The 144179-nt window shown below is 42.9% G+C and overlaps 3 protein-coding genes across 13 annotated transcripts in view; 1 reads left to right on the forward strand and 2 right to left on the reverse strand.

Moving 5' to 3' along the window:
- Positions 1–6789: 6789 nt before the first annotated feature.
- Positions 6790–89500, reverse strand: nrxn1a (neurexin 1a). Of its 11 annotated transcripts, XM_050059994.1 has the most exons (25): positions 89173–89499; positions 86585–88034; positions 80988–81005; positions 80233–80262; positions 61440–61741; positions 58341–58364; positions 56166–56327; positions 53461–53532; positions 52904–53128; positions 50859–51006; positions 49846–49976; positions 46090–46342; positions 38949–39152; positions 36884–36910; positions 33897–34019; positions 32029–32410; positions 31434–31624; positions 29423–29596; positions 28057–28176; positions 25231–25412; positions 21516–21687; positions 20464–20553; positions 19049–19359; positions 11076–11154; positions 6790–9461 (listed from the first exon to the last, which is right to left on the reverse strand). In XM_050059994.1, exons 2-25 carry the CDS (start codon positions 87315–87317, stop codon positions 9160–9162), a joined length of 4455 nt encoding a protein of 1484 aa, XP_049915951.1. In that variant the 5' UTR covers positions 87318–88034; positions 89173–89499; the 3' UTR covers positions 6790–9159. The 11 variants fall into 11 exon arrangements, with proteins under 11 accessions (XP_049915951.1, XP_049915952.1, XP_049915954.1 ...); XM_050059995.1 differs by lacking the exon at positions 80988–81005 and having other exon boundaries at positions 89173–89500; XM_050059997.1 differs by lacking the exon at positions 36884–36910 and having other exon boundaries at positions 89173–89500.
- Positions 89501–118702: 29202 nt separating this feature from the next.
- On the forward strand, positions 118703–127475 carry chac2 (ChaC, cation transport regulator homolog 2 (E. coli)). The gene is made up of 3 exons (XM_050060028.1): positions 118703–119059; positions 119851–119886; positions 125048–127475. The coding sequence occupies exons 1-3, from the start codon at positions 118925–118927 to the stop codon at positions 125441–125443; spliced, it is 567 nt and encodes a 188-aa protein (XP_049915985.1). The 5' UTR covers positions 118703–118924; the 3' UTR covers positions 125444–127475.
- A 437-nt stretch (positions 127476–127912) lies between these two features.
- psme4b (proteasome activator subunit 4b) overlaps positions 127913–144179 on the reverse strand; it is a 58837-nt gene continuing 42570 nt past the window's right edge. The window contains exons 34-47 of the mRNA XM_050059992.1: positions 143512–143665; positions 143022–143088; positions 142802–142927; positions 142393–142545; positions 142138–142242; positions 139317–139408; positions 138993–139124; positions 138578–138780; positions 136289–136374; positions 135980–136108; positions 133096–133251; positions 131938–132076; positions 131635–131768; positions 127913–128634 (exon numbers count right to left, since the gene is read on the reverse strand). Coding sequence (XP_049915949.1) covers positions 128500–128634; positions 131635–131768; positions 131938–132076; positions 133096–133251; positions 135980–136108; positions 136289–136374; positions 138578–138780; positions 138993–139124; positions 139317–139408; positions 142138–142242; positions 142393–142545; positions 142802–142927; positions 143022–143088; positions 143512–143665 — 1811 coding nt within the window. The 3' untranslated portion in view covers positions 127913–128499. The remainder of the gene's footprint in view (positions 128635–131634; positions 131769–131937; positions 132077–133095; positions 133252–135979; positions 136109–136288; positions 136375–138577; positions 138781–138992; positions 139125–139316; positions 139409–142137; positions 142243–142392; positions 142546–142801; positions 142928–143021; positions 143089–143511; positions 143666–144179) is intronic.

The following is a 144179-nucleotide window of genomic DNA, read 5'->3' on the forward strand; positions in this document are numbered from 1 at the left end:
GGTTCAGCAAAATATCAGTTTACAAAGGCAGCATGGTGGTGCAGTGGTTAGCATTGTCGCCTCACAGGAAGAAGGTTTCTGGGGTGGGGGTTTGAACTAGAGTTTGCATGTTCTCCCTGTGTCAGCATGGGTTTTCTCCGGCTACTCCGGCTTTGTCCCAAAGACATGCAGGTTAATTGGTGACTCTGAATTACCCGTAGGTGTGAATGTGAATGTGAGTGTGAATGGTTGTCTGTCTCTATAGCCCCTTTTACACTGCTAGATTTTCCGCAAATGTTGGGCCGTTTTGCCGGCAAGCTGCGAGTGTTTAGACACACAGAGCCGGATTGGCGAGTTGATCCAAGGTGCCCAATTTTCCGCCTTGTAGGGTAGACATATTGGCGGAACCTTTTTGGTTTAAAAAGAACGGGGCGCCCTTCCACCACGGGAGGGGCTGTTGATGACTTGTGGGAGGAGCTGTTGATGACCCCGCACGTGCGACCCACTGGCGGTGGACTAACAGGAAACAGCTGAGCTGATAGCAGGAATTAGCGAGCAGCTAGTAGCAAGAGGGAAACGCAAACCTGACAGACACTGTAAAGATGAGCAACTGGGGAGACAAGGAATTGCGCGCCCTCCTTGCCCTCGCAAACGACTTAAAACGACTTACGAGAGAATCGCCGAAGGACTGACCAGCCATGGCTTTCCTCCCACGTCACTGTTTACGTCACACGCTGAGCTACACGTTTTGTTACTTGCTCACGCCCCCTATTGCCCCGACAAAGGCACATTCTGTATAAACAAAAGTAGGCAGGCGGCATTTTGCTGTGCTCCCCGATTTTGTTTTTATACTGCCAATGCTGAAAGAAGACTCATTGGGCTTTCCTGCAAATTTGCACAATTCCTGTTTAAAAAGGGCTTATGTGTCAGCCCTGTGTGTACCCCGCCTCTCGCCAAGCATCCCCCAACAGGATAAGTGGTTACGGAAAATGAAGAAATGCATCAGTTTACAAACTCTTACACAACTCAAGAAGTATAATCCAAGTCAAATTTATCCAGTTGTATGCTCAGTACTTCCCAAACACTGGCATTTTTGCTTATATGTTACGATTTAAAACATGTAAGTATAAACGGTCTCATGCACAGCTGAGTAGTGTTCCAGGGGCAGGCACATGCGTTTATACTCTGTTTAAGCTGCCGTGTGGTCAGGCATGTGGTCAGGGTGTGCCACTCATAGGCAGAAGTGTTTTATATTGTAACGTTTTGGGAAGTACTGAACATACAACTGATTACATGAGACTTGGATTATACTACATGAGTTGTGTGAGAGTTTGTAAACTGATGTTTTGATAAAGTTTCGGAGATTGTTTGCCTTTTTTGGATTTTTTGTTCACTGTGGAGGCATGCGAAATAAAGTATTCTTCACATATTTAATGTAAAATGGTGAGTAACTGATATACAAATGGTCATTTTGAGGCCATATTTACACGAAAACGATCAGCTCAAAACAGAATCGTTTCTCGTTTTTTCTTTGTGAAAAAAGTTACGTGTTCAGAAGTCAATGTTTTGATAACAATCGCTGTGCACACTGATCTGCAAAAATGACCAAAAACACTGTAGTATACATGCCACACCAGTAGTTGGCGGTGTGACTTTGTGATGAAACAACACGGGCCTGCACACATGCGCTTCCTTCTACAGAGCGGTGATGTATATACAAACAAAATGGCAAATGCACGAACGTTTGTCTGGACAGACGACAAGGTGGAGTTGATACAGTAAATCTACACTTTGCTGGAGAAGCGTTGATAAATTCAACAGGGTGAGCAGCACAAACAGAGCTCGGGAGTCCGCCATTGTTGTTGTGATGGCCGACTTTCTCGGATTTCTTTTTCATGACAGCATACCTCTAAAACTTATGACCACCGTTTTGCAGAGTTGTGTTTGCTGGTATGCAGTGAACATTACAGTGTTAATGGGCTGCTGGTGAGGGTGTGTTCAATCTGTTAAAGTGAATGTTGGAGGTGTATGTTGGCATGAGGTAACTGATTGGCTCTGAAGTTGTGTCTTATTTACCCCATGAATATAGCAGGGCAGTGTCTTTATCTTAGCTGGCTGTGGTCAAGGACAGCACATTGGCAGATGGCTACAGCTGAACACGAGACTTCTGAGCACAGACTGTTCAGCAAAAGACAAAAAGAAAGTAAGAAAAAAAGAAAGACAAACAGTGAGAGAACAAGACAGCGAGACTTGGGAGGTGTTTATTGAAATAGCAGGTCCTCGTAGCTTCTCTCACCTGAGGATGCGAGCTCAACCCTGCAGTCTCAGGGATCTTTCATCCGGCAAACAGCAACTCTGCAGAGACTTATACCGCTCACTGCACTGAGTCATACTTCAAAGCCCTGTGTGGTGTGTGCGAGGGGGTATTTATGTGTGTCTACTGTCCCAGTTAGACACAGCGGGACTTGGAAGAAAAGGTGCTACTTTCCTTTCTTTGATGAAGCAAGAGGTGAAGGGATTAGGAGGAAATGTGTGGGAACCTGCAACGTGTAGATAGTTTGTTTGAAGCAGATAGTTAAAGGCATATTCACACATTTTGGGAAATACGCTGATTCGCTGTCTGGGGGAGATGTAAAGATCAATACAGCTTTCATGTGGCTGTTAATGTGAAGCTACAGCCAGCAAATGGTTAGCGTAGCTTAACAGGGAAAACGGTTAGCCTGGCTCTGCAGCAAACCTTTTATTTATTTTTATTTTTTTTTATCGATTAAGCTACATATGATTTAAACCTCTAATGGAACCCAAGAGAGCATTCAAATATTGAATTATATTTGTGATACTTTTTTATTCACATTTTATTGTGCAATTATGTGCATCATAGAAAATCTGCACCGTATTGGATTTTTGTTTCCCTCAGCTCCTTAGTGAGTCCATGACCAACTCAAGGGGTCACTGATAGTTCAGACATGTCCGTAATAACGGCAGGACAGACAAGAGTGATCGCTGTAAAAATTCAGAATTTTATGGATTTGGGTGTTATGATGATGTAAATTTTCACGGGACCTGTGTTTTTTCTGTGCTGAGAAGGTCATCATCATTAACAAAATTTAAATCACAAAGATATCAATGTCTAATAGCAACTGCTGCAGTAGATGCCAGTTTGTCTTAGAATATGGAAAGTAAACCTCAGGAACAAGTTGCAGTTTGATGCACCCATTTCAAATGTTATCACTCGGTTAAATGGCCTTATCAATGGTAATCAGCCTTGTGTGGGTTAGAAGGGGCCTGCTATGCCTACAAGTAGCTTTAGAAGGTCATTATCAGCCCAGTAAATGGCCACTATCACTTGACATCAGGAGCAATTTTGTCATAAAAAAGATTATAGTTTGGGTTAAAAGATGTACATTTGTGACGTGACAAGTTTACTTACCTCAGTTAAAACAAGTCAACGTTGACTTTTGGTTTCAAACTGGACATGAACCCTCATCTCCTGGGTGAAAGTCCTGTGTTTGTTTGACCAATAGACCCTTTTAGGGCCACCGTCACAATGATGACATTTCATTAGCTGGAGGCAAAATACCGTTGCCCCCACAGGGCTGTAGGCTACATAGGAGTCTTAAAATGTCATCTTGTTGTGTTATTGGGAGCCAGAATAGAAGGAGTAATGGCTCAAAACTTAAATTTTATAGCATACCATCCGCCACTGACTGTCAACAAAAACAAAGACAACCATGGTTAAAAGTGATAAGACGTGCAAACGTTAGCTTCAATAGCAAAACAAACTGGAGGAAACCGTTCAAGTGTCGTCCTCTGTTGTAAGATTGGCACAGTAATCAACCACAAAGCTTCCTGTGACATCATCCATCCACTGAGTGAGAGCAGACGGGTCAGCCAGTCTGGTCCCATTGGTCATTGTTTACTTATTCAAGTAACACTCGTGGTCCCGGAGAGTTAGTGACCTGACATGGTGCGTTTGTAAATTCAGTCTGACGCTCTACATTAAAATGAGAGCCCTGTTGGTCAAAGAAACTGAGCTTTATATTCTATATGAATTAACAAACCATTAAGTTTATCACACATTCACTCCACTCGGTGCTCTGCTGCTCCGTCTCCTCAGACAGCGTGCCCAGAGTGCGGTGCTCTGAATAACCGAACGGTAAATTCCGATAGTGCTCCGAATTTACCAACGGTCCAGTTTGTGCCACAGTGCGCTCCAACTCTCAGAATGAGTATTTCTGAATGGACCACTCACATCATCTTCCTTCCAAAACAAGCCAACAGAACTTCCTAACTAGCGCTAGCTAATGTCTGTGGAGAACTGTTTTGCCTCCGGCTAAGCCCCATCCACCAAAAAATGTCATACTGTTTACTAACAGTAACAGTAAATACACCACATCAGCATCTCCTCCCCCTGCAGATTTTCCTCACAGATTGTATAAAATAATGGACAAAGCTAGAGTTTGGCATTTCTTCTCTTGTGTTTCGCATTTAGTCTGTCGCCACTTGTTTTTTTTTGAGCCAGAGGTGACCATATTTGGATGAGAGGTTGGAGCTGTGGAGGAGTGAAGGGTGGATCTGACTCACAGACAGCCTGTCACTGAAGCAGCCCCACCGGTAATCATGCATAACTTAAGTCTTAATAAAATGTAAACAGATGACTAATATAAAAATACAACCCCTGTACAGTCAAATTAGCTTTGGAGACCAAAACTCTTATTTGTACCATGCTGTTTATTTCTGCTGTAAAGTTGGCCATCTTATCATGGGGGTCTATGAGGATTGATGTACTTCTGGAGCCAGCCTCAAGTGGCCGTTAGAGGAACTGCAGTTTCTGACGCTTTCACGTTGGTTTCATTTTCTGGCCTGCAGGCTGCCGCTTTATTTATACACTCCTTATACTAACATTACACTCACTTCTGCTGTCTCTCCCATCATAATTGTTACGGCAACTAGAGGTTGAGGCTGGTAACCACCGATAACGGCCATTTAATTGAGTGACAACATTCAAAGTGGGTGGTTTTTTTTAGACCAATGGAAGGAAATGCTGAGTAACAGATTGCATTCAGTCATAGTAATAGGACAGAGGCTACTCAGTTTACAATCACAGCCAAAAAATCATGTTGAAAAATTACTTAAATGATGTTGCTGATGATTTTGATCAACTAATCGATTAAACATCATCGCAGCTCTAGTCAAGTTCAGAACTCAGCTAACAGCACCTTTAAATCTCATGTCATATTGTGTTTGTCAATTTGAGTGCAAAATAAGGGTAAAAATGGTAATTCGACACTTCACATTTTCTTGGCACTTTACATTTTCACCATTTCTTGGCTCTGAGGAGTTTCCAGGCAACCACCAAAGAAAAAGTCTGGTATATGAACTCCTGTAAAACTTGTTTGTAATCTTTCGACAAAGCCGAGCTACATTCCCTCATTTACAGTCTTTAAGCTAAGCTAAGCTAACCGGCCGCTCTATCTAAAGCCCAGTTCAGACCAAAGATTCGTGATGACACAAAACCATTTTAGAACCTCGCAAAGAAAAGTTGCAGCGGTGTGACCTAGTCGCTCTGAGCTTGACTCAAGCCGGCTGATGGTGTCACCTCCAACTCCGCTGGTCAAATCGCTGGCGGCTGGTTTTAGAACATAAAGCACGTCACCTGTTTCAACAGCCAACTGGGTTGTAGTGAAATCCGCCGGTAAAGCCCTCTGTTTCCATCCTCACGGTGTCCAGTTGTCGGACGCTGGGTTGCTGCTGCTGCTCGCTGCATGTGCTTATGCCCCCTCACACACACGTTCTCACTGACTGATTAATTGGCGCTGGTTATTTATATGATTGTGGTGTATTTATTATGAATACAGTCCATCTGATACTCGCTTTGTTTCTGTTTTTTGCTGTTGCATCGCAACTACAAATGCAGCTGTAGCCAGTATTTCACTATCACTATCCTCATTCATATTTTAAGAAGCTACAAATTATATTCAGCCACAAAATGAGCCTGAAAAGCTTCAAACAGAGCGGAGGTACAGAGAGTTGTTGCGTAGAGATGATACACCATCTTATCTAGTTGCATTGGTGTGAACCAGCAGGTTTTAAGAATGTTTAAAATGGCACATCGCAAGTAGTTGCCTGTTTCAACTCATCTCGTAGGGAATCTTTGGTCTGAACTGGAGTTAACAGGCACGAGAACATTGTCCATCTCCTCGTTTAACTCCCCAGCTGGAATCTGTATTCGTGAAACTGTATCACTGTGCAGAAGGAAGCGTGCATCACCTAGCAACACTTACAGCTCAGCCGAGGAGGACGCATTAATGTTTACATCTCACGATATCACAGGCATGAGTCTCTCGTCCATGAGTAGATGCGGTGATGCAGTTAGCGGGTGCAGTTCATCAGAAAGAAAATAGTTCCTACATGAAACTGCTCACAACAAGGTCTGTGGATTATCTTGAGTAACGTGATTTCTGGAAAGAGACATTGCTGTTGAGTTTTTCAAATGTATTTTTTCGGCGCTTTGAGCACCACAAATCAAGTGCCATCTAGTTCCATTATATTGGAGAGAAAGCAGGACATGTCTATTGCTGATGTCTCCAACACTCGGCAACTCACACCAAAACAATCCAAACTGATAATTAACACTACAGGTAAGAGGGAAAATATGTGTTTTTCATTTTAGGATGAACTGTCCCTTTAACATTTGACCCCTAACACACTATGAGATACTTTTAATTTGTCCTAATTGGCCACCGGTCTGCTCTTGTGGCCGACGCGGCGCAAAAACCAACAAACAAACGCACTCCAGGCTCACTTGGGTAATATTTTATTTACTCATTAATCTTCAAAACTATTTTTCATAATAAATTTCCACTTTATGTTCATCAAAGAACCGTAACAATAAAAATAAAAGTAAATACTGTAGAAAAATTGTACATATAGAAAATAAACATGGTTAATGAACACCTAGATGTAGAATCCCATTGGTTGAGACACCTCCTTTGTTTCAGATGGCAACACAACAGAGAGAGAGAGAGGGGAAAGAAAGCGATAGACACAGAGGAGGGCGGAGAGGGAAACATACTAAACAAGGGGAAAACAAGAGAAGGGAGGAAAAGGAGGTCAAGGCCAGTTAAGGATGGAGAGAATAAGGGAAAATGTTAAGTTAATTTTATACTTTGAGATCTCACACAGTCCTTTTCATGTCCTTTCTTGCCCTGGTCGTTTTGCATGCATCTGACTGGTTGGAAGAACTGGGAGGGGCTTGTTCATGTCATGGCACTGTTTGTATTGATATATCATGGAGCTACAATTCTTGAGCTGCAGAGGGCTGCGAAAGTCCATAAACAGATACTGTAGCCCATCGGAAACCCATCTGTCTGTCGTGTATTGGTCATGTCATGAGCATTGATAAATCAGTCAACCAATAGCATGAAGACAAAAGGACGCAAAGAGAGAAAAAGGAGAGCCAATGAAATCAAAGCAACTCAGGTTGTCATATAGTCAATGGCATCATGAACTGGACTTTTCTATCTATTAGCAACACATGGTAACATTTACTTTGTTCTGTTTTTGATTCTTTTCCTCGGCTGGTTTTTGCTATCAAAAGGTGGTTGGTTAGAGCAGGTATAGTGGGCGTGGCCTATAAGACATGAGGCTAGAAAACAGGATGCGGCCTGTGGTGGGCGCACACATCCAGGCGTTGCTCTGGAGTTACAACCCGCAACAACCCCCCTTCCTCCTCCTCCTCCTCTTCCTCCTCTTCCTCCTCCCACAAACAAACCCTACCACCTCTGGACTTAGTGGGACACGCCACCACTTCACGGCACAGCTCAGAGACTCAGGCATGCAGCACACACTCGAGATGGTCACACTTTTGTCAATGAGGATTTGAACTGAGAGTCGATTCAGAGATTAAATCATGGTTGAATCCCATAGACTGAAAAACCATTTGTACTTAGGGAATACTTCAAGCCAAGGTTTATGATGGTGGTGCGTCACGGTGTAACCTCTGGAGTTTCAACGCGGTATAAATCACACGGAGTAAGATAATTCACGTGCAATAAGACCCCCCCTCCCTTCCCCAAAGAGTCTATACTGCCCGAATGTTCTTCATATTCATCATTATCATTGCCATAACAATTATCATAATGGTCGTTTTCACCATTGTCTTCTTGTATAGTCTTCAGTGTCAGTTATGAAGATATGGTGGGTCTTTAGCATTGCAGGTACGTGTATGTCTGCATGTGTTTATATTTTTGTGTGTGTGCATGTGTGCTGTATGTATGTGTGTGTGTGTGTGACACCGCAGTCATGCGCGACTGGTGTCTGTAGGTAGCATCTGAAGTCTCAAGTATCCTGTCCAGGAAAATATCTCTCCGCTGATTCCAACTTTGTGATTTACAGGGTGCTGTAAAACGTCAGCACCGCAGCCCGTCCGTTAAATCAACGGCACCAGCCCTGCCTCTGCCTGTTCACTCGTAATTCACCGTCTCTATGGCTACACCCTGATTTCCTGTCCTGTTGCTCGGCGTCACACTTGGACCGTCGGGTGTGCTTGTTTCTTCAGCATCCTCAGTGCGTCATCGTGTCCCGTCTGCTAACAGGGAGGAAGGCCAAAGAAGCTTGGAAGAGACACTTAGTGCTTGTCTTGGTGCTTTTACATCATCTTTGTTCTGGTGCTCTGCCCCCTTGCTCAACACACTCAGTCTGCCATGTGCTTCACTTAAAAGCCTTCCTTGACCTCTGTGAGTCCAACAGGAGAGGTCCCGCTGTGGCAGGGGTCTTTTTTTTATCTGGCTGGCCCCAAAATGGTTCTTAACTGGGAGTTGAACTGGTGCTTTTTTAAATCATTTGGAATGGTGTTTATGTTCATAAAACAAGCCTCTCTCAGAGGCTCTGCTCATTGGTAAATACTGTACAATAAGGGTCCATGCCCTTGGGCCAGTCTGTATGTGTGTGTGTATGTTTGTGCTTAAATGTATGTGTGCTTGAGTGTGTATATGTTTGTGCTTGCCAGCATGTGTGCAGATGTGATTATTGGAGAGTAAACATTAACATCAGCATGTCTATGTCGGTGTGTATTGTACGTGTGTATCTTTTTTTTTTGAGAATATATCTATTTATGTACATATACCGTTATATATAAAGGTGTATGCGTATATGTCTGTGTGTCGGACGTCTTCCGCCTCAGACGTAGTACTCCTTGTCTTTGTTCTTCTTGTTCTTGGAGATCTTGGCGATCCCCAGCGGCTTGTCCTTGGCGCTGCCGTTGGGCTGTGTGGCTGAGTTACTGATGTAGTTGCGGCTCTCGTCCACGTGGTAGGAGCCCTCGTCACGGTTGCGGTACTTGTACATGGCGTAGAGGAGGATGAGGATGCAGAGGGCTGCGGCCGCCACAATGCCCACCACCATACCTGTGGTGCTGCTGCTCTCTCGGACCACCTCAGACGGACCTGGGAACACTTTCACCTCCGGGAGGGGAGGGCGGGCTGTAAGGAGAGAGGGGGAGCCATGTGATGTTACATTACAGTTTACTGCGCACATTATTAATTTGTTTTACATGTCAAGGCGATGGGTGGAGGGCTGGAGCATGAAGATATAATGCATCATCATGATGAATTATGAATCGACGTGCATTTTGCATAATGCTACATGCTGGCAAGAGAAGGGTGCAGCTTCGAGCCAAAGCTGTTTGCATATTATCACATAATGTGTAAACAGATTACATTACACCGTGTCGAGAGGAGGGCCAGCGCACAGGTGCACACTATATCAGTTTTATTACATACATTTGACACTTTATGGTGTATACAGGCAGCGAGGGCTGCAGTGTGGTGATATACAGACACCATATTAAATGATCGCTGGTTGCATGTGAATTCTTTCGACTGGATGGAGGCGAGGGAGGAGGACAAGAAGGAAAGTTAAAGGAAGGGAAAAAGAGAAGAAACTGCTATAAAAAGAAAGTATGAATAACAAGGGATAAGGGAAGGAGGGGGGACGGAGTACAAGCAGAGTAAGGGATGGAGATGAAGATTGGGGAGTGGATGGAGAGTGTTAGGTAATGCCTGGAGGCAAAAACCTAAGTGGAAATGAAAAATTCATCGTGGCGAGCGACCAAGCGGCAGGAAAAAACTGAGCGATAGTGAGCACGGAGAACAAGAAAACCTCAAAGAGGCAGTGTGATGTGTGTGTTTGTGGGAGCAGGGCTCAACAGTAATGATTGCTCGACTGCAAAACGCCACGTCAGGCTATTAAATCTAGCAACTCACTTGCCTGATCAGGCGAGAGGTAAAAAAAGAATTAAACAGATTGTTTTTTTCTGGAGCTGATGATGGAAGTAGGAGTGAGACATCTTGCTTCCTTCTCATCTGAGCATCATGAAGAATTAGCGGCAGGTAAGACAAAGTTTATGAGCTGAAACAGGAGTTTAGATTTGTAGCGTTAGGGCTCTGAGAAACCAAGCTGACAGTTGGCTGTGAGGCGATGACGGGCTGTCGGGGAGAGTCTGTCGCCCTAGTTTTTGCAGTATGTCCCACACCCTCGGCACTAGTCGACCCTTGTTGGCTTGATTTGGTGATTTCGGAGCCAGCCGGTGAATGAAATTGCTCTGATTGGCAGTTCAGAGCAGTGCATGAGAAGAGAAATGAAAGTAAGGGAAGTAAAAAAGGCTAAAGTCTAAACTACCACTGCCTGCTTGTATAGAGAGGTATTGCTTCTCCGTGCTAGTTGGCTGCTGGCTGTCATCTTTGCAGTGTACTTAGTGTAACTTTATGGCTAAGACACAGGCAACGTAAAGCGACGTCGGCCCTCGTCGCCACTACTTCCTTGATGTCGGGTTGGTGTGGCCAGGCCTTTAGAGGATGAGGGCAAAACTCAAACTATGTGTTGTGCAGTTTGCTGCAAATTTGAGAGCCAATGCGGGTAATCTAGGGTCGTTCTTTATGACAATTAACTTCAGTCTGTGTTGTGTGATAATTGCAAATAAAATAATATATATAGAGGCATGTAAAAATTCACTTCTGGCAACTAGATTTCTGACTCACTTGCCCAAGTAAATAAAAAAGTTAAGATGAAACCCTGAGGTTGAAGGATAGTCTCACCTGAACTGGGGTCACAGGGGTCAATGTCTTCATCATCGCTGGGACACTCAGCTGACGCCACCAGCAGGTCGTCTGCCGACTACGGAGAGAGAAAGAGAGAGAAAAAAAAGGAGGAACATAAACACACGTATATAGACACTGTATCCACAGACAGCCTGCGCTCCACACCCCTTCTGTTTATTTTCTACATGTGTGAGCACACAGCATCAATCCATCGCCCACCCGTTTTCCAGTTTGCCACAAACACTTTTGCCTGTTCTGGCCCCCGGCGATGGCAGGCGGCCAGAACGGGAGTGCCGAGGAGCGAAGAAGAAAGGAGGAGGGAGAGGAGAAATATTGAATCCTGTTTAAAACCACAAGGGGACAGTCAGTTATCGTCTCCTACTCTCTTGACCCTCCCCCTCTTCTTTTTCTCCTCCTCACCTTCCCTCTGTTCTGCTCTCTCCATCTGATACTGGCTGGTGTTCATGTGTGTTGGAGAATGCGCAGTGTGAAGCCAAAGAGAGGACTAAAACCAGTTTTTATTTCATCAAATATTCCAGCTAAGCCCTTGATGGTTCATTAAAATCTCCTTTACTCAACACCTCTCCATAAGCGCCATGTCAATAACCCACTTACATTCAACCTCTAACCTACATCAACCGAGCAATATCTCAACCACCGCTCGCTCGCCGTGCCTCGCTCCCATCTCTGTGGAAAAGGCGCCCTTTTTCCTCTCCATCCTTGCTCCTCCTGTTGCCATGGCAACTCTAAGTTCAGGCTGTTAAAAATGATGGGGAATAAAAAAGAGAGAATGAAAAAAAAAGCACCCTCAGTGGGGACCTGTGCATTGATTTGCCATTCCAGCCAGAGTATGAGGAGCGAGAAGGGGGAGGAGGAGGGAGAGACAGATGGATGGATAAAAGGAATTTTAGGGGGAATCGGGGAGAACGAGAGAGAAAGGAAGACGGGATAGGAGGAGGAGGACTTCAAAGTGCTGCGGTCTTTACTTAACACCGTGCTAATGCGCTCCGCATATTCATGAACTACTGTTAAACATCGCCCGCCTTGACGCTTCGGCATGAGAGATGTGAATGTGTGCGCGTGTGTGTGTTTTTACCACACTGGGCGCTCAGTGCCAGCACTAAATTAAAATTGGATTGTGATGCATTGCAGTAGATGTTAGTAACCCACAGAATAAAGGAGACAGCGGCAGAGCTATAAAAGAGAAGAGCTCTAGAGGCAGATTACAACCAGACCAGAACAGAATCTGAACCAAATCAAAGCACTAAGTGGTCGATGATGTCTGAGCTTAAACCTACAGGCTTTATTTCAAACAGAAATTCATTAAGCTTTTTCTCTGTCCTTGCTTTGTCTATTCCCTCGCCTCTTTGCCTTTGCAAGAACATATATTACATAAGGTTAGAGAAGCAGCCACTATTCATCTGAAAGAAAAAAAAAAGCCCGCACTGGCCTTGCACAGTGTGGTCTTGGTCCTGACAAGTCTACTGTGGTTTAGTTTGGCCTGAAACATATATTAAGTTATTGATGCTTGACTCTGTCTCTTTCCTCCGCTGCCTTTCCAATCAGTTCTGCCCACTGGGCTGTCAAATGCTGCCCGGGTGAGCTTAGCCTCTGGAATTCAGCCAGTCAATAAACCTCTGTGCCTTTGCCAGGATCCAAATAGCACAAGAACCAATCAGCCAGTCGGAAACACATCACCCCTGTCTGTCACTGATCAATGTCGCGCCGCCATGCTTGATTATCGATCCCGAGAAACCTATGTGCCCTCCGCAGGGACAGGTTTTGAATTCCAGCTAAAACAAAAGCAGACAGGTAAATGTAAGAAAGGCCCCTCCCTCTGATCTGTGACACCCCACCCCAACACCCCCCCATCAGCTGACCGCCCCATTCAAGCGGCAAGGTGTCGATTGCACTATTGATCTACCTATCACATGGGAGACAATGAACAAGAGGAGAACTAGAGATGTGCCAAACAAGACTTAAATCACATCAATACACCACAGAAGTTTGCAGAAGAAAGCGATATGTCCTCCGCCCCTCCTTCTGTCCCTCCCTCTTTGTCCCCATCTTTTCATAGTCTATCAACAGAGCATGCTGACATAATGACGGACACAGATGCACAACGATAAGAGGGGGGGAAAGGAGACACAGGAGGGAAGAGACAGGAAGTGAGAGAGCAATGCATGCTTAAAGAGCAAAATCTCTACCTGAGCAGCCGAACAGTGCCAACGACCGTCCATGCCTCCCTGACTGCCTAGTTCACACATAGTAGCTGCACTCTGTCCTCACACACACACTCTTTTGCAGAAGATTCAACAGCTTGTCTGCTGCTCTCACAACTGGAAATCAAGCACACATGTACGTACACAAGCTCTATAACCGCTCCATCTCCCTACTGCTATTTAGACACATTTACACAGGCACACCAAATCAGGCTGAAGTTGGCAGGCTGATGAAGAGATCCTGGCGAGAGAGGAGAGAAGCTAGCTCCACTACTGCAGATGGTGAGATAGACTCATACACCGCCTGCATTAACAGCCTATCACTGGAGCTCAACCACAGAGAGAGAGGGAGGGAGGGAGGGAGGGAGGGAGGAGAGGAGAGGAAGGGGGGGAGGTGATGGGTAAATATGGAAAGCTATGGAAGGAGAGAGAGCAAAGGAGAGTTAGAAGACAGGAAAAGAGGAAAGTGAGCAAGGGAGGAGGGAGAAAGTATCTCCAGAAGATGGATAGCGAGTGAAAGAAAGGCAGGATGGAGAAAAAGATGTGAAAGACAGAGCGAAGGAAATAGCAAGGAAAAAAGACAGGGAGGGTGGATGGGAGATTGATGTTCAGAGGGCTTATGGAAGTGTCTGGGTCAGCTGATTCCTGATAGCCAATCGGGCGCCGCTCTGAGCCTCAGGTTTTCTTCTATCAGTCTTTCCATCAAACACAGGTACACATACACATGAACACACACACACACACACACACACACACACACACGTCCACAGACAGACACCAAACATCAAAACCAAACTCGAGCTCTGTGACTCAGAGCAGCCTCTAGCATCAACACTCACACACACTCACACTCTCTTCTCCTCGCTGGTGCTCAGCTGTCATGCATTATTAATCCCTTCCACTTTTCAACATGCAAAAACAAAAAAAAAACCTCAATAAACCATAGGCTTCAGGAGGAGGCACATAACACACTTCTGCTGCACAAAGTACTGACGGTAAGACTGAGCCCATGGGGCGACTTAAGCACTTCAAAACACACCAAAATATGGGCCGCGTGCACGTGTGTGTGAAATCGATAAATTGCTTGGACCCGAAGCACCTTTGGAAGACATCTCTCACTGCCCCTCCTCTGATGCAATGTGCTGCAATTCAAGCCTATTGTTCTCAATCCACCTGAGTGTTTGTGTGTGTGCGTGCATTCTGTGTTCACGTCGCAAGTGTGTGCTGGTTAAGGCCAGGTTGGTTGCCAGGCAACACTAGGCAGCCTCAATGGAGAGGCTGTAGATTCTTCTTAAACAAGACCAACACACAAACGCAGAGTTTGAGGGCCAGCAGGAGAGGTTTGACTTGCACAGATGAACACACACACACACACACACCGCATCCTATTGAGCATATAGCAGGTCTGACCTAGTTCTCATACAGTGGTATCGACTCTGGTGCACAGCTCCCCGATTTAGCACCGACATCAGCATATCACAAGAGCGGGAATAGTTCGTTTAAAACACATAAACAGGGGAGAGATTGAGAGGTAAAGTGTGAAGACAAGCCCCTGTGACAACGCTGTCACTCTGCAGCGCTATCCATCCAGCGCTCATATCCATTATTGATGCCTGAGGCTTAGCTCACAGCCCTCTGCGTTCTATTATTTATGTCTGAAACAGCTGGCGGTTTATACACAGAGGAGCTATTCTCTATGGGAGTCTGGATGGGAGAGAGAAAGCAAGCAGCGGGTAGTGGGGCTCACTATCTCCATGGCAACTTGTATCATTGGAGAGGAAAAAAAAAATCTTTTTCAGTGCGGCAGGCACAGTTTTATAACACAGAAGAAGAACTGCAGTACACACAGACGCCCACAAAGAGCCCGACAACATCTCACCAGTGATCTGAACAAAAGAGTCTGTGGTGTACCTGCTGATAATGTATCCTCTGACATTAGCATCGACTCCACAGTTGCATCCACTATAAATACGCCTCACACACACAACAGTCGTGTGTTCCTATTGTAGAGTCCCATTTGCATCAGTTTACTAGATGCGTATTATGGAAAAGCTATTACAGCCAACATTAACACAAAACATATCTCCTCCTGTAATTTAGTGGGTAGGGACCACTTAGCTGAGACTTTGCCATCAAATCTACTCGTATGAATGAGCTGTAGCAGGAAAATTAAATGCGTATGTGAGCCTTTTATTGATAAAATGTTTTGGGCTCTGATCTTTTTTAAGGACACTGATTTGCATGCGACTTTTGTTACAGATGATGTAACCGAGCAAATAAAATTGTATTAATCATTTATCAGAAACAAGAAAACATGTTGCAGTTCCTGCGACAGAGGAAGGTTAAATTCATTTTTACAGCAGCATATTTGTTTTTTTATTCATGTTGGATTGTGCGAGATGAGACATCCTTGCATCTCATTACAGTGATAAGTCGACTTTCCAGATAGATATGTAGTGTTACATTTCATGGATTTGCAGATCAGTGATTAAAGCATTATTCACAGGGTTCCCACGCATTTTTACTTATTCATTTTTTCCCATAATATTTGACTCCATTTCCATGACTGTATTTAAAGGTCCAGTGTGTAGGATTTGGGGGGATATACTGGCAGAAGTGGAATATAATAAGTATGTTTTGATTTGTTTAATCACCTGAAAACAAGAGTTTTCGTGTTTTCGTTACCTTAGAATGAGCTATTTATATCTACATATTGAGCAGGTAAAGATTGACACATTACACCTCCATGTTTCTACAGTAGCCCAGAACGGACAAACCAAACACTGACTCTAGATAGGGCCATTTGCGTTGGCGATCAGCAGCGTCAGAAAACACTAACATGAAACTGCTTCACTCAGTGTTTTCTCCTGTTTAAAACATGGTGTCTGTTTGTTTAGGAGAGGAAGAGACCTCTGCGGATAATTCGGCTCCTGCTAAAAACCTCCTGGACGTCAGGATCTCAAGTTATCAGAGAAAAAAAGTGAGCACACATTAGCAGGTGTTGTCTCTAACGTGCCAAACAGCATCAGAGAGACACTGATTTCTAACATAAACTGCTTCATTCAGCGTCTTAACCGGTTTAAATCACCTGGTCTGTTTGTTTTGGAGAGGAAAACACCTCTTCGGATAATTCGACTCCTGAACACTTAAGAAATTCTAATCAGGAGAAGTTTCAACTGGTTGCACAGATGCCACTAAATCTCCCTAAATCTCACACACTGTTCCTGTAGGTGGTTTAAAATAGTCTGCCTGGAAACCTCTCTCACAACAAGCAATTTGAAGCACTGCACAATTCTAAATGTGGAGAAGTACGCACACGTTCTTTGCCCTACAACTACTGCTGGCCAGGAAACACAGCTCTGTACGAGAGCTGTGTGAATCATGTGAGTCCATTGTCTTCAGTGCCCACATTACTTCGGCTGATAGTAGATCTTTAGATGCAGCAATGGATTCATTAATCATCAGCTGTAGTTGTCTTGCAGCTACACCGATGCCTGCCGTGGTGGTGGAAGGCGTGACTCTGGCACTCTGGTTGCCTCTTTGCTTTTGACCTTTAGCATGCCTGACCAGAGCGGCTTTCCAATGTTGCCAAAATCGAGTGTTCTGGTGCAGAACTTCAATCCAGACATGTGTTATACTTGTCTTTTGTAAGCCATACATTATTAAACATGCACTTCCTGGGCATTTGGTAAATAAGCAAACTGCTAACAAGCTGCATACGCCAATATGTATCACACCATACAAGTCATGCTTCAACAGTTACACAGCGCAGCACTAGATTTTAAATTAGAAATACAAGGAACAAGTCAAAACAATGTATATTCACAACTTTTCCAAAACAATCTGCCAGTTCCAGGCCTGGAAAACAACTTTGCTAATTTCATAACAGGAATTTCATAACTGTAGGAACCCTGTTTTTACTCTGCTCCGAAGACTTGGAACAAACTCACAGACGATATAAGACTCGGTCCGACTTTTAAATCAAGGTTTGAAACTTTGTTTGAGCACCCTGGTGGCCCAGGGGTCTGAGACACTGACCATGTAATCTCATTGTCCACAGTTCGTGTTTGGCTTTAATGCATGACATCACCTCTCTTCACTGCCTCCTATCTATCTCTTCATATCTGCTGTCAGCTTTGCACCGTGCACTGTCTAATAAAGGCTAAAACGCCCCAAAGAAACCTTTATGGTCTCCTCTGTCTTTGACTGAATCTCGAGCATTTATCATTATCTACCTCGTGCTTAGACCCCGAGGCACCTTGTATTCATCTTTATGATTTCTTTAAAGTGGCAACAGACAACTTTTTCTCCACTATTGGCGCTGCTGTCGCAAAGAAAACCAGATCGCTTCTTGTTCAGAGCAACTACCAACAACACAGGACACACTGCATTTTATTTTCCAAAGTTACTTCGGTTGTTCTACCGGCCGCCATTTCTGCTAATAAATAATAATGTGGAGGCTCTGTAAGCCTGAACCAAGACTCAGCTTCCCACAATGTCAACGTCAAAAACAGCTTCACTCCTCTCATTCTTACGCACATTCTTTCAAAATAAAAGCTCTACACTACCATCACTTCGCTAACAAAACAGTAACTGTAAAGATCTTGCATCGATTACATTTACATGCACAAGAGTTATTCGGAAAAAGACAATATTCGCACTAAACTCTTCACATAGCTATTGAAAAATGAATGCTGTCACGTCGAAATATGGAGAGGTGGGACATCTGAAGTCACTTGTCGGTTTGATTCTTTGCATCAAAACCGTTGGCAGACTTTTTCGACCATACAAACACAACCTCCCTCTTTCATACCTTCAATCACCCTCTTGAAAACCTGTCGATATCCAAGTCTTTCATAGTGTTTGAAAGCAGGCATCTCTACCACACAGCCTTGCAAACTGTTGGCAGCCGTGTGTCCCAAAACCCCCAGTGAGACATGTATTTTTAATGTGCTGTATAGGTGTCCAAAGAATGTCCCTAATAACTAAATAACACCAGCATATCCCACATGTCTTCATCAGAAAATACTATGGAATATGCTGTTAACACGACCTGTACATAGTCATTAGTACTTTTTGGTACTTTGGGATAGCTACCGATGGCTATGGGGTAAAAAAGCTCTATCGTCTTCCTGTTTTGGTTGTGCAAAGGTTAACACCTTTGTTCCGTAAAATGAGTTGTCAGTTCCCCTCAAGATCGCACCCATCGGCAGACAGAGTTGCATAAAGCGAGGCTTATTGGAAACCAATCTAAACAACGATTGTGTTATTATTCTATAGCCATCCCATTATTGCAATTAACAATTACTTGATAATGATGAGTCAAGGCAAAAGATGTCTCTGTTTTCAATCTAAAATGTTTTTCCATAATTCCCCTTTGTGTTTTTAATGTCTTCTTAACTTTAATGCCTTATGTAAAACACTTTGAATTGCCTTTGTGTGTACGAAGTTTGCGATATAAATAAACCGGCCTTGCCTTGGGTGCAGTTTAAAACAATCCCACTCCTCCTGACATATCTTGCTATCCTCCAGTCCTTGATTAGTGGGCTGTGTGCTCGCTAATCCTCTTACTGAGTCCGCAAAGAAACTTATCAAAGCAAATTAACACTTTTTAATTACCAATTGTCACACCGCAGGATGATGGCAGCAGGGCGATAGCATGTCTGTGTGCAGTATACGTCTTTGTATGACCACACACAGACGGGATTGGTCATACGCAAGATGGGAAAAATGTGATCGTGCTCTGACCTGCTGTGTGGCGCCCTGTTTTCTGTTGGTGGCCGTGGTGGTTGTGATGTCACTTATGGAGGGGGCGGAGTCAGAGCGGTTGCCTCCCGCTGCAGCACTTGACTGCGGGGTGATGGAGGACGACGGCATGTCGCCGACCAGTCGTGCGCTGCCGTCCACCCTGATGTGCGGGTGCCCCTCGGCGGCCATGTTGAGGATGCGGAGGCCGTTGTAGTAGAGTCCCGACAGCTGGCCCTGGAACATGCCCGCACTTCGCTCACCTCCACCAACACGCACTGTCGTCTGGCTGTTGAAGATGGTCAGCTGGCGACCTACACGGACACACGCACGCAAACACGCACCACACACACACACACACACAGAGGCACACCAGGAAGGAAGGTGGACAGACACACGCGAATACAGCCACACACACATACATACCAGTGGTCACATACGTGCATACATACACACACAAGAGTGTTTGAGTGTTACACAATCCACCACCCCCAAGCCATGGTGAGAGGATGGGATAGATTAAGCATGGCAGAGCAAATCGAAGCCGTGGAGAACCGTGGAGAGGGCTGAGACTGTGAGAGATAAGAGTGGGAACAGAAAACAGAGAAGGAGAAGAGGGAGAAGAGGAGGGAAGGGGAGGGGGGTGAAGAGACTGAGAAGTCGAGGAGGAGGATGAAGAGGCAAAGAACAGAAGGAGGAGGAAGAGGCAGCAGATGAGAGGAGTCAGAGGGTCCTGAGAAGACGGGGCTGACAGATGGTTGCTATGGTGATGGCTGTGCGGCACGACATTGTATTTGAAGGAGCAACAGACAGGCAGACAGAGAGACAGAGATCTAGAGTACTGTTGTAACAGCCCTATGAAGCATGCACAGGTTATAAGCTCTAGCACTGCTCACTGTTAAAGGGACTAGAGGCTAATTTAAGGAGCTCTGCTGAAGTTTAGGAGGAAAACTTTTACATTTTTTCAAAAAGCATTGCTCTATTAGTCATCTCAAATTTACATAATTCTTACATGGCACAATACTTTGCATGTACTTTAATTTGATTACAAAATTGTATTTTCAACATATAATTTAATGAATGCTTTATTGTTTACAATTTGATGATAAACAGAATTATTTACCAGTCTTAATAAAGCATCTTTTATCAGTACTTGTTTTCTATTTTCTCATTTATTCACATTTAAATCTCTCCATCGTCCCTTTAACCTGATATTATCAGATACACACTAACAAGATACGTTCACAGGCACTACAGTTTACACAGTATTACACACTACAGCTGCCCAACTTTTAAATACTTAGTTATGGATTTATTTTTAGATGTTAGTTGATGGTGCACAATATAGTATATTCAACTGCCTTCAAGTTGTATTTTTTAAGCTGAAAGTTTTAAGGAATTTTAATCAGGGTTTTTACCTTTGTCGAGTAGCCAATCGTCAACTACTCGACCGAGCCGATAGGGGATTCGCTGTCTGGCGATGGCCAGGCGCTCGTTATCAATGTTGCCTTTAATTTAGAGATGAAAACACAGTAGTAATTACGCACATCCAAACGTGGTACAGGAGCTGGATACAAAAAGAACAGCAATGAAAAGAAAGTAATGGTCTGCTCATTGTTAGCATGTCACTGCGTTAAGGTAAGCTTGATGTGCTAAGAGAAGAGGAGCTGAATTCACTATGTTTCCAGTGAGCGGACTCTTACTCTCTGTTCATTGGGTTTAATTTAAAGAGACATTTCAGGGGTTAACATCTGCAAGAGCACAGGGAAATAATGTTACAGCTGCCACATACTGTCTATATGACTGACTGAGTTTAGAGTTACATACAGGAAGAACCCTCACACACACCTCACAACAACTAGCATTTAGCATTTTAACTAGCAGCTACCTAAAGCCTCATTGTGTTAAAGACTACTACCTAGGATTACCACTTTAAATATAAAAACCAACAAATATAAAAACAAAAACTATGTTCAACAAAATACACTTTTTTCTTTTTCTTATTTTTTCTTTTAACTCTTGTTAAACATTTAACTCAAAATATGACATGTTTTTAAATTATTGTTTGTCCAAAAATGCACCAACTGTTATTATTTTCTTTTATGGTGAGAAAAACAACCTGAATTGAATATTCATATATTAATTACCTTTAACACTATTTAACAGGCCTAACATGACATAGCTGGCTAATATACAAGCTATTGTAGTAACTCTCTCTTTTTATGGTTTAAAAAGTCATGTTTCATATCAGATCACACATGTTTCATTTCAAACACAATAACATAAAACAAAGCTGCAATTATATTTCTCAACCTCAGAGTTTGAATATAAACATTGATAGGAACACTGATGTGATTCATCCATCAGGAGGTGGGTTGATTTGGACTAAGGTGGAGTTAGCTCTGTCCCAGGACAGGCAGTGCTGTGGTGGGTCGGAGGGTTGGGCTTATGTGGGCGGGGCAGGGCCTACCTGAGGGATAGCGCTCTATGACCGGCAGGTCGTCCAGTTGGAGGGTTGCATTGCCTCCGCTGCGGGTGAACCGAATTATGTGGTACTTTCCATCGTTGACAAACTTGGAGCTCTCCTCGATGTTGATGTCATCAGTGCCAACATTAAACACTACTCTAATGTTGCCTTTGTCCTGAGGAGGAGGAGATACACGAAAATGCTTCATGAGGGATTTGAATTGTTTTTAAAAGGCAAGGATATCTTTTCTTTCTTTGTTTTTCAGGTCCTTAAAGGTATTCAATGTAGGATTAGCCGTTCACTTTATAAACCTTCTCCCCAGCCATAGCGAAAAGAAAAGCCAACGTAAGCTGCTTACAGTCTGGCACCTGGTCGATACCTGTTTATAAAGCCCCGACCTCACCTGAACGCTGTGGGGGTACACACCCATAAACGACCCCAACTGCAGAAAAAAATACATTGCCGCACACTTCTAGTGGGTCATAAGTGATGACTGAGAAGGAGTACGTCTGTTTTTTAGGAAAATCCTGCAAAGTATATCTAACAATTCACATTCCCATGTGACTGCCTACGTCGATTTTCCACATCAAACTCAGCTCACAAGTGTCGGGGAGTAATACTGCATATGTGAAAAAAGTGGCTCCAGTGTGTGACCATTTCAGTCGCACATGAGACCGAGAATCTGTCAAGTGTGACTAAACACTTTAATTGGTCACACCATAGAGTGCCCCGAGAATAAGCCCTAAAACCTGGACATGAGTTAGCATTTTACCACTCATGGTTCCCTCGTCTCAAAGTCAGTGGGTTTTTTAATGGGTTAGATGCCTGAAATAAGGTCTGTGGAAAACACAAGCTTCAGAGACTTTCACGTTTTGTCCTACAACATAAAACGTGTCAGTAAATATCCCATTTGTGAATTTTGAAGCTTCTATGTGTCTTAAAAAAGGCGGTTACTAACAAGTGGCTAATTGAGACTACAGAACAGAGCGCCATGACACCGACCACAGCTTTACAGCCTCATTACGGGGGCTAACGTTAATACGTGTCCGTAGTGTAGTTCTTTTCAGTAGCTCAGTCCATAGGGACTTGGGTTGGGAACCGGAGGGTCGCCTGTTCAAGTCCCCGTCTGGACCAAAAATGTGGAGCGTGGACTGGTAGCTGGAGAGGTGCCAGTTCACCTCCTGGGCACTGCCGAGGTGCCCCTGAGCAAGGCACCGAACCCCCCAACTGCTCGGAGCGCCTGTCATGGGCAGCCCACTCTGACATCTCTCCATTTAGTGCATGTATAGGTCCAGTTTGTGCATGTGTGTGTTCGGACCTGTGTGTAATTGACAACAGAGTGTAAAATTGAATTTCCCCTCGGGGATTAATAAAGTATATAAAATTAAAAAAAATTAAAAAAATTATAGCCTAATGTTAGCTTTTTACTTCTATGCTTAGACTTCAAAAATCGTAAAAGTGACGTACATTTATAAAGACAATCTTGCTAAACCTAACGTGTACCATAAACGTTTCTTTACCACAGAGCTTACTTTCAGCAATGATCCAAAATCCAATGGAAAAATCCCATAGGCTTTTTGACGCGGGAACCAGGGTGATGCTAACTTTAGCGTTACCCTACAGATAAACATCATCTCTGGAGCACTCTATTGTGCCTGACATTTATGACATTGAAGCACATAATGCGAAACCAAAGTTTACTGAAGCCCGATGCCGTTAGCAACATGTGCTGAGGCTAGCACAACAAAAAGATCAGCGTGCGAGCCAGTCACACTATAGCGAGTGCAAATGAAACACCAGACCTGGAAGACCCACTTGCGGGTCCTGGTCAGCTACAATAGCAACAGAGAAAGAGCAGTGTACGAGACGTGGATGTTGTGTTGGCGTTTCTCCACTGTTGTTTGGCATGTGAATGGAAAGACATCCAACATGCTATCACACGTTCACTGTACTGAAGTCACACCAAACCGTGAATCCTAAACTGGTTTATGAACCAAACTGTGACTTCTGTGTCCCCTTACATCCCTAGTTGAGAAATCATCAATGATTATGGGAACTGACAAAAATGGTAAAACTTAAAATGTATTACGGTGGTACCGGAAGAATGACACATTTTTGGTGCAGCTAAATTATGTGCGGCTGCTCCTAAATGAAGAAGTAAGGTGCACCAGTGCAACAAATGTCGGGAGCCCTGCTTCATAGGGAGCTGTGTGAAATCGGATAAACTGCCTCAAGTGATATCAGATGAGTCAGCGTTGGGTGGGGCTGAAGACTACACGTTTAATAAGAAACTTTATTCGTATAGCACCTTTCATGCAAGAAATTCAGTGCAAAGTGCTTTACAATAAGGGCAGTGTGAGCACTGAGTGCTTCACATGAAAACAGAACGAACATAAAACAGAACTGATTCATAAAATCATAGAGTTGTAAAGATTTTAAAAGAGTTGCAGCAGCGTGACGCGTAAATAGAAAGAGTTTCAGACCTGTATGAGGAAGTCAGAGCTCGTTAAACGCTAATGTGAAGAGATGTGCTTTTAGATTTCTTATAAAAATATTTAGCGAGCTAGCTTCCCTGATGTCTGTAGGTAGTGTGTTCCATAGCTTTGGGACGTAACCGACAAAGGCTGCATCCCTGATCTTCTGACTGTTGCTGGGAACCTCCAATAAACCAGCAGCAGATGATCGCAGTGTTCTTGGAGGCAAACAGTTAACAAGGGAGTTAGCAATGTAGCTCGGTTCCAGCCCATTTAGGGCTTTGTATACAAGGAGGAGCTTAAAATCAACTCTAAATGTAACAGGAAGTCAATGCAGAGCAGCTCAGACTGGCCTGATGTGCTCTTTCCTCTTGGTTCTGGTTCATAGCTGAGCTGCAGAGTTTAGAACGAGCTCAAGTCTCTCAGTGGTGTTTTTTGGGGGGCCAGTAAAAAGTGCGTTACAGTAGTCAAACTTTTTTTTCAAAGAAATCGTGGTATGGGGTGAGAGAAGTGAGTTTATCCTGCGATTGTAACCCCTTGCTCATCACTACCGACTCAAGGCTACATATGCTTCCTCTCGCATAACACACTGGAATCTTCAACTGAGCTGTCTGCGGTTGAGTTGCAGTGTGGGTAATGTAGACGCCTGGTTTTAATAAGAAAGACGAATGCATGGAATTAAAAAGAAAATATCTCTTTTGCTGCATTGATTCTGATCTCCCTTTTTTTTTTAACTGTCCACGGTGAGTCTGATTGTGGCAAAAGAATGCAACACTAAATCAGTGGAGAACTCTTTTAACGTCTCTTTTCTGCCATTTTGGCCAGGTCTCTCTTGTAAAGAAGATAATGGCTCTGTCCAAACACCCACACTTGCAGTCTGTGCAGGTTCTGCCATGATTGTGTAATATCTGGACGTGACGAATTCAACAATTCAAACATGTCATGAATTCAACATGTCATAAACTTCCTCGTGTTTGCATTCATTACTGCCAATCACCGGACAGATGTCACGCAGCAGACTGCGGCGAACTGTTGGTTCACTGTATTAGTGAGTGTCGGTTCAGTGCGTTGGATGTTGTCATTTTTCAGACATGAGACACGCTTGTCTACTATCTGATACAGACCTGATGTATCTCATGAAATTCTGGTTAAGTGTAAAAAAATGACACATGTCTATAATGAGTATCTGCGTTGAAGAAATTGACTCCTCAAGGAAGAGCAATATGTGAAATAAGTGTACTTACTATCTGCAGCTGAAGGTAGTCTCCCAGGCCAGATGCGCTGTCCACCCGGAGCAGAATGGCGTGCTTCTGTTGGGTACTGAACCCGAGGGCAAGCCTGTCTGCCCTGGTGCTGGGACGTTCATTAGGGGGCCACGTGTAAACCACCATGCCTCCATCACGGCCAAAGATATAAGTGGTCCCAGCTGGCCCGCACAGATAGAAAAAATGATTGCAAGCATGTCTATGTGCCGTGAACAGTGCTATGTATCATCACAGGCTCCTTAGTACAGGGGCATATTGAAAAACAATCTAAAAAACTCTAAATGTCACAGTTGACTGGCCCTCCACATTTTGCTTGTTCCTCCTACACACTGAAAAAAAAAGTATTTCCCAAACTTCTTCCAAACATTACTGCAGGAGGCTGACTGAAAACTGACTCATACAGATAACAGCATCAAACTGTTGGAACGGCTGCAGGACGACTGAGTAATCGCAGAGTATCTTACGTGTTTGGCTGCTGAGGAGAATTTGTTGAAGATGCAAAGAGGACATTATTAAAGAGAATATCAAATAACCAAAGTAGACATTGAGCAGGTGGTATTTTTGTGCCACTTCAGAATGTTGACAGTGCCCTCACCTGGTGGCTCAGATAAATGCACATGAATGCTTTGAGTCAGTGTTTGAGACAAAACCATCCATGTGTATCAGTTTTAGACCTGCAGTCATACACCAGGGTGTGTTTTCTACAGTTTTAGAGTAGGGGTGTCAAACGCATTTAATTCAGGGGCCACATACAGCCCAATTCAAGTGGGCCGGACCAGTGAAACCACAACCACTTCAAATTTTTCTTTCATTCTTAAAACTTTCATCCATTTACCAAACAAGGAAGAAAGAAGAATTATGTGGAAATTCAACAGTATGTCTCAGTTTTTCCACATTCAGTCAGCCGGCTACTCACTGTCATTACATGTGACTTTGTTTTCATAATTTCCCACTAAAGTGGAAGCTGTTGAAGGAGCAGGTTGTGTCATCTCCTTCCTCACAAACCATTTACAGTCTGAAGTTGTGTCAGTGCCTCAGCAGCAGGGCTACACCCATACTGTTTTAAGATATAAATCTGACGCAGACTCTTTTGTGCTGAAGCTGCTGGTTGACAATATTTTGCACAATGTCCAGTATTTTTAAATATGACCACAGAAAGTATTCATTGTTATTTCAGAGAGCTGTATTGTGGTCAGGGTGGAAAAGCCTAACAGCCTTCACATGTGCATCAACATTAGGTGTGCTAAGTCGTCTAGAGGGCCGGATTGGACTCTTTGGCGGGATGGTTCTGGCCCCCGACTGTACGTTTGACACCCCTGTTTTAGAGACATTTAAGGTTTGACAGAGAGTGTCCTGCATCAGGGTGGGTACTCAGTGGGTGACTTGCAAACAAAGGTAATTTGTGGATAGTATTTTGTCTTAATTTTACTTCCAGGTTCAGTTATGGGTGAAAAAAAGGACATGCGGGTTGGATCACGGGTGTTGGATGAATAATATATGTTACAAAAATAATTATTTATTCATTATTCATTTTAATCCTCTGACTGCTGACGTCGTGTCGACTCTGTGTCCTGCGCCAGCTGGAATATGAGAGCTGCTTCAATCAGGTGCGTTACTAACAGGCACGCTAACTGTGGAGATGTGCTGCTCAATATTATGTCAGTAAGCAAAAAATATTCATTTAAATCGTATTTCCTGGGTTACCTTTGCTTTAAAATGTAATATATTAGTTTCACATGTATGATATGTCCAAGATTATCATTTTAATGTGCTGCCTAACCAATTTATTTGAACAGCTTACACTTGTGGTTTCAGGTCAGGCTGTGGATCTTGTGTAAAAGGGTCAGGTGGGATTACAGAATGAAATGGTCATATGTGCAGGTGGTGGGGTGGGTGTGGTATTGCATGTTGCGGTTCTGGTTCAGGAAAAAACTCAGACCCGTGCAGGACCCTGCCTCTGGGTGCGAACTCCAGGGAAAATTAGGGTTCCATTTATGGCACAAAGAAAGTGCATCGAGCATTGTGCAACCAAAACAGGAAGAGAATAGCACTTTTGTTTTCCCTGGTACCTATCCCCGATTACAAAAGAGTGTAAGTTCCATGCAGCCGCTATCTTCAGTAGCAGGTACGGCGCACGGTGGAACAACTGAAGTAATTTTGGAAACCGTACTCGGCAAAAGAAAAAGAGGAAAACAGAAGGCGAGCCAGTTATCTTTGCGACAGCGGCGCCAATAATAATATCACTCAGAAAGGGAAAAGATGCCTGTTTCCACTTTAAAGCTACACACCCAAACAAGTATCTACCGACTATTTAGGGGTCACACATACTACTACTATAGAATTTACTTTGAATATCGACATAAGCTCATTTTACACCCTCACAATATCTCTCTACCCTAGAAATGTTCCGACACCATTTTTACCTTCCAGATACTGATTCCAATACCTGAATTTGTGTATCAGCCAATATTATGTCACAGCTGTTTACTCCTAACCCTGAAACTGAAGCCCTGCAAGTCAATTCTTTTTCGACTTGATAAAACAGTAGCAAGTGGCTGTACAGCGCAACTTGCTGTGTAATCTGCTGTTTTAAAGCAGCGAAGTCGAACTGATTCCTGGGAAAACTGCTGTTTTGTCCGGGTGTGATCAGTGCTTAAACTAGCGTACTCATTGATCCAGCATTTGAGGTCATATTGGAGCCATTTCCGATAGTTGTGTGGATATCGGAGTCTAGTCTACACCTACAGTAGCTGTCAACACTTAGGTCTGAGTCTGAGAGAGAGAGAATGAACAGCAGAGGCTCACCATCATTGCATAGCGGCCCGGCGTATGACGTCATGCTGCAGTCGCAGGTGAAGCCCTCCCACTGCTGCAAACAAACTCCCTGATTTGAGCAGGAGTCTTCTTGACATGTCGTGCTGGGACCTGCAGTGAGAGAGGTGACGGGGTGGGAGGGTGCAAAAGTTAGGAGAAGATAAGCAGAAGACACACGTTGTTTGATTTTGTCTGGAGCCCAGTGTTTTCACAACAGTATGCCGGTACAGTGTGGTTATTTTTAGACCGCATTTCCTTGAAACATTTTGAAAATGGCCGGGTAGACTGTTGTGCTGCAATGACGTTATGATTAGTCGTATTAGTAGAGAATCGTTGTGAGACTAAGATAATGTGGGTAGGCTCCCATTCTTTACACAGAAGAGGCTAGATTATGATTATAAACTGAGCTGAGGCTAAACTGGAATCTGTGTTACTCGGTGAAAAGAGCCAAATGTGGAGAGCATGCAGGTGGTGAGGCTAGATGAATGGGGGAAGGACAGGAGGAGGGGTTAAACATAATAGGGCAGAGTTATGTTTAAAGGCCTTCATCTCAATACTCTCTCTTCAGCAGTCTGTCGCCGTTCACTCCCTGCCTCGTGCCGCTGAGAGCGCACAGGAGGAGAATGTCAAAGCTCCGAACTCTCCTTCGTCGCACTTCTAACACGAGGCGTGGAGGAAAGGGTGTGAAATGATTCACAAATTGAGTATTGAAGTTTAGGTTGGGAGTCAGTAGGAGGGGTTAGAGAGCATGCTGCTAGGCAACCCGGGTGGTGGAGCTGGTGGTCAACTCAAGTCAAGCGGTGGTGATGTCACTACTGTGATGAAGTCACTATGGTGGCTAGGAGAGGACAGGTCACCTCTGACCTTTGACTCTGGATCACTGGGATCCACACAACACTGGACACCACTGGGTAGTTTCAACACACGCACACACACACACACACACACCCATACGCACGCACTCACACTCACACACACACGTTCCCACCCTCATACACGTGTCTCACATGCTCACACAAAGCGATATACCTTGCAAGTCAGCTTTCATCAATGTAACTTTTGTCAGCCAAACAAAAAAGCAAACAAGCAAATTAAGTTAGATGGTTAGTCAATGCACACAGATGCCTGTGAACTGCTGAAAGAGTGGAACAGAGAGAGAGAACACAATGTGCAGAGAGATCGAGGAGGAGATGAAGAAAAAGAGAGTAAAATTTCACATCTAATAGACCAAAAGCTGGGTTAGTGGGTTATCCTAATAACAGAGAGCATGAGTTAAATGAAAACCCAAAGAAAAAGCAGTAGGGACACGGGACCGGGACACATCTGCTGCTGTGCTGTCTGCGTGTTTGCACCTCACCTTCACAGCCTCTCTCCACTTGTCCCATGGTTGCCAGCGCGTCAGCCAAAAGGTCAGGGAGACGGCCATTTAGATCAACTGTTGCCAGGCAACCCTGGAATCCCTCTCGGGAGTGGACCAGCTTAGGCAGGTCTCGGTACATCTCTTTGGAGACGCCCCCGATGTACAGGTCACCTGACAGGGAGCAACACAATGATTGGCAGCTTCATGAACCAATCACAAAGACTGACTGTATCAGTACCAGTGTTCGATTAATTTAGGCATTGCAGCACACAAAACACACACACACACAACACAGCCCTGACCCCCCACCTACCCACCCCCGTAAACTCACCAGCCACTTTAAACAGTCGACCAGAACTACCTCATATACTCATTCACCACTTACTGTTTGTGTCAGGTATGCAAGCTGCTGTTCTAATTGTTGCATGTTTGCACTATTTGATTGACTTTTCTTTTTTTATTATTTTAATGTGTATTATGTAAATTGTTGCCTAGGAAATAGTTGGACCTTTAGGGAAATCCACCTTTTCGCTTTCTTACTGAGAGCTGGATTAGAAAACTGATATCACTCACGTCTGTACTGTCAAGAGATGGTTAGCTTAAGAGGGATTTATAGTTGTGCGGCAGAGCCTACGCTGTCGTGAACATTTATACTTGTGCGGTGGTGTGTCTGTGTCACTCTGCAGTTACACCTCCAAAACACTAGTTGGCGGTGGAGATTTGTGTGAAGTGCTGTGAAGTTTAGTTGATTAAAAACACACATTAAACACACATTAAACATGGCTTAATAGAGACAGTTTCAAACACAAGTACACAAATCAGCTCCACTATAACTCGCAGCATTCNAATTCCGACATCCCATTGTTCTGAAAATTACCCATTGTTCCGAAATCTCAATGTTTCGACATCCCATTGTTCCGACCATATTAAACCCATTTTTACGAAGTGTTCCAAAATCTAATTTTTCATTGTTACAAAATAACTGTTTCATGGTTAAGGTCTGGTTAGGTTTAGGCACAAGAACAACTTGGTTAAGGTTAGGAAAAGATTATGGTTTGGGTTAAAATTATAACTTTCAACATCGTTTCTACTTCCTCAAAACAGGGCGACCGTTGTCGTCATGGCAACAGTAAACAACACAACAGCACGGTCTCTTGCTGCTTGCTTTTTCCAACTTTTTGCATTGCAACATTGAGATTTCGGAACAACGGGACTTCGGAACAATGGATTTAATATGGCCGGACCAATGGGATGTCGAAGCATTGAGATTTCGGAACAATGGATAATTTTCGGAATAGTGGGATGTCGAAATAATGGGATGTCGGAATTATGACATGGCACCTTCAAAACAAATATAACATGCTAACGTTATTAGCACAAGCCTATGGCATTTTACATTGTATTAATTAGCGACGAGCGAAGATTTCCTCTGCTCATATGAAGCCAGGATAAATCACACACAAGACTTAAAATGCTATTTTTGTGGAGGCTTTATTGTCTTCACAATTTATTGTTTCTTATCTTGAAATTAAAGTAAATAAAAGCTTTGTTTCCACTGAGTGAAATGGTTTCCTTGCGCACATAATCCCTTGAACCCACATCGACTAGTACTTTGCATTTAAGGAGGATCATCAGGGTTAAAAAAAATCAAAGTTAAATAAATGTAAATGTTTTTAATAAAGTAGTGTATATTTAAGTACATGGGATTTATTGCTTATTTTTGTTCCCCCCACCCCATGGTATTGAATTGGACATTTAGAATAATAGTAATTTTGCTGGTATTGGTATCGGCTACACAATTCTGGTATCACGACACACTTGCATCTAATTGTACCTTTATCGGATTGATCAATATCTGTTCATACTTTGTCAAAATCACCGTCCCATGAGGCAGTTCATAATTACGTTTTGGGAAAACAAATATTTCATGTACTATCTGAGTATGTGCATCCTTCCCTGATACAAGCTCCTGTAATTGAGGTGTCACTGCATGTATTTTTGTGCATACCCTTTAGGTCGAGGTTCTTGGCACCCATGGTGGTCTGCGTGGTGACTTTGGTGTCAATCTTGACCGTATGGAGATTGTTAGTGTCTCTGGAAATGTGCACGTTGTGCCAGTGGTTGTCATTTAGGGGACTGTTAGAGTTTCCCTTGATCAGGTGTGCTCCATTGCCCAGGTCAGAGATGTAGTGTAGGTAGCTAGAAAGGGAACAAGGAAAGGAAAGGAGAGAGGAGGGGTTTAAAATGTTACGAAGAGAAAAGGCAAATGAATCGTATTCATGATGAAAAACAACACAGGGTCATACACCTCAGGGCATTCTAATCTGTCTTGTAGAAACGTAATTACAAGAGCAGAAAAAGAGCTGCTTGACTTGTGCATTTTTCATATTTGATATTTCAGCCCCAAGAATTTTCTTCTTTTATTCATCAAGGACAATGTTAACTGTAAATCCCAGGCAAAATTGAACATGCACATGCATTTCTGCAAGACAGATATTACCATAAACACACATTTAATCTGCGTATTAATTTATTTCCCGGTGCAAGACATTGCACTAACTCATGTAATGTAAATACCACACACTGCGCTTTGTCCGGCTCACCCTTTCACCAGCTCTATCACTATGAAGTCATTGCCGTCTCCCCTGTTGAAGAGAATAAGGCCATCGGGGGACGTCGTCTTGAACTGCATGAAGAGATGCATGGAGTAATAGGCCTGCAGCGTGGGCAGTGTGACGAAGCTGGAGCGCGAGCGGAAGGTGACGGGGTCCGCCACGATGCTCTTATAGCCAATAACAGCGTTGAGCTCGCAGTAGTCGATGTCACCGTTCTTGCACAGGTCGATGTAGGGCATGCCGTTGAGCGTCAGGCCCTGAAGGTGACCGATGAAATTGGAGGGCACGGCAGGCATGAAGCGCTTCTCCGTCACAATGCCCGTCTCCACATTGTGGAACTCCAACTGGGTGTGGTCGCCCGCCATCTGACCTGGTGGCGGGGGTAAACTTCAGAGGTGAGGGCTACGGGAAGTCGGGTTTCAAGTGGAGCTGTTCAATACTAAAACTAATCCTAGTACTTATTTCAACAATTGAACTAACAGTGACAGACTGTTAGTGACAGATGTAACAGACACTGATGCTACAGCCAGTCCCTCCAGGATTTTGCGGGCTTTTTTGAGGATTGTTGCGGCCTGAAATGCCTCACTTCAAAGCTTTTCTACATTGCGATGCATGTGGCAATTAAATTGTGGGAGCAAGTGAATATTGCAAAAAGTAGTTACAATTATTTTTGTATAATTCATTAAAAATCAAAGACAACTTCTTCCGCTAACCTTACCACTAACCATACCTATTTAGTCTAACTCACCTTGATTCTTTTAGCATTTGCAATAGATCTGAATGCATCAGTCTCTGTTGTCCCATGTTTCAGCCATTCTGCGGGTTGGTTTTGTGGCAGAAAAGTATTTTTGTTCCACCACAGCGCTGCAGAAACACCTCACCCCGGCTTTTGTGCTGAACACCAGAGAATTGTCTTACACGGTCTTTAGCAGTAATTTTTGTTCAGTGAGGAACACTGTCGTTATAGATTTAATCATTTATTGCAACAAAAGGAAATACAGTTATGCTTGGCACTCTTAAGGTGCTCCCTGGATCAGACAGGCAGCATGCTAAGCCAAAACAGGCTCAGGAGCACAATGCAGAAACCCCCTTGGGTACACAAGAGTGGACCCACAGCAAGAAATTAAATACCATTTTGACCTTTGTGCCATGTTAGGACTGAATTAGGAAGGTGGAGGCAAAGCTTTGCCAGCAGCAGCAGCGATGCGTGGCAGCATTGGTGTAGTAGGGATCAGTAAGTAGGAAGCCGTATTTAAATGGACCGCCTCGTGAGGGCGTGATTGGTGTGCGACTGATCAGAAACGATGATTCAATCAGCGGGCTGTCAGCTGATTACAGCCGGGACGTGAAAGTGACGCTTCATCTAGTGAATGTGAGACGTTCGTGTCGTACGTGTCTGCATCTTCACAGCCAGGAACAAGTCACACTATGCGGGGGACTGCTATGATTGGTGAAACTCACAGGAAGCTGCAATGATTGGTCATATTTGTAGAAAAGTTGAAGTGATTGGACAAAACTGCAAGGCCGCGCAGAATCCGCAGGGATTGGTTTGATTTGCGTTAACTGTTGCGATCACAACATCCTGGAGGGGCTGTATAATTGATAGTAGCGTCGTGGTGTAAAGTTATGATCACAATCATTATTCAGAGTGATTATTTTGACTTACACAGGTACAGATGTTCTCTAAAAAAAGAAATAAAACCCCTTAATGTTGTTCTAAAAGAGTCAACCCGCAATTTATCATCCAAAACACTTTCACACAGAATACAAGCAGATATCGTCACACAAGACCTGGGTCGAGATCAGAGAGTCATTTTATGGTGAAAAGACAAAAAGGGTAAAGGTGCTGTGGTTACCTTCAACAGGCTGCAGGTCGTCCACGGTGAGTTTGAGGCCCTTGCCACGCCGGACTACCCTCACCGTGTGCCACTCATTATCATTGAGGCCCGACCCCGCAAAGATGGTCTCTGGGCCTTTACCTACACATAGCCCAGAGCACCATTAACACAATGCACAGAGAGGTGGACAGAGACAGATAGAGAGAGAGAGACAGGGGAGATAGAGATCCAGAGACAGAGACAGAAAAAGAGAAGAAGAAGAAGCCAGGCAGGTTGAATTAAAATTTAAGGACAGAAAGTGAGGGAATGGAGGGAAATAGCAGAGGACTGGGGGACCATACATATCCTGGGGAGACAAACACCTCCATGTCAACACACTCTCTCCACAGATAGACAGACAGGTCACTTTGCAGATACGCCAGCGGGACGGATGATGTGACACAGACAGACAGAAAGATTAACATAAATGGATGCCACGGGCGTCTAAGATGGAGACTGTGAGTCACAACAGGCCCGCAGTGAGACAATCCATCTGTGGACAGATCACACTGCCGCGATGACCACCCACTACCCACACATGCACAGACAGCACATTCGCACCCCCTTGACTCCTAAACCGCCCCCGCACACATAACATATATTACCCTGTGTCCACATGCAGGATTCCTTATCCTCCACGAGAGCGCAATACTGCAACGAGCCTCATGGTGGCACTAGACACACAGCGGAGCGTCCGAGAGCTCTCCAAGGTGCTGATGTGCAGCAGAATGAAAGAAGCTGAGCTGTCCTCTCATGATGTCTCTCTCTGCCCATCTACCAGCTCATATCTTCACATAGTTGACTGCACACATTTGACAGACTGACTGTTCCCAAAAACCTCAGTGTCCCCTTGCTCCCGCTCTCGACAAGCACCCCACCAACCTTGAACACAACACCCACCATCCTCCAACACACACACACACACACACGCAGACAGACAGACAGACAGACACACACACAACTCCCCTTCCTCCTCCAAGCCCTGTTGGTTTGAGTGAGTCTGCTTACAGTGACCTATAGGAGGTAATGATGGGGGAGGTGAGAAGTAAACTGACCCGAACGGATTCTGCTGCAGAAAATGTCAAGCATGCCTACATCACTCATGGAGGCACGCAGGCGGGCGCACACACACACTCACACACACACACACACACACACACACAGGTAGAGAAATAGAGGGAGGCACACAAACATAATACGAGAAGTCAATCAAAATGGATATGGCAGCGTGAAATGCATGTGTGTGTGTGTGTTTGCTCGGCTAAAAGAGTGTGTTGTGCGTTGAGAGAGGACACAGGGTTCCCCTGAGGAGACTCAGCTGTGCTCTGGGCATGAGCATCTCATCCTGTTACCATGGATCACTGCCTAACGCTGAGTGAAGGAGAGAATATGTGCATGTATGTGTGAGTTTGCGAGTGTGTGTTTTTGCATATGTAACCAAATATTCAAAGAGCGAGCAGAGCGCGGTGAGGGTGAGGCAGTGATCTGTGTCAACCTGGGAACAAATACACGCCAATAAACACAGACAAGAGACACACACACACACACACACACACACACACACGAGCCACCTATTTTGGGTCAGTGCTAGAAGCATGGTGAGCTTGGTTTAAAGTTGAGCTACTGTGGCGGTCAGCAGACAGTCTGCGCTCTGTGCTGCCAAACCAAAAGACGGCAAGGCGAGACAAATCAAACGGAGAGACAAAAGGGACTGTTTGTTGCGCTGGAAATACAATTCAAATCAAATGACACAAGCTACTGGAGATTATAAGAGCAGGATAATGAAAACAAAATGACAAAAAGCGTTTCATATTTCATTAGCTCCAAATAACAAATGGCTTTTCTGCCGGATAAGCCTCAAATCTCTCCCATGCCGAGGCTTTTATTTGACTGCTGAGTGGACTATTTCAGTGGCGCCTGGCTGTTAAATAAATTTTTTTTCTTCCCCCCTCGAATATCAGATGTATAATTTATCGTATGCACACGGTGTGCCAGAAAAGTGGCTGCCTACTGAAATGTTCATTGAGACAACCGGTCTAAAATTGGCCGACAGACATGCGGGATAGCAACAGCGCTGTGTGGCTAGTAGGGTTTCTATGGCAACTGCAGTCGTCCATTTCACCACCTCTTTGCCGTCACAGAGCATTCGTCTCCCTCGCTCACTCTCGCTTCCTCTGTGGTCGTGACAGAGAGAAACTCCACGTGAGGGAATTAAACTTCATCAGGGATTCAGCTCCACTCACAGCAGCATGAAGAGAAACACACACACACACGGGATAACACACCCAGAAAACACACACACACACAGATGGGCAATGAAATACAGAATGCATAGGCACACACTAAACGGGCTAAATGAAACAGTACCCAAAAAATCCCTCATGTAAGTTTAGAGAGAAACAACAAGCAAACAAAGAAAGCAGCCAGACAGACGCTGGGATGAAGGTGCGACAGAGAGAAACAGAGGGATAACACATCTTTTGTCTCCAGCATGAAGGAGAAGTAATTACCCTGCAGCTCTAAGTTGCATTCATCCACCAGCTACACTTCCCAGCACACCTAATTTTACCTCAATACCTCACACTCTCCTTCTTCTTCTCTTTTCCTTTTTTTCCCCCTCCTCCTCCCTTCAACCCCCACCGTCCTCTCTTCCGTCTATCCTTCTTTGCTAAAATGGCCGACCTGGAAAACCCTGGCCCTCAGCAAAAAATCGCACTGCTCCTGTGGTGTCGCTGAACATGCAGACACAAACGCGCATATGTGCACCTCCCCTGTCCAACACACATATATGCACACAGACACATGGTACAAAGATATGTGGAGTATGGGATCAGATGGACTGACGAGACGGAGAGAGTGAAAAATAGTCAGACACATTAACAAAAACACACACACACAAGCGCACACACGTACTGAGGAGGAAGAGGAAGGGGGGGAGGGGTTAGGTGAGATGGAGGATCACTTACTGGCTGTACAGTTTATCCTGATACAGTCTGGAGGGAGAGCAGAGCAGAGGGTTAATGCTGCACACATACACATACTCTCCACGCCCTGGGGACGCACACATCGACACACCCTGCACGCATTTTCACAAGCACGCTCACACACATGCTGAGAAAACACACACTCTCCTTTGCTGCAGGACCTCAACCTGGATCATATTTCCTTACATCAGTGATTAGCATCTTCTGTGACTTTAAATTCTTGCCACCAAAGTTTGAAATCTGGATCAAGATCTTTACGCTGACAGTGTGAAGGAGAGCGGTGTGACCCGGCATGAGCAGTGTGCGCTCACTGGCTGCTCTGGCCTGAGCGACAGTTTCAGTCACCAATCAAAAGCGCCAGGAGACTGAGATGGGTCATGTGTGTCAGTTTGTCTGGTGACATCGAACACATCCCATAATTCTTGTCGCCCATCCAGAGCACAAATCTCCGCAAATGGTCGGAAGATTTAGTCCCATTATTAGACGCTGTTTGTTTTTTGTTTTTTTATACCCATGATGCCTTGGTGTGTCGTGTGGCGTCAACCACAGATGAGACGTGGCTGCAGACAACCAGAGACCAACACATGCACCCCTCTGTTGGACTATGTGTGTGTGTTAGCATGTGAAGTTGTGAGGCTGGATATGTGTTTAATGAGTTGCAGTTATGTGTGGAGTGTTTGTCCATGATGTGAGTCTTTGTATTGATCGTTGGAGGTGTGGGGATGCACAGGTCCACTGGGAGTGAGCAGAGAATGCAGCTTGAGGCTTGACCCTCTGTTCAACGCAAAAACAATGCCACTAACCTTCAATTGTGTGTGTTTGTGTGTGTGTGTGTGTACAGGACTGTTCGTTATTTAGACGAGGGGAGGGGGTGGTGCAAAACAGGGGAGGCACGTCAAATTATTTTTTGAAACACTAGGGAGGGACTTTTTTTATTTTGGCTTAGGGGAAGGGGACCAGGCCCCTAGGCAGGAAAGCTGCTGCCAGTATTTCCCAGTGGTCACTGACGGTATTGCAGCCAAAAAAAATCCCCTGCGGCCCAAAAAGCACTTTCCCCATAGACCATCATTATACAACTTTTGATCCATGCAGGTTTTATATTAGAGCCAAAAAAAGGGATTTTAAAATCTGTGATGTCAAAACAGAAACTATTGTTGGATGTTCAAATTGAACACACGTGCCATAAATGCCATCACCCATTCACTTTATTCTACATGTCTCATTTAAAATGTCACAAAGAATAAACCATATAAAATCCTGTAAAAGAAAATTCTGCACTACTACTAACTTTCGATCATCAAAGGGTACGTTTTTAAAATCTAATAACAGCTATCGTGACAAGTTACTGATATTATTCCAGTCGCTGCTGCCACTGTTGTGTATGTTAGGCTTTATTTGTGCTGCTAATGCAGACTGTGTGTGCGCTGTAATGTATGTGTGTGTGTGTGTTGGTGATGTGTAGGCTTATTAAATTTGGTTGGTTTTGTGTGTGGCTGTCACGCACCCATACTCTGCTGAAGTGCACACACAGCTTGTGATTATGCGATTTGTAAGGAGGATTTGCATTTTGCTGCAGAAATTAGCTGTTTGTTTCAGTGATAATTCACTGCATCGGCTACGATACCTACGTTTGGTGGAAATATGTAAAACATTGTTATATATGTCGGAGGGAGGGTCGTCCATTTTCCTCCGGTCCCTCAGGGAGGCTCAAGGAAACATATCTGTAGCTCTGGGGAAATGAAGTCGCACCCCAGCCACCCCCGTCCTCTGATAAACAACGAACAGTCCCTAGTCAAAGACGAGCTGTATATGCACCATGAAGTGGATCAAAATGCTAAAAGGTATCTGCCAAAACCTGTGAAACACCTTAAATATATATATATAAGTATAAACAATGCAGCAGAATTAAAGGGATAATATATTATTAATCAACATTTAATGACATTCCTTTACAAGAAATAGCCAAGAGGCCAGAATCAGCTGCATTCCCATGGCAGGTAATTAAAACAGCACTGGAGAATCTATATGTTTGTGTGCATGTGTGTACCTAGGTTGACAGTGAGTCGGACACGGCCCCCATCCAGCTCCAGACGAAGGGTGTCTGCCGAGTTACGGGATGTGGTTGCCATGAGAACGCCATAGGCCCGCTGGGAGCGAAAGCGCAGCGAGACGTCCTCCGCCTCGGTGTGCATCGCCACAGGCAACTGCACCTTCATAAACTTACTGCCGTCGTACGACAGGATAGTCGCATCTGTACAAGACGCACAGAGAGAGAGAGAGAGGGAGAAGTGGAAGATGACGGTGGAGGAGATTGAGGTGGGTGGAAACATAGAAAAAAAAGGAGACAGAAAAGATTGACAAGGAGAAAAACACACGAGGTGGGAAGAGACAATTCGACTTTGTGTGATTCAGATTTAAACATGAACAAGTATGTTGCAGCCTGGCTACACTCCCTCGTTCCCCCCGGCCACGTCATGTTGAAACTCAAAACCCTGCTTCCTACGAAATTACCCCATCACTTTCCACGCTTAATTCATCATCACTCCCTCACAAAAGAGCATGTAAAAATAGCCGCAGCTGGTTGGCTGGCCCTATTATCCGGTTAAATCAGAATGCATGGCGGTGAGTGTGTTAGCCACCGTCGCTGACATCCCAGACCCTGGAGTCATAATGTAACAAGCTCAGGTGATCCCGCTTTAATGTCTTTTGCATACTCATTTACATATTCATAATCTTCTCTCGCTGCTACCTGCTGGGGCCAATCCCCAACCGCTAAACTGTTTACCTCCGAGAACCCTGTTTTTTATTGGCCAATTACATACACAGCTAAACACACTCTCCATGTCTCTGTGTCTTCATCTCTCTTCCTTCTCCCCTTCTTCTTCTATCTCTCTATTCCATTCCTCCTTCGCCTTCCCTCCCTTTCGCTCTCCCTGTTTCCGTGGGAGACGGTCGGAGCCAAGGCAAAAACAAGAGAACAGGAAGAGAGGGAGGCCTCATGAATACTGATGAGCTGAGAAGGAGGGAAAGAGAGAGATAGTGTGCGTATGTGTGTGTGTGTGCGTGCATGTCAGAATAAGTGAGTGAATTTAAGTGTGAACAGAGGAGGGTTTAGTAAAGTGAGAGCAAGGGGAGAGAAAATAGGGACAGAGCAAGACAGAGGGAGAGGAGGAGGGGGGAAAGGGAGAAAAGCTCTTGGCTAAAATGCAAATGAACCCTCATTAACTTGAGGAAAAAAGGAGGTGGTTGGCCTGTTATATCACAGATAACATAACTAACAGCCACACATACACCCGCCCAAGCGCACTCGAACACACACACACACACACACACACTCACACGTGCACACATTTCTGATAAGGGAGACAGCTGACTAAATTTTCCTCACCACGGCACCTGACTCACTAGCAGGCAAACAGAGCAGGGAGGGCTGGTGAGAAGGAAGTATGGAAGCACATTTACGCCCAAAAAGACACTGACAAAGTGCAATGCACACAGGCGATGCTGCACGCCATCGCAGCGTTTAACACCTGGAGCCAGTCGCACCGAGCAAAGTCCAGTCTTAAAGAATGGACTTCACACTGGTTGCACCGGCCAAACTAACGCCTAGTTTGAAGGAGCCCTTTGTAGGATTCTGTGAGGATTACAGACTGCAACCAGCTGAAACTTCCTCCATGTGCCAAGCGTGAACTCCCAGTTAGGATTCCTTCAGTGTTCATTGTTCAGGAGGTTTTACCAGGAGCTGAATTACTCTCCAAAAAAAGGTGATTAGAACCGGTAATAATCTCATGTTAAAAATCTGTGTGTACTATAACAATAAATTGTGCTAAATTTTTTCTGAGTGTTTTCCCTTTTTTAGACTAGTCGACTAGTCTTAATTAAAATTTTCGTTTAGTCGATTTGACTTTTGACTTTTTGTTTGACTGATGAAGAGTGTGAAGCTCCAAACATCACCCTGGTGGTAATTAAAAATGAATGGGTGCACAGTCTAGTGTGCAGACTCTGTTTTTTTGTCTTTTCACCTGTGTTTAACTGGCAGCAGCTGGCAAGAAAAAGTTAACAAACCTGGCTGTGGCTTAAAACTCATAGACGGACAGTGTGTTATTAGCGGTGGTATTAGAGATTAAGGACCACGGCAGCATGTGAACAGACGCAAGTGACGTTTGCCAATTAAGTTTAGATGCTGCTGCTTAATGTGCTGTCACTAACCAGCTAATTAGCTAGCTATCTAGCCTGATACCTTTCACCAGTTAGAGTTTGTTCAGTCTTTTGTTCAACAAGCTGAGGTGAAGGTCAAGACGTCTGTTCATGTTTGTAAGTTAGATAGATAAAAACAAGATGTCAAGATGTGCGATTTACACCTGTTTAAGCTAAGATGGTGCAACCGGCACTAGCTTTTAGGTCAGACTTAGAACACCAAGTTACAAACGATTTGCCTTAAGATCAGGTGTTGGAGCCAATTTAGTGTTTTTGCAGAGTTTGATTCATGCATTGTGGTCAGGCTGCTCATTACATGCCCACAGGGTACTGAGCCCTTATTAAAAGGAAGTGAGGCCTACGTGAAAGAGGATGTGGAAGCCAGAGTGAGGACGGCAGCAAAGAGTTCTTACACACATCTGCTATGAAGTTCATTGCCGTTGTTTAGGGCAGTAGTTCCTAGCCTAGATTTCTGTTGTTATAAATGACGAATGAATTAGTTTATTTGCTTTAACAAGAAATTTGCATCTGAACTCCCCCTCCGTCTCCACTCTGGTTTGGCAACTTGAGTAAACAAGGTAGGAAAAGCCACTGTAATACCAGGCATAAGCCCCGTCGGTGCAGTCGGCCCCTGTAGCACACACCAGATGCGCCATGCAAACAGAGACGTGGTTAAAGGATAAGATTTAATCTATATTTTTGTTGTTAATGATCCCGTGAGAAGACTGAAAGCGTCAACTTTTTACTTTGTAACTTTCCAATTCTTTTCTTTTCTTCCAAATCTTGACTGACTTCCTGTTAGCATCTTGGAATTTTCACTTTCTGTTTCATTATTTTAACTCATGGTGAGTAATTTTATTTTTGTTGATCCTTAAAAAATAAAATAAAGCAAGCAATGATTTTAAAAACGATTCATGTGCTAGCCAGCCTCATCTCCTCAGGCAGATGATTCCAGAGCTTCGGGGCCTTGATGACAAAAGCCCGGTCAGCCATAGTTACCCGCCTCGATCTAGGGACGACTAGTGACGGTACACTTGAGGATCTCAGGTCACAACTTGGAGCATAGGTGGTCAGAAGCTCAGCTATATAACTCGGCGCTAAACCATGTTGAACTTTAAAAATGTGACTTAATAGAGAGTAAAATAAACTTTAGTTTAAATAGGAATGTGTTAGGGTCAGTTGTAGTTTTATTTACTGTGGTGGAAATAAGTTAGGGCTATCTATAAGTATTTGGAGATGGAGATTTGAATATATCCATCTTATTCCTAGACCCCATGATCCCTTGCGTGAATTATGGGTGCAACTTCCGGCTCTTTACAGTACTCTATTCTTCTTTCCAAGAGCAACTGGGAAATAATACGTGGAACACACCACCTGTTTTAGCTCAAACGGGATTATGTGATCATACCTCCGCCATCTCTGACAGCCATCTCAAAGCATTGTTTTTTTTTTCCTTTTCAACCGAGTATGCTAGCAATTAGCTTGCCTCACTCCGTTAAAATATTGTTAACTTTAACATGGCCCGAGCTAGCTTAAGGTAAACATCTGCTCCTTCTAAAGATGACTTATGATGACTTATTAAGAGATACTAACACATTCGGCAAACATTTAACATAATTCAGTATTAACTCTAGCTCCATGTAAAGTGAATAAATGTGATGTTTCCCAGCTAGTCCTCCACTCGTCTGTGTAATTTCTTTAAATTCTGATTTATTAAAAACTGTTCTGAGTGAAACATGAAGCTGAATTTAGGAGCAGACTTCAGTAATAGTAATATAAAGTAGGAGTAAAAGAAATAACTTTTGGCGTTCATTTTTTATATGATATAAAGGAAGTACGGTAAATCAGTAACACATTCTCAGCCCTAATGACTAAATACATATTTCAAGGTTTGTTGCTGAGTTTATTTTCTAATTTAGGTTGAGAATGAAGTAAGATGTCTCATGAAAACACCTGTGGTTTTATTTCTCATATCAGTGGTACCTTTGGCAACAGGAACAATCCCTTTTTGTTCTGGTTACATGTTCAACACACAGTTACTTGAGACAAAAATGTAGCTTGGACTGGTTGTTAGTCGTTACAGACACGGACAGTGCAACAGGTACCAGAGCTCCGCAAAGTCATTTTAGAAAATGCTAAGTTAACAGTTAAATATTTCTTAAAAAATAAATCTGTATTTGCTAAACTGAAGGCAAATTACTTTGGAAATGAACCAGCGTTGGCGGTTAGCCACCAAGAGCAGCCACTGGGACTAACCACAGACAGTCTATGGGACTAACTAGCTTACTGGTACTTCTGCTATCTCACAGGAAGTTGCGCCCATAATCATTTCTACAGTAGTGCCCTCAGGATTAAGGTGGATATGTTGTGAAAATTAGGTTAAAAGACTAAAGAATTGTTATAGAACATTTCATCCATTGTTTTCTTTTCTTGGCAGGAGTGGGCTTCCATAGAGAAAGCAGGACAGCAAGACAAAAAAATGTAGCCCACCAGTGTGAACAGCAAGTGAGCAGGAGGAAAGAGCCGAAAATGTGTTAAGAGATGTGCAAATGTGTGGCTGTAAATATGTGTGTGTGGCCGCTCTTGGGAAAAAAAAAGAAAAGAAATTCATCTTGGAGCCAGAGCGTGGCGACCATCTTTGTTCATTAAAGAAGAAGAGAGGGGGAACAAAGGAGAGAGCGAGAGAATGAGGGAGGAGAAAAAAGGGAGGGAGAAACCGCAGGTAGAAGGCGTAAACATGGCCAATCACTCTCTCCATCTGCTTCTCCATCTGTGCTTCCTTTAATCCACTGAACCACCAGTTAGTGACCCCTCAATGCACACAGAGAGGATGAAGAAAGACATAGAGGAAAGGAAGACAGAGCTAAGAGAAGGAGAGAAGGAGGGAAGGAGGGAGGGAGGGAGAGGGTGCATTGCTGTGATAAACATACACTGCGGATGTTTGTCCTCCGAAATAAAACATTTTCATATCAACACCTTTCAGAGAGTGTGTGCGTACGTGTGCGTCCATATCTCCTGTTAGATGATAGTACAATCATCACTTGAGACGCGTCAGCAGTTGTGGCACAAACAACATTTCTTCTCTTCTCCTTGTCTGACTCCATCTCGGCTCTTTCAACAGGCCTGTATCAGTCCCTCTGCCAATCTCTCCTACTTTCCATTTCTCTCTCCCGGCCTGAATTCATACCTTTTCTCATAACTCTCTCCCTCTCTGTCAGATTTTCTACTCCCATCTCCCATTCCTCCTCATCTCCTCACCTGCTGTCATATGGCGGTTCCAGCCCGGTGGTTCTCCACCCTCCTCTGTCACAGCTCCTGCTCCCTGCTTTCTGCACATTTCCTCTCCCATCGATTCCCAGTCTCCACATCCATAGCAGTCCAATAGTCCTGTCTGCAGCTCGCCTTCCTCCCACCCCTTTTTGATCCTCTCCTTTTCCCTTCCTCCATCTTACTACTCTCATTCTCAGAAAACGTGTGTATTTGAATAAGAAAAGGATGCAGCCAGTGACGGGAAACCTGCACTATCATTATATTTCATTGTTGAGCAAGCAGCCTCATTTTCTCCTTGCCCTTATTTTTGATCTCCACCTACCTCTACAGTAGCGGAGGGTGGGAGCGAAAGTATAACTTCTTATCATTTTCCACTTTGCACAGAGATGTATTTTTTTAGAGTAGCCATCTTTTATTGTGAAACGGGATGCCAGTTTCCGTTAATTTTGCTTTTAATCGCCTGACACCCATTAACCAGTAACTAACCAGTTAAAAACGTCACAACTCAAATTTATTTATAAAGCACAAAAGGAACAAAATGCTAAAACGCATACATAAGAGGCGACATAAATGGCAGGTGCACAGCTCACACATTTAGAGACATAACACACACAGGCACATGTCAGGGAAAGCCACATCAAGGGGACTCAAACACTCATGAATAAAAGTAGGTTTTGAGCCTGGACTTAAATGAGTCAATGGTGGAGGCAGATCTGATCGGGAAGGGGATGCTCACTGAAATCTCCAAACCATGCATGTTCCTGTCGACCGGCAACACCACGTTACTTTCGACCCTCCCCTGTCTCCGTTAACTTTACCCCGGCTAGCACCAAAGATAGGCAAGCATGACAAATTAAACCTTCACTGATAGTTTGCCCACGAACAAGTCTTACACACATTTACAATCTTCAACAAATAAACCTGCACACTGGTTAGCATTGTTGCCTAACAGCAAGAGGGCTTCTGGTTCAAACCCAGGGTGGGGGGGGATTTACAGAGGGTTTCCTCCAGGTACTCCAGCTTCCTCCCACAGTCCAAAGACACGCAGGTTAATTGGTGACTCTAAATTGTCCGCAGTGAGAATTCACCTTTTCCACTGATCGCATCGGGCTAATTTTGGACTCAATATTGGGTTGTATTACAACCTTCCCATTCTCCAGCACCACCAGGGGCGAAGTGGAAGGTAAACTCACCTAAACTTAATTCTCCAGCCTTTTTATTTGAATAGTTTGGCCACATTTTTATCTGCCATAAATCTTTATGAGGGTACCTTTTTAGCACACATCAGATTAAGTACTACTGTTAGGATGGACCTTTTGAAGGAGGAAAAAAAAAAGCATAACTTAAAGGTATAATGAATAAAAGTTTTATCGTCTAATATAGCTGATGATCTTAATATATTTTCAGTAGTCGATGGAGTTATTTCTGACATTAAAACTTTCCACACCACACCATCTGTCTTCTGTCGCTCATCCTTTTGGCATGACTCAATGTTCTCGAGCCAAAAAGCAAATGACAAAGCTGTCAGTATGACTGTATTTCGCATCATGACATATTATTAATTTTTCACAAAATGTTGCTGTTTGGTAACTGTAATTAGCCGGCTTACTCATCTCTATTGTGAAAATGTGACTTAAGCATTTATGCCAAATTACTATACAGGCTGCCAAAGTGTTATTCTGGTCCTCTCCCTCTACACCCTCCCACCACGTCATTCTCACCTCTCTCGCAGGAGCGTCCCAGGAATCCAGTTCCCGAGCAGTCGCAGACGTAGCGGTTCCAGCCCTCCCTGCAGATGCCGCTGTGCTGGCAGGGGTTGGACAGGCACTGTTTGGGCGGCTCTCTTGAGCAGGAAGGCTTCACCCCCACTGCCCTCTGGGCCTCGGCCAGGCGCCGGATGTCTTTGCTCTGCCCGTCCACAAACAGGTCTCTGATGCAGCCCACATAACCGTAGTTCAACAGAGCCGTCCACACCTGAGGAGGAGGTCACCAGTGTTGAGTGTAAGGGAATTTAACCACACATTGCAGCATTTGGTGGCAAACTAAAAGTCAAACTACACTGTGTTTTAAGTTGCTTGTTCAAGGCACAGATAAAAGCTGGAGCTGACAGCTATTTTTTGGCTTTGAAAGCAAAGACATTTTTGTTTTCCTTCACTAGGATATATTTTTGTGTATTTATTCCATACAAAAGGTGGTTAAAGGGACAGTTCAACCCTTATCCCTTACCTGTAGTGCTATTGATAAATCTAAATTTTGGACATGGAACGATCTTCAAAAAGATCTAAAATTAGAAACACTTATAACAATCGATCCATCGGCCACTATGTTTGAATAGTTGTTGTTTTATTGTGGATTTTTGTATTATATATTGTATTCGCTGCATTTTAAATGTGCTCTGATTGGCTGCTACCTCGGCCAGGTCTCTCTTGTAAAATAGATTTTCAGTCTCAATGGGACTTCCTGGTTGAATAAAGGTTAAATAAATGAATTGTTGCCAAGAGTTGGAGATATCAGCCGTAGAAATGTTTGCCTTCTCTTCTGGTGCTCAAAGAGCCAAAAAATACAGCAGCAACTATTTTCTAACATTAAAGCAAAGCAGAGGAGGACGCCATCAATGTTTCTATCTCGTGCTGTCACGAGTACAAGCTTCTCGTCCATGAGTAGATGCACACTTCCTTCTTCTACGCAGTGATATGGCTGGCCGGTGTACGTTGGTAGAAAGAAAGTAGTTCCTACATGAAACTGCTCACAACAAGGTCTGTGGATTATCTTGAGTTACTGGGTCGTGATTTTGAAAAGAGACATTGCTGTTGAGTTTTTTCAAATGTATTTTTTGGCGCTTTGAGCACCACAAGCCGAGTGCCATCTAGTTCCATTATATTCAAGGATAGCAGACATCTCTACGGCTGTTATCTCCAACACTCAGCAACTCACACCAAAACTATCTAGACTGATTAACAGCACTACAGGTAAGAGGAAAAATATGTGTTTTTGAATTAGGGGTGAACTGTCCCTTTTTAAGCCTGGTAAAGGAATTCATTTTTACTTACTAACATGTAAAAATGTGTTTAACCTTTAGTTGTTTAGTTGTTTCATTTGAATTTGGATCCAGACTTCAGTCTAGAATGACTCTTGAATCGCTTACTGGCTTTTCAAAGCTTTGTTTGCATATCACGGTCTTCCTCAAACAGTAAAATGCTGAGAAAGAAAGCTAGTGCTGAATGCATGAAGATCATTTTTTATGTTTTATATCTGTTTTTCTATGTTGGCGTAAATGTTGTTAGTAACAAAATTCTTGATTGTGGGAAACAAGTGTCACACAGGTGCACTGATCTGTGACTGTGATTTGCTCAACCTAACTGTGTAGCATGATCACCTAATCATCATCAGGTGTGTGACAAAGGCGTGGCCCATATAACAGATCAGTGTACCTGTGTCTCAGTATGCTTGTTGATCTTCAAGAAGGACCAAAGGCCACCACATCATCAAAATAAAAGAAATGCATATGGAGCCAGATTGTGCTTATAATACTGTCTTTTAATATTACTTTAATTATTATTATTTTTACTATTGAAAAAAAATCTTAAAATACATTGTTTCGAATATGGCTGCAACTAATTATTATTATTTTTTTTTAATATTAATTTAATCTAATTATTATTATTTTTATGATAAAAAAAATCTTAAAATATATTGTTTCGAGTAGGGCTGCAACTAATTACTATTTATTTATTATTTTTTTTAAATATTACTTTAATCTAATTATTATTAATTTTACTATTGAAAAAAATCTTAAAATATATTGTTTCGAATAGGGCTGCAACTAATTATTATTATTATTTTTTTAATATTACTTTAATCTAATTATTATTATTTTACTATTAAAAAAACGTAAAATATATTGTTTTGAAAAGGGCTGCAACTAATTATTATTTTTTTCAATATAACTTTAATCTAATTATTATTATTTTAACCATTGGAAAAAAAATCTTTATATTGTTTCGAATAGGGCTGCAACTGCTTATTTTTTTGTTTTTTATATTAATTTAATCTAATTATTATTTTTTTATGATTAAAAAAATTAAAATATATTGTTTCGAGTAGGGCTGCAACTAATTATTATTATTATTTTTTTACACTAATTTGATCTAATTATTATTATTTTTTACGATTGATTAATCTGATTATTCTGACTATACAAAAAAAATATAGAAATAGAAATATAGAAATAGAAAGAGTATCTGAAATAAAATTTCTTGGAGTAATAATTGATAATAAACTATGTTGGAAACCACACATTAATTATATTAAAAATAAAATATCAAAATCAGTCGCAATCCTTTACAAAGTTAAAGATCTTGTGTGTCAAAAGTCATTATACCTTCTGTACTGCTCATTTATACTTCCATATATAACTTACTGTGTGGAGGTGTGGGGGAACACGTACAGTACCAACACCAAATCAATATTTACACTACAAAAAAAAGCGACAAGAATAGTAAACAAAACTACCTACAGTGAACCGTCAAACCCACTCTTTATCAAACTAAAAACACTCAAATTTAAGGATTTAGTCGACCTCAAAACTGCACAGATTATGTATAAAGCTAAAAATCAGTCATTGCCACAAAATATTCAGAATTTGTTCCGAGCAAGAGACAAGCACCATAACTTGAGAGGATCTGACATGTTCAATAAACCCCTGGTAAGAACTAATTCCAAATATCACAGCATCACAGTCAAAGGAGTCAAAACATGGAATGAATGTACAGATGAAATGAAAAACAGCCGCACTTTAAACCAATTTAAAAGATTGTTCAAAAACAGTAGATTGCATGAATATGAAGCACAGCGGGCATAGTAAGTACCTTCCTTCCATGGGTATCCAATCCACATTACAACTAGGTTTTCTCATATCACTTACATATAATTAGAACCAGAAGTGTTCCAACTCGCATTTGTGATTGTATTTCTTTGATTATGTATGTATGCATGCTGTCATGCATCTCTGAATCTATATTTATTTGTAGCAACATTACTTGAAATAAGGGGTAGGTCAAGATAAGTGCATCACTTCTACCTACTCCTTTTCAAACGCTAAATATTTACCTCTGTTACTATGATTGATTTTTTGTTTGTTGTTTTTTGTTTTTCTTGTATGACTGATTACCTTATTGATCACCTACATTTTGTCACAATACCCACTACCACATGGTGATGTCATCAAATGTCTTTTTTTTTCTCTGACAAACTTTCAAAAAATACTTAATTTACTATCATTTAAGACAAGAAAAAGCAGTGAATACTTCCTTTTGAGAAACGTGGGGCATTAAGTGTTTGGCATGTGCTGGAACAAATAACTGATTATCAAAACCGTTGACAATTCATTTTCTGCCGATCGATTAAACAACAGACTGTTGCAGCTCTAATATCAACCTGAGAATGTCGTACTGTAGACACAACGTCAGCACACGCACCTCTGTCGGGAAGATGAGTCCGGCGCGGTCCTCAGGCAGTCCTCCGAGGTACAAAGTCTCATCCAGGTCCAAGATCTCACTGTCTCCCGGAGCCGTGTACGCTGTTCTCACACTGTTCACCGAGATGGTTCCTGGATTCACCGCGAGACATCGAAACAACTTCAGTAATCGTTACGACCTTCAATATGAACACCCTCATCACACCACCACTATGATGACTATCATCATCATCTTTATCATCATCATCCTTTCCCTCAGTCTTTGTTCTCCTCCTTTATCACCACTCATTACTTCTATAATCAGAAGCAATAGGAATACAAAACTACACAGGCCATAGTCATCGGTTCGCTCTTTTGAGTCCGTGCTGGTTTTAAAGTGCTATGTCCAACATTCTGCCTCCGATAAATCATTAAAACATTTATTTTTAGACAGTGCTACAGTTACAGTAAAGAAACAAGATCCCCACTGAGAAGATTGTCAGTCACTACTGTGGGTTTCCACACTCTAATTAATACTGGCATGAAAACTATAATTATATTGGTATTAGGCTGAAAACATTTAAAATCCTGCTACTGTACTGAATATATAGTTTCAGTAATTTAGCTCATGTGTTCAAAGAGCAGGGATAAAACACATATTGAGAAAAGACGGCAAAAGGAATACATACTGTAAATGTGGCTGTAACTTTAAAAAACTTGCACTTGCACAAAGAGGCTACCAATTGCTTTAATTACAGTTTCAGTATTGTGGTAATTACAACACATTACAGTAAATTTGACAGTGCTACTGGATATTGATTGTGTTAAAACTGGTCTACGCAGCACCCCCGCAACCCAGTTTGAATTAAACACAGACAGGAGACGGATGGCAGCAGCCAAACGGCCTTGCTCGGCTCGCGCTTACTATAAAATGTTGAAGTACGGTCGCGTCTACTCATTATCCTCCACCTCCTCCTCATCACCCTCTGTGGTCAGGGTTAGCGTCAGAGTTTAAAGAGCGTACTGTGAGAGTACCTGAGCGCCCGTCCCTCTGGAAGTCCACATGATACCACTCCCCGTCATTGACCTTTCTGTCGATAGCCTTGGTCTTGGTGGTTCCTGAGCCCATGTCCAGCAGCAGGTACAGGTGTCCATCCAGCATCTCGATGGCAAAAAAGTCCACCTGGGGAGTCAGACAGGGACAGCGTTAGTATTCTGTAAAAAGCAGGGACGTTGATGGCTAGCAATAAAAATGCAAATTATAGCTGCAAGTTACAATAAGGTGATTGGGCTCCGGTCTAACCATATATAATCAGGCTCTTTGTGCAGTCTCATTCAGTTTTAGTGGAGACTGGTAAACCTATTAGGGCTGCTCGATTATGGCAAAAATCATCATCAGGATTATTTTGGTCATTATTGATTTCACGATTATTTAACATTTTCCGTCATCTTGGCTCGAGGTGTACTAAACATGCCACAGCCTGGCTGAGAGTGAGTTCGGGTTTTAGAGAGACAAAACAAGAGCAAAGGGAAATGTAGCACAATCGTTTTATCTTGATAAGTAAATGGACCTCAAAGTGCTTTTTAGACTTCGAGTCACATTCACCCAGTCACACACACACATTCACACACTGGTGGCCAAGGCTACCATACAAGTTGCCACCTGCTACTCGGTTTTTAACACGCTCACACACCACTGGAACAGCCATCGGGAGCAATTTGGGGTTCAGTATCTTGCTCAAGGATACTTTGACATGCGTGAAAGACTGGTGGAGCTGGGAATTGAGCCGCTGATCTTCCGATTATTGATAAATTTGATTAATATCCCAGCCCTAAAACCTGTAATTTTTCTAAAACTACATCGTGGATTACTACATGGAGATTTCTAGATCGTTTAGAGTCATGATTTTAGAGATCACACCCAACTTTAAAGTGACAAATAGGAATTTTGTGGTTTATAGGAGAGGAGGATTATTGGCATCATTTAAAGAAATAGTGCACCCAAACATGAAAATTCAGCCATTATCTACTCACCCATATGCCGAGGGAGGCTCAGGTGAAGTTTTAGAGTCCTCACATCCCTTGCGGAGATCCCAGGGGAGAGNGGACTTCTGAATCTGGGGCGCCGTCAGCCCCCATTAGGTGGAGTTGTGTTGCTACCCACTCTCCCCTTGGATCTCTGCAAGTGTTGTGAGGACTCTAAAACGTCACCTGAGCCTCCATCGGCATATGGGTGAGTAGATAATGGCTGAATTTTCATGTTTGGGTGCACTATCCCTTTAAGACAGCCATCTAGGATGTAGGTGAAATCACTTCTGTTGAAAAAACAACAACAATCATACCATGGTTTTCATACCAACTATCATAATGACTTTTATGATCCCAGAACTTCTCATCCATCATGAGACACAAGAATCAAAGTTTTAATTTCCCCAAAACTAGACTAAGCAAAACTAATGAAATTCCCATCAGCCTTAGGATTTATCGCTGTGTCTAAAGCTAGGTTCAGGTTGCTGTAGTGTCCCCAGTGCATGGTTTGCACGTCAAAAAATGACGCCATAATGTCTTTGCGTTGAGCAAATGCTCCGAAAGTTGGTCATGCATCCCTGAATGACCAACTTTCGGAGCATTTGCTCGACTGCACTTTTCAGTTCAACATGGACATCTTTGAGGGAAGTTTGGCCAGGCAGGTGCACCTGTACGGACATCTCTAATGATCTCTGATAATGACTTGTCATAAGGAGAGCACAAGCAGAGTCCAATGCCCTTAAATTCTTGAGCAGAAATAGCCCAACACACTAAGGAAAGACAAGGCGTTTTGCCACAGAGCTCGATAATAAAGCTAAAAAACGGTCTAATGGAAGGAGTGACAATTCAGGGGAACAAAGCAAATAAAATAATTTGGATTTTGTTTGCACGCTCCTGGCATTTTGCAATGAACATCACATTGAGCATACACGCCTCGTAGCTTGTGTGCCATCTACGGAGGCCCGAGTGTAAACTGAGTTTAAGCTTATTCTTATTGTTTCAAATTAAGTTTCCCTGTGTGTTTTTTAAAAATAAATGTACAATATTTTCACCTTGACTGTGGGAGGCGTGCGTGGGTCCTTGCGTTGCAGCTGTCTGGGTTTGCCATGGCTGAAAAGCATCAACCCGTTCGGCTCCGTGGTCCTGAAGTCGAACGAAATCGATCCCGCCTTCTTCGCTGACCACTTGCTCAGCGCCACGAAAGACTCTGGGGTGTCAAAGGTCACGGGGTCCAGCGTGGCAACACTCTCGCACTTAAAGGACACCACCCCACTTACCTAGGGCGGGCAGAGGTAGAAAAGGAAACACTTAGGGGTTCAAGCATCTTAAAAAAAATTGGGTTGTTTAACTGATGTCCAGTGAACATCAAGACCAAAATGGTTCCTTTGTAGTGGGATTGAAATAAAGCCAGCTGCTTCCAGCTGTGAGCTGACGAACAGACAAAAGCGTGTGGCTACCTCTCAAGAATATAATCCCATTTACTTAAAATTCCTACAGTATAAATCTCACAGGGCCTGACAGAGGTTGTGATACAGAATGATGTCTGTGTTCTGCGTATAAGAGGATAATGTTTCTAGTTCAACTTGTACATGATGTTGAAAGTACACACCTTCATCTTTGGGTCTCCCTGTTTAGCCAGTCTAGACAGCTCCAACCGCACGTCATTGTTCTTGTACACCACCTTGAAAGGACGGGATTGAAGGGGGGAAAAACGACACATTAATTCCCCTTTGGATTAAAAAAAAAAGGAGCCATTTTCTTCATTTTTGGTCAACAGATGTTCCCTATATAAATATTGTGGCACAGAATTATAATTTACTACAAATTCACCTTTGTGTTTCACGACAATAGGCAATCAAAAAGAATACGACAAGCTTTGATTAACCTTCTCAGAGGACACGAAAAGAAGAAGAGATAAAGAGGGAACAAGACGCTTTAAATATGACCACACATCCATTAATCTTTCAACTCAGGAATCATATTTTTTCTATTCAAGTGTTCTGGTATTTTTATTTTTTTTGAAAGTGACAACCTTAAGAGCAGCGAGCCACTCCAGCCTCATCTTTTGATAACTCCTATTTGTCCCTGCCACTTGCATGATCGCTTTTACTCTCTCTCTCTCCTTCCCTTTTCTGTTTCTCTCTTTCCCTGACACAGTACGCTCTCTGACTGAGCAGCATGAGTGTAAAGAGTGTGCTTGTGCTGAGCATTTTGATGTCGAGAGAGACGGGCACACACAGGCTCCGCTTTATTAATCCAGACCTCCTTCTATGACCTGTGAGCAACTCGGCAACATCACAAAATTCCTTCTCTGTGTTGGCTTCTCATCTCTGTTTTGAATTTTTCGCACCCTGTGAGCTTTTGTGTCTGCGCATGGGGCAATGAGGGCGATTCTTGAATATAAGTGCTGCAAGTGTGCAAAATGGTGTTAGCGTTTGGGCGTGTGTGTGTGTGTTTGTGCGTGTGTGCCCACACCGCATTGAATGCAGAAATTGTTACAGCCGTGATCGTTCATGCGCGTGATTCACTGCATACATCTTAATTTGCTCACGCGGATTATCATATCATCGTATTAAATATGTAAATGTGCCAGTGGAGGGTTCACTTTGACAGCGGCAGCCTCGTTTAAACGCCATCAGTCTTAATGAAGCAACACAGAGCGCATTCACCACTGATACAGATAGCTCTCTGTTTGGCACATCATCTGTCGGCTTGTTTGGTTGTTTGTTTATGCCTCTGTGTGAGTCTGTGTGAATGAAAGGGAGACTCAGACAGGGTGTGTTTATAATGGGTGTGAGGATGTATTTGGGAGTTTTGCTGTGTGTCAGGTGCTGTGAATGCATATGTGTGTTTATTTGCGCTCATCTATTTTTGTCCGCGTGTGTTTCAGTGGGTGTATTTGCGCATTTTCACATGTGCACACATCTGTGTATGCATGCTAAGGCTGCGTTTGCGTGCACGTGCGAGTGCATTGGTGTGTTCTCATCAGCGTGTCATGTGAGTTTCTGTTGTTGCAGTGTTGTGGCCCATTTCAAGCACAGCGGATGGATGGAGCGTCTCTGTGGCGTAGCTAATTAGCATGTTAGTGCTTAGCGCTGTATCTACTCCCTCAACGACACTCATCACTGATTCTCTCTGATGCTGGGGAGGGTGTGTGTGTGTCTGGGACTGCTTGTGTGAGCCTGCCAAATGGAAGCATTTCTATGTGTGTGTGTGTGTGTGTGTGTGTGTGTGTGTGCGCGCGCACTTTATAACACAATGTGTGTAAAATGTTTGCGTGATGCGTGACAGAAAGTGAAGGAGGAAGAGAGAAAGTAAGAAAGTGAGAAAAAAAAGACTGGTGTTTCTTAAAGCGTGAGAGTATAGAGAAATCTGTGCAGCATGACTGTGTGAACTTGGCAGAAATCATTATTTATTTTTATTCAGTGGAATCATATTGTGAAGAAATGATCATGTGGAGATTAAATCAGTGGCTCATTCAGCCTAAATTAATAATTCTGAGCAAATTGCAGCTAAAAACCAACAAAATTAGTTATTTAACACTTTGTTTGACATGTTTTGCCCAATCAAGTTCAAGTTTATTTCTTGTCATTATTGAAAAACATCACAGTGCAAAGTGCAGGATAAAAGTGGTTAAAAAAAAAGCCTTTTTAAAATGACATGTTTTATGTAATTTAAAGGGACAGTGTGTAAGATTTAGGGGGATTTAGTGGCGTTTAGTGGTGAGCATTGCAGATTGCAAGCAGCTGAAACTCCTGGTTGCAATTCCTTGATTGTTCAGGAGGTTTTTTCTGGGAGCCAAATTACCTGCAGAGGTCTCTCTCTCTCCAAAACAAACAATCCAGGTGATTTAAACCGGTAAAAATGCTGAATAAAGCACTTAAACATTAAAATAATCTGCATTTTTCTGACACTCGTCGCTAAGGAGCAGCTAACTACTATGGTTCATGTGAAAATGCTACTGACCCTATCTAAACTCAGTGTTTGGTTTGTCCCCTCAAGGCCACTCTAGAAACATGGAGTGCAACATGGCAGTTTTCATGGATGACATCCCGCTCCCTCTAAGGTAACGAAAACACAATGATTCTTATTTTCAGGTGATTATACACGAAAGAAAACATGCTTATTATATTTTTATTTCACTTCTGCCAGTATATCCCACTAAATCGTACACACTGGACCTTTAAAGAAGTTTTTGCACTCACACTGGATACTTGAGAAATAATCGTATTAATATCAACCTATTTCTTCCAACCACACTGCCCAGCACTTGTACATCCAAAATGTAACACACATATCATGCACACATCCCACCTCTTTGAGACAGCCCATGAAGTTATTGCTGACTGGAGAACCGGGCAGGTCAGCGGTGCTGGGGCTCCCTCCCACGTAGAAGAAGTCGTCAGAGCCCAGCATGGTGTAGTCCTCCTGGGTGTAGCCCGTAGTGGTCAGGATGCCGTCCACAGAGATGGTCACCTACACAACAAAGCACAGGGAAAGGACACGCTATATACTCACACCAAAGGCAGCGCTAAGCGCTAGCTAGGCGCTGACCAGCCAAATTAGCCCCCGTTACTCTGGTAACCAATGTGTATGCATTGTGGTGGGGAGAAGGCCTGATTGGTTTGGGGAGTTGGCTAGTTGTGCTGCTGGGACTTTGTTTTGGTGTGTCTGTGCTAACCGTGTGGTGTAGCTGAGGAGTGCTGCCTCTCGCCTTCGCTGGTTAAACTGACATTATAAATATGTTGCTCCCTCTGCCTACAGTTAGAAATACACTCTGCAGCCCCATCTACCACTTGTGCACTCTCACTGGATTCAGTCTGCCTGTTCTCAGCTGTACGTCTGTGGTACAGAATGACAACTAGATCCTGTTTGTGATTCCTACAGATTCACCCAAAGCTTCAGGGCCACTATTGGTGGATTCAGGGTGCAAATTCAACTTTTCGTCTACCGGCCAAATGGCTTGTGATTGTTCAAATTTACCAGCCAGTTAATAGATTACCATTTTTTGGCTGGTGAGTGAAGACAGTCTACCAGGTACTAGCATATTTTACCTGCATTTGGCATGTGGACAGTGCTAACTTTGTACCCCTAGCCTTCAAAACCAGTCTGTTAATCTGTCCCTGCATTGCACTGACTAAACCAACATGTGCAGGCTAGCCTCTTCCTCTATGTGCAAGTTCAAACTTTAAATATCCTCCTTATGTCTCTGCTACAGCTGCTTAACAAGAAGTACAAGATGCTGAATAACTTCCTAATATACCAACAACAACTTTCCTTAATGCTCCACCTGCAGTGAACCTGACAGTGGTGTTCCTATAATTTAACCAGCCTATTCTGCTGTATAATAGCCTGTATGGGGCTTTTATCTTGCACTGGTTCCCAACCCTGTCCCACATAAGTCAAAGTTAGTGGTATTTTAATCCCCCCAGATATTCTACCGTACATTACTGACCATGTTCGACTGCCCATTAAGGTCATGAGCTCTTTACGTCCCCACTACAGTAAGTTCCCTCTCACTGATGGTGCTTATCATCGCCAGGCAAACTTGCCCAGCCAGGCAGGTGTTAGTAAAGTCTCCACAGGCTTCTTCGTGCGTTACAGTAGGTGTTAGTACTATTTACTTGTTAGTAGTTGTTAGTTGTTGCACTGCTGGCAGCCACAGTAGTGCTACTTGTGTCAGGCCAAGCTGTGTTGGGTTACTGAGGTTAGGGTTAATGATTTCAATGCTGTTAGTAGTTGTGATGATGTTATGTTGCTGTGTTGTTAGGGTGAGTTGTGATGATGGTGTTAGTTAGTAAGTTAGTTTGTGGTGTGGGGGGGTTTTTGTTAGATCAGCGAGTCAGAATGATATGACACATGGACGAACACACACTTACTGATGTACACACACGCACAGGTGTTAGATGGGTTACGGCTCATTCCACACGTACACACGCACATTAATATATAAACATGCAGCCTGCTCCTCTCTCTGCATGCAACCACTGGCAAAGAGGACACAGCAGATTAAAAAGAAAATGAATCAGGATGAATCAGGGGCACCATGGAGGACATGCAGTGGCAGAGTGGAGGACGAAAAATCCAAGGAAGTAAAAAGAAAAAAAAAGAGGGGAAGGAGGGACCTCTCTATCCATTTTACGGACCAATCAGAGAGGGGAAGGGTTTCTGAGTCACGCCATGCAGGAAGGGGGGGCTCGCCATTTGCGTGCAGGTGAGGGATGAGCCAATCAGTACACGCCTACATGTCAGTCACAGAGTGATGGGGTGAAAAAAACGGTAGAGAAAGGGTTGGTAAAGGATTTAAAGAAAAAAAGTGGTTGGCAAGGAGGGGGACGGGGGCTTTTTAAGCGTAAAAGATTACCAACCGCATTTATCCTTTTATTGGTTTAGTTTTGAAGTCTATGGTTCAAAAGGAAATAGACACGGGGCAAACCCAAACTAAGAAACAATTAGAATGATATCTACCGAACAATGGAGTTTGTTTACCATAGCGTGTCCAATGCCTGAGTGCTTTGTAGGAGAGGGGGAGAAAGGAAAGCAAAAAACTGTGAACAGAACAACTTCGGGAACAAAAAAAGGAAAGCTAGAAGGCCTCTGGTGAGGTTAGTAGGTTGGTTGGAGTGGTTTCGCTAGGAGAAGGGCACAGGTTAGGTTAGTAGTATGAATCATTCCATGGATGGTGGTTAGTTTCACTAGCAGGTTAGTAAAGTTAGTAGTCAAGTTAGTAGTACAGACAGGCAAACGGTAGAGGCAGGGCACAGGTGGGTTACAAGCACCTGAGTGCAAGTGACCCTCAGTGTTCTCTAGCTCACTCTCTCTCCCTCATTCACCCACTCGCACAGTCATACGCACAATTGAAAAAGCACTCACCTAGAGCTGAGAGCAGTGCTGGTCTGGTGGTTAACCCACTGTAAACTAAGACCAAAACCTCAGGTATTTTCTTCCTACCACAGCATCACTGCAGATGGACAACAGACCACTGACCGTAGCGTCTACATTGATTAGGCTCTTGCTGCGGACTAGGGTGCTTTCTGCTGCCCACTGCCGCCTGAAACATCTGCATGTGCTCTGTGCTCTACCCGCTCCGCCACAGCGCAGCACAGCAGGCTTGAAATCAAATTGAAAAAGGACTGAGCTCCTAACAGATCTTTATGGTAATGCTCCAATTAGAAACTGCTGCAGGTATAATCATCGTCAATCAAAGTTAGCTGAGGGTTGTTGTTTTTTTGAACCGCTAACCCTATGGTCATGTGCCATGTGCTGCATCCACTGCACAGTATGGTGACAAGCAGTAGTAAAGGCTGTAGTAGTAATAGTTGTAGTAGTGGAGGCTGCAGTAGCCGTAGCAGAAGTAGAAGTAGTAGTGCTAGTAGCAACAGTAGTAGTAGTAGCTGTAGCAGAAGTAGTAGTAGTAGTTGTAGTACTAGTAGCAGCTGTAGCAGTATAGTAGTAGTAGTAGGGAAGGTATCAGCAGTAGTAGCAGCAGCAGTAGTAGTAGAAGATGGGTATCGAACCAGTGACCATCGGTTCCACAACGAAGTCACTGATTTACATTGTAAAAATCTGTTGAAAAAAGCTTAATGTTTTAAATTTAAATGTAGCTCAAAGCATGCAGGAGGAGTAGTCGGCCTTTCACCATTCACACTAACTACATAAAACAAGGAAAGCCTGAACTCCTCACATTTGATGAGCTGAAACACTTTCGCTTGATTAATTACTTCAAAAGGCACAGTTCACCCAAACGTCAAAAACATATTTTTCCTCTTACCTGTGGTGCTGTTTATCAGTCTAGATTGTTTTGGTGTGAGTTGCCGAGTGTTGGAGATGTCTGCCTTCTCTTGAATATAATAAAACTAAATGGCATTCGCCCTGTGGTGCTCAAGGTGCCAAAAAATACAGTTGAAAACTCAACAGCAGAACGAGCAATCATGATGAGCTTACTCAAGATAATCCACAGACCTTGCTGTGAACAGTTTCATGTAGGGACTACCTTCTCTCTACTGAACTACACCTGCCAACCGAGCTAGCTAACGTTACAGTTCACGGGAGGACGACACCATTAATGATTACATCTTGTGTTGTCATGAGCACGAGCCTCTCGTCCTTGTGTAGATGTACCTGTCCTTGTACATGTTGATACAATTGAAAGAAAATTGTTCCTACATGAAACTGCTCACAATCTGAGTAGCCAGGTCAGGCTTTGAGCACCACATAGTTTTGTTATATATTGAAGCGAAGGTAGGCATCTCTACGGCCGATATTCCCAACGCCCGGCACCTCGCACCGAAAGAATCAAGACTGATAAACAGCACTACAGGTAATGCCGGGTTCACACTACACTGTCTGCCTGATTATAGCCCGACGCAGCGTTGTATGTTGTCGGCTCGGACTGTGAATGACAATGAGTGTTGTACGTGATAATTCATCGATTTAACTCGTGTAATGTGTCAAAGTAGACGACAACTGACGCCACGTCTGGGACGCCTCACGACGTCCCAACAGAAGTCTAGCATGTTTGATTGTCTTTTTGTCTTTTAAATGACTTCCAATAGGAACACAGAACGATCTGCTGTGGACGACTGTATGTCAACAACACCCCAGGGTTTTAGATATTTCCTCTGGGGATGTTATACAGTACGAGTGAAACAGGAAAACTGATGGCGTGAAACAGCAGAGGCACTTCATCAACCCGGTGAGTACTGCCATTAGCATCAAGCTAGCTCTTCATAATGAGGACATAAAGTAATAGAAAAATAGTGGCGGGACTTTTACTCACCACAACTGGCTACCAGCTTCATTTGAAACGGACTACATTATTATTATGACTGTATTTTTATATTTTTACTTTTATCCGTTTGCCTTATTAAAGTTAATGCATGCAAACTAAACACTTCCTGTATCTGTATAAAATTAAAAGCCCATTATAACTTCGGTTGAGAGAATTCCTTCATTTTCTAAACAGGCTTTTATTGTGAAACATTTGCAGGAACTTGTTGTGGAGGATTCAGTGACTTGCATAGTTGGCGTACGGTACTTTAAATGAAGCTCCTGACATCTGGTGGAGCTTTTTACGTTACTACAATAACAGTTCGGCTGGGACGTGGACAGACACAGTGACTGAAATAATAGTAATAATTATAAAAATACAGCAAGAATAACCCAATGACATCACACACGTCGTGAAAGAAGACCAGGGATGATTGGTCGTGGACAAACATGTAGTCCGTCATGTCCGTCGGCCACGTCACGGCACGATTTTATGACTCCACAATTGCCTAATCTGACATAGTGACCATTGGAACGAAGTGTGAACCAGGCTTAAGAGGAAAAATATGTATTTTTGAATGTGGTGATCAAAACTGATGTCAGTTAATTTTCTGTTGATAGCTAAACATTCAATCACTAACTGAAATCATCTGAAATCCAAGCATATATCCGTCCATTTTTAATCTACCACCTGCCATCTTTTGGGACCGTTCAAATCTTCCTTCTTTAAGGCTTATCAATAGTGCAACTAATTTTATATCTCCTCTTTTCTCCTGTTTGCTCGGTCGCTCACTCCTCCACCTCCTGTTGTCTGGTTACCTGTCTCAGGTTGCGGGTGACCTTGACGTCGTGCCAGGCGTTGTCGTTGAACTTGCCGTTGACGGGCTCCACCAAGGCCTCGAAGGCCCCGGAGCCGAGGTTGATGACAAGCGACACGGCTCCGTTCTTCAGCGCTAGGTTGACGTAGTCGGCTGACTTGCCGGTGTGCAGCATCAGGCCGTTGCGCTGCAGCGTCTTGAAGGAGAGCGTAATTTCATCGCTGCTAGACTGGATGGGGTTGGGCGACAAGTCGTAGCAGAAGAACTCAGAGCCCTTGAAGGTGGCGACATACTCCTCGCGAGCTGAGACAGAAAGGGAGAGGTGGAAGAGGAAGGAGGAAGAACAAAGAAGAGCAGAGCCATTACACTCTTGTTGAACATTATCATAATGATTACTACAATATCCAAGCTACATTGCTTCTTCCCACACTGCTCTTCACAATATGCTCAAAGATGATAAAATGGTGGGTGTTCATCAGAGCCAGCCGAGTAAAACAAAGCTCTGCTGGGCCTGGTTAAATTTGATTCGGATGTGCAGTACAAAACATATTGTTCAAGATGCTGAAAATGTTGTTATTGTCAAGCAAAGCCTCACTGATGCCAGCACTTGGAAGAAACACTTCCTTCCATACCTCTAATCGTACATGGAGTGGTGGGTAAACAAGCTTTGATCACTCATGTGGGTTGGAGATTAAACAGTGTGGATGTGAGAGAGACAGTCGTGAGTCTGTAGCATTCCAAACTCGTTATGAAACCTGCCATCCTCTCTTTTGAGAGAACAGCTGTGCTGGCAGTCTGAAGCGATGTGGTCTTGTTTGACAACATGGCTCATTTCGGGATGTTCGTCAAAAGCCAGAATGCATGTGTCTGCGTATGTATGTGCAGGTTCGGGAGGTTTTGAAAAAGGATGAAGATGGAGATCGGCAGCCTCTGAGCGTCGCAGCAGCCAAAGCAGGCAGGATTGGCCAATTAGAATTCAGAATAACAAGCAGACAGCCAATGGCAACTTACCTTGCACACCCTCAGTGACCCCCAAGGACACGAGACCAAGGTTTTGCAATCCATCATTCTTAAGCTCACACTCTCTTATCTACTCTCTCACGCCTACTCACACAGCAAGTGCACAGCCATATACCCAAGCGAGCAGAGGAACAAATATGCACACCTACACACACATCTGTGAGAAAATGATCATACTATTGTGCTGGCATACACAAGCAGGGGCGACATTATCTGTCTCCTTCACACCCATCCCCCCCCAAAGCATCACCCTTCCTCCGCATCCGCTCTCCTCACCAGCGTCCCTATATCTCTCACACCTCCCTTTAAGCTTCACGCCACCATTCCTCTCCGCGCATCTCGCTGGCCTCTTTTTCTCTGCTCTGTGCAGCCTCTGGCATAACCACCAACTTGTAGTTCACGATAATGAGGAGAACAGAGGGGAATTTAGCACACACACTAGGTCAGGCTGGAGCAAGACAGACACTTGGTGAGGAACCGCTGGAGAGGAGAGAGGGGAGGGAGGGGAGGGGGGGATTGCCACGTAATGAATAGACTGAAGTGTAATAGGTTATTAAGGTAGTGAGAGGCAGAGAGAAGAGTGTTGAAATGGAATCGGCCGCACTTGAGTGAATATAACACGGGGAGAATAATGAGAAGGAAAAAGTGAGAATATATCACAATTCACAGAGCAATTCTGGCAAATTGTCTTTCTTTGCTTCTGTTGCATGAGGGAAAAAAAAGCCAAAGTGCGAATGCCAATATATGAGTGAGAAACAACAAGTTGTATGCCAGCATGCGTGTGAGTTCCCCCTAGTGTGTGATTCCTTCCCTCCCAGCATGTTAATTAAGAGTGTGTGTGTGTGCATGCTTCGAAACAGAAAAAAAAAACAGCGCGCGCGACTTGTGTTCACGCACATGAATGTGTGCGGACGAGTATAGGCTTTTTATGTGTGCATGAAATGTGCGGGGGTGTGGGTGGGTGCTGGTCTCTGTAAATATTGGTGTATTGCTGTCAGAAAAGCTATTACCAACTCAGGGCCTCGGGCTAGTCTTTACTGAGAGGAGCGAGAGCAGGGAGGAGGGAGACACACACACACACACACACACACACACACACAGAAGGAACAGCCACAAATGCTAGCACAATCACGCTGACACACACAAGCAGACACGTAGACAAATGTAGATGAGGCGGCGGAGTGAGGAGGGGGAGCCAAGTTGTTCACAATGAGAACACACGCAGCCGTCCAGCAGCATTCTAGCGGTAATTTACAGAGGTGCCATTAGGTTTCAGTGTGGTGCTCCACCATTCTGTTGCTAATTTACAGACATGTCATTAGACCAGACAGGAGCACATAAAGCATCTCTGCATCGATCTGCAAGCCCTGGCCCCGCCAACAACAACGGGCACACACACACAAATCAGGCAGGAAAAATGCATATTGGATGACACGAACGCAACAAGGAACATGTGTCGCGTACGCATGTGTTCGGTGTACAGACGCGCCTGGGACGCACAGACGCAGAAACACGCACGCTCTCGAATCGGGCAGGTTGGAGTGGATCTGTTGTAGCTCAGATTAATGGAGTGAGTCAGTATTAGCTCAGAGTAAACAGTGAGACAGACACTGACATACACACCACATGTCACACTTCATCCTGTGGAGAGCACTGTCGATCAAAGCAGGCGAGCAGGAGGACGAAGGAATACAGAGAAAGGGAGCAGGGAAGGAGAGGAGAGGAGCTCAAATTTAATTTCCTTTGGAGATTTTCAAGCACTATTAGCTTATGTTTTATATGTCTCTGGTCATTTTTTTTCAATTAGCTGTTTAACTAATGGGTTCTTGTGCAATGTGTTGGAATGTAAAGTCGCACTGTAAATGTTTTTGATTGCTCTCAGGACTCCGTTGCAGAAGAGACCTTGATCTTAACGATGCTACGTGATTAAAAACAGTTAGAAAGCGAAGGAAAGGAATAAGGAATCTCTCAAGATATTTACTATCTTGTTTATTATTGTTGTCCTTTTTTTGTCTGACTATATTTCTTTAACTCTAACCCTTACTTTAATACGTGGGTTAATGCAAGGCCAGACTGTTAATGTTTTCTTTAGTGAAAAAGATCCTCACTGTACGTCACCTGATTGATGGTGGTTTGACTTTATATTGTGACCGCTGGTCGTGTGGCTGTATCTAAGGTCTGACTTCAGTACTGGAGTGATTAGTCATTTCATTGATCGGTAATCTGACAGAAGATAAATTGACAACCTTAAGAATCAATTGATGGTTCCAAGTCATTTTTCAAGCAAACTAGTAAACATGGCGTCTTGTAAATGGAATATCTTAAGATTTTGGACCATTAGCTGGACAAAACAAGAAGTCTGAAGTAGGGATGTCCTCATCAAGTTGTTTTTTTTTTTACCCCTGACCCCAATCTGAGTCATTTAGAATTGAGTATCTGCTGATACTAAGCCCCTTTTTTAAAGTCTTTTTGGCTTTGTCGATGTCTCGAGGAAATATCTCTGTCCCTTTAAGAGAATATTCTCCAGACCTGAATGAACTGTATTCTGTTGCGTGTTTCCTTTTTCATGTGTTCATCTTTTGCACGGACTACATTGCTAAATTGCACCATGCGTCAGAGACGACAGCAAAACGCAAGAGACTGTCACACTGAGCTGAAATGAAACGAGTGCTCCTAACTTCGGTCAGTAACGTGCATAACAGTCTCAAACTGCATTTTGCTGTTGTTTGTGGCGCGTGGTTTTCGGAATGGAGGAGAGACGGAGAGTTAACGATGGCTGCTTCGTCAGTTAAAATGCTTGCGTGACAGCGGAGGTAAAACAAAGGATCGGATCGGGCTCTACAGCGAAATGTAGCCAATCCTGATCAGTTACAAACGTCTTGACTGGCCCCTGATACCTATCTTTGAGATCGGATCGGGACATCAATCTGAAGAGGTAATTTGGGGTTCTTGGATATTCTGAGATACATTTTTTCATAATTTTTTGCCATTTCGTAGACTAAGCAATTTACTGGCCAGTCGCGACACTGAGGATAAACTTTAATTGGAGCCTTATGCAGGGCTCAGCAATAAGGATTGCCTGATTGCCTGGGGGCGAGTAAAATGTTACGCCAGACTAGACAAAATTTATAAGCTGAAGCTCAAGTGAGCCTTTGAATTATAGTGGAAACAGGAGTTTAGTTGAGTGACATTAGATCAGTGATACTCAGCTTGCAGCTTGGGGGCTGAATCTGGCCCCCAATAGGGTGCTGGATGGACCCCCAGCCATTTTCTTTTAAATTGTGTGAATTGATTCACACTGGGAATTGTGTTTGTACATTTAACATACATAAGGTGACAGAGTGCGAAAAAAGGTGTCGAAATAGAACTTGTTTATCAGAAAAAGTGCCAGGGGAGGATTCATGACTGGAACCTGGTCTCCTATCGTTTTGCAAAAGTGGCAAGTTGAGAATCCCTGCATGAGAGGATGTGGCAGTTTGCTGCGAGCCAGACAGATAACAAGGGGTCATTTTTCTTAAAAATTAGTTTTAGTCTTTGTTGTTATTGGATAGCCGCTAATTAATTACACAATTTGTACGGGGGCAAGTAATAGCTGACAAGGGCAAGTAGATTTCTGACCCACTTGCCCGACCAGGCATGAGGGGAAAAAAAAAAAAAAGGTGAATCCCGTTACCTGGCTGAGAATGTTTTTCTTTTTCTCACATACGACGTGCAAGGTACCCTGGGTGCTGGTTGTTGACATTCTGTGACGCCGCTGTCAAGTTCTGTCTGTTACATGCATTGTCTTCTTTCAAAATACACTTCAGGAAGTTTAACGTTTATCTTTCAAAATAAACGCACTACGCTTTTTTTTTTTTCTTTTCAGTTTTTTTCCCTTCAACAACAGAAATTCGTGGTTAGGTTTAGGAAAAAAGAACAGGGTTTGGCATGAACACCGCTCTGTGTTTGTTGGACCTGTCCACCACCCCTCCCATCCGCCCCAAACAGACTTTCACCACCTTAACTTGTGTCCTTTTCCTGCCGCATTTCCCCCCACTGCTGCCGGGCACCATTAAACTATAACGTCAACCTGCTGCATATCATGCCAATGTGAAAGGAAGCCTTTTTTTGTTGGTTTCTGACGCCACAAGCCAGATGTCGATGACTTCCAAGTGAGACCAGGCTCACAGATCTTGACCTCACTGATACAATATGATTAAATTAAGTTACTAAAGGAAAGGAAGGAAAGGAATGAAGTAGAGGAGAGCATGAAGTAAGGAAGGAAAGGAGGGAGGTAGGCAGTTGTGTAAGAAATAATCAGTAACATGTGCAAGGAACTATGGGAAAACAGAGAAATTAACTCAAAGGAGGGGGAACAAGCAGGAATGTAAAGATGGAGGATGATTGGCATTCGATTTTGAAGGCTATCATTAAACTAGTACTCTAATGAATAAAGCAGCCTGTGGGGAGGCAGGAGGGAGACGGAGAGAGAGAGTGAATAACTGATCTGATGGTTGCTGCTACTGGGACCAGCTGCAACTGCACCGCCCCTCGGACGATCAAACACACACATCACTTGGATTTCTCTGTGCGTTTGTGTGCGTATGGCGAGTGTGAGTGCGTCTCATATGGCTTTGTCTCTCCTCATGGGTTTCCTCCTCAACATCTCACACACTAATTTGTCATTTCCATGGCAACCCTGTGTTACAGGGGCTACGGCAAATGTGTCCGTGCATGTGTGTTTCAGGGAGAGAGGAAGAGGGATGGAGAAGGAGGGCGAGGGAGAGAAAGAGTGATTGAGTGAACAGTACATTATCATGGACAGCTGTACTGAATCAAAATGGCGGATGGGGGCTGGGAGCACATCAGGGGAGCCTACATTATACAGCACCTGATAGAGGGAGCAGGGTGGAAAAGATGCAGGGTAGAGAAAATGGGAAAGATGCATGGGGGGGGGTTGAAAGACGAAGGAATAAAAAAAGAAGGGGGGAGATGGAGAGACTCATTGAGATGGGTAACACAAAATGGAAGAGAAAGAGGTAGAGGGGTAGAAAGAGAGACAAGGAAAGGGAGTGGCAGGGAGCGAGGGATGGATGGCTAGAGAGAACGAAAGAGAGAAAAATGCTGGTGTATCTAAATCCTAGTGTAGCAAGCCTCAATCATGGCAGCCCTGTCATTCTGGAGATAGCACACTGCAATTCCCCTGCACCTCGTTTTTAGCCCACCATGCAGTTCTGCTATCAGCTCCTCTCAGACTGTCCACACACGCAAATGCACACACACACACACACACACACACAGCATAAACTCAAACATCCTGCATGAAGGCATCCCTCCTTAATAACAGACAGGTGGATTAACTATGCACTCATACAGTATACAGATAGATGACCACTGTAGGAAATATATGCAGATGTATGCTAACATATGCATAGTCTCTATATTAAGTTAAAGTGTGAAAATCCATACAAGCCAAGTTCACTAAAGGCTACGACTGCCGCTTCCATCTCTATTCAGTGATATACAGCATCTGGCTTTGAAAGCGATTGGGCTATCACATCACAGCCAAGGGAGCAATACTGTAGAGGAGGATATTACTGTCAGGACACAAGTGACAGATTGGCTGTCTGCGACGTTGAGCTCTTATTCCTTGTTTTGTTGTTGCTGTTGTTAAATTGAAAGCATTCATTTCCAACGTGAGATATACAGTCCCATTCGTGCTCTCAACTGAAATTTCCTTCGGTGGAAGTGTTTGCAGGGCTTGCCTTGCACAAGTCTGAGGAAATTTTCAAAATCGGTCAAATTGTTTGCCTGAAAAGTGAGTTATCATGCTATGTTTAGCGTCTGGGCACATGAGACAAATGTTTTTCGAAGATATTCCATTATATTTCAGGAGAATACAGTAGTCCCATGTGCCAAAAGACTAAATGTGGCATGACAAAAAATGGCTGTATTTCAGAAACTACAAGAAGCACAATCGTGTATTTGATATTCAAACACATATGTAAAAAATAAAAATAAAAATCTCATGTGTACATTTAAAGATACACCACACAGATTTTTTTCTAAAAAAAACAAAACAATATATAGACTAATACAAAAGTATTCCCCCTCAGTCATCACTTAAGACCCACTAGAAGTGAGTGGTGATAAGTGAAAACCTCTGGGGCTGCAAAATGAAGCCAGCTTTTAAGTGCCAAAAACTGCAGTGTATTGAGCGACCACATTTGTAAATTATTTTTGTAGCAGTTATAATTAACATTTCTTAACAACACTGTTGGTTGCTGAAGGAGTGGTGATGTGTAGGCACAAAAACCACTTGGTTGTGATTAGGAAAACATCATGCTTTGGCTTAAAACACCAGCTTAAAACTAACAGGATCGGTTGCTCAAAATGAAGCCAACATGGAAGAGCAGAAAACTGCAGTTCCTTGAATGGCCACTTGAGGCCGGCTCCAGAAGCGAGTCAACCTTAAATGACACCCCGTGTTGAAATGCCCTACTTAACAGTAGAAATAAACATGTTTACAGCCTGGTACAAAAAACAGTTTCGTGACGACTGTACGGGGTTAAGGTTTTAAAGGTATTTAAGGGCAGGGCCGCTTCAGTGAGAGGCTGTCTGTGAGGCGTTGCTACAGTCTATAGCTTTTTTTACACTGCCTCACCTTTCTGTATAAAAGGTACAATCGCAGAATGGGCGGACAGAGTTGCCTCGCCTTTAAGTCACCTTCGGAGGTATTAAAACAGGGACAATGGGTGGCACCGGTGTGACAGTTTAACACCGTGTTATGTATGTGTAACCCAAGGTTTAAAAAGTAGCTGTTAGCAGTTAGCTGCTAACTCAAAGAAGAATGGCAACTGAAAGAGTCCACAAACTGGGGCTGCTTACCCTCCAAGCAGAGGACCAGATCAGCCACCATGTAACAGCGACGGCAAATTACTGTTATTGCTACGTTACGCTGTTGTTACCATTTATAGAGCAATGCTGAGGCATATTTTATGTGTGACACTACAGGTGGACACTGTTGTGTTACAGGTTACGCCTGTCATGCCTCTTTTGCTTCCATGTTGCCGGCATGCTGTCTAAGATGACATATTGGAGTGACATGATGCTGCCGTTGATCTCTGTGTAAAAATGCAAAGGCGGCATAAAGACGAGACTTCTTAGGGAGCCTATAGCACGAACTCTGTATAAAAAGGGCTAATGACTCGGATCCACCCCTCGTTCTTCCACAGCTCCACCCTCTTGTCTAAATATGGTCACTTCTGGCTCCAGAAAACCAAGATGGCGACGACACCAGACGCAGAACTTTAGGGTTTCAAAACAGGTGTCCACAAACCAATGGGTGACGTCACGGTAGCTACGCTCATTATTTTATACAGTCTATGGTGGCAGTGTATTTTTCTGCGAGACTCTGCCTGTATTCTCTATTTTCTTCTTATTTTCTGTGTTCAGGATGTTTTTTGGTATGTACCTTTACGGTGCTTAGGCGAGATCGGGACTTTAGAAAAAGGTAGCGATGAGCTGCCAGAACGTAAGCAGCAGGTATCCAAGAGACAAAGCTATGCAAAAATACAATATAGCGAGGCGAAACACCAAATGAGAGTGAATCTGGGGTTGGCTTTCACTGTCACTGGCAACGGTGTTCACAAACAGTAACTGACAATCCTGCATAGTATACCTTTAATAAACACAAATTTAGTGTTTATCCAAATTTCTCAAAATCCTGAGTTTAACTATTGATCAAGGTGTGATTTTCACATGATACCTGTCTAAAGTGTGTCCATCAAGCAGAACAAGTGCTGCATTTTTCCTCATCCTACTAAGTATAGTCTTTGGGCACAAGTTGGCTAACAACACAGCTTTGGTAATTATTTTTATAACCTAGTAAAGATTCCAGTCCACAAATATTAGTAAACACAAACAACTCTCGCTCCTAAATCCAAAAGCTAGAGCACTAATTGACTAAAAGTCTGAAGCTGCTCCATAGACAACGAATAGGTAAAGATGTTATAGATGGCACTGAGAGCACCCAGGGGAGTGTTCAGAGTATATGGGTACAATTACTGTTTTAAGAACTGACAACAATACAATAGAATAAAGTTCACTTGGGTTAAAGAAAAAAGCGGAAACAAAGAAACTGTGGGTCCACAAAATCAGGCTCCCATTCATCGTCTACAGAGCAGCTCCAGACTTTATACTCCATGACATCACAAGTTGGAGACTTACTTCTCTGGTTTCTGGGTTAGAGAGAGAGAGTAGCTCATGTTCACAAATATTGATTGAACTTTCCTAGGCCATGGAAACAACATATCGGAACTCTTAATTTAGGAGGTGTTCCCCTGTCATCTGTAGATTTTTGTCTTGGGTAATTGATTAAATGTTTAGTCTAAAAAAACAGTTGACAGTGTCAAAAGGCACATGACAGTTTCTCAAAGCCCAAGGTGACGTCACCAAATGTCTTCTTTGGCTCACAAATAGTCCAAACCAAAAAGATATGCAACTTACTGTACAATTAAAACAATTAAGAAGCTGGGATCATCAAATTTTGGGGCATTTCTACTTAAAAAATGACAAACAGTTAATCGATTATCAAGATAGATCATTCTATGTTGATAATCGATTGATTAATTGTTGCAGCTTAAATCAAACCTTAATTAATAGCCCAGGCTATTATTTGCTTAAATCATTGAAGTCAACAGGCTTATATTTGGGAGGCCTTTTAATCCTTTCACACAAAACTTTTGCTCAGCAAAGATCGGACAATACAGTCAAATTATTTATTTAAACAAGTATGAATATAACTTGTTTAAAAGTTAGGCTTTAGAGTATATATAATTATTAATCATTTATTTGATCTAGCTCCGACATGCAGACACTACTTAGTCCTGTTAAAACAATACTCATAACTTGGATTAATTTTTATGAAAAACCCTTTTGACTTTTTTGATCTGAGACCCTTAAAGACTAAAGAAATATAATTTCCTTAAGCAGGATTTATATTTGTGCGACAGACCCTACGCCGTAGCCTACGCACGTTGTCAGCATTTATACTTGGTGGTGTGTCTGTGTCACTCTGCAGTTACACCTCCAAAACACTAGTCGGCAGCAGGGTTTCTATGAAGTGCTGTAAAGTTTAGTTGATTCAAAACACACATTAAACACACATTAAACACGGCTTAATAGAGACAATTTCAAACAAAAATCCACAAATCAGCTTCACTATAACTCGCAGCATTCACAGACAAACACTTGTCTTTATCTGGACACATTTTCCCCACAAATACAACATGCTAANTTATCTGTGAAATTAAAGTAAATAAAAGCTTTGTTTCCACTGAGGGAAATGGTTTCAGCTTACAGAAATAGACAGGAGGTCTGCGTCACTGCGACGTGTAGTTACATTTCTGGGGAGGTGCACGTCAGGCTGCAGCATAGGGTACAGCATAAATTTGGACTTACAGGGTAATCAAGGAATGGACATATAATTTAAGGTAGCCAACAACCCGCCTTTACACATCTGAAGAACTCCCTAGAAAAAATCAACTGCCTGGCAACCAAACCAGGAGTCTAATTGAGACAGGCCTTTATTTGTCAAAATGTGTAGCCACACTGAGGTAGTAAAGGGACTGGGCATTTAATTGAAGTTTTAGGGTATTTTACTACATTAATCAGTACTGAAAAGAATCATTAGTTGCAGCCCTTTTGAAAAAATCATTTAATCTATAAAGCAATATTAAATATTGGAAAATAGGCGTCACATTTTCCAAGAGCTCAATGTGATGTCATCAAAACCCAAATCTCTTCAGTTCACGGTGATAAAAAACAGTCAAGAGCAGCATCTTTACTTGATAAATAGTAATGTATATTAAAATAGTTTTTGAGCAGACAATGGTGAATTTCAGAGTGAATTTTACTGAGACACAAATAGATAATAACTTAATAATATATTTTAGTGGTAATCCCTTTGAATTTCATTTTACGGAAAGACAATGAACAGCACACTTCCTGCCATTATGTTCAATCTTTTATGTCTTGTCCTTTTTGTCTCTTTTATCTGTGCTCATCTCCCTCTCTCTGTCTGTAGCTTGAATTTGGCCTTCTCTCTGGTACCCAGGGAAACCGGCTTGTTTCCATGACAATGTCTGCAGGCAGAACAGTGTATTTGTCTTAAGCTGGATAAGATCAGAGTCAGTTTCATGTTTCGTGGTAGACACACACACACACACACACACACACACACACACACACACACACACACACACGGGTGTGCACACTAGCGCATACATCATGGCACATATGCACAGAGAAGGCAACAAAGCGCTGAAAAACACACACAGTAGGAATAAATCTGCAAAATTGTGCATACAGGCAGTTAAATATACCCACACAGACGTTGTGATTTGCATGCATGTAGATCCACACACGTACCACACAGTTACACTAACACACCTTATGAAACCCCTTACAGCAGGTTGTTAACACATAACAAGTGCATAAAGACCTCTTTTCATAAAGGTAATGTAATGGCTTTTTAATGAATACTGTGGCTATTTCAGTTGTCACAGAAAGGCGCCACAAATAAATGAGTGTTTGTGTGTGTGTGTGTGTGTGTGTGTACGACGCCTGCGAGTGCAAGTGTGTGTGTGTGGGCTTGTTCATGTGTTTGTTCTTGTTTTGGCAAACAGCAAAGAAATGAACTTCAAATGCCAGATGGGGTACTGGAGTGAATCGCCAATTGGGCCACTACCCTCAGCTCCCACGCAGACACAATGGAAATTGCTAGAACAGGTAGGAGACAATTGGAGCACCGACTTGCCTGTTTCTTTCTGTTTCTCTCTAAAAAAAAGGGAGTGTGTGTGTGTGTGTGTGTGTGTGTGTGTGTGTGTATCTGCATCACTGATGAATACCATCCTGGCTGACGCGAGACTGTGTCAAGTTGGGAGCCCAAGGAGAGATGCAGCGCCCCTGCTGAGAAACGCTGCAGTCTTATCTCCCTTCCTGTCTCCCTCTGCGTCTCCGACCTTCTCTTTCCACCTCTCTTTTCCCACTTTCTGAATGCGCTCCTATCTTTCCTCACCATCACTTTTCTACACTCCTTCACCCTCTCCTGCCCACCCCTCCTCCCGCCCTCCCTTACACACTCGCAGCCAGCCTCCGCTCTATCTTTTCCCTTCATCCTCTGTAAATGGGGAGTCCGTTTGATGTCTTTATTTTTAGGCGATTACAGGGTGCATCGGCTTTGTGTGTTTCCTATTAGCGTCGCGGTGGATGTGCGAATATGTTAATGTGTGCTTGCTAACAGGATGGTAATTGCATACAATTACCAGTAAATGTATACATTTACTAGTGGGATTGCTTCACATTTCCCATGGTGAATTCTGTAACTGTGCATCTTCCTCATAATGTGGGGGTAGAGCTCTGTATGTGGTGCTGTGACTTTCATTACAAGAGCTGCATGGGTGTTAAGCATTAATGAGTGTTGTAGTACAGAACTGTAATGGTTGTTAGTAGCAGAGAGTAGAGGCAGAATTAGTCCCATTAGTGGAAAGGGTATATCTAGAAAAATTGTGCATTTTGCAGCAAGAACTTTGTTGCAATTGCTTTATCACTGCTGATGGCCAGAGGGGGCACAACTTAGTTTTAACAGTTTTTCTTTTTATTTGCAACTCAAGATGTGGCCATCAGGAGCCAAATTCATGCCAGTCAGTCGGGCAGGCAGCCAATCACCAGACACTTGCCTCTTAACACCAAGCGGCTCTCTCTCACCTCGAGCTGAGTGCTGCACACTTGCCCGTCTTGCTAAATTATGTAAGCATTACAACTACAGTAGCAAATATCCTCAATTGACAAATATACGGTATACGAAGAAAAAGCCCCACTAACACCCACCAACATTCGGCTTTTGTATTTAATGCGAAACGTTACAATCGGCATTCACTCCAGGGACGAATGACTCTGCAGTAGTCACGAGTATTTATTGGCTTCAGCTCCGATTGGAGTGATGGAGCTAATTTTAGCCCCTTTGCCACAGAATATCGTCCGTCTCCGTCCTAGCAGCTATCGAATATCATTCAGAATTTAGTCAGCACCAAGTTGAGAGACTAAATAAGTGACAGATATAAAAAAGACGCAACCACGGTAACATTTTCACTGGCCTTCCTGCTGCTTTCTACTGTTTGCTAACCTGTTTTTGGCTCGTCCATGATGTCGAACATGACATAGCAGAAAAAACAAAAATCATCAACTGTAAAAGTGTGTACACGACTCTGGACTGTTGCCTATTTTTGACATGTTTTCCTGTGGTTAAAAAACCTGCATACACAACTAATTTGTTTTTTTAAAGAAAGGGTATAATAGTGTTTACTTCAAGGCTTAGATGATTTTGCAGATTTGACAAGCAGGTGCAGAAATTTGGCAAATGCAAGCTAACTATTTGGGGTAACATTTCTGCAATACACCTGAAAGATCCCATTGAATAAATCAAACTAAATTATGTCATAACGCTGTGCACATAGACAGTTGATTCACCATACCTACAGGTACAAACACAAGGTAACTCTCTTCATTGCTGTCTTCTGGGGCTGCAAGTAATGATTATCTCTACTGTTGATGAATATTTTTTCAATTAACTGATTAACTGTTTAGTCTATAAAATGTCACATATGGTGAAAAATACCCACCACAAGCAGGCTCTATTCATGTCAATAGTAGAGCAACCTCCTAAAACAGCCCTAAAAATGTGAAACTGAAGCAACAGCCTAAACAGATGTCACAAGAAAGAACCATGATACATTTTAAGTGAGAGTTCCTATATCTATAGTTTATCTATAGGACTTTAAATGGGCTGAGAACTACGCCTTAAAAACATATGTTTTTTACAACTAATTAACACAATTAGTCTTTGAATCATTTAATCAGTAGACAGAACATAAATCAGCAACTATTTTGTTTACTGTGCAGCCATTTTAGTCATTAAAAAAAGCCACTTGCTGTTTTCCATTTCTCAAACATGAGGGTTTTGATGCTTTTCTTTGTCAAATAAAATGGATTGCAAATGGAATATTTTGGTGTTTTTAACTGGTGGTTGCACAAACAAGACATTTGAAGACATCAAATTGGGCTGTGGAAAGTTATAACAGGCATTTTTCACCATTTCTTTTGACATTTAATAAATAAAATGATTGATCAAGAAAATAATTAGCAGATAAACTGACAGTGGAAATAAACATTAACCGCAGCCCTGAATCATATGAAATAAAAAAGCAGGAAATCCTCACATTTGAGAGGATGGAATTAGAGAGTGTTTGGCATTTTTGTTCAAAGCGTAACTTCAGTATTTTCTAATGTTTTTTCTGTCATTTAAATAAACAGTAATTTAAGCATGTATAGAGCCAGCATATTTTCACATCTAACTGGGTGAATTAAGGGTTTATTTTGACCAAATCAGAGCTGGTAATTGTTGAAACAATGCAGAGAAGAACCAAAACAGTATTGTGTGTTTTATTTTCTTTCTGTCGACTTTAAATGAAGTGTACTTTACGATGATAACATTACTGTTTATATAAAAGGAGTCTGGTGGGAGTGACGATTGCAATTTCTGTTTCTGGTGAAACATAAAGGATCTTTCTCTTTAACAAAGAGGTCTATCTCTGTGGGGATCCTTTCCATAATGTTGTCAGACACTTATAATAACAATCTGAGCCTGTCAGTGGCAAAATAAGCACTTACAGTGGATGTAAATTGACGGTGCTCAATTGCCCCTACTGATTACATTGCCGCATGTTTCACTTCTGCTGGCTGCAGCGTCTCTTTCACTTCTAAACCAGTTTAAAGGATTGCTGTTCCCATCAGTCACTTAGACACACACAAAAAAGGGAAAATGGAGTTCAGGTTGAAAAATAGCAATGTCACCCTTTAATAGTAGTAACTCAAATAATTTATCATATATTTATTTTGTTCATTTTTAAATGATCACCTAGTTTAAAATATTTAAAATGTACTATCTAAAAAAGCTTATCAGAGAGAGAGAAGGTGAGATATTATATTATAATAAATATTAATATAATTAATAAAAATTAATATTTTTTTTCAAATAACAATAATCTGTCTTTCATTTCAGTTCCTTTGCCTGTATTTTATTAAAGCATAATCAGTCCTTGTGTGATTTATTATTAGGACCGTTAGATGATGATGAGTAAGAGGTAGGAGACATGCTGTACTTTGCTGGTACTGACTGGTTCCTCTTGTCTTGGCGTCTGCTACCACTCCCAACCCCACATATGGTGGAGTCAGCACGGAGCCCGTCCTCTGCGTGCGTGCATGCGTGTGTGCTTTTGTGAGAAAAGCAGGCACATGTGTATATCCGGGAGAAAAACGAGAGCGAGGTGGAGGGGACAAAAAACAAAAGGGAGCGATTTAAAGAGAGAAACGCAAAGAGTGTGACACAGAACATGTGTGTGTTTGTGTAGGGGAGTGTGCGTCCATCTGTGTGTTTTTGCCATAAGACAATGTGTTAAAATGAGCCGCTTTGATTGCCGACGCTTTATGAGTCACAAGTGATGACTCACAATCCACCTCCCCTGAACACGCACTCATGCACTCACACAAGACATGCTCACACACAAACATACGGACGCACACACACACACACACACACACACCTCGCTCTCTGTCCTGCCTTCATCCACTGACCGTGAAGAATATGTGCAGGCAGCCTTACTCATGCATATTTACACTGAACACACACTCACTCACCTACTCAGCGGGCACTCTCTAAAGGTTACTGTGTGTGAGTATGTGCGTCTGTTTGTCCGTCCGTTCACGTAAGCGCGCGTGTAAAGGTCACTCCAAGAGAGGCCGACCACTTGTCTATGCCGTGCACAGATTGTTGGATAGATATCGAGAACACTTGGACAAACCGTCATTAAGCGCACAACCTGCCTCAAGGCTGAAAATAAATAAATAAATATCATAAATGAGCATCGCTGCCAATTACGTCCAAGAGCCACTCCTCAATCCTATTCAGAACCTACGATCACTCATTCACCCAGGACCCTTCACGGTCTATTCTTGGCCAGACAGAGAGAAGAGAAAGGGCAAAATCTGCTACTTGGCTTTAAGCACATTTTCCATCCAGATTATTGCTGCTCAATACTTTTCAAAAAAAGAAAAAAAATCCATTTCCCCCTCTTCCTTTGGCTGCTCGATACTTATGAAAATCCAATTTGGCTCCCTCTTTTCTTTCTTCCCTCCACAATTCGTGCATTTTCACCCACTCAAAGTGATTAGTGATCTGTGGGTATCGTTTCCAGGGAGAATGATAGCTGTGTTTTATGGAGGAGGGGAAAGGTCCAGGGCTCCCCATCAGGGCTGATGTCCCTTTGCAGAATGACTGGGCTGGGAGGGCAGACAGGAGCACCGCTGTCCCTTTGCAGATACAGGCAGTTGCTCTTCATCACAGGAGAGAAGACGACTCACTTTATCTCTCCCTCGCTCCCTCTTTCCCTCTCTTCTCCCTCTATCATTCATTCCTTTAGCTCCTCTCTCACAGGCACAGTCGCTTTTTCTCCATTTCTCCGGCACGCACACACACACAAGCAGACACACATGCTATATATCTTTCTAAGGCACCCCCCCTTCCCCGCACCCAATCCGCCCCCTCAAAGAAACTCATTTCAGCTTTGCGGGCTCCTCAAAAAGCCTCTTTACGCTGAGCTAACCTAAGCTAGGCTTCGTCTGCACCATTTGACAGCCTTTACTCCTCAGTATGCAGAGCAAAAACACACACACACACACACACACACACACACACACAGCTTTTTCATGTGTACAGTTTCTGAAAGAGACTTCAAAGGTTTTTTAAGAAATAAAAGAATCAGCCACAGTTCCACATTCAGCCGATCACAATCCAAACATCCGTAATAGTGAGGGCATCCACTATACACAAATACACTGAATACATTGTGTAATAATGCTGGAAACATATGTTAATACAAGTCAGTCCTTAAGTAGGTGATTTAAAATGCTGAGCATAAGCCAGATGAAGCAATTAAATTTTCACTGCCACCTGGATGATTCATGCCAGACATTTTAAGGCAGAAACTCCGGCGCTAGGAGCAATCAAAACATAGCAGAAACGCTCAGATAGAAATATATGTGTCAGAATAGAGATGTCTCGCTGTGATAGATGGTTGAAGACATCATTTGTGCTCTATTCAAGATATTTCTATCCACCAGCTTGGATGAACATTTCATTAAATAGCACCGAATACACGGCGGCCCCGTCACAATGGGAGACAGCCGCCATCATGTCCTCTCTCATCCAATCAAAGAGCACAATAGACGCGGATCAGCCTGTCACGGTTAGGCCTGTCTTTATGTGGGTCAATCAGTGTATTCATCAGCGTCATGCAGAGCCGGCCGATCCAGCAGCACCTACCTTCAGATTTCTCAAAAGGCACCGTAGGCCGGAGCTCCGACTCATTCGCACGCATGCACGCACGCCTTTTAGGAGCACGCTCGCACACACATGCATCAAACAGCTTACCTGACCAAAAATGAAACATTCCAATTTAATGGCAAAATGAGAACTTGAAGTCGGATGGCTCTAAAGGTCTACAGTACGTTACCATACATACAAGAGCCTGTCAATACATTCAACTCCAAAACCACCAGCCCATTAGCCAAACACATAAAAATAATCAGGGGGGCGGGGGGGTACCTCTGAGTTTTCCTAAATTCACAGAGGGTGGTGTCCCAAACAGTGAGAGAGAGGGCAGAAACAAAGAGGAAAAAATAAAAGGAGAAAGAGGGCAAGAAGAGAGAGGTGGTGAGATTGTGAGTGAGTTTCAAAAGGCAGAACAGTGGCACTTGTTTTTGGGGCTTTGATCAAAGACACTGGACAACTCAGGGGGGGGTTAAGGTAACAGCATTGCTTTGATAAACTCGAACATCTGTTCAGAATCACATGTGCTCGCCGACGTATGAGCAGCAGCCCATGTGAGGAGCAGTGACGGCAGAGCGGGACATGCTAGAAGCGGATAAAAAAGCCATGGATAAATGTGGAGTGTTCCTGTGAAAACTGCCACAGTAGTCGATGCAAACCGTGATGTAAAAGCACGCATGCATACATATGTATAGATCATGCACGCGCACTCACTCGACGCTCCCATCCCCTCTCAATCACACTCTTACACACAGATGAGAGAAAATGAAATGAGGTGGAAGAGTAAAGACCAATTCAAACCATCCACGGAGGCAGTCGGTCAGTCGGCTCCATTTCCGTGACCTGGAGCCCTGCCAAGTCTAACCCAGCCAAGCGCCGTCAAGCCGCAGCCGTCTTAACCCTCCCATTACCCACTCCCACATCAGCAGCCATGATTATACTTTATATCCCAGCAGAAGTTGCTCTCAGGCTCATCTTTCGAGAATCAAACCCAAAAAATTATCTTTACGGCCATATTTCATTTATTATTACGTAATTGCTCCACTGCAAATGCCCATTTCAGTTTAAATTAAAAGTGAAATTCTTGATGAGACCAAATGGGACCGTTTTAAAATGTAGAAATCTCAATTACAGGGGAGATAAAATAAAAAAAAAACTGACCTTAGTTCAGTGCCTAGAGAGACAACTTCCTCCCGCGCCACGTGGCGGTGAAGTGAGGGAGGGATACAGGGAGTTGTGAGTGTGGGGGTGAGGAGGTGGGGGGGGGTGATGGTATAGCAGAGGNGGGGGGGGGGGGGGTGATGGTATAGCAGAGGACAACAGGAAGTGAGGAAAGAGGAGGCCATACCTTGGTCGCCAATCATCAGGTGTGCCAGACCTTAAAGGAAGACAAGAGCACAGTCAGCACAGCAAAGGATCATGGGGCGTGAAGTGTGTGTGTGCATGTATGTGTCTTTGTGATACAGGAGTTTGTCAATGACATGCTGCTGAAGGCTAACGTTCCCTGTGTAAAAGTGTGTGTGTGTGTGTGTGTGTGTGTGTGTACGAGTCCTCTAAATTATTCAAAATGTCTAAAAGAAAAACTCGCTTTGAAGACACTTACTCATCCTAGGCTGCGATCCTACGCACAAACAGGTACGCAACACAGACGTCTGCACACCCGCCATGAGCTGGGTCGTATACAGTGCAGTACTTGTGTGTGCCTATGGTATGTCTCTGTAACCTTGAGGCAAGAGCCACTTCAGATGATTGCACATGGGATGTGGAACTTACCAGATGTCAGCAACCAACCCCTACATACCCACACAGACCAACACACATTAACGCTGGCTACCTCGAACTGTATTTCCACAATAGAAGATGACCCAAAAAGAAAAATGTGAACGACACAGCTAACGTAATATATATATAACTGGGAGAGAGTGGCGGAGAATGGCAAACATAAGAAGACAGAGTGGGTTTAAGAGTAAATTTAAGATCATGGAAAAGAGGGAATCAGATAGAGAAGATGTTTGAGTAAAGAGCAGGAAGGTAAACTTAAATACAGACAGACATAGAGGGAACTGAGGGATAGACTGATAGATAGATAGAAGTGCGACCTACCTGGGGTGTAGCTGTGCTCTGGAAAGGTGTCGCGGCCGGGCGAGGAAAGAGAGAGACAGACATTCATTAACATGCATGCTAAGCCCTTGGGTTACCATGGCTACTTACTGTACATGCACACCCGTCCAGGGTTACCGTGGTAACACACATGCAAAGTCCACGCAAACGTCACAATGGATACCATGCTGCACTGGTAGCCAAAACTGAGGTTTGTCTACAGATATAAATATACGCTCACAGCCGCATTTAAATAAATTAAAGAAGGAAAGAAAAAGCACAATCTCTCTGTATGACTCCACATGTGTACAAATACACTTACATAAGGGCACACACACATACCCACCCACACTTGTAGATACAGAGGGTGGAGGGGGGGGGGGGGTTGTGGGCGAACATATACTTTCCTACCTGTATGATTTGGATTCAAGAGCCGTTTACCCCAGAACTTACCTTGCAGCCGCTTCCTCTCCCCAGAGCCCCCCGACAGATAGCATGCAACACACACACACACACACTCTCGCAACCTCTCCCTCACTCTCCGTCTTTCCATACATACGGACACGCTAACATTGAATGTGGCGGTAATAATGACGTGAAATAGCAGGAGAATATAAAATATGTAGGGATGGATTAGCAGTGCAGGAAGACGAGAGGCATGCATGGTTCAATACTGGGACAGAGTGTGTGTGTTTGTGTGTGTGTGTGTTTTGTGTGTGTGTGTTGTGAGATGTGAGCTCATCTGAGTGTTTCCTCTGCCCTTGTGCTAGTAGCATGGCAGAAACAGGTGGAGCCATTAGCATGCTAACAGCAATTTGCCCTCAAGGACAATGCAAGCCAGGCCAGGCCTAACAAGCCAGGTTCACTCTGCCTTCACTGGAGGGCAGAATGGCTTCGACAGTAATTACATTTATGCATGGCCCTGCTCAAACTCTCCTCACGATATCTCAAATGCTTATTTATTTTCTCCAGACTTGACACATTGTTGTGCTTTGGAACAAAACCCTTTCCTCTCACTGCTATGGAAGACGTAAAAAAAATGCTCACAGTATATAATAATACTATATTACTATATTGCAAATGTTTCTAAGCTGGTCACAAATCTGCAAAAATATGCGTGTGAATAAAAGTGGATCATTAGAGAGCCTTGAAGATTTCATGTAATTGTGAACGTGTACGGAAACCAGCAGTGCCACATTCAAATTACTTATTTCTGGCTTCAAACACGGTCCTAAGGATCCTTCTTTTTCCTCTAGCAGAGCATACTCATTCTGTATTAAAGATTCATAACAGACTCTTTTTTCTCCCTAATTTTCGGAGGGTTATAATTTCATCTCAAAGCTTTATTGTGCAGCCTCGGTGAGGTCGCTGGGTTCAAAATAGCACAATAATTCCAAGGTACCGTATATAAGAGATAAACCTTTACACCGACTCTGCCTGACTCTTGCGAAACAACTACACAGCCTGGACTCATGGATAGATGATCCCCATTTCCAAAGAGACAGCCATGCTTCCACTGTATACGATCAACATTTTACAAAACCTGAGATGCTGTTAACATAATATTTTTTTCTTCATTCAAGGAGGGATTTCGACCTAAGCTTTTATTCCCTGCTCCCTTCGCCATCCACTTAATTTCTCTCAGACACAACCTTTGAATTCTCTTCTCCAGAGGGCACCTGAACTGAGATTTCTTTTGACATACTATAAGCTGGTATGAGTTACTCGCTGGTAGTGATATTGATGCATGGATATTAGCTCATCCTGCAGATCCTGTGGTCACTGTGCCGGCATATTGTCGGACAGAAATGAACAGCAGTACATGGGGCCAGATTTAAAAAAACATCCACAAAGAATACATCATCTGCTCAATTCCCCTTTCAGACCTCTCTGTATCTCTGAACTATTTCCAGAGAGTGAGCTCCGCGATTCAGAGAGGTCTGAGATAAGAACCAGGCATCGGAAAATACTCCTAAGATGTTGTTGCACTCTGTTGTCCGTGGTTTATGTTTTTGTTAACTGGCCCCATTTGCTGCTGTTTATTTCTGTCTGAAAAGCTGCCGGTTCACCGGAATAGCTTGAATCACTTTCCCGAGCTAATGTCCATGAATTAGCGTAATATCACCACCAGTGAGTAACTGAAGAAAAGACATAAAAGTAACCCTTTATAACCAGCCATTAAGCTTCTCTCAATTTCCACCATCATCTAACCATCATAAACCCTGCAGCGATTTCTACCTTAAGTCTTAAATGTGAATCTGAGGCACCAATGCGGAATTAAAGCAGAATGTATTCTGGAAATGCTACATGATTTCACATAATAGCGAATAACTACAACCAAACCCAGTACTGCTCCAGCAGACCTCCTAACTGGAACCATCTTATGAGACTACTATTACTAACACCGGCCACTACTGCCAAGAGAAAAGGGATTTTAGCGCTCGTTCCACACAGCAACACTTGGCATCACTCACAACTGAAATGTGAGTCCATCTCTAGGAATATAAAACAGCCCCTTAAAAGGTTTAAGTAGCCTCTTGTTGAGCGACAAAGTGCCGGTCCAAAGCAGGTATTGTATCTAGTGAGAGCCTTTATGTAAAATGTCTGCACCTCCCATTTAGCCTGTAGAGCTACACTGCTGTTAGGTGGTGATGTGACTAATGGTGGTGCTGAAGCACTGCGAGAATGTGTTTCCCCATGTGTCTGTATGCCACACGTGTTTGTGCAGGTTTATGTCTGTCTGTGTCTCCCAGTGTGCCCTAACCAGCAGTGAAAAACAGCAGACTGGATTAGGCTGGCTCGGATCACACGTAATACTTAATGCAGCACCGAGTTTCTGCAGAGAGCTGATTGTAGTGTCACCTGTCACTTCCTGAATGTATAGACACCCCACAGGCAGAGGGCTGCGAATAACGATTGTTTTCATAATCAATTAATCTGTCAATAATTGTGATTTATCAATTACTTATTCAGTCTGTAAAATGCCAAGATAAAGTGTGACAAATGCCTGGTACTATTTCCCAGCAGGGCCGTCCATAAAGGGGGAAAAAGGGGGAAAGCTTTCAGGGGCCCAGCTGCCAGGAGGGCCCAGCAATAATCATGTTCACCTTTAATATAAGCAAAGTAAAGCAGGTTTGGGGAGGGCCTGTTCACTGGACCTTTTCAGGGGCCCAGCCATTTCTGTGCACATGGTGAGGTCGTCAAATCGCTGTTTTGTCTGACCAACTGTCCAAAAACCAAAGTGATTTAATTTACAATAATACAAAAAAAGAGAAAAGCCACAACTCCTCATATTTTAGAAGCTGAAACGAGAATGTTTGGCATTTTTGCTTTTTGAGAAACTTAAATGTGAAGCTGCAACTAACTGTTATTTTCATAATCTGCAGACTTACTTGATTAATCGTTTAATCTATTGTCGAAATTGCAATGTGACCAAGTGCATTATCAAAATCGCAGGAGCTGCACGTTTTTGATTAAGGTAAATGTGTCACAAATACCATTATAATTAAAGTATAGTGGTGCTACGGAGATGCCCCAGCCTAAAAATCATAGTCCAGATGTAGGGGAACATGCTTTAAAATCACATCATCATTATTTTTTTGATTTTTTCCCCACTGAAATCCTGATTCATGTCATAATATCTGTCAAAATAATAGCATTATGATTTGTTTGGCATGTCTTGCAGCCTTTATTCAGATCATCTGTGTTGTTTAGCAGTCCAAATTTAATAAAACAAAAACAATTAACTTTTGTATATGATGAAGAAAAGCATCAGATTCACACATTTGAGAAGCTGGTACTAGCAGGTAATCAATTATATTTTTCTCTTGAGCAACTTATCGATTACTCGTTGCAGCTCCACTTAAATCATTAATTTCTCTGCCAACTGACGGACCTAGTGAGCACCAGCTACCCTCCCCACCTGCTCGGAAAATTAAGACCACTGGTCATTATCGCCTTAAGGATGCCTGCTTTACATAAACATACACACACACACTCAACCACCACAAACATGTAAATACAGTAGATCTGTGTGGCAGACGTGACGCCCGAAGTCACTACGAGCTGAGGCAGCTGCGAGGAGTCTGGAGGAATGGGGGGTTGGGGAAGAAGGGCGGAAGAGCAAGGACGGAGGAACACTCCTGGCATGAGGTCTCCCTATTAGTCCTGTCTCCATGGTAACCTAGGCCATCCCACTGCCCACTAAATGCTAGGGTGTGATATGGTGGGTGGCTAAAGGGAGGTGTGATGCTGACAGTGGTGCTGGGTGGGGTGTGAGGTCAGGTCGGTGACAAACGGAGGCATGGCGAGGCCACTTTGCCGTTTTTGGCAGATGCATTTGTGTCATTAAAATATCAATCACTGAGGCAAGGCTGAGAGGTATCCGTGGCATCGTAAAGACACACACACACACACAAAAAAGCCCGCACAGGAGTTGAGAGCGCTATTGATTAAGAATGCAGATTTGCTCTTGAATGAACTGAAGCAAATCTGGCGACACACACAACTGAGCAGAGGGAAATGAAAGCATTTGCAGTACTGGCCATAACAAGGTAGCCGAGTTCATTAAGCAGCTGTTTCGTTTTTGTAATGGCCATCATTACAGTGCCCTGTATATTGGCACTTATTGACCAAAGGCTTGTTTGACAGTATTAAGGGAGGCTGCTCTCGTGGAGTCCAGATATTAAATCATTTGAGAAACAGCATTTTTCTTTTGCCTCTTGCACATAAAAGTTTTATTTTTATATCGGGCTGTTTATTGTCACAGTTCTTCATGTTTATAAAGTACCACTGACAGGACACTATTTCCTCCTTTATAATGCATACGAACACATACGACACACAAACACACACACAAACAGAGCATCTTAACAGGCGGCAAGCTGCTCAAATTAATGGCAGGCGAGAGATTGTACACACTTCATTTCAACAACCGATGTATTGTACCAGTGAAGGCCATCTAGAATCAATGCAAATCCATTAACACAGGCAGCCAGGTGTCAGCCATGTAACAACCACTGATTTCCAGCCTCTTAGCCTAGTTCCAATTAAACTCTCTCAACACGAGCCAACAGCCACATCCATACTGGATCTATATGGTGATTGTGTTTTGCCAAACACACCAACCGAGCCCATCAAGGCTGTAACACTTCCAGCCAGGTAACGCTTTCAGGAATTCGTCTCAAGTCTTCTCGGTCTGACTGCAGCTCAGAACAGCTGTTCTCAGCTCTCAGCTCCGGCTTCACTAAACTGACTGCACTTCTTGGGAGGGGGCTCAGCTCTGACTTCTGGAGGTACATACTAAATTAGGAGTCATTGGCAGCCATAAAAAAAAATCAATATCAAACATAATCAGTATGCACGTCTTGCACTGTTTGTGAAGGCTGCTGGTCCATACAGCTGCCTCCCAACTGAAGGCAGCTGTGAAGGTGTGAATGAAAAATAGATGTCTACACTGGAGGACCTGGAGTTTGGAGTCAGAGGTAATTTGGAGAACTGGATCCACAACAGTAACTGTGTGTGCATGTGTGTATTCAGGTGTGTGTGTGTATGTAAAGGATGAGATGTATATGATGGGTCAGCATGGTTCTGGGCCTTACCTTCGCTGCAGTCGTTGCCTTGGTAACCGGTGTCGGAGCAGTCGCAGACGGCCTGGTCGTTGACCACGCTGCACACCCCTCCGTTCTGGCACTGGTGATCCGGCCCACAGCCGGCTGTTACTGTGACGCCCTCTGAGCTGTCCAACGTCGCCAGTGAGCCGTTGATGCTCACCGCCGTGATCCAGCCACGGAAGGCGGGGTGTTCCCGTACTGAAGGGGACGTGAGGCGTAGGGGCGAGGAGTGGAGCTCTGGCGTCACCCCGCCCATGTAGGTGTGGCTGAATACTGTCATGTCTCTTCTCTTGCTCTTAACTTCCGCCCATCCTTCCAGTCGCCCGTCCACCTCCAATGAGGTGTTCCTCCAGTCCCGCTTGACACGCACTGCGTGCCAGCGCCCGTCACTCACCGCCACACCTGATTGCAGCTCTGCTGGCTCAGCGCAGAAGATGGAGAAGCGCAGGCGGAGGTGGCCGTGGAGAAGCAGCAGCTCAAGGAAGTCGCAGAAGCCCTCGTCGTCCAGGTAGAGCAGCAGGCCCTCCTGGCTGTGAGTCCGCAGGCTGAAGCTCAGCACACTTTCGCAGCAGGCGTTCCACACTGGGAACCGCCCCCACTGGCTGGACACACCTCCAAACTCCAGGACCTCCCCTTGGGCCTGGCCCCCCACGCTGCAAAGGCACAGCCCCAGGAAGAGCAGGGGGGCTGCCGCCCAAACACACACCGCCATCACACTCATACACACACTCGCGCTCACACTCACACACACACACGGGAGGAGATAGAGGCTAGAGCTGGGGTGTTCCCTCTAGCCTACCGCTCATGGTGACAACTGTAGGGCCCTTCGTAGTACACTTTCTATGTGTCTCAGGTGCGCCCTGCTCTCTTGGCAGTGCTCTTTATACGTCAAGGCCCCTACACGACACAGCTCCAGTAGGGGAGGGGGTCAAACAGCAGCTCCCTCCGTCCTCTCAGCACGCTTGGGGAATCTTCTCTCGCCTTGGCCTGGTCTTTGTGTCTTCTCTTGATATGCTCAATGTCCTCTCGCCATTCAGTCTTTCATTCTTCACTCCTGACATATGAGATTCCAGGTGTGTGTATTTGTGTGTACATCTGTGTGAGTGTTAGATAAGTGACGAATAGGATGTGAACTCCATCTTTGTGCCCTAGATAGGGCCTTATCCCCCATGAAGGCAACTCCCCACGGAGTATGAGTGTGTGTGTGGGTGTGTGGCTCACACATTGGTAATGGAGAGAAATGACACCGTCATAGCAGAATTTTCTCTCTCCCTCCTCCCTGTCTTAGTAGGGCAAGACTTAAAGTGTGTGTGGGCAAATATGTGTGTGTTAGTGTGTGTGTTTGTGTGTGTGTGTGTGTAGCCTATATGTGTGTGTGAGTGTGTGTGAGTGAGGTATGTGTGTCTTTCACTGCCACGTCATCACTCTCTCCAGCGACCTACAGAGAGAACAGAGACGGCACAATCAACCAGGGTCACACACACACATAAACACACAAACTCTCTTTCTCTCTCTCTCTCTCTCTCACACACACACACACACACACACACACACACACACACACACACACACACACAGCATACACAAGCCGAGCCCGCTATTATTCTCAAATTACTCCCTCTCATGCATTTTCAGCACACACACACACACACATTGTCACATTACACATTTAACAGGCCAAAATCTGTTTATGAAGACACTGAACATACACAGTAATATCTAGATTTTTATTTCCACATAGCCCACAACACTAGTGACACTGTGGGCACGCGCACACGTACATACACACACTTAAACAGCACCTCCTTAGTAAGGCTCCCATCATGCCGCAGGAGATTTTTATAAGGTGGCATACCTGCGACTGCCTTAACGTCACAAAGCATATTTTTTTTGTAACCACTTCTGAGACTTATTAACAGTAATATGACGTCAATAAACTAAAAACTAGATTATTTTAGTTTATTATTGTATAGGCTATGGATTAATAACGGTTGGTGGTGGCCACCTCGCGCCACCGTCAAGGATTCTGTTAGCTACATCACAAAGAGCGGGAGCAGCACCGCGCGCGCTGCGGCGGATGACTCAAACCGCCTCGCTTTATCGAATTAACGGCTCCGGAGCTCCATTTCTACCATTCACACACTACTGAAAACGCACACACACACATACACACAACCAAACACGCGCACACACATACACAGTAAGCGTCACATAGTTTCTTCTGAGCGCATCTTTGAAAGGCGACATCACAGTTATTGATAGACGGGGTGAATGAATGCGGTTGAATTATCGATTCTCGATTTGCGGCCATACCTCCTCTCCATTTTCCCCCCTGCTATTCCGCTACTTGACTACACAGCTACACCGGGGGTTCAGCCTCACCATCACCTGCGCCCTGGCACTTACCTAACGCTTACCGGTAACACGGTAATTACTTTCTTCTTTTTTTTTTACTGTGTTAATTGGCACCAAAAGCTGCAGCGGTGCCGTGCCAGCCTCGCCCCGGTAAATAAAAAACAACCCAGCAGCGGTTCCCCCTCAATGCAGGCACACACACAGAGTAGAAACAGACCTACCTCACGCGCATCCTGTGGTTCCGTGGCAACAGTGCGGCGCGCGACTCATCGATTTCCCTTCCCCATTTGAGGAGAACCTCAAAGCCGGGAGAGAGGGGAGAGCACCCGCGCGCCTGGCGGTAGAAAGAGCCGGTCTACCGGACAGGGACAGAATTATCACAGGCTCGCCTCCAGGCGACAAGGTGCTATTGCTCTCCCCCTTTTTTGCGCGCGCGCTCTCCCTCTCTCGCGCTCCTTCCTTCTCTCTGTCTGACTCAATGTCTCTCTCTCTCTTCTCTCTCTCCGTCCTCTTGAGGAGGAAAAGGTGCAGTCTGATGCTCTCCGCGAGACTCGGCAGAGGGAAAGTCACGTGGTCGCGCGAGAGAGAAAGTGTGTGTGTGTGTATATGTGTGAGGTAGAGGGGATGGGCGGGGCCGCGCGCTGCTGCAGCACCTTGGACAGCGCGCACTCACCGCCCGCACGAAACAGAAACGCAATTACCGGAGGCAGAAAATAAGGCGAGAACCGGGGTAGATCCGAGTGATTAAATCCGCGAGTGACAGTGACGACGGCCTTTACCTCTCTCGTGCTCACAGGCGCGAGTGTGAGGAAGTCAGCGATTCAGTGAAGTGTTTTTTAAAGGGGGGGAGAGAGAGGACGAAATGAAAAGGAAACAGAGAAAGGCCGTCTCAATTTACAAATCTGTCTCAATCTGTTTCTCTCTGACACACACATACAGAACACACACTTAATTCACATGGACACACACACACACACACACACACACACACACGGGTCTGGATGGAAGAATGCACTTCATGGCCAAATGTATTTGGACACTGTGCTACTTCTCATGGCTTGTCCAGGGGTACAGTGGTAGCTGATGAGGAGGGTTTACAATATGTGACAGGGTCAGGTGTGCAGCAGTGATGTGTGTAGCAAGGTCAGATGTACAGTTGTAGTGTTAAGTATTATAATTACACAAAATCTGTTTCAGTTGTTGTTACCTGACACACTAAAGCGGGATTTATACTTGTGCGGCAGATGGCCGACGCCGTTGTGAGCATTCATACCTGTGCGGTGGTGTGTCTGTGTCACTCTGCAGTCACACCTCCAAAACACTAGTCAGCAGCATGTCTTTCTTTGAAGTGCTGTGAAGTTTAATCAGTTAAAAACACACATTAAACACACATTAAACATGGCTTAATAGAGACAATGTTAAACACAAGTACACAAATCAGCTTCACTATAACTCGCAGCATTCACAGACAAACACTTGTCTTTATCTGGACACATTTTCCCCACAAATACAACATGCTAACGTTATTAGCACAAGCCTATGGCATTTCACATTGTATAAATTAGCCTAGGTGCTAGCGGATTTCTCTCTACTGATATGAAGCCAGGGACAACAGCAACATTTAACAACGGTAACGGTACACAATTCGGCTCCATTACAACTCACAAGGTTCACTGACAAAAAATTGTCTTAAGCCCTATTTGGACGGGATTAGTTTATAGGTACGTGGGGTAAAGTAATAATTACCAGAGATTTTAGTCCCGTCCAAATGGGCCATGTCAGTAATCATTACCGCACGATGTCAGTAAAGATTACCGCGACTTTTACCTTCTGTAAAAGGGTCCCAGACAATTACCTCAGGTAATACTAATCCCGTGCAAATAGACCAGCAGTAAATATGTGTGTAGATATTTCATCATATCCTGTTTACAAGTGGTTTTTCATGAATTTTCAAGCATGGAGGCTCTTGAAGAAGCACTCAGTTTTGCAATTCACAGTCAGACAAGTCCATGTGAAACCTCAGGTACTATGGGCCTATGACGAACACGATTCAAGTGTGTTTGAGTGTGGTACGCACAGGAAGCAACGTCAAACGCACATGACGACAGGAGGGGACGGCGGTGTGTGAATGGATTTACCCCTCCCACTTGTGGTAGTTTTACTGATATTTCTTATCCTGTGCGAATTGGCCATGAATATTACCGACGTCCTGTGGTAAAATGACATTACCCCACGTGCCCATGTAACACTAATCCCGTCCGAATAGTGCTTTATACTAAACACGTTTTCCAAACAAATACAACATGCTAACGTTATTAGCACAAGCCTATGGCATTTTACATTGTATAAATTAGCCTAGCAGCGAGCGGAGATTTCCTCTGCTCATATGAAGCCAGGATAAATCACACACAAGACTTAAAATGCTATTTTTGTGGAAGCTTTATTGTCTTCACAATTTATTGTTTCTTATCTGTGAAATTAAAGTAAATAAAAGCTTTGTTTCCACTGAGGGAAATGGTTTCAGCTTACAGAAATAGACAGGAGGTCTGCATTGCCGCGATGTGTAGTTACATTTCTTGGGAGGTGCACGTCAGGCTACAGCGTAGGATCTACATCGACGCAGAGCCTACGCTGTAGGTGGGCATCAATTCTACGCAGAAGTATACATGCCGCCTTTGGCCTCTGTACTCAATATGTGGAACGTTTGATACTCAGTTTGTGTACCCCTACATTCACCCCACATATAAAGAGGTGTCTCCCCCTTGCTGTTGTGTTCCATGGCAGCAGTAAGTGACGTTGCTGTCATAGTAATTTCTGTGTTTTAGCACTGTTAAGCTAGGTTTATAAGTTCATTTTATGATAACATTATCTTGTGTCACTTAATTTGTGTAGGGGCTTGAGTTTGTATGGTTGTGTTTGACGGAGGATTTTTGTTTTTGCTACTTGCTGTCAGAAATAGAGATCGCCTTGGTCTGGGCCTCTTTATATAAACACAAAGCAGACATCACTAGAGTCCACCGGTTACATATAGTCAGATGGGTTGATTACCAAAGAGGAAGTGGTTATACTCTTTCACACACTCACTGGCCACTTTATTAGGTACACCTTGCTAGTACCAGGTTGGGCCCCTTTTGCCTTAAGAACTGCCTTAAGTCTTGGTGTCATAGATTCAACAAGGTGTGTCAGAGATCTTGCTCCATATTGACATGATGACATCACACACTTGCTGCAGATTTGTCGGCTGCACATCCATGATGTGAATGTGATGATTTGAGCTTTGTGACATGGTGCGTTATCCTACTGGAAGTAGCCATCAGAAGATGGGTACACTGTGGTCATAAAGGGATGGACACGGTCAGCAACAATACTCAGGGAGGCTGTGGTGTTTAAACCATGCTCAGTTGGTTGCAACATGCTTTCATGTTGTTTACACCAAATTCTGACCCTACCATCTGAATGTGGCAGCAGAAATCCAGACTCATCAGACCAGGCAACGTTTTTCCAATCTTCTATTGTCCAGTTTTGGTGAGCCTGTGTGAACTGTAGCCTCAGTTTCCTGTTGTTAGCTGACAGGAGTGGCACCTGGTGTGGTCTTCTGCTGCTGTAGCCCATCTGCTTCAAGGTTTGACATGTTGTTGGTTCAGAGATGGTCTTCTGCAGACCTTGGTTGTAACCAGTGGTTATTTGAGTTACTGTTGCCTTTCTATCATCTTGAACCAGTCTGGCCATGCTCCTCTGACCTCTGGCATCAACAAGGCATTTTGTGTGAACTGCTGCTCACTGGATATTTTCTCTTTTTCAGACCATCCTCTGTAAACCCTAGAGATGGTTGTGTGTGTGAAAATCCCAGTAAATACTCAGACCAGCCCGTCTGGCACCAACAACTATGCCACGTTCAAAGTCACTTAAATCACCTTTCTTCCCCATTCTGATGCTCAGTTTGAAAGTCAGCAGGTCGTCTTGACCATGTCTACATGCCTAAATGCGTTGAGTTGCTGCCACGTGATTGGCTGATTAGCTGTTTGCGTTAATGAGCAGTTGAACAGGTGTACCTATCAAGGAGCCAGTGAGTGTATATTCCAGTGGCTTTTTTGCTGGTAAGTGGGTGTGCTGTACCAGAAAAAGAGATGAGTGTAGCCTGTATACTTGCATATACCCTCAACTACATCACTGGGTAAGACCCCTTTGTTCTAACATTTTAGGGAAGTTTCTGTCTGCCTCAGCACGACTATGCCCTCATGTACAAAATCTACCACTGGTGGAGGCTGTTAGAGCAGCATATTAATGCCCATGGTGTTAGAACAAGATATCTAACAATCTGGGTGGAAGGTCAAGTGTCCACATACTTTTGGCCATATAATGTATAAGATCCCTCTGAAGTTAACACGTGATTCATGTGTTTACTGTGCAGTGTGTGTTTTTGATTCATGTGAGGTTTATGTCCCTTCAGGCAGCAGGACAATGTAATGTTACGTTGTCACATATTGAGGGCATATAGTTTATTTACATTCATGCTACATGTACAAATATTCTTAAAAATACACACAATGCTGTGCAAGATCATCAGCAAGCACACACACACACACACACACACACACACACACACAGGGATTTTTTCCAGCCAGTCCCAGGGAGGGACTCCAGCTGTGTCGAGCCCAGCTCAGAGGTGCTCTCCCTGGGCTCCGTCAGCCAGCTGCTGCTGCTGCTCTTTTTTCTCTCCCTCTCCCTCGATCTGTACATGTCTATCTGACGAGGCGCCACATCTGCTGTACGCCTTTTACTCTGCTTTAACTCTCACCTTCATCGAGTGCTGGAGCTGAAGAAGGAGGAGTAGTAAAGCTATGAAATTGACAACCGAAGGCTGGGGCCTCCTGTAAAAAGAACAGCCCTGACCTGATCGCAGATGCTGATTCAAGATGCACTCCACAGAAACGATGAATGGAGCAGCATTCAGCACATAACGCCGCGCGGCTCAACACACATACATCACTCCTGTTTTTGTACAGTAGTTGTCATCTCTATCTGCTTGCAGTGGATTGTGCAGTCTGTACCAACTGTTTGGTGCTATAAGATATTTGCTCAGGCGAAGGCAGGCGACTTTCAGATAGGCAGCTTTAATGGTTTTACCACGGTATATATCGTATGACCACACAGCTGGAACATGAGGGCTGAAATTGATTTGAGCAACAGATATTACAGCGAAAAGGGCTGACCACAGAGAGCAGTGCTGGGATAAGCATGCAGTTGTGCACATGTTGTCGTGTGTGCTATTATGTGCGAGGGGGTGTTAGAGAGGGAAGTGGGGGGAATGAGACTGGGAGGAGGAGGAGGAGGAGGAGGAGGAGGAGGAGGAGGAGGAGGAGTTACTATGGAAACTATCTCAACATCAGCACCTGGTTTCCAATTGGACTGACCACCACCACCATTGCTCCTCAAACCCGCTTACGCCGGCACTCCCTCCTCCCTCCTCCCCCTTTGCTCCCCTCTCCCCCATCCCTGGGCCAGGCTGACCTTTTGGACCAAATGGCATTATCAAATAATAACATTCTTCCATCTCTTCCCTGTGCAAGGAAAAAAACATGGCTAACACTGGTAGGAACGTTTTCAGTGTAGAGAAACATGCAAAGGGAAAATTTCAGACATTAAGTAAGGCTTTAACACAAAGTATTGATCAAATAATTCACATCTAATAAAGATATTATAAAAACCTTAAATCTTATTAAGTAACTTTTGTCAATTGAACCATAAACGTGTTTGCTTAAAATAGATGAAAAATGTGGCAGTGCAGTCGGATTATTTCAACCTCTGTCCAATACAAACACACTTGTTTCAAGGATTTTCAAGTAATGCATGTCGGTATCTTAAGAAAGACAGAATTAAGGACACCACTGCGCTAGAGCCATAAAAAATGAAATTCTGGTTCTGGAAAATTCTTGACAGAAATGGACTTATTTTGGTTTTCATGACTCAATAATTAGCCTGTTTACACCTTGTATTAACATTCGCCTTTGGTGATCCGATCACAACTGGGCAGTGCTAAATACAAGTGTAAATAAATATCAAGTGGTATAGACCCTTTTACTGTTAGTAAACTATGACATTTTTTGGTGGGCGGGGCTTAGCTGGAGGCAAAACAGTTCTCCACAGACATTAGCTTGCGCTAGCTGGCAAGTTCTGTTGTCTTGTTTCTTGCTTGTTTCAGGCAATACTGCCTCCAGACAAGCAGCTGTTGTAACTGTGTGATGTTGTCCAGGCGGTTTGGTCCGCTTTAAAAAGTGCAGTGTGAAAGTGAACTGAACCAAATGAAGGAGTGAAATTTTTCGGCATTCCCCGCCCAATCGAACCGGGTCCCCCAGACTATCAACATATAACATATCCTGGTGTGAATGTGCCCTTAATGTACTGTTCGGTTATCCAGACCATGGTAATGTGGCAGAGCACACTCCAGGCATTCTGTCTGAGGAGACGAAGCAGCAGAGCACTGCGTAGTGTGAATGTGTGATTAACTTAACCGTTTATTAATTCTTGTAGATATATAACGCTCCGTTTCTTCAAGCAGCTGTTAAACATAATTTTAACGTATCCGCTTCATAATAACGTGCAAATGTAACCTGGTCCTGGTGTGCAGAAATGTACAATGCCAGCCTTTTCACTGGTGATTGGGTCGAACACATAGAATGGCGATGTGTCTCGGCCTTTTACTTGTGTTTGGATCACCGAGACCAACCCTGTCTCCTAGAAATTGCGCTCGTATGTTGCTAAACTGTTTTCTTAGTTACGTTGTTGATCGCTGCCTGGATTATGTTTAGAAATGTTTTCCTCAGGTAATGTACCGCGTAGATTTGGCAAGGAGGTGGATGGGGAGGACAACAAAAGAGACTGTAGCCCCTTTTACACTGCCAGATTTTCCGTGAACGTTGGGCTGTTTTGCCGGCAAGCTGCGAGTGTTTAGACACACAGAGCCAGATTGGCGAGTTGATCCGAGATGCCCAATTTTCCGCCTCGTAAGGTAGTCATATTGGCGGAACCCTTTAAGTTTAAAAAGACCGAGGTGGCCTTCCGCAACGGGAGGGGCTGTTGAGGACTTGTGGGAGGAGCTGTTGATGACTCCACACATGCGAGCCATTGGCAGTGGATAAATAGGAAACAGTTGATAGCAGGAATTAGCGAACAGCTAGTAGCAAGAAGGAAACGCAAACCTGACAGACACTGTAAAGATGAGCAACTGGGGAGGCAAGGAATTGTGCGCCCTCCTTGTCCTCGCAACATTAGGGAAAGATTGGCTTTCAGTTTAGTGTTAATACAAAAGCTAATAATAAAACAAATAATGCTGTGGTCACTGTGAGGAACCCGGTCTCACTCTGAAGTCGTCGAAATCTGGCGCTTGGGAAGTGACTTGCGGCGTCAGAAACCAATGATAAAAGGCGTCCTTTAATGTCGGCATGATACGCGGCTGGTTGCTGTTATAGTTTAATGGTGCCCAGTGGTGTCAGGGGGAAACACGCTGGGACAAGGACGAAAGTAAAGGTGGCGGTGGATGGGTTCAAAAAACACAGACTTTCACCCAAGAGAGCGGTATTCCCATCCTGTAAGACTTTAAAGCCAAACCCTTGTTCTTTTTTCCTAAACCCAACTACATGTTTTTGTCGCCTAAAATCAACCATGTGCATTAGCTGTTGGAGGAAAAAAAAAACGTCAATTCACAGTGTTGTACCGACATTTATTTTGAAAGAGACTGTATGTAAATGCTAAATTTCCCGTGTAAATGTATCTAGAAAGAAGGAAACTTGACACAGCATCCCAGAACATCAACAACCAATGCACCCAGGGTACCTTGCACATCATATGTGGATGTGGAAAGTCCATGACCAAAATGTCAATATGTGATGAGGTCAGAGTGTTGGACTGCGAGTGGATGCTGTATCGTAAGAATCTGGGTGGAAAACAACTGAAATACTTTGTCAGTGAACATTTTGCTGATATGTTTTTGCGATTTCCCAGGTACATTAATTAGCAACATTTCCTCATTGTGTTAAAAATTATTCGTTTGGCATTATGTTTTCCTCGAAAACGTACTTTTACGTAATTTCTAGGAGACAGTGCTGCCAAAACACGTTAACACCATGTGTACACAGGCTCAATAAGGCTTCATGTGGAGATTTTTGCAGCATTTTCTCAAAAATACATTCACATTTGAAAAAAATATCCATTCTGAGAGAACGATTGCTAAAGTGACAGATATCCTTTGTAGCCTTTGTGGGAGCATTGCTTTTGCTTGAAGGAATCATAACAGAGGATATAATTATCTGCAATAATTCTGAGAGATTGAACAGTGAACTTCAGGTAACTTTTGTATTTTTAATGGATTTCAGGATGAAACTTCTTTGTAGCCGATTAAGATAAAAACGTGCGGAAATGGTCAGGCATAATGGAGGCCTCATTCAGCATGCTGCAGAGCAGGTTATCTGTTTCTACAAGAGCCATCAGGGCGTGATGTGATGCATCATCAGTCTGTAAGAGGCACAGGGAAATGCATTATAGCATGAGCATTTTAAATTGCTGCGACTCTATCAGCCAACATTAACCGTGACAGATATGGGCCGCCTCTGATTGCATTAGTCTTTATTGAATGATGAGGCGGAGGAGCTCCATTCTGTACATTCCTCCAACCACGTTTGCTCTTCCTCTGCCTCTTCTCACTTCCCCTTCTCCCTTCCTCTCTCCCTGACAGGCTGACAGCAGGCAGTGACCCCTGACTCTTTGCCTACTCAGCAGAGAGAAGGTCACTGTATATGTGTGTGTGTGTCTGGAGTGTGTATACATATTTTCTTTATATATGAGTGCGTGTGTGTCTGAACTGCCAGCAGAGAGAATATACAGCCAAAAATAAAAACTCATCTGTCAGCATCTAGCGGGTATGTGTGTGTTTGTGTGCCCGTGTTTTGTGCTTGCATTTATGTCAGTTTGTGCTACAGTGTTTGGAGCTGAGCTTGAGACAGTGAGGTTTACCTAGTTTGCGCTGTGAATGGTGACAAACGGCACAGAGGGAGGTGAGGAAGGGAGGAGTCGAAGTGCCACATGTAGAGAAATCTCTATATTTTAATGGTGAAATGTATAAACAGTGGGATTATATGCATGTAGAAGACTCACCGTGTCATTTAAAACACCGTGCTTACACAGTAGTGTGAGCGTATGATTATGAGGGTATCATTTTATGAGTCAGTCAGAAACCCCTGATGTCATTCATACAGAGAGGGTGGGCTTTGTGTAAGTACAAATGTGTGTGTATCTGTGCATAAGTGTGTGTATATGTGTGTGTGAGTGTGTTTGACAGGCAACCACCCTTTTCTAAATGAGATTAAATGGGAGGTTTGTCTCTAATCGTGTTGTAATGAGTTTCTGTGTAGCTCATACATTTACTAATTCCACTTGCCAATAGTGCAAACAGCCACGTGCGCATGTGTGTACGTGTGTGTTGGTGTGTTTGCGCGTGTGTGTGTGTGCGAGGTAGGAGAGGTCACCTCCCTGCAATCTTACTCTCATTTATAACAATAGCGCTGACCTGTCCTCATCAAAGGATTGCAATTTCTAAACACAAATAACATTAGCTCGTGTGCACAAACATGCACACATGGACGCCCACACACGTGCACAGGTGCACAAGCACGCAAGCAAGCACAAGTGCAAACGCGCAGTCCATCTGCGTATGGATCTGTGTGTCATTAGGACTCTCAACAGGCATTAGCATTGATCATCTGAACAGCAGATGGAGAGTGACCGACAAGAGCCAAACAAAGCCCGTCAGACTGTGTGTGTGTGTGTGTGTGTGTGTGTGTGTGTGTGTGTTTGTGTGTGTGTGTGGGTGGGTGAAGAGGTTGAATGAAAGATAGGAGGTGTGTGTGAAGGGTTGCTTAAATGTGTGTCCAAACGGGGGGAAAAAAAAAAAACCCTCAAGATCCATAGTTCATTAGCCCTCGCACCACTGATTTACGTTTATGTGTGTGTGCATGTGTGCAGAGCTTTGTGCACGCATCAGAATGACCATAAATCTTGACCTACTGGTTGTCATGGCGATGCAGCCGCACTCAGCCCGCGGCACCGCATGCCCTACAGTAAGGGGTCGAGGGTCAGAGCAGTTTGTGCAGCGGGACAGACTTTAAGAGCGGATAATGAACAGAGAAACCAGTAACAAGGAACACATCGTCGCCTGTCACCTTTCACCTCTGACCTCGTGGCCTCGAAAATGTCACAATAACTGCGCAGCACACGCGGAGAACACTGCAGCGCCCTAATGCCTGGAGCTACACGGACCTCACAGAGCGAAGGAGGGGATCAAATAAAGTGGATACACCTGCATTCCTGACCACACATACTCTGTAGTACCCACACACAATAGGGCTGCATGACATCAGGGAAACAGTGATATGTGATAATGTTGTTAAATGTTGTGATGACGATATGACCCATGATTAATAAACAAATATCAATCAATTTTATTTATAAAGCCCAATATCACAAATCACAATTTGCCTCACAGGGCTTTACAGCATACGACATCCCTCTGTCCTTATGACCCTCGCAGCGGATAAGGAAAAACTCCCCAAAAAAAACCCTTTAACGGGGAAAAAACCCCTTTAACTTTAATATAAAGCATACAGTTTTAATATCTTTGTCTCTTTATTTACACTACCATTGACTGTATTTGTGTCTTTAAATACAGTCAATGTACAAAACATAATAAAAATGTCACATTTCTACCCAGTATAAGTTAAATCAGTGAGGGTGGGTGAATGTTTATGCACCAGTTTGTGCCGTTTTGGCAACATTTTATGGTGGAAATGTCATGATACTTCATACTTCAACCGAGCATAGTTTGCCTGATATCAGACAGAAGTGTCAACTCGTTACACTCTGTTTCCATCTTCAATCTGACATTGCGTCCACTCTAATTGATTTCCATGGGGGAGCAGGATTTGATTTTTCTTAACCAATCACCAGAGACTCATGAATCTGCCTGAGGGCATGAGAAACATCCCCCTGCAGAGCCGAGAGCCACCACCGTTTTAGACCTGCGCATGTGCGAGTTTCAGAGCCACCATTTTAGATGTGCGCATGCGCAAGTACCAGACTCTCAGTTGTTGGTTGTATGGACGGAATTTGCTAAATACATATTTTAGATTGTTGTTGTAAAAATAACCTTAGCCTTGCCTTCATAAATGCCTGTCGAAAGAAGAAATAGAAAACCTTTCTACTACCTAGCGCGCTAGCTAACGCTGTCTGCTTAGCAGCTCCTCAATCATGGATCAGTAGAGAATATAGCAGCTTTCCCCACAGTTAATTTTAGGGGGACCACTCCAAGGAAACGTCTTCTTTGTTCAGATTATCATTTTGAAGTGGAAATAGATAGCTGCCTTAGCTAATGCTGGCAGCCAGAAACACACAACTATGATTCATTGTTCGTTAATTGCGCTATAATTTAAACCAAGAACACATTTTCTCACGGTGGTCCTTCTAAAATGAGCAGTGGTTGAAGTTTATACTCCATTAAGGGAGTTGATGCGCAGATGCTAGCTAGCCCTAGTATAGCTAGCTAGTTGAAATGTTGACTATTCCTACTACTGTGAAGTGAATGGCAGAATTAAAAACGACTTCCACTTTGTTAATTTTACATAGTGGCCTAACGTGGAATTATGAAGCCATGAGACACAAGTAGACCTTTTTCCCCGTAGCCTTAGGCTATATTGTAGAAGAGATACATTCTTTTGAGTGCCACAACCCTCCTAAAGTTTAATCCATTCAGTCCGCCAACATTTAGAAAGTCTAGAACAGCTGCATGATTGAATTGCTTTTATCCCCATTCAAGTTAAACTGTTAAACTGGAAGGTAGCCACTCAGCTGCGCTCTGCTGCCATAAGTCGCTAGTGCACTTCCTCTATGGGCCTATGGGTGGTAGATCTGAGTGATTTTATGTCAACTGGTCTCATTCCGAAGTCATTGAAATCTGGTGCTTGGGCAGTGACTTGCTGCATCAGCCACTGATGAAAAAGGCTGTCTTTTGATGTTGGCATGATACGTGGCTGGTCGCTGTCATAATTTAACGGCGCTTGGCACTGTCTGAGGAAACGTGGAGGACGAAAAGTTAAGGTGGTGAAAGTCCGACTTGGCTAGGTGGGAGCTGTGGTGGATGGGTCCATCAATCTTAAACCCAACCACGTGTTTGTGGTAAGGGAAAAAAAAATCAATTCTGTGTTGTTCTGACGTAGTGCATTTATTTTGAAAGAGACTGTATGTAAACAGTAAACTTCCTGTGAAAACGGACGAGTATCTTGAAAGAAGACAATGCATGTAACAGGCAGAACTTCCCAGAACGTCAACACACCCAGGGTACGTTTCACGTTGTATCTGGACGTGGAAAGTCCATGAGCAAATGTCTGTATGTGACGAGGTCGGAGTGAGAATGTGTTGTTTATTTAAAATGCGGAAATTAAGCTTTTTTTTTTAGTTTCATGCGCCACTGAGCAGCTTGAATGAATGGTGCCTTTGCCTGCAGCGCTTAAGAGAACCTGCTCCGTATGTAGATACATTAGCTTTTGGTTCATACTAAGGTAACGAAAACAAGACGATTCTCATTTTCAGGTGATTATATACTAATGAAAACACAGTTATAAATATTATACACCATTTCTGCCAATAGATGCCCCTGAATCCTTCACACTGGACCTTTTAATGATTCATATACACATTAGTAAACCTGCCATGTAATTTTTCACTCTAAAGTATTTAGACACTATTGACATTTTCATCATCTGTAAAGGAAAATGCGTCCATTTTACAACACCATTACCACTTACAGACTCCTTCTCTCTCACCCACCATGAATCTCCTCTTTTGTTTCACTTTATTGTGACAGCGTGCGTTATAAGCGTTGAAGTGGAGGCACAAATGGGAGGAAACCGGTTTGCGGCTTGCGGTGATGAGGTGGCCGTGACTGTGTGATGGGTCAGATTGGAAATTTGGCCAGGCCACCAGGGAAGGTAATTGTTTTCCAGGGATGGCAAGGGTTACATGGGAAAATTTACAGGAAGAAAGAGGGAATGGAGACCGGAGAGGGAGGGTAAGCAACATAAAGAGCCATTCTCTCCTCCTCCTCCTCCTCTTCTCTTGTCATTTGTATCACTCTGTCCCTCCTCCTTCTCTCCTCCCGTTCCTTGTCCTTATCAGATAAGCGAGGACGCCTTCTTTCTAAAGGTGCTACTAGACATCTCCAATAACTACGTGTGTGTTCATGTGTGTGCCCGCGCGCGTGTGTGTGTGTTTTCATGACAGTTATGGGAGCTTGTCATCGTGCTCCTCTAGATCAATGGAGCACAGTTGCCTAGCAACCTGCTGATCGGGAGGAAGGAGGCGGGGGAGAGAGAGGGAGAGCGGCATAAGATTAGAAAAGAGAGGTCTGGAGAGGGAAGGGAAGAAGGGAGAGAAGTGGGTGAGATCAACAGTAAAGAATGCTGTGGTTGGATGACAGGAAATAAGACAGTGGAGCTTAGCGTGTCGAATCCGTCTTTGTGTGTGTACTGTAAAAGGAGGGTGAGGAGGAGGGAGGTGGTAGGTGGGACGTGGGGCGCGTGAATGCATGGATTGTGCATATGTGTGTGCAACAGTAGTTTTGGGACTGATGAGTTGATGTTGATACTATCGCGCTGAAATAGAACATCAAAGCGCTGCCATGGTGACGCCAGCAGCACACTCTCTCTCATTTAGCTGCTGATTTAATTATCTTTATCTTAAAGGGGAACAAAGTGGTTAAACGCACTGCATTGGGAGGGAGCGGCGGTAGAGATAAACAGCGGGGAATGAGCGGGAGGAGGAGGAGGAGGAGGAGGAGGNGAGACGGGGGTAAAGAAGGAGAGGGGTGGAGAGCAAGGACGAAGGGGGATGAAACGAGAGCGAAAGAGAGATGGATGGAAAGAGAGTCTGATGATCAGGTGTTGGTTGGCCTCGTGAGAGATGCGCACATATGCTTCAGATCGCCTATGATATTTACACAGTCTCCCTCTCTCTGCCAGGAGGAAGGAGGAGGAGATGGAGGGGTGTGAAGGGAGGATGGGGTGTCATTATAAACGAGGGAGAAAAAAAAGGAGGGAGGGATGGAGAGACAGAGGAATAGCTGTACATCCCAGAGGTATACTCTGTGACTGAGTTAGAATAACATGTGGAGGCAGAGTGGCTGTTAAACTTTATGGAGGATTGAAAATGGACAATTAGCATCTCAACGATCTCACTGTCACCTGGAACATTCTCCCCCGTTGTCATAGTAACCCTCCTCTCACTGCTCACACTTCCTAATTCATGCTACCCCTCTCCGCCATCGTGGCCTGAGTGCACATACTTGCACCTTGAAGCTCCTGCACGTGCAGACACACAAATGGGGCTCTGCATGTGTAAAATCAATGCAAATGATGTTTTGTGTGCTTCTGGTCTGGGGTTGTATTTCATTAAGGTAAATCCTGATGCTATGATGATGACAGCTGAGTGCGTCCAACTTTGTGGGAGCAGTTTGGATAAGGCCCTTTCCAGGAAATTGTATTGTAGGCGGGCCGTCAGTTGCACAACAAATTCCTTCACAGGAGGACGTAACTGCTTTGTTTAGCAATACTTTGACTTTGAGGTAAATCCTGATGCTATGATGATGACAGCTGAGTGCGTCCAACTTTGTGGGAGCAGTTTGGATAAGGCCCTTTCCAGGAAACTGTATCGTAGGCGGGCCGTCAGTTGCACAACAAATTCCTTCACAGGAGGACGTAACTGCTTTGTTTAGCAATACTTTGACTGTTTGGATTTTCACAAGCCCACAAATGTATACAAGACACTTGGATAACACTGCAAAGGAATTTTTGCTGTCTTTCCTGCTGCCTCCATCGAAGCCTGTTTGTACTGATATGCTTTTATTTTTCGGACCCTGTTGTTAAGGAAGTATTTCACTGCTGGAAAGAACATCTTTTCATTACACTGGGCTGTCTATGCAGTAGAAAGACCCAAATACTTTTGAAATTGGTGCTACGTGACCAAAGAAAACAGAGGAAGAGGGCTGTGGCATTTGCTTTTGTTAAAGAGATAGAAAACCTACAACTCCTGCTGGTCGGTCACCTAGGGTCAGTTCGGCAATACTCACTCTCAGTGCACAAACTGGACCATTCGTAAAATCGCAGCGTTGATGCCAAGTAGAGTGAATGTGTGACAGAGGGGTCTCCAGTCTGTGTTTGAAGGATATATCCAGGATGTCAAACTGACTCAGCAGCAACAACAGGTTAAAAAGACAAAGATAGTTAGAAGCTAAAGCCGAACTATAGGCTACAGATCACAGTGTAAAAGTGAACCACCACATCACTGCTGATCGCCACACAAGACAATGAATATAAAGGGAAACTTTGCTGATATTGAACCAGCTGTGTGGCATCACAGTGTGTGCAGATGAACGGTGTTTGGCTTCACCCCCGTGCTGCTGCCAGCACCTGGACCTCTGCCACCGGACAGGCAGGGCTCTCTGGGGGAAGTCAAACAACATTCATGTGATGACACACAGCTGGTTGAATATCAGCAAAGTTTCCCTGCTTCCCTTCACTGGTTCCTGTACAGCAGGGTCGGTCTTTGTTTCACTGTTATAATCATTAAAAAGCAAAAGCAGCATGTGTATACATTCAGTAGGCTATATCTTCAGTAGCTAGCTAGCTAACCCTACACTTTTCAGGGTCTGATTTTGGTTTTGGAACAGGGAAGAAACATATATCTTTTTCCAACCTCTCCAGGTAACGAGTATCATTAATACATGACGTGCCCCAGGCACAACATTTAGTTCCAAATCCACAAAACCAGCCTGAAAATGACGGAAATCTGAAACGATGGAGCACAGCTGTGTTGTTGCTGGACCCTGGTCTGAGCCGGCCAGTCTGCGTCCGGGGGCTGGACTTAGCAAAGGGTCAATTCCTGTAATAATACAATGCTCTGTTTCTTTGAAAGAAAGCGCCCTCATTTAAGCGTAAAGCGTCAGACTGGATTTACGGATGCACCTGTAATGTGAGCTTTGACGTTTTTCAACAGGAAACAATATTGCAGCCAACTGGTAAGCTACGATCTTGACTTACAGTTAAGAAGTAAGCCAAAATATATTTCTGAATACATTAGGCCAGAAATAGGCAACGCAGTAACAGAATCATGGTTCATTTTTGATCGGCAGTGCTTAGTTTTACTGTTTGAGTGTTGTCTGCCTTTCAGGCGGAGAGAGGTGTATGTCTTTCTTGATATGCTTCTGTACTCGTTTGTCTCAAGTGCCAAACACTGGCACAAACTGGGCCGTTTGTAAATTTGGAGTGCTGTTAGAAAGTACTGTTCAGTTATTCAGAACACCACACTCTCAGAGCAGCAGAGCACCAAGCGAATTGAATTTGTGATTAACTTAATGGTGTATAAATTCAGACTGAATTTATAAACACCCCATGCTTCTTTGTCCGATGTTGTGGTTGATGGTCTGGCTGTATGTGCATGTAAGTGTACTGTATCAGCGTTTGAGCTTTTGATGTGCTGAAAGGTTGACTTTTTTACCTTTGGACTGAGACTAGTTAGCTGTTTTGACTCAATTCTAGTCTTTATGCTAAGCTAATCAGCTGTTGGCACTCACTTCAAATTTAACATACAGATACAAGAGTGGTGTTGATCTTCTCATCTACCTCTCGGCAAGAAAAGTGAATTAGTGTATTTCATAAAATGTCAAACTTTTTCTGTTGTCTCTCAGATTCTCAGGACATTCAATCAGCAGCCCTGTGTAAGTGTTACAAAATTCTGGTATAATCAGCTGAGCGTAGATCACATGGTCAACACTTCAAACCACTGGGAAGACATTCACTAGTTAGATCAGCGAAAAGGGGAAATGGATCCGTTTCTCATCATTATAGTCACTGATTACTAATTTTAAAAGAACATAAATCAAAAGCCTTCATAAATCAACAAGACTTCCTGTGCTCAGCCTGCCATAGCCCATGCTGAATGGGCTCTGATTTAGTCTCTATCAAATGTATGGAGACGACACATGTCTGAGTGACCTACCATGAACTCTGAGCTGCATCCTTTCTTTCCTTTCAGCGCTCTATCTATGTTGTGTTATTGCGTTCTTTACAATACGCTCGAAGATATAGAGTCATCAGTCGTACGCTGACTAGATGCACCATTTTTTGATCTACTATGTCAGACATTTACTCTCTCAGACCTGTAGTTGAGAAAAAGTGGAGAATAAAATCAGACTCTCCACAAGGCTGAGGCAGAGAGAGAGGAACAGGTCATTGAGATAAAGACCTTGGAGGTGCATCAGTAAAAAGACTTAAAGCAGGAGGTAAGAATGAAAAAGTCTGCATGGACAAATTCATATTTTGATCACATGTTGGTGCTTTGTATGAACAGTGGGGGCATCAAAGTGATTACAATTCATCCTCAGGGGGACATGAATATCTGTACCAAAGTTTGTACCGACCCTGTCAGTATACATTGAGATGTTTTACAGGATAAGTCAAAGTTTTGAACTTCTGGTGGCATAAAAGGAAACTCAGAGGAATACCAAAATCATAAGGATCGATCCTCTGGGGACCATGAATGTCTGTATCAGTGCTGTTTACAGCATAGAACTTGATGTCCACCTCCCTAGAAAACTACATTGCGGCAACACAGACCTCCTTTTTATTTTTGTAAGCTGAAAAACCATTTTCCTCAGAGGAAACGACTTTTTTTTTACTTTTGACTCACAGATAAGAAACAATGAGACAACAAAGGGCCTTCAGAATAGCTTTTTTAGGTTCCTAAGTAGAATACATTTCACTCGCAAAGGCTGAATTAATGTAAAATGCCTTAGGCTGATGCTAATAACGTTAGCATGTTATATTTGTGGGGGGAACGTGTCTAGTAACAGACAAATGTTTTGTCGGTGAACCTTGTGATTTATAATGGAGCTGAATTTTTTTTACATTACCTTTGTTAAATGTTGCTGTTGTTCGTAGCTTCATGAGTATAGAGTGTGCCAGGGCTGACGTCAAAACCTGGAAGTTTAGCATCGCGCTGGTTCCCGGAAGAGAAAGTGAATGTGATTTTTGCATTGCATTTTGGATTATGTCAGAAAATAAGCTCTGTGGCTAACACAAGTTTATGATACTTACAGGTTTTGTTCAGCGAGATAATCTTCACATATGAACACCTTTCATACCGCATTTGAAGCTTAAATGCGATTGCCAGAAGTAAAACGCTAACGTTAGGCTTTAACGGACAACATGACTACTCCACGGTCGCATGACTCTTGACGTCACCACCACTAAGCTTTCAACTGATTTCGGCTGCTTTATTTCAAAAACATTGTATATTGGGGAAATCGGACTGTTTAAGCTAAATAAGAAGCTGTAATGGTGGACTGCCAGCACTCTTGCCTGTTCGGGGGTGATGACGTTTAATGTCCCCGACAGGGTTTGTAGTCGTATTGAGCAGCTTGTTAGCAACCGCCTTTTTTACGACACGTAAAAGCTTCAAAATTCACAAGTAGGGTATTTACTGACGTGTTTTATGTCATAGAACAAAACCTGAAACTCGCTTAAGCTTTTGTTAACCACAGACCTTATTTGAGGCATTTTACCAAAATCCCATTCAAAAAACGTATTGACTTTTAGACGAGAGAACCGGAAGTGCTAAAAGCGCTAACGGAGTTCCGGGTTTACTGGCACACTCTATAGAAAAACACTTGTAGTCCCTAGGCTACTTTATGCAAGGTAAAATGTTATAGGCTTATGATAATGATGTTAGCATGCTGTATTTGTGAGGAAATGTGTTTAGCAAAATACTTTTTTTTGTCAGTGAACCTTGCAAGTTATAATGGAGCCAAATTTTGTTGCGTTACCTTTGTTAAATGTTGCTGTTGTTCCAGGTTGCATATGAGTAGAGGAAAAGTCTGCTAGCCACTAGGCTAATTTATACAATGTGAAATGTCATATGCTTATGCTAATAACGTTAGCATGTTGTATTTGTGGGTAAATGTGTCTAGCTAAACAACGTTGTTTTGTCTGTGAACCTTTTGAGTTATAATGGAGCTGAATTTCCTACTTTTGTTTAATATTGTTGCCATTAAGCCATGTTTTATGGGTTTTTTGGGTGTGTTTTGAATCAAAGAAACTCAGCACATTAGCAAAGAAATCCCACCACCAACTATTGCTTTGGAGGTTTGATCGCAGAGCAATGCAGACACATTAGACAGACATACACAAGAATAAAATGCTTACAATGCTGTAGGCCGGCTGAAGGTGCCTTTTTGTAATTGTTTTCAATGAGAATGAAGCTTTTTCCTTGCGGTATTTGCACGTTTCTGCGTTCTGAGCATGTGGCGTTTTGGCAGGAGCGCTCTGAACTCCTTGAGTTGAAAAACTTTAACTAGCCTAAAAGCGGAAAAACGCCCCGCATCATCTCTTTCTTTGTCATCTTTTTTCCCATTGTCCATTCAGATGATTTGAGAGGTCTTCTGTGGTGGTCACGACAACAAGTTTACAGTTGGTAAACAATGGAGGAGAAACTGGTGGTAGCAGTTGCTGGATACCCAGAGCTATACGCCCTGATGATAGACAGCAGGGTGTCAAACTGCCCCTGAGTCATCCTAAAATATGCCTGGAAACAGCCATCATGGAGGAGAAGCTCCTGGACCAACTGGTGGTACTCCCCATGATCCACCCTCTTTTTTAGGGTCTCATGTACCCACACAGAACTCTGTTTCCCTGTGCCCAACAAACTATTTACTGACTGCCTCTCACCTTAAACCAGAGCTACATCAAGCTCCCTCTGCCTCAACATTTTAGGGACTAGATACTAATTACTGTCAAATACACTAACACTAACTTTTTTACCTCTCCGAAAGGATAATTTGAGATTTCTTTTACATTTTTGGCGTCTCCACTCAGGTTTTTAATTCACAAACTGAAAATGTACAGAAAACAGGTGGATGGAAACGCACCTACAGAGAGAGCAATGGATGGAAATAAGGAAATAAATGACCTAAATTGAACATTGAGGGGGAAAACAAGAGGATAGACTTTGTTGTAGCAGGACAAAAGGACACAATTGTCATTCAATAGGCTTCTGCAGGCCATCTACTACAGTAAATTACTCCATTTGAAAATTATATTAATGACAGATTTGATTTTGAGCTCTCAGATACTAGCGTGGTTTAAGGTCAGAATAAGAACGGCAGATGACAATATTTACAGAGAGGAGAAAGAAAATGTTCTTTTCTGTGGCTACCAGCAGCGAGTCTGTCAAGTGTCCAGAGCAAAATGTTCTGTCTCCCGCCAGAGTGACAGATTCCCTTTCATCATATCAAATCAGTCCTCTTCACCTGCCAAGCTCAACATATTCACTGACAGCACAATTTTTCTTCGTCAGCTTCACACTGTTCTCTGCTTCTAAATTCAACACATCGTTAAGATCAGAAAAGGAATAAAATGGAGTAAGAAAGAAAGAAAACTTTCATGAATCCCCCAGTCTGTTACACCTCTTCATTCTCAGTTCTCCTCCCCCACTCCAGTTCTCTCTCGACTTCAGTACAGACTCCAGCAGCTTTATGCTGGCTCTTCTCCAGCAATTATCTGGTTGGTTCCACTCTGACGCAACTCAGACTCCACTCATCGTCTTCTTCGTCATCAGCTCCTGCTTCCTTGGTAAAAGCGAGACTCCCTCTCTGACATCAACTCCTACTCATCTCCAGGATGGGAATCAGCTCCAGCTCTGCTCAAAAATTTTTTCTCTGGCACTCGCTCAATCTCGGCTCCATCTCCTCCGTGGCTCTTCGGCCAGATTGGCGCCAACACCGGCTCTGCTCTGATACAGCTATGACTCCACTTTGGCCCTGACTCCATTTTGACTCTGAGCCAGCTGTCCACCAGCTCTGGCTTTGACTCATCTCTGCTCTTAAACCTTAGACCCAAGCCTGTTCTATTTCCAGTCTAAAAACTATGCCAGCACAGTGGTAAGACTTTATTTTCTACTCAAAGTTCTGCCTGAATAGTCAACACTGATGCAGCCTATTCCAAGCAGGGTCAATTTTTAGCCACCCTAGCAGCGTAGCTCTATGTATGGCAATGTGAGCGTGTCAGTCAATCTGTAAACAACCACTGAAACATCTCAACAACCATATAAAGGATTCCCAAGAAACTTTGTACAGATATTCACGAGTTCTAGCTGACGTATCTTCATGACTTTGGAACATGGTCATCGTTATATGTGCGTAACATTAGCATGTTAGCATTGAGACAGGAAATACTTTTCATTGCTGCTTGAGGATTGCAATCACTTAAATTACATTGTACAACCAACTTCAGTTGACGTAAGGCAAACTGAATGTCAAGGACACAGACTAACAAGTCGGCACAGGTACATACTTTCGTACGTTCTGAGCAAAGCAAAAACTGGTTGATTCTCTTGTGTCAAAAACACAACATCTGAGCCATTCATGCTTTTGAATGGGCGAAAAGACATTCTTGACACATTTCCACAAAGTATTTGGGGTTTTTTTTCTCAACGGTTTTACTAATGGGAAGGTTGTACGAACGCAGATCTGTGTCATAACTTGTGCTTCTTTTTTGCAGTTTTTTCTTACTTTTTCTTACATTTAAAAGTCCAGTGTGCAGGATTTAGGGGCATATATTGGCAGGAATGAGATGTAATAAGTGGCCTATGTTTTCGTTAGTGTGTAATCACCTAGAAATAACAATTGCTGTGTTTTCTTTACCTTAGGGTGCTCTCAGACCTAGAGTTGTCTTGCTTTGGTCTGCATCAGGGACTAATTTTGTTACAAAGTTGTATAATTGCCTAGAGTTGGTTCATGTTCTCACGGCAGCATTTACAAGCGGACCAGATAAAATTGAGTGAGAAAGCTGCTCTTGATTGGTCAGAATTTCCATGCAGGAAAAATCCAGGAAGTAAACCAAACGTTGAAGAAGAGTACACTTGCAAGATAAATGTGACACTTTCTAATGTCACAATGGAAGGACAACTACACAGGTTGATTTTAGCGCTGCTCATCGTGGACTATATTGCTGTCATTGTTCATTTTAGTCAAACCATACAGTTTGAAAACGAGGCGTGGCTCCAACTAGAAAACAATGTTTTGTGAATGTGCATATTAAGGCAGTACAGGAGGAGGTGCACATTAATAATCCTCCAGGACTGTAACATGCTCATGTTTAACCCAAACAATGTGTCATGTGACTGCAGTTGGTTCAGATCCAGGTCAGAACATGTTCTCACTGCACCAGAATTTGTTTGTAACTGGACCGAGACCACCTCTTCAAGAAGGTCTCACTCCGGTTGCACACCTGATTGCTGTGTTCACACCTGCCCAAATGAACCGCACTTAGGGGGCAAACAAACTCGGGTTTGATTGAATCGAACCAAACTGGGCAGGTGTGAAAGCATCCTTAGAATGAGGCGATGAGTACTCATCCACGGAGATTGACATGTTTTACTGTCATGTTTCTACAGTAGCCCAGAGCAGACAAACCAAACACTGGCTCTAGAGGAACATTCATGTTTTTGTGTCTTTGCGTCTCTCAGTGCACTGATTTTTAATGTGAAACTGCTTTAATCAGTGTTTTGAATCATCATGTCAGTTTGTTTTGGAAAGAAAGAAACCTCTGTGGATAATTCAGCTCCTGGTTAAAGCCCCTGAACGTCTGAATCTTACGTTATAAGAGGAAAAAAGGTGAGCACACAGTAGCAGGTCTTGGACCAGCAGCCCATCTGCGACGAGTCAAACATCATTGCAAAGTGAAAATGCTTTATTCTGTGTGTTTGCGCATCTGTTTGTTTCAGAGAGATTGCCACTAGATGCCACTACATCCTACACACTGCTCCTTTAAGATTTACATTTTTACATCCCACACATCCTGTCAGTCACAAATTGTGCCACATATTCAACTGTTGCCGACAGTCATTTTAAACTGGACAATCCTGCAGCCAAGAAAACCAAAGGAAGTCCCCTCTGATCAGTCTCCTATAACACTTCATGGTTCTCACTCAAACATACTGATAAAGTTATAGACTTTGGTTAAGCTTGAGGAAGCTTTAGAGCATTAGTTTCCATTGCAGCGTCTGGACTTAAGCCTTATTTATACCAATTTTGGGGGAAAATATCTCAAATCCCTTCAGGGATGTCAGTTCCAAGTGGGGAATATATCTTTGTAGCTGCTCACCAAATGCAGGAAGAATAAAAATATGAGTTGGATGATTGAACAAAAATTTTCAAAGGTTACAATGACCCCAATTTAATTTATCTAACTTTAAAAAATTAAATGAGGAAAAGAGAGCAATGTTTAACTGCATTGCTGGCAGAGGCTTTGCTATTTAATATCAGTCAATGAGGAAAAGTAGCCCGTGGTTCATTATTATAAAACAAATTAAGATCAGCAGTAATCTAATTTACGTGTAAAAAAATAAAAAAAAGCCTGCCTTTTAAAGAAAATGAATAACATGGATATTGCTCACTTCGTGGTGGTGCAGGAAACCAAATATAGAAGAGTCCCATCGCCTTTGCTTTACTTTATTGTCACCATCTCAGTCAAAAGACCTTTCCCAAGACAAGTGGCTCAAATCAAATCAAATTCTGAATATATGATTAAACAGAAGCCTCTCTCATCACATGGACTTCAAATGTTTGGCTTTTGTTGCTGCTAAGATGAACCAGAACACAGCATTTATCTATGAAACCTACTATTTTATCACTGTTTCTATTATTACATCTTGTTTGAAGACGGGGGACAATATCAGTCATGCCAGTGTGAACATGATTCTAATTCTATTATTCTAATTAGCTGATGCATGCTGGTCCGAGATTTTTTACAAATGAGGTTTTCGCCGTCTCAGTGTAAAAACTGAGTCAAAATAGATAATATTGACTTGCTAATAATGACTTTCTTATCTTACAGTCCTCCACATCATCATTATTAGTTGTTATACCCAGAATAGAATCATACTCTCGGGCAAGTACAACAGCACTGACAGATGTGGCTGCATTCAGCAAGCCTGTATTTGAGCCTGTGAGGGAACTCTCAGGAGTCATATGAGCAGTTCAGGATCAAACAGTCTGAGGCCCTCAGAGCCCAAAATGGCCCACTCAACTCTACTCTCTACATATAGTAGACTTTTATGGCTCCACTGGCCAATTCCTCACTATGGCTGCTGAGATGGAGTCAGAGGTTCAAGAGCTGTTTTTTGTGTGTGCAACCACTGCTGCTGGAGTGAGTCAGTATGGAGGAGACCTTTGGATGGGTTTGTAGACTTCAATCGCTGCAGGAGAACAACTAAAGATTGGAGGTTAGTTAGACGATCCTGCAGGTGGATGGCGGAAAAAAAAGAGTTCTTCTAACCGAAGAAAGTCTCTTTTCAAAGCAGAGAGGAAAGAGCAGGTTAAAGAGACAGAGACCATGTGGACTTTCTACAAGGACGGGCTGACACAAAGCAACATGGGTGGCACATGCTTACTCACTATGTTCAGTAACAAGGAATGAATTGATTAAGCTGGCCGGCATTGAACAGAGCCTCTCACGTAGCCTTCAGCCTTGGCGGGAACAAACAAACTCAAAAGATGTTCTGGATGTTGACAGCTCTATTCGGCAATGCACAATGGAGGTGGGTTAAAGAGGATAAGGCCATGGCATGAATTACAACAAGAAAACCTACTCGGAGCACAGACGCCACAAGAAAACAGACAATGGGGAGCGTATAACCTTTATTAAAGGGACACTGCTGCAACTTAGTGCTGAACTTCCATAAGGCTGGGTGACTTGCAAAAAACAGATGATAAAAGTAGTCAAAACAGATTTGAATTGTGACTGTTTGGTCTCAAGGGTGGAGGTTTTGTGGCAACACTTTGGGAGACATATGAAACACATTTGAAACGTGGGGTTTGGGGGTCTTCTGGCAGAAATTTTGGAGCGTCAAACATTTAATTTCCTGCATTCTGGTGAATGTTCATGCACCAATTTGTGCATTTTAGAAAGTACAGATAATGTTTAATACAGAATATGAGTGTACAGATTATCAGATGATTTGTAAAAATGGAGCCAAAATATACAGGAAGTAAGGTTGCAGTATCGAGCTCATACACCTATCTGACCCAATCCTGAGCAACGCCGTTGATCGCTGGCACACTGATTGACACACAGCTGCCAATCATGACATCACCCCCCCTTTTTTGTAGCATCAAGTAACTAATTAAAACCAAGCTTATCGGAAAAATTAACACAGCCACCACCTCCCCATCTTTATGGATTCATCAGCCGCATACGCCTCAGCAGTCAGCAGCCTCAGAGTCATCAGCCACCACCAACACCACCAGTGTCTGGACTCCATGGGGGGATTTATGCTGCTCAGATGCCCCTTGATCACAAAATATCTCCCAAGCACCAAAGACGTCTGTTAAATCTTAATGGAAATGGAGACATGTTGTCTGTCTTTATTTATATACATTCTAAGAAAGAAACTGTGTGTCGTCGATATTAGAACTGAAAAGAATCGAAAGCTTCAGACTAGTGTTAAAAAAAGTTTTTCTTACTCTTACTCTATTTTCAATTCTATTTACATGGATTCCTCTGGAGTTGTCTGCATATTTACTGCAACATCTTTGTTTTCCATCTTCCAAACAAGAGCTAACAAATTTGCCAAATATGCCTAGTGAAGGCTCAACTGCCTGTTTCCTCAACAGAGCATACAAAATATATTCCTCATCCTGAAAATGGCCTCTTTTCTTATGCAACAAACTGGCTGTAAAGGGGGCTCTTTACACTTCCCTAAATTTCTATGTTGTTTGTCATCATGTTAAAATGCATGCCAGAAAAAGACTAAATAAAATATTTTCCCCTGCAAATGTGTCCCCATAAAATACAAATGCTGCACAAAAGGTGAGCCCGCGGGACAGTCTGTAAACATTTTGTGGTGTTGATCCCACCGTGCCGCCCGGGGACGGTGGGATCAACAGTGCAGTGGTTAGCGCTGTCGCCTCACAGCAAGACGGTTCCAGCTTTGAACCTGCCAGCTGGCTGAGGCCCTTCTGTGTGGAGTTTGCATGTTCCCCTCGACTCAGCGTGGGTTTTCTCCAGGTTCTCCGGCTTCCCCCCACAGTCCAAAGACATGCATGTTCATTGATGACTCTAAATTGTACGTAGGTGTGAATGTGAGCGTGAACGGTTGTCTGTCTCCATGAGTCAGGCCTGTGATAGTCTGACAACCTGTCCAGGGTGTACACTGTCTGTTGCCCAGTCCATCTAGGATAGGCTCCAGCACACTCATGACCCTGAACCAGGATAAGTAGTCATGGATAATGAATGGATGAATGACCGCACAGTGGCCCTGAAAGCTCAAGGCCCTGCAAATGAAGAGAACACGTGCAAATAGACAAATAAAGAACATCTCTGCCAATTTGCTCAGCACATGCACAGCACTTGTAAAACAGAAATTTAACTCTACATTCGCTGCATTTAGAAAAAAGCTGCAAAAAGAAAAACATGCTGCAAGAAGCTTACATCAGTGAGGGAAGCTGTTCTCAGGGGACACTAAAAAGTGATGCATAATAATAGGCAAAAGGCTAACGCTAGGTTAACAGCAGATATCGACAATGATATCTGCGGGAGCCCTCAGATCTAGAGTTGTCTTTCTGTGGTCTGAATCAGGGACTAGTTTTGTTTCAAAGCTGTATAATTGCCTAGAGTTGGTTCATGTTCTCACGGCAGCATTTACAAGCGGACCAGATCAAATGCCTTGTGTGAGAAAGCTGCTCTTGATTGGTCAGAATTTCCATGTGGGAAAAATCCAGGAAGTAAAGCAAACGTTGAAGAAGAGTACACTTGCAAGATAAATGTGACACTTTCTAATGTCACAATGGAGGGACAACTACGCAGGTTGATTTTAGCGCTGCTCATCGTGGACTATATTGCTGTCATTGTTCATTTTAGTCAAACCATACAGTTTGAAAACGAGGCGCGGCTCCAACTAGAAAACAATGTTTTGATGCATTGGATGTGCTGAATGTGCATATTAAGGCAGTACAGGAGGAGGTGCACATTAATAATCCTCCAGGACTGTAACATGCTCATGTTTAACCCAAACAATGTGTCATGTGACTGCAGTTGGTTCAGATCCAGGTCGGAACACGTTCTCACCACAAACGAACCGCACCAGAGTTCATTTGTAACCGGACCACTTCTTCAAGAAGGTCTCGGTCCGGTTAATTTGCTGCTCATCCGAGTGCAATGGCTGTGTTCACACCTGCCAAAACAAACCGTACTTAGTGGGCAAAGGAAAAACAAATTCCCCTCCACCACCACCATTATAAAACAGACGTCTGTAAAACTGTTAACTGGACACCTTGAACTGCAAACAAAATCAATTATGACTCATTCTATTGTGGATTTTTGATCCATGGAGGCTTAATATCTCTAAATCTTCCCTCGAGTCAAGAAAAGCGGTTTAAAAATCTGTGATGTCATCACAATGTAAAGTCTATTGGCCATGCTTATTCAGTGGGTTGCATACTCTGGAAGTAAACCCAGTAGCTAGAAACTTTATAGTTGTGTGCGTCATTCAAGCAGTTAAATAGGCGCCATCTTGGGGTCCAGTCCCCCCCAATCCAGTCATGACAATACATCTGTGGCCACAAAGCAGCCATGTGCGTTGCATTTTAGTGTCCCCTGGAAACATTACCTGTTGTGATGTAAAATCTCTGCAGTGCATTTTTTCTCTTTGCAGCACTTTTCCTAAACGCTGCGCATGTGTTGTCAAACTGATGTGAATGTTTCTTCATTATTGTGTGTACTGCAAGTGTTTTCTTAATTTGCAATGCATTGAGCGCTCAGTGCCACCTTATGATCCACAAATGAATGAGATAACAATTATGTGTACATGCGGTTTAAGATATTTGGAGTGGGATTTAGCCTGTAAGTACACTTCTGTGCAGCTCTGTAGAGGTTTATAGAATAGTGTAGAATAAATAACTCATCATCTTTCCCAGCAGGGAAGATGAACTATTTGAAACTGCTTCATTTACCTGCTTTAAAATAACAGATAACATTATTTTTATACTTCACACACATATTTACTCACTTTCCCACCTGAGAGCTGACCCTCAGTGACCAGCTCCACCGTGCCATCAGGTTTGGTTTTGGTGTCTTGAACAAGGGTATCTTCAACAAGGGTATCTTCACGGCAGATGTTTCGTCAGCTGCATTTTCCAGTTGAGCTGTGGATTTCAAGCACAGATCTGCCTCTCCGAATTCGAGGCTGGTGAGTTACATAAAAGGTTTGCTGACTAGCCTCTCTCAGAGGCAGAAGAATGAGCACGGCTGCTGTTCATGGAGCTGACATTACAGGCCAGACTGTGGCTGTCCACTTTGTTTGATTCTGAATCAGTGCTCACACGGCATACATGAGGAGCATGTTATTTTTGGGAGAACACACAATGAAACACTGAGGGAAATAGAAACTCAGCACCCCCTGGTGTTGGTACTGAAGCCCAGATTTCCTGTCTTATTTGTCCCAGTTCATGTTTTAACAAATGCAAAGGCACAAGTGGAAATTCATTAAAAACCGATTAATGGTCGCACATATAGGAGCTTAGGACATGTCAATCAATAGGTCATTCAGATCAGTAAATAAAGTCCTCAACATTGTTTCTGAGACTTGAATGAACCCTTTTCCTTTCACATTTTTATTTATTAATGTTGTTATTTTCTTAATGTGTTACTGTCTAAAACCTCAAGTCAAAGTTTATTAAATCCCAGTTTTACAAAGCATGCCTCAAACTGCTGTACAGGTAAAAATTTCGATTTCATTTTAAATTTTATATAAAAAGTCTGATATCAAAAATAGCACTTGGCCTCAGAGTCAGAAGGCTTTACATAATAAGACATCCTTCTGTTTTTGGACCCTTGCAGCAGATAAAAAACTCCCTAAAATGCAGGCAATACTAGTTGGAAAACAACTTTTAATTGCTGGCAATTGTCTGGTTTTAACAGAAACTTAAATAGGTCATTTTAAAATCCATATATAAACAACTATATTTTACTGACGTGTATTTAAAATGAAGTATAGGCAACATAAAAACAATTATTTATACAGCCCTCTATGGTTTTACCCGAGGAGGTTATGGCAATTTGCTAATTTGAAAAAAGGCATAAAAAGGTATATCCGTAGTGGGTGGAGAAAACTTTTAGTGTGTGGAAATGAGTGTCAGTTTTTTGTTTTTTTCTTTACAGAGGACTGTATAAGTTTAAACGAACAAGACACGTTTTGAGCCTTGTTCATCAAATAACTTATCAGGTTGAGCAAACAAAGATAAAATTATATAAATTATATTATAAAAAATTACATAAATACAACAAAACAAAAAAAAATATACGCAATTATACAATATAAAATACAAACAAATAAAGCAAAACAGGTTTATTTGCATTAAATTTGATTTATAGCTCCAACATCCGGTATGGCGACTTGCCTTCAAAATAAAAGCGGAAAGCTCTGGAATTCATGACAAGTGACACGACATAGCATAGCAAAACAAAATGCTATAAAAAAGCAACTTCATATTATGATTATCTGCCGATTGATGTTCTAAATACCCCATGTTAGCCATATATATGCGCTATGATCGGAATATGCGCTTTATACTGAAATATGATGAGCGGAAGTTCGCATACTAGTGTAGTCACCATGACTTGACAATCCGTCCTGAGACCCTCAGAGCCTAAATGAGCCCCCGCTACTACCGTTAGTCAACACCTACACTTGACAGGTGTACGCGTTAGTCGTTAAAATGTTATGACCGACACCGTGAGACAGCTGTCAGACTAAAACGTCCACAGTTAGCTCAAGTTTTAACCGTCCTTGCTGTCGTGTCGCGGTAACGGTTAGCTTAATATGTGGGTTTTCGGTTACGGGTCTCTGATATGGAAAGTGGATTTTCCTTACGAGGAAAAGAGAATTGGTTACATTAAAGGCTTCAGCCGTCGGTTTTGGCAAGGCAGTACCGACCACCGGGGAGTACCTGGTAAGGTGAGTGTTCTTGGGCTTACTTCCGTTTAATGGTCGCAGTAACTGATGTGAGTTTGCCATGTCTGTGGGCCCAGGGTTGCCTTATCAAATGGGGCAAAAACAAGTGAAAGCAGTATATAAAAGAGCTCCGTTAATGTTAAACGTCTAGACAAGAATTTAGTGGTTTAGCTACTGAACAGTTTTTGGTAAATCACCGAATTTTAATTATATATCTGTTCACATTTGACCTGTAGCTACCCATTAAATAAACAACAGTCTGTGGTTAAACAGGAACACAGCTACTAGCATCACGTGACTGCTAAGTAAGGATGAAGTCAGCTAATTTGGGGCAGTGATTTTTGGGGGGAGATTACAAAGAAATCCAAATGATACTACTTTGGTTGTTACTTTAATGACTTGTCATGGTTCTCTGCTATATTTCTATAAAAGAAATTAAGCCGCCAAGTAAAGTAATATAGAAGCTTTGGACCTTAAGATACATGACATATTACATGATGTCCATTATCCATCTTTTAAAAATAGATCTCATACAGCAAGTCATTGGGTTGCTTTTTCAGATATCCCTTTATTTTGTCATTTTTGGCTATTAATAAGTTAACATTACTCCTTATTCATAACACTGTATACACCACTGTAGCTTGTATTATTCCCATAATCTGTTTTGTTGACATAAGTATGGGAATTGCATATGTTTTCATAAGAGAACTTAACGTAATTCTACTTAATTGCCGTACTGTGTGTGTCTTCGCTGCTGTCCCTAAGTGCTTGTTCTCTGTCTGTGTCCATTACAGCCTGGCCGGGTGGTGACACTGGTGGAGGATCCTGAGGTAAGACCGTAGAAAGGGAGAGGCTAAACTTAATGGTACAATACATTATTTTGTAATAGAGCTGCACATAATGATTAATTTCACTGTCTGTTACTTTGCCAATTACTTTCCCCATTAATTGTTTCATCTAGCAAATGGTGAAAAATGTCCATCCCACTTCCCCAGAGCCTGTGGTGATGTCTTCAGATGTCGTTATGTCCGAGCAACAGTCCAAAACCTAATTTAGTCTGTTTGCAATGATATAAAGATGAGAATTGGAGAAAATACTCACACTGGAGAAGCTGGGACCAGCAAATATCATATATATATATATATATATATATATATATATATATATATATATATATATAAACAGTATATATAATAGTTTTTTATGTAGGAAATGATTTGAATGATTAAGTGATCATCAAAATAGTAACTAATATTTGCAGCTCTCCTTTGTGATATATCAGATATGATATATGTTCAACCTTTTTCCCAGCCCATGTGATACCTTGTATAAATTATGGGCTTGACCTCCAACGCTGAACCGGACACCCTAATCCTCTTTCCGAGAGCAGGAAGTAAAACTTGTGAAACAGACCACCTGCTACACCTCAGATGTGACATTGTCATCATACCTCTGGTATCTCTGACAGCCATCTTAAAGCATTGGATGTTTACCTTTTTAACCTAGCACGTTAGTAAAGTAGTGGCAAACTAACTGTAGGAGTTTGTTTTATATTATATGACAGAAGTACGGCAAATCGGTTATGCCTTCTGACTGAACACATAATTCAAGGTATACCGCTGAGTTTATTCTATATTGGACAATTTTCTAATGTAGGTTGAGAATGCAGTCAGACAGGATATCATGTACTGACATTCAGTGACAGACCTGTTCTTCTCAGTGTCATTTTCTTCCCGAAATTCTGTTTAATACATCTCTGCTCTTGAAACTCTTTTGGTTTTATTATGTCTTGTGTTCCGAGCATGCATATGTAGCGTATGCATTAGAGTTTGGTGTGCATAAAAACACAGGACACAACCCATATTGATTCAGCAACAGTCTGTGTATTCCAATACCCATACTACCATACTATATAGTATGCCAGAAAAAGATTTAGTATGTCCCAATAGGTCAAATACAGTATGCGAAAAATACCAGGATGTTCTTCTAGGCCTACATCCAGTCTGATTTTGCAGTTTGCAAGCCAGCATGCTTTTCTGGCTATTCTGACCTTCAATTGACTGTGCAGTGAAAGATTTGTCATATCGACTGTCAGAAGTCGCAGTGACAGTGCATTCAGGTGACTGATGACCAGTTGATTAGTAATAATAGGAATATTAAATGTTTAATTGAATAAAATGATCATAAATATAACCAACGAATATTAAATAAGAGTGACAGAACTATCGAGAATATAATATGTGAGAATCTACAATGTATGCAGTTATTACTTTTTGCGAAATAAAAGCATCAGAGCTGTTCGGGTTGACCTTTGTCTCGTCATTTTGTTTTATCTCCATGATAACTGGTATATGAGCAAGATGGTCAAAGCTCAGGGCATAACGTTATGAGTAAGTAGTACGTCTTGATTGTGTGTATACTGCATGCAACAGTATGTACTTTTTAAGGACCAGGGTTTTCCCTGTCTATCTAAGACAAAGGTGGGCTACCTGGGTGATTTTGGCCACTGCCTTGGTTAAAGCGTGTGTGTGGGTGTTCAGATGTAGCGTCTCATGCGTTACTTTCATTGAAAACGTGTGTCATGCGTGCTAACAACCCAAAGCGACGCTGTAGAGGCGCGCATTTGGTGCGACGTGATTTTTTTTTTTTTTTTTTTTTTTTGTCCGGCGCACAGCTCCACGGACCTGCTTCTCCCTCCAGTGTTGTGTCAGATCCCGGTTCCCCCTCGGGCTGTGTCTCTCCTACTGTTTCCCATGGAGCTCTGCCCCGTTTGAAAGGCGAAGGAAGCCAGTATGTGGAAAGATGTCGCCTCTGAGATGTAGAATGTGTATTATAGAAGAGAAACACACATTTCAGGAGCGCTGACTTGTATCATCAGAACAGACATGTCCTCTGATTTTCAGCCTCCTTTCATATTCAGTAGAGGCAGCACAATACCTGACAGTAATATTCTCAGCTGTCAGGATGTGCCTGCTGTAAAGGGTAAATACAATCATAGAAGGCTGAAAATCACAGGACATGTCTGTTCTGATTATACAAGTCAGCAGTGTAAAGCTCAAGCATGTGGGGGCCTCCTTTCATATTTAATAGAGGGGGAGACCGTATCTAAAAGTTCAGCTGTCAAGATGCCCCCCGCCACAGGCCTTTGCCACCTTGGTCTCGAAAAAACCCAGAGAAAACCCTGCAGGACAGCTACAGTGTGGCACCAAGTGTGTTTTTTTTAATACCAGATGATCCGGTATAAACGGGACAGGTGCCAGTGTGTTCCTCTCTGTAGATAGGCGATGAAAAATGTATACTTGGTTACAGGAACCGTACCTTTTTTATCTAGGTGCATGCCACAGAGCTATTAGTAAGATTTCAGATGCGGACAGTGCGACAGGTACCAGTTTAGTAAAATATCTGTTTAAAAAATAAAGCAGTATTTGCTAAATTGAAGGCTACTGCTTTGGAAACGGACCGCCATTTGCACTTAGTCTCCAAGATTAGCCACTGGGACTAACAGTAGACAATCAATGTGACTCAGTAGGTCACTGCTACTTCCGCTACCTCACCAGAAGTTGCACCCACAACCAATTCTACAGTAGCTTCACCAATGCTTTTATTACAATACCTAAAATAAAAAAATGCCATTTTAAATGGTTGGGTATCCTATTTAAAGTGATAATTCTTTATGATACTAATCACAATTGACATATTTGCTATGAATGTGGTGTTTTTATGACACGACACATCATGTTAAGGGGAAAAGCAAACAAAATGTCATGTTGTTCATACAATAATAACAGCTTATCACTACCTGAGGGTCATAATTCACCCAACTTGTTATTTGTCACTGTATTATTGGGTATGAAACTAACAAAAATATGCAGCGTGAATGCCAACAAACACCAAGACAATGGAAATGAGATTCTATGTAATACAAAACAGAGTTTATAAATTGCACGTTATCCAGTTTTTCCAGATTGTGTAGAAAATTATACAGCTATACTAAAGCTTACAGTGGACTGCCATAATATTATGGATGTCTTATTGATCAGCATATACGCGTGACATGAGACAAAGACACGTGCTGATCAAGGTGAACTAGAGTGCGGAGGAGGAGATGGCATCTTGTACAGTAGAAACAAAGCAAAGGACAGTCTATTGTATTCTGACCTTGGATGACAGATGATTTGTCGCAGTAGATGGGAAAGAGATAGGGAGATGCAGAGTGTGTGACGTAGCGAGAACATGGTAAGCATCTGGAAAACATGTACTTAGAGGTGATTGATGAGTATCTTAAAAATGTTACTGATAAAATCAAAATCATTGTTCAAACGGTATGTCAGTGAAACAGTAACAGATTATTTACATTACTGATTATTCTGCAGATTCTTTTTTGATTAATCAATTAATTGCTTCCTCAGAAAATAGCAAAATATGCTCATCATAGTCCAATTTGACGTCGTCACATTGCTTGTTTTGTTTCAACCAACGGTCCAATACACAAAGATGTTTACTGAAATCTGATAGAAACAAAAGAGAAACAGTAAATATTAGGTGACACTCATGGCCAGAGGCACTATGTTAACAGGCTGTCCGTCTGTCCATCTATCCATCCATCCGTCTGTTTCATTCTCATGAACGCAGTATTTCAAGAACACCTTGAATTTTCTTCAAATTCGGCACAATTGTTAACTTGGACTCAGCGATGAACTGATTAGAATTTGGTGGTCAAAGGTCAAGGTCACTGTGACCTTGCATCCATCTCATTCTTGTGAGTGCAATTTCTCAGGAAGGCCTTCGAGGGAATTGCTTCAAATTTGGCTTTTGGCCATTACTCAAGAATTCATACTCTGATTAAGTCATTATTACACACAGATGTCTAATAGGATATAATGATGAAGTGATGACATTTTAATATCCAGAAGGTCAAAGGTCAGCTTAACTGTGGCATAGGCGTGGGCAATATGGCCCTAAAATAATACCACGATAGTTCAGGGTATTTTTCCGATAACAGTATTCTTGACGATAAGACAAATTAGTTCAAAAAATGTATATATATTATTATATATATGTACATTACCAAAGGTTTATCAAAAAATCACTTGACGACACCGTGTGCACACAGCAAAAGAGGAGAGGGAGAGACGCTGTGCTGCTGCCAGAGGAGCCGCTGAATGAGTTCCCTCTGAGCGAAAACTCGCTAAAGGAATCTGAGGTCCAGGCTGTTCACGAAACATTCAGGACGCCACAGTTTATTCCACACTACTGAAGCTGCTCCTGTTTTTGGAACCACCGCAGAGTCGCTAATTATTTTGCTTTCAGTCATGCTTGTTGTTGCTGTGGGTAACAGTATGACGTCAATATGTCAACAAGCCGAAATATTGCGAGTATCACGATATGAATTTTTCATATGATATTAGAAAATATACCGGTATTATCGTGAATGAAAAGATATGGCACACCCCTACTGTGATATCAAAATGCAAAAACACTTCTCTGGCCATTATCAAACAACATAACTCATGAACAGAAGGGGAGACATTTGGTCTGATACTGAATTGGTGACACTAATCTCGGGTGCCCACCTTGAAACTATGCTGACTGGGCGCACCCAGTAGCTTAGTGGGTGGAGCAGGCACCCCATCTACAAAGGCACTGTCTTTGCTGCAGTGGCCATGGGTTTGATTCCAGCTCATGACCCTTTGCTGCATGTCATCCCCCTTTCATGCTTGGTCCATCCAATCTAAGAAAAGCCAAAAAAAAGTCTTTAAAAAGAAACTGTACCAATTGTGTAGATATTCTGTGCTGCTGGGGGCAGATGTGTGAAGCATCCATGTTTTCACAGATACATACAACAGCGAGGCAGCAATTGTAGTTGCTACTAGTAGAAGGTAAAAAATATTAAAGGAATTTTTCTTCCACACCTTTATGTATAGAGTTCAACCCTGCATTCTTTGCTACAGATGCCAAGCTACCTGTTTTTCTTGTTTCACTCATCTTCAGGGGTGTGTTTGGGGTGTTGCCTACAAGCTGCCGACGGGCCGGGAGCAGGAAGTGAAGAGCTACCTCGACTACCGAGAAAAAGGTGGTTATCAGGTCATCACTGTGACCTTTCACCCCCGTCCACCACTCTCTCCCCCGCCCAACCAGACGCTGCTCTACATCGGCTCTCAGGACAATCCGAACTACCTCGGCCCTGCCCCTCTGGAGGATATAGCCAATCAGATCATCAACTCTACCGGTCCAAGCGGGCAGAACACGGAGTATCTCTTTCAGCTGGCTGATGCTGTGAGAACAATTCTGCCTGAGGACTCAGATACGCACCTGTTTTCTCTAGAAACTTTAGTAAGAGACAGAATGCACAGTAGGCAGAAACACTCACACACTCAGACAGGTTGATTGTGATTAGATAACAAATTAGACTTGATCAATAATACATACCAGGCTTGATTTGTCAAATAATCTCAGGGTTAAAGATGTTCATGGAGCCAGTAAGGATATTTGTCAGGTGCAGAAATTATGTTGACAAAGTCTGTTTGTAGTGTCACACACCACAAGTAAATGTCATGTTAGTGCAAATAATATGTATTAAAAACTGCTTTAAAATAAAAATGTAAATTACATAAGGCACTGTGGAGTGATCACAAAATATGCTTCGGATAAACTTGTCATTTTAGTCGTACAACATACAACAGTACAAATAATGTTATGGGTGAATAATTTATTCTGAGTGGATGCATTTACATTTACATATACATTTAGTCTGTTTGAATGAATTTTTAAACATGACAACATCTGATGTATGTGTGCACTGCTGGGTAAAATATAGAGCCCATGTAATAATTCCAGTAGGACCCAGAGCAGTATTATTTCATTATGTTCCTTTGCGGTTCATTTAAAGCCCTTAAAAGCTTGTGAGAAAAGCAGTCACCAAGATGTAACCAACACTGATGTAACCACAATTTGATTACCCCACCTTCTGGATCTGATATTTTAGATTATTTCGATCAGTGGTTCCCAACTGGTCAGTCACGGTCTAAAAGTGTGTGGCGGGTCCACTCTGAATGGGCCGTGAGTGGCTTGCAAAGTATGATATGATACTAAGATATTAAAGTTTCTAAACGCGACAGTCTGAGCATTAATATAGCAGCAAACAACTGTTTCATATGTAAAGATACAGTGGAGTAATGGCGTCCTGACCAAAGTATGAAGTCATGCTTCTCTGTGGGTTGTCGTGGTGGCCGATCCAGCCACACGCACATGCTAGTGCATGTGAGTACCTGTGAGTGTGTCCCACTGGCCAGCTAATAGCAGCCACTCTGCACTGCACTCACACAGCGATTAGCACTAATATTGGTACAGCTTCAACACGTAGTTTCCCTCCTGGTTAACAATGTTAGCTCTGTCAGCACTGTTGCCATTGTTAGCACAGTAAATGGAGTTGGCACATACGTAGACTGTATATAAAGATGGACAACATGTCTCTATTTCCTCTTACTGTACAAAAATGAAGCCAAAATACCCCAGATATGTATGCTGCCATCTTGCGCTGATGACATAATTGGGAGCCACAGTCTGCGCAGTTTGTGCGAAGCTCCCGCCCACACACCTGTCTTTTTTTTTTTTGATGTTTACTTTTGACTTTATAGTTTTTCCTGTGTCCCATCCACTAACATAGAGGGGGCGGGGTTTATGATCCATACTGCAGCCAGCCACCAGGGGGCGATAAAGATGTTTTGGCTTCACTTTCTGGGACCTGTCACGACGTCCATTTTTATCATACAGTCTGTGAGTTAGTACCGTAAGCTGTTAGCTACCTGCTTGCTCATGCGCATGTCTATAACTGTGGGTCTGCAGGAGCTCTCAGGTGTTGCATGGCGATGATACTGCCCAGCTCAGCCACCTCCACGTTGAGAACTGTGTGCATCTGAATCGTAGATATGCTCTGAATGTTGCGTACAGCTCCTTTTAAAAGGAGCCAGACAATTTATGATGCTGTTTTTCAGTCTCTAAAAACATCATGACTCATGTCCACATTTTTATTTTTAATTTACCAGATTGAACAAGTAGGTTAGAAATCTACTTACCCAAAGTCAATTTTTACTTGCCCCTACTCAACTAGTTGCAGTCCTTACTGTTGAGCCCTTCACAATAAAAGCTCCTTCCAAAGTTACTAGTTCAACCAGTTAGTCCTGCTTTGGCAAATGTCCTTGATCTCTCTCTGTCACATGATAACCTAGTTTCAGGGCAGGTATCATCATTATCAAGTGTAATCACACTATCACACAGCGTACAGCCACACAAGGTTGTATTTAACAGCCACGCTTCCTCTCATTCTGCCAGCATACGTCTCAGCACAGTGAACATACCAAAGTCAACAGCACTGCATCAGAAAAAATCAGCATGCAGAATAAAAATGGTGACAGCTCTATCTGTGATCCTGTCTTTCTTAAACACACACACACACACACACACACACACACACAGAGTTACCAGTGTTTAATGGCTGTGGTTTGTAGCAGCATCTGCACATTACTGAAAACTATCCGTGCAGAAAGAAACATCTCATCTATGTTTGATCTCTGCCTCTGTGCGGAACATAATCTGCCGTGGGCATCTATGTGATATGGACGTACGCAGATAAACTGCAGGTATTTTACATGATCAGTCAACCCTGGTAGACATACAGCACGCCGCACTCACTCTCCCACTTTGAAATGAAATACAGCGCTCTTTACAAATGATGCAGTGAGTTTATTCAACAGGGAAAACTCTCAGTGTTGAGCTATTGTTTAACACAACACAGCAGGTTGTACAGGAATATTACAGCATGTTAGACGTTTTGTTACATATATAGTAGCGCTTATAAGTGAATATACATTAATATCAATTATATTAATATTAAGTATTATATATTATCCAGTATTAGAAACATTAAGTGCTGGGTTACAAGAAATATGTGGTTCTATTAATGTCATTTTTTATATTTATTTTACATATTTATATCATGTTTTTTCTTGTATTTAATAAATTATTTGACTGTTCCAACTTTTTATGTATTATTTAATAAAAATACTGAAAAGTAGGACGAGTGAACAGTAATCTGAAAAGATAGAGTTTTATTACAAATGTCAGAAATTCAGAGGTTGAATATATATACTGATTATCTCTAAAGTAAAGTGGCCACCTTTGGGGCTATTGAGCTGCTTGGCAAGACAAAATAAACACCAAGTAAGTCAAATATTTGAAACCACTTTGCCCAGAACTGCTTTTCCGCCGGGTTTACCGAAGGCCAACATTGGCACGTGAGGTTCCAGAGGCAGGGCTCTCAGCCAGTGACATCGGACAGTATTTTATCAGGCTGCAGAGCGTCCCAACACTGTTGGAGTTATTCTCCTATAACTATGGTACTGGTCAGTGAGTCTGTAGAGGACCTGGCACAGGCAGCTGGCTGTCTAGGCGTAGTAACAGGGCGACACCAGCAGGTCTGTGAGCACAAGCAGCTGGTCGTCAGTGAAGCACTGCCGGTGCTCCTGCCAGTTATCGTGGTGAGTGCGCCTGAACTCCGACAGGGTCTTCTTCACTGTCATCTTGGGACAACAAACATGAACATCATTACTAAGACCATGGGAAAACAGAAAATACTGTGAATGAATCATGACACGTGTACATCCATGCCAAGCTAGCATAGGCTTACAAAGACACCACAAATTGATATTGATAATTTGCCACATTTCAGACGGTACTTTTTACACCACAACATTTATTTGACAACTGTAGTTGCTGCTGCAGTTACTTAAGACCAACTTAATGTCCATTTAAGCAAAATTTGTTGCATTGTTATGGATGAAAGTAGCAAACTGTTCGAGTTCTGTCATTGACGTAATGTGTGTGATTACAGTATATGTACATGAATAACCGATTTATGAGGCTTAACCCGGTTACAATCATATCGGGGATATGGTGTTTACATGAGCCCAGAGAAATCAGGTTATAGTAAACCAGCTAGCATATTTGGGTTTCTTCATAATAGGATATGGTATTTACATGCTCAAACACAGAAACAGGCAACTCCTGTTTCATGTCCATGTAAACGCACGGACTCTTCCTTCTTTTTTAGCTTCCTCGTCATTCTGCATTAACGAACGTTCCAACAGGTTATACAAGAGGACCCATTTAGAAGGTTTATGTTTTCAAGTTTGACAACATAACCATAGACCCTTTTATTGTTAGTAAACAGAATGATGTTTTTTTGTGGGCGGGGCTTAGCTGGAGGCAAAGTGATTCTCCACAGACATTAGCTTGCGCTAGCTAGCAGGTTCTGTTGGCTTGTGTTAGACAATAGAGGAAGATGATACGAGTGGGGCATTCAGAAACACTCATTCTGAGAGTCGGAGCGCACTCTGGCACAAACTGGACCGTTCGTAAATTTGGAGCGCTGCCGGAATGTACCGCACTCTTGGCGTGGCAGAGCGCACTCTGGGCAGTCAAGAGCGCCAAGCGGAGCGAATGTGTGATTAACTTAACTGTTTGTTAATTCATATAGAAATATAATGCTCCATTTCTTCGACCAACAGGGCTCTCATTTTAGTGTAAAGCGTCAGACACTTGAACGGTTTCTTCCAGTTTGCTATCGAAGCTAACGTTAGCTAAAAAGTTAGCGTTAAAGGTAACTCCAATATTCAATACCTCCCCAATTTCTGACGGGGTAGACATGATAACCCTTAATACACATAACATTATTCATCCCTACAATGGGAAATACTTTCTCCCTAACCTGATATGAACTGTGTGCTGCACATGTGAGCTTTTTTGATGATCGCCTCCGTCCAGTCCTTTCGTCTTTATCACATTTAACCATAGTTGTCTTAGTTTTTGTTGATGGGCAGTGGCGGCTGGTATGTGTTCGAATAAGTTTTGAGCCATGACTCCTTCTATTCTGTCTCCAAATAACACAACAAGATGATATCTTAAAACTCCTATGTAGCCTACAGCCCTGTGGTGGCGAGTCGTGTTTTGCCTCCAGCTAACAAACTGACGCCATTGTGACGTTGACCCTAATACAGCAGGGGTGAAATCACTGCATAATAATAATCCCATCAAATTCTCCCTTTTTTTAGTGTAAAGACCTTCATTCATCCATTCACAAAACAAAAAGACAGCCTGCGATATCTTCAGAAAACCCAGATGACGTAATTCTAAAGCCATTACATTGTGCAACATTAGTCATTGATCATAGATGACTAGATCAGCGAGATGTAACACATGATGGAGGGCCATACTTTTGTATAGTAACATATATAACATAAAATGTACGTACTTAATTTGGATTTAGACAGGACATTTTCTATTCATATTTATTCAGAACTTACTCACAACACAATGTATTGCTATGTCTACACAGCATATCAGCCTCCTTGGAGATGTAGCAGAGCTCTTTAGCCCATGGAGAACTATAATATTCCATCACTGGAATAAAAATGTACATTTTAAAGTGGCGTGTTTGTCTCTCAAAATGAGGACAATTCCATGAAACACTGCAGTAAACTCCTGCAATAAGGAGGCTGTTGATAGTTCCTTGTGTCGCTTCATTTGTTTTGTAGGGCGAAAAAAAGTTAAGAGCTGATAACAGCCTTTGATAACAGCCACTATCAGTTCTCGCAACGAGAGCTCCCCTCACGTTCAGCAGCAGAACTGGAGTGAGGCTGACTCGCAGAGTAAATAGTTCCTGTTCTGAGTGCTGAAACAATGCCACATGCTGATCTGGCAACACATGATGTAAAGTGCAGTGTAGAATCCAACATCAGCTGACAATACTGTCAGCATTTGTTTACATTAATTAAAAACTAATGAGGTAATAGTAATTTATTGATGTTAAAATGCCACATGCAACAATTTAAATAAGCAACGCTAGAAATTATTTAAAGTGAAGCAAGTTTAGAGTGAAAAGTTAGCATGGTTCAGCAAGGACACAGTAAGAGGGCATTAAACTGATGATCACTATAACCAAGGATGTATTCATGACTTAAACATCCAGTGCATTTATTTTACATTACGGCCTTCAAACAAAATGACTGGATCAGATTTGAAGGAAGGAATGAAGGAATGAAGGAAGGAGGTGCCTGTGGGCTGACAAAAACTGATTTTGACTACAAAGTCTTTAGTCTGACTGAAGAACCCAAGATATTATATCCTTATTTATTCTGCAATAAAATCTGCTACTTCCGCCATTTTTATATAGCAATTGTACAACTACTCTTTGCCAGAGCTTTTGGGTAATTCATCTACCTGCAAATATATTCTTTAACTGTATTCCATTGTATTTTCTTTCTCATCTCTTTCACTTTGCAACAGGAGAAGCAGTAAATTATCATCATCACTGGCTCCCCACCACTGTAATGTATTATTCAAACTCTGCACTACGGATTACATTGTATGTCTTCTTCATGCCTGAAGTAAGGCCAAAGACACAATTTTCTCCTCAATTGGACAATGAAATTGTATTCTTTCAGCTCACACTGTGTTGAGCGAGATGTTTGTATGTGAGTGTGCGTATGTGTGTGCGAATGCCTGCGCGCGCATATGTGTACCTCTATAGGCTGTGGGTCGTTGAGGTGGTCGCTCAGGTCCATCAGTATCTGAGGCATCCAGTCTGGGACATCATAGGGGCTCGACAGGATGCACGCACTGAGGCCGAGCACTCCGGCATGGCGCCGCACTAAGTCTGCACACACACACGCACACACACAAATAGGGAGTTAAAATGAGCCTTAGAATTTCAAGGTTCACAATTCCCGTGGGATAAGAAAGGGTAATAGGGCAAGTATTACTGTGATTGCCTCACTGTGTGATTGTGCACGTAAATGTGCGTGTGTGTGTGTGTGTGTGTGTACCTGTAGAGGCCAGCTCTCCTCTGGCCTTGGGGAGGAGAGTCTGACTCAGCGTCTGGAGCTGTGTCTGCAGACTGGAGTCCAGGGGGAAGAACTGGCACTGCAGTAAACCACTGAGGGTGGTGCCTGCCATGTCCCTCACCTACAGGGAGAAGGAGTTAGGGGGGAGGAGAGAGGGATGACAAGAAGAGAGGAAGAAAAAAGAGACCTGTGAAGATCAGAACCGACAAATAAAGGATGCAGAGGAAAGCGCGAGGCAGTTTTAGGGCGAGAAACGGCATACACAATTTATTAAAAGAGGCGAGTGCGAAGAGATCGGGGGAAAGCGAGGTACAAGGGACAGAGATGAGCAGAGGAGGGGGAGGAGGGAGGAGGAAGAGGAGGAGGAGGAGGAGGAGGAGGGGTGGATGCTGGGTTGAACTGAGGTAAAATCCACTTGCAGAACATCACTGCCTTCCTGCATCACTTTGCATAAATTATGAATAAGCACTGAGTGACGGCTGATGCATTGAAATAGACAATGATACAAAGACAACACATTCGCCAGCTGTACACTTTACACTGTTTACAAAATATTGAGAGAAGCAACTTGTTTCTGTAAGTCAGACAACCCCGAGAGAGGCTTATTGATTTTCACCTGTACATCAGGATCAATGGAAAGAGACGGGTTAAAGCAGGCTTTAAAAGCACAGAGAAAGGCGAGACATGGATTGTACAAGCGATGACGTAACTCAGTATTAGACGAGACTTACTGCACTCAATAAACAAACAACAGTTGGTCAAGATTAACAGTCAAGACAAATGCACTTTGCCAAATTATATTTTGAGCATTAGATTGATTTATGATGTTATTTTTAGATCACTTTAATTACAACCTGCTACCTACAAAGGACTGCAAGACGGCCATAGTGCTCGATCAACATCCCTGTAACCACAGAAGAAGAGAACGGCACCAACACAAGAAAATAAATTAAGAGCCAAGGAGAGAGGTAGAGGGTTATTTTTAAGCAATAACCGTGAATAGAGAAGAAGGATTAAGATTTAGTGAGGGGAGACCAGGGGACAATAAGTGGCCATTTATAATCCTGTGACAATTATACTGTACACAGGGGCGATGGCTGTATTAAACCAGTGTTTGCTGCCTTTGTGTGCATACATTACCTCAAGCTGTTCATCAAGCAGCAGCTGCATCACCAGCTTTCGGATGCACAGCACCTCAGCAGGCAAACTGAGCAGGGTGAACAAGTTGTAGAAAACCATGATCTGGAGGTAGGTCAGTACTGAGAAGCGTGCATGCCACGATCTGCTGCCTGCCATCTGAGAGAGGGGAAGGACATGGGTTAGGGTCTGTTACAGAGCTCCTTAAGTCCTTTTAGTTATATGTAGCTTGTGCAAACAAAATACTATAGTGTGGACTCAAGTTAATATGTTGTGTGCACAAGATTACCTTGTAATTTTGTATCAGTTCATATGCTCCTATTCCAGTTATCAACTGTTATTAGAGCTGGCACCATATCAGATCACAACACCATTATTGTAGCAAAAAGATTAATCTATAAAATAAAAATAAAAAATAAAATAATGCTACCAGTCAAATTCATCTTGTTTATTGTGCGTTTGTCTCTTTTTTGGCAAATGAATTACACTCAGAGTACGAGAGTAAGCAGGTGGACAGGCAGTCTGTAACCATAACTGTACAGAAGTGTACAAAAAGAGCAATTACACTCAATGGGAAGTGAAAAGGCAACCAGATGGCACTGCAGGAGGGAGACAAAGCCAGAACGGCAAGGAACGGAAACAATTTAAGAGGCACTGGATTATTCATATGATATTATCATATGTAAATTATCATATAAAATTATATTGCTATATTATAATATCAGTATTTCATTTTTAAATATATCAGTTATGGTAATACCGGTATTTTGCAACACCTGTACCTGTCATAAAATGAAAAGGCTTCAGTTCTAGCATAACAACATTACAAGTCTACAGCCATGCTGTCGGCACTGTGAGGCTGGATGTAAGTGCAGCCATGCCATGAACCAAATACTAACAGCAGAATGCTAACATGCTAACAATGACAATGCTATCATCTTGGCATAAAGACTAGAAACTGGGGGAAACAGCTAGCAGTCTACAGTCATGCTAGGTATGTGAGGTTACACTTTGAGCTAAATGCTGATGTACGAATGCTAACATGCTAACAATGCCAATACTACATGCTGTATAAAGACTAAAAATAGGGGGAAACAGCTAGCCAAGAGTCTACAGTCATGCTAGCAGGTGTGTGAGGTTACACTTTGAGCTAAATGCTAATGTACGAATGCTAACATGCTAACAATGCCAATACTACATGCTGTAAAAAGACTAAAAATAGGGGGAAACAGCTAGCCAAGAGTCTACAGTCATACTAGCAGCTCTGTAAGGCCTTGCTTAGGTGCAGCAGTGTTTTGAGCTAAATGCTAATGGCGAATTGCTAACATGCTAACAATGAACACTATCCTGGCATATAGATTGAAAACGGGGAAACAGCTAGCCAAGAGTCTACAGTCATGCTAGCAGGTATGTGAGGTTATACTTTGAGCTAAATGCTAATGTCCGAATGCTAACATGCTAACAATGACAATGCTATCCTGGCATATTGGAAACAGGGGTTAACAGTTAGCTAAGAGTCTACAGCCATGCTAGCAGGTATATGAGGTAATACTTTGAGCTAAATGCTAATGCCCTAATGCGTACATGCTAACAATGGCAATAATGTGCGACATAAATACCGGAAACAGGGGGTAACAGCTTGCTAGTACAATCATGCTAGCAGCTCTGTGAGGCTACTTTGAGCTAAATGCTAATGTCAGAATGCTAATATGTTGACAAACACAATACTAACATGCAGGCATACAGACTGGAAACAGGGGTAAACTGCTAGCCAAGAGTCTACAGTCATGCTAGCAGCTCTCTGAGGCGCCAGTGTTTGCAAATGTGCAAGTGTTTTGAGCCAAATGCTAATGACAGATTGCTAACATGCTAACAATGTCTGCCAAAATCCTGGCATAATGACTCTAAACACGGGGGAACAGCTAGCAGTCATCCTAACAGCTCTGTGAGGTTTACCACATTGAAACTGAACTCTTGACCTTGTGTTTATGACATGGGTAGTCCTGTATGCGAAGTCGTGAACTCGGAGCGCTCAGAAAATTTCCACCCACTAGATTGTGAATACCTCAACTCAACAACAAATACCTTATCTCATGCATACAGTAAACAATCCCATTTGAGTGCAGCAGCTGTGCTTAGGCACAGCGGTGCTTTAAGCTAAATGCTAATTCCAGCATGCTAGCATTGTCACAGTGACAAGCTAATACCAAACAGGTATGATATTTACCTTGCTCATTTTATTTGCTTGTTAGCATGCTAACATTTACTAAATATCACCAAACTCATGAGGCTGATGTGAACATTACTTTTGCAGGTATTAGTTATAGCAAAATATTGGACAAATTTAAAAGAAAACCACAAGGCTAGCTGTTTGCATCTGCTTCCAGTCTTTATGCGAAGCTAAGCTAACCATATACTGGCTCAAACTCTATATTTAGCATACAGATATGAGGGTGGTATTAATTCTATCATCTAACTCTGTGGAGAAGGCAAGTATTTCCCAAAATATTGACGTATTCCTTTAAATAATTTGTGTGCACACCCTGAGATTGTGTTTGCACAGGATAAAAAGTTAAGTTTGGGTGTCAAGGTGAAACCAAAAAATGTTGCAGTGCTTTCTCCTCCCGCCTACCATCAAATCTGAAACTGCAGATATGATGGGTAGATATCCGGAGAGCATTCGAGAATTTCTCAACGGGGTGCCACTCATAAACAAAACACATCACAGCAGAAACACTGTAACTGCATCACAAAGTAAGCAAATTAAAATAGCACAGGTTGTTTTTAGTCTAACAACACCTTGGGCAGCATTAGGCTCTCAACACTGACAGCAGGCAGGTGGGGCAGTGTGTGAGTATGTGTGTGTTTGAGTGTGTGTGCATATTACCTCTTCCAGCGCTGCCAGAACCAGAGGGATGTGCTCAGGATACAGCAGGCCCTGGGACATGAGAGAGAGACACGTGCGAGCATCCTGCTTCATCTCATCATAGCTCTCATCAATCTCCACTGGGGCAATCTGCAGGGAGGGAGAAACAGAGAGAGGGAGATGGAGAGAGGTAGGAAGACACAGAGCTACGCACCATTTTGAGTAAATGAAGAGAGAAATTGAGTTTAATGGGCAAGTAAGATTGAGTGGGTAATAATGCTGCGCTGGGACCTGTGTTTGAATGTGTGTGTAAATGTGTGTGTGTTTTACCTTGAAGAGAAGAGGCAGGAGCTGTAGTTGCTGCTGAACAGGAGTGGTGAAAGTGCGCCCTGCGCTCGCCATCAACCATTTCAACACTGCAAATGGAACACACACACACACACACATACACACGGAGGAGATCTTGGGTTGCTGCCAAATAATAAAAACAACAGACTTGGCGCTGTGACCTTACTGCATTGCTCTGGTAATAAAACACAATCTATCATGATTTAGTATCTAATGATTTGGATAATTTCATAACCAGATATTTATCTGGATAATGAAGATTAGAGCACAAACAGAAACGGAACAACAACGATGCACAAATGTTGAGACAAGAAATGAGATCTAAATTCAGTCTTTGGTGAACACCACAAACACTGAAGCAAGTCCTAATAAACATAAAATAAGAAATCTTAATATGAAATAAAATATCTGCTGAAAAACAACTGAAGAATTTAATTTTAAAATATTTTTTCTAGCCTGTAGAGACACACATACTACTTGGCCTCGAGTAGCAAAATAAAATGCTTTAAAAAAACAACTATTTAATTGCTATAATTATGACACACACTGCATATTTTATTTATTCCGTTCACTCTTGCTTACATTTTTTTTTTTTTTTGTGTGGAAATTCTAGTTAGAGATGTTGAATTATGAATTAATCTGATAATTAATCATAGTTTTTGAGTTCCAGCATGCTACTAAAACCACCAAATTGTGTCCTGTAGCGGTATTTAGCCATGCCCATAGTTTTGATTTTATGTGCCCAGGTTTTAAAATAGCAGAGATTTCCGCTGCCACCTCTTTCTGTATGTTGCTATTGATACTGTAAATGTAATACTAGTGCTCTAAGTACCAACTGTGAAAGTCCACCTCAATTGTATGTGGGTGGAGACAAGCTAAAAAAGTGGCTGGTGGCCAAAATCCAGCAGTGACGCGTCTGCCAGAGCTGATCATGGCCACTCCAGACAGTTCTTGTGGGCCTGTTTCCAGCAGATTCACCACAGCCCAGGTTTCAGATGATACAATATTATTATGAGGATTTTGATGATGTATTTTTAAAGACTAAAACATAGCCACAAATCTTTGATCCATGTTATTCATAAATGTGCTTTTGAGGGTATTAACTTTGTTGTAGACTACAGCACAACAAAGTAGGAAATATTAACAATAAACACAAGTAAAACAGACAAAAAAAATTAACTGCCTACTAAATTACTTAAGGTAGAAGCACAAACTTCAAGGGAAAATGACCAAATGGCTTTGGTATGAAGCCGTGTGGCAGACAATAAAAAGCTGGCTTAAAGCTGTGCCTGGTGGCATTGTCCTTCCTGGTTCCCTTATAGTCAAGTTGGCAGCAAAGATAATAACCATACTGATTTATTTGTTGCGTATTGTGCCTAACTTTTGTGAATTTAAACATGGTATGGAGTTAATTTGGCAAGATGGCGGTGTAGTAGTTAGTTAGCATTGTCACCTCACAGCAAGAGGGTTCATAATTTGAACCCTGGGTTAGGGTTAGGGGTTAGGGACATGCAGGTTAGGTGAATTGGTGACTCTTAACTGTCTCCCAACGTCAGCTGGGAGAGGCTCCAGCTACCCCGCGACCCAGTCAATAATACTGGTTTTTAAACAATTGTGAATCACTGCAACCACAACTGGTCCTTGAGTATACAAAGTATGAGGCTGATTGGTCCGGTAGTTTGTGAGATTAGCTAGGGACATAATAGGCGGAGATAATAAAAAACAAAATATCTGCATAGCTACATACCACTAAATGTAAGAGATATAAAAATAAAGGTTTATACTCTGGCGGGAACTGACCCTTTAGTTGGACATTGGAAAGCATTTTCTGAAAACCAAACTAGACTTCATTTATCTTACTGCTGTTGGAGACTGTAACTACAAGGAAAACCAAATCAATAACAAAACCTAGTGCATTTGTATGGGCACTATGTGGCCCTTAGAGATGTTAATATTAGAGACACCCTCCAAAATATTGAGTTAGACTCCTTTCCATAACTTTATTTTGAAATGCTTGAACACACATCCTTGAAAGTCCCCTTCATCAACACTTCACTACCTTTTAAAGTGGATATAGAAGGTGAAATCAATAAGGGATCATAGCTTTTAGCTTGTTTCATCTAGCTTCAGTGTGACTGTCTATTTCATCAAGAGAACAAGCTGTCCTGGTGTGTGTATATATATATATATATATATATATTTTCCCCACAGTCACTGTCTACTCCATGTCCATCCACTACACAGTTTACATGCTTGCATCTACATTCTGACCCGTCTTGAGCAGTTTGACAGCCTGGGTGCGCTCGTCTGTCTCCTGGGTGTTCTCCTCATGGACGTGGTTGTGGATCTCGGGCTCCGACGTGAGGGGCTTGAGCCGCTCCAGGACCCGAGTGACGAACTCTGCCACGTGGGGGGAGGAGGTGGGCCGGGTGTGGGGCAGGGCCACGTCGATCATGAAGATATAGGTCAGGACACTGGAGAGAGAGAGGGAGGGGGGAGAAGGAGGAAGGGAGGAGAGAAAAGATAAAGAAAACAGTCACAGGACGGCAGCAGTTGAGACCGACGTGGAGATAAATAAAGAGGCTTAGAACTGAACGGCCCAAACAGTGCACACAAACTAATTAGATTAACCTATTTAACCATGATTATGTAACCCAGAAGAGATAACACCAAGGTAATTTGGTACCTTCCAATGCGCTCCCTGACGTTCTTATACACCTGGGTGAGTTTGGGCTCCAGGTAAGCCAGCAGCCTGTGCAGCAGTTCAGAAACTCTCCACTGCTGCTGGGCCAGACCTCCCTGAAGCACATACAGCAAACTGACAGAGACAAAGAGGGAGGGAAATGGAGGGATAGGGGGTCGTTGTGTTATTGCGGCACGTCAGTTCGGCATACATCAGCTCAGGTTACCACTGCAGCCTGAAATCAGAAACCTCAGAAATACTGTGGATGACATACACACATACTCTGAGCATGTAGTTATTCATGCACATGGACACACACGCACATACCTAGCGTCCCTGAACGAGCCGCCCTCTCCGCTCAGCGGGCTCTCCATCAGCAGCTCAAACAGCCAGTGGAGTTTCCTGGGGTCCCGGCCCTCCTGTTGGACAGCAGCCAATACAAAATAGGATTATTTTTGGAACTGTTATTTCAGGAGGGCAACGTGTACACATCCACTGAGGTACTGCAAGCACACATTCCCACAATTTTACTTGCAGTTGAAACAGAGAAAGTGGTCCCTGGTTGAAAACTGTAGGGTTCTTTTGTATCACTTACAAGAACTGTTATCATTTTAGTTTAGCATGATAGCATGCTAAGATTTCCTCATTAGAGGACATCTGCATTAGTTACTACCGCGACGGAGGCTGTGTTAAAACTACTGGCCCCATGTTCATAGAAAGGTGTGGCATGGTCCGTTGGAGCCATATGTTTGATTTGTGAAATGTATTATCCCACCACGCCCATAGGTGACTTATGTCACTGGCTGAGGCAGGCCGTGGTATTTAAATTCATCCCAGGAAGCACAGGTGTTGGTGATGTTAGGAGGCAAACACTTTTTGACTGTGCTCGGATAAAAATTTGTATGACTGCATTAATTGGACATTTGTGTCCAAAGTTATCCTAAGTTATATGGACATTACGGACAATGGTGAGAAAATAAACGAACAATGATATATAGCCCTGATAAGGACTGGCAGTAATTTTCTGAGGTCACGTCAAAACAATTTAGCCAATTAGCAACCAGTAGTGTCTAAAGTATAGGGTAGTTACTACACAGGCAAAGGAAGAACCCATTAAATTTTGGAGCAGATCTGAGTTACGGGGCTGATGCGCAAATTATTTTTCACTTTCGTTAAAACTGCAATATCGGACATTTTGGTCTTTGGCGGTGGTTTGCACTCTCGCTCTTCTAGTTCCGCATGTGTTTGGTTACAAAGCAAAATACTAGAGAACTTAATATTTCTATTTAATATTGATAAATATTTATAAAGTGAAATGCCCTTTTCACACAGGCACAACCCTGGCGCATTCCAAAGTGAGCTAACTCCGACTTTAGCCTAGGGCTGGCTGGACCTGCTGTGAAGCAGCCTGTGATTCAGAAGGCGCTGTCATCGTACAGTCTGCATACATCAAACTTGATGTATGCCACACCCAAGTTTATTAGATCCATTTCGTGCAGTGTAGCTTGCACCAAACTTATAAGGCTGCTAAAATTTCAGTCTGTAGGAGGCTTTATGTTTACATTGTAACCAAGGAAACAACTCCTAACTGAAACCAGAGGTCACCTAGCAAGCTAGCTAACTTAAAACGACAATAAAATGTACAGGAAAGACACATTTAGGCACAAAAACAGCAACATCTCCTTTTGTTTGTCACTGCTGGAAAAGATAAAACAATAATCGTCTTATTTCCAGTCCTTCCATTCTCACATGAAGCCCTGCTAACGGTAACATTTTAACGTTGCTGCTTGCCATTAATGAGTAGTCATAAGTTATTCTAGAAGGTAAACTCTGTCATGTGTTCCAGGGGACACTTAACCCAGGGCTAGTAGAAGTGCTGTGTGAATCGTAACAGGGTATGAAATTAACAAAATATTTTGGGGGCAATTTTGGCCCCCACGGTCTAAAAAATGGGGGCATTTTCAAAATGTTTGGGGGCCATCAAAAAATTGTAATTATGTTCTAACAATAAGCACATGAAAAGCAAAACCAACTAAGATAGTATCTTCACTCTTCAGTAGAAACCACTATAAATGAAATAAATAATGGGTTACATAAAGTTATGGTTGCAAAATATCACTCAGATTTCCTATAATTCAACCAGTTTAAATGTGATGATTTAACCATTAATCTACTGATAGCAGTACTAATGTTTCACCACATTACAGTTACTTTTACTGTTAAAAAGGCCAAATTACTATAAATTCCTTAGATGCAATCCTGGAAGTAAGTTAATTTAAAATTTAACATTCATTCTACCTTAATTTTTCATTAATTTGTCATTGTGTAGACACAGATCACCCAAGAAATGGTTAATTTATACTTATGGTACAGCAAAGCCCCCTCCCCTTCTCTGTCAGATTACTCTCACGTAATCAGTGCAATCTCGTTGATTATGTCTGGAAAATGAGTTGTAGACGTGACGGTAAATTAATTTAATGAAAATAAAATTATACTTTAATGTCAGATTGTAATACTGTTAAAAATATAAATACATATAGTTGTTTCGAAAACTTGGGGGCAATTTTGGCCCCCGGAACATGGCTTTTGGGGGCATTCTTGGATAAATTGCGGGCCAAATGGCCCGTGGCCCTTGCTAATTTCTGACACTGATCGTATAGCCTTGTGCTTAGCTTAATCTGCGTTTACAATGTGAGTGTGAAAAGGCCCTAACATCACTGTATTCAGTAGTCATTTCACTCAAAACTACAAATTTCAGCCTCATGGTGGTGCTAGAGAAGTCCTTAGATCACCAAAGTCATTAGGATTCATCCTGTGGAAGTTATAAATATCTGTGCAACGTTTAATGGCAATCATTTCAGTAGTTGTTGAGATATTCCAGACTGACTACAGACGGGCGGACTGACATTCAGCAACGCTAGCGGCACAAAAATGACAAAAAATAAATAAACTGCAACGTAAAGAGTGTTTTTGCGAATTGTCTTTTCAAAATCCAATTTTCACCCAAATATTTGTTTTATTGATTTTTAAAAATCCAATTTTCTACATTTTTTAAATGAAAAACAGAGATATAAATTCCCATTTTCTTCACTGAGCCCTAAACTGTGTTGTGTGTGTTGTATGATCTGTATGCATGTGAGCAACTCACGCAGGCAGTAGCAATACAGGTGCCCCAGTCTGTGTACGTTTCCACTGTGATGTTGGTCAATGCAGTCCTGATCAAGGGGCACAAAAGCTGCCATAACCTGTCCACCTGAACACACACACACACACACACACACACACACACACACAATAATGAAAGTTTTTATTAATATTGACTTTTCTTATCAAAAAGTAGTGCAGTGTGTGTATTTGTCACCGTGTGTGTGTGTATGTGTGTGTGTGTGTGTGTTTCCAGCACCTTGCTGAAACTCCAGAGTTTGCTGCCTCTGATTAGTCCTGCAGTAATCTCACACACACAGCGCTGGGAGCTCTCATGGGGGTCGCTGGCAAGCTGCTCCAGGTGAGGCCATAGTAACGGCAGGAACACGTCACCATAGTTACAAAACAGCCCCTGTCAATCAAACGTGAGCATGAAGGTTTGTTCGATGTGGAGGAACCAAGATCCTTTTTTTTTTGCCAAAGAAAGACAGATTACAGTCATTCGCTTGACGCAAGTAAACTGTCAGCTGTCTCACAGAGAACAATGAATCACAGCAGTTGATGACACAAATTCCACCTCAATTCTGCCTTGGCTAGCGGTGGTATGCTGTGTCACTTCTTTGTAAAAGGTTTGCCCGATCGATTGAGGCTGAGAGTTTAAATTGCACCTTGAAGAGACAGAAGCGTCGCGGATTGAAGCTGTCTTTTCCTTTCCGATCCTCCAGAGAGAGAAACTCTATAAGCTGGTCAATAAACTCTGGGTCCGAGAAATATTCAAAGATGATCTTCTCACCCTGAGTGACACAGAAACAAACACCAAATGTAATAACAGCAATGCTGTTAAGCGTCAGTGGGAGGGTTTGTGTGCGGTTACAGTGTGAGCAGCACCTCACTCATCTCCTCGTACTGCAGGTCATCTTTTGGCTTTTCAGAAGCTGCGTGGATCATCATTTCTCTGAAAGGAGCGGGAGACAAAGAGGCCGCCGCCGTGATTTATAGATAACAACAAACAGAATATGGATAGACACATACTGTCTTCAACTAAGCAGCAAGGATAAATGAATGATTAAAAAGTCAGTTAGTCAGCAAGCCAGCCGGCGCTCCACCTATACATCAATTCCTCTATCTAGGCCAGGCAGTAAGTCGTTCAGTGAGCCTTATCTAGGCCAGGCCGTGACAGGAAGTCAGTTCAACACCCTGCTAGTCATTCAGCAGCCCAGATCAGTCATCCAGCAGCTAGTTAGTCAGATGTAAAGTTAGCCGCAAAGCCAAGCATCAAATCAAGCAGACAGCAGTTAAGTCAGTCAGCTCTTTAGCTCCATCCAACCAAACAGTTAATCAGCCTTCCAGTTTCTAAATCCTCCACCGTTCTCCTTACCTCGGCCATGAGTAGTAGCCCCAGTGTGTTTTCTCCACAAAATACTGAGAGTCCCACTGTTCCTCACACAGAGGAAGGTTGTTGCTGTCGTACTGGAGCCAGCGATTCCCTTCGCGATCCCCGACGCACACGCCCTCTGGGTCCTCTATGCCACCTGAACACACACAAACACATGAGAAGTCATGAACACACACGCATCAGCATTTGTAGGTGAGTGTGTGTTGTGTTGGAGAGTTGCCCTGTTTCTAGATGGGGAAAAAAAATAAGAAAGATTTTCTAATTTGAAGCACTTTATCTTTTAATAGAAAGCAAATGTACATTTATACACTAGCCATATTGCTCGCTCAGTGGGAAATGACCTCACAATTACTCTGCACATCATTATGTAGTATTTAATCTTAATTAGAAGCTGCAAATTGCAACTGATATTGCAGTTTCTTAGCACTCAAGATTGGTCTTGGTCTCAAGGCCACTTTTTTGAAGGCCTCTGTGTCATCTCAAAAATCTTAGTGTTTGTTTGCCCATAGAAAACAAAAGAAAATGCCCACTGATAAAATGAATCTCTGTGATGCCTTTTGATTACTTTATCGCAACATTTCTCATGGTTGTGGCACGGTGGTAGAGTGGTTAGCATTGTTGCCACACAGCAAGAGAGCTCCTGGTTTGAA

The sequence above is a fragment of the Epinephelus moara genome, chromosome 13, assembly GCF_006386435.1.
Source record: "Epinephelus moara isolate mb chromosome 13, YSFRI_EMoa_1.0, whole genome shotgun sequence".
NCBI lineage: Eukaryota > Metazoa > Chordata > Actinopteri > Perciformes > Serranidae > Epinephelus > Epinephelus moara.

What these genes read in the sequence shown, in the direction of transcription:
- nrxn1a (XM_050059994.1), bottom strand. Translation starts at nt 87,317, where the DNA reads ATGAGTGTGATGGCGGTGTGTGTTTGGGCGGCAGCCCCCCTGCTCTTC. An exon ending in GCACGCCTCCCACAGTCAAG is followed by an intron (nt 51,007 to 52,903) that starts GTGAAAATATTG and finishes CTGACTCCCCAG; the next exon opens with GTGGACTTTTTTGCCATCGA. An exon ending in CAGGATAAACTGTACAGCCA is followed by an intron (nt 34,020 to 36,883) that starts GTAAGTGATCCT and finishes GGCTATGTGTAG; the next exon opens with GTAAAGGCCCAGAGACCATC.
- chac2 (XM_050060028.1), top strand. Translation starts at nt 118,925, where the DNA reads ATGTGGGTTTTCGGTTACGGGTCTCTGATATGGAAAGTGGATTTTCCT. An exon ending in ACCGGGGAGTACCTGGTAAG is followed by an intron (nt 119,060 to 119,850) that starts GTGAGTGTTCTT and finishes TGTCCATTACAG; the next exon opens with CCTGGCCGGGTGGTGACACT. An exon ending in CACTGGTGGAGGATCCTGAG is followed by an intron (nt 119,887 to 125,047) that starts GTAAGACCGTAG and finishes ACTCATCTTCAG; the next exon opens with GGGTGTGTTTGGGGTGTTGC.